General features: G+C 47.4%; 6 protein-coding genes and 3 pseudogenes across 14 annotated transcripts; 6 read left to right on the forward strand and 3 right to left on the reverse strand.

Annotated features, from left to right (window-relative positions):
* Positions 1–458: 458 nt before the first annotated feature.
* LOC136336790 (U2 spliceosomal RNA) lies at positions 459–574 on the reverse strand (annotated as a pseudogene).
* A 5,369-nt stretch (positions 575–5,943) lies between these two features.
* OXA1L (OXA1L mitochondrial inner membrane protein) lies at positions 5,944–11,916 on the forward strand. The gene is made up of 10 exons (XM_066277411.1): positions 5,944–6,561; positions 6,984–7,142; positions 8,157–8,370; positions 9,981–10,124; positions 10,350–10,435; positions 10,610–10,774; positions 10,939–11,043; positions 11,155–11,317; positions 11,402–11,482; positions 11,562–11,916. Exons 1-10 carry the CDS (start codon positions 6,361–6,363, stop codon positions 11,687–11,689), a joined length of 1,446 nt encoding a protein of 481 aa, XP_066133508.1. The 5' UTR covers positions 5,944–6,360; the 3' UTR covers positions 11,690–11,916.
* Positions 11,917–12,760: 844 nt separating this feature from the next.
* SLC7A7 (solute carrier family 7 member 7) lies at positions 12,761–51,605 on the reverse strand. 3 transcript variants are annotated; one of them, XM_066277407.1, is made up of 11 exons: positions 51,428–51,604; positions 47,955–48,058; positions 45,645–46,184; positions 20,851–20,976; positions 19,687–19,831; positions 15,668–15,791; positions 15,342–15,445; positions 14,964–15,060; positions 13,869–14,018; positions 13,480–13,663; positions 12,761–13,259 (listed from the first exon to the last, which is right to left on the reverse strand). In XM_066277407.1, the coding sequence occupies exons 3-11, from the start codon at positions 46,141–46,143 to the stop codon at positions 13,174–13,176; spliced, it is 1,515 nt and encodes a 504-aa protein (XP_066133504.1). In that variant the 5' UTR covers positions 46,144–46,184; positions 47,955–48,058; positions 51,428–51,604; the 3' UTR covers positions 12,761–13,173. The 3 variants fall into 3 exon arrangements, with proteins under 3 accessions (XP_066133504.1, XP_066133506.1, XP_066133507.1); XM_066277409.1 differs by lacking the exon at positions 47,955–48,058 and having other exon boundaries at positions 51,428–51,605; XM_066277410.1 differs by lacking the exons at positions 47,955–48,058; positions 51,428–51,604 and adding an exon at positions 46,318–46,463.
* LOC136333922 (protein BTG3-like) lies at positions 25,915–37,363 on the reverse strand (annotated as a pseudogene).
* Positions 51,606–59,269: 7,664 nt separating the features above from the next.
* MRPL52 (mitochondrial ribosomal protein L52) lies at positions 59,270–63,677 on the forward strand. 4 transcript variants are annotated; one of them, XM_066277418.1, is made up of 5 exons: positions 59,296–59,644; positions 59,751–59,808; positions 59,885–59,952; positions 63,072–63,143; positions 63,503–63,677. In XM_066277418.1, the coding sequence occupies exons 1-5, from the start codon at positions 59,539–59,541 to the stop codon at positions 63,610–63,612; spliced, it is 414 nt and encodes a 137-aa protein (XP_066133515.1). In that variant the 5' UTR covers positions 59,296–59,538; the 3' UTR covers positions 63,613–63,677. The 4 variants fall into 4 exon arrangements, with proteins under 4 accessions (XP_066133516.1, XP_066133515.1, XP_066133512.1 ...); XM_066277415.1 differs by having other exon boundaries at positions 59,433–59,644; positions 59,748–59,808; positions 63,072–63,136; XM_066277416.1 differs by having other exon boundaries at positions 59,433–59,644; positions 63,072–63,136.
* Positions 63,678–66,097: 2,420 nt separating this feature from the next.
* On the forward strand, positions 66,098–76,877 carry MMP14 (matrix metallopeptidase 14). The gene is made up of 10 exons (XM_066277420.1): positions 66,098–66,479; positions 70,333–70,481; positions 71,047–71,169; positions 71,553–71,860; positions 72,355–72,520; positions 73,169–73,322; positions 73,503–73,641; positions 73,766–73,916; positions 74,376–74,491; positions 74,849–76,877. Exons 1-10 carry the CDS (start codon positions 66,375–66,377, stop codon positions 75,178–75,180), a joined length of 1,743 nt encoding a protein of 580 aa, XP_066133517.1. The 5' UTR covers positions 66,098–66,374; the 3' UTR covers positions 75,181–76,877.
* A 12,989-nt stretch (positions 76,878–89,866) lies between these two features.
* Positions 89,867–89,976, forward strand: LOC136337116 (small nucleolar RNA SNORA8; annotated as a pseudogene).
* A 4,925-nt stretch (positions 89,977–94,901) lies between these two features.
* Positions 94,902–100,843, forward strand: LRP10 (LDL receptor related protein 10). Of its 2 annotated transcripts, none has more exons than XM_066277421.1 (7): positions 94,902–95,504; positions 95,896–95,952; positions 96,791–96,926; positions 97,812–98,041; positions 98,121–99,138; positions 99,458–99,587; positions 99,719–100,843. In XM_066277421.1, exons 1-7 carry the CDS (start codon positions 95,471–95,473, stop codon positions 100,307–100,309), a joined length of 2,196 nt encoding a protein of 731 aa, XP_066133518.1. In that variant the 5' UTR covers positions 94,902–95,470; the 3' UTR covers positions 100,310–100,843. The 2 variants fall into 2 exon arrangements, with proteins under 2 accessions (XP_066133518.1, XP_066133519.1); XM_066277422.1 differs by having other exon boundaries at positions 94,903–95,504; positions 97,812–98,002.
* A 6,119-nt stretch (positions 100,844–106,962) lies between these two features.
* REM2 (RRAD and GEM like GTPase 2) lies at positions 106,963–111,178 on the forward strand. Of its 3 annotated transcripts, none has more exons than XM_066274781.1 (5): positions 106,963–107,107; positions 108,331–108,672; positions 108,910–108,983; positions 109,610–109,817; positions 110,094–111,178. In XM_066274781.1, the coding sequence occupies exons 1-5, from the start codon at positions 107,005–107,007 to the stop codon at positions 110,432–110,434; spliced, it is 1,068 nt and encodes a 355-aa protein (XP_066130878.1). In that variant the 5' UTR covers positions 106,963–107,004; the 3' UTR covers positions 110,435–111,178. The 3 variants fall into 3 exon arrangements, with proteins under 3 accessions (XP_066130878.1, XP_066130880.1, XP_066130879.1); XM_066274783.1 differs by having other exon boundaries at positions 110,139–111,178; XM_066274782.1 differs by having other exon boundaries at positions 108,334–108,672.
* Positions 111,179–125,300: the final 14,122 nt, after the last annotated feature.

A 125,300-nucleotide genomic window follows, 5' to 3' on the forward strand; every position in this document is an offset into this window, starting at 1 on the left:
CATAGGGTTAGAGTGAACAGATGACCCAGCAGTTCTGTGCAAATTATTCTCTGCTAACAGACCCATTACAGTACTTTCTTTTTTTCAGCGTACCATTCCCTGAAGTACTATAATACCAGGTCAATGCACAGAGTGGATGGAGCAAGCTCCTATTTCATCTCTTAGTTCCAAAAATCCATATAATATATGGTCCTCACCTGACCTGTGGTGGTGAAGTGGATAAGACTTCGACATGGAATGCTGAGGTCACTGGTTCAAAACCCCAGGCTTGTCTGGTCAAGGCATATACAAGAAGCAACTATCTTGAATGACATGATAACCTGGACATGTTTTCTTTGAATATATGTATCCTGATTTATTGATGTCACCCCATTAAAATAAAAATTTATTTATAAAAAAAAAAGAAGCAACTATGCTTCTTGCTCCTCCATGGGCCCTCCTCTCTCTATAATCAATAAATAAAATCTTTAAAATATATATATATATATATTGTCCTCAGATAGAGGACTATTAGATATTAAACTGGTAAGAACAGATACTACACTTGATCTTAGCCAAAAGGTTGAGAAGCAATACTTTAATTTTTATAGAATTTATCAGGGTGACATTTGTTAATAGAATTATATAGGTTTCAGGTGTACAATTCTATAATGCATCATCTGTATATTGTATTGTGCATTCAGCACCCCAAGTCGAGTCTCCTTCTATCTCCATTTTACCGGTTTACCCTTTTCTACCTCCCCCACCCCCTTTCTTTCTGATAATCGCCATACTGTAGTCTGTGTTTATGAGTTGTTTTGTTTTTTGCTTAATTCCTTCACCTTTTTCACCCAGCCCTCCATTACAGTACGTTTTTATAATATAACTCAGGTACTACATATTGACAAGACAAGGGGACAAAGAATTTGCCGGGTACCATACCTTCTGGTGGTCTTGTGATAGATAATTGTATAATAGATATTATCAGTTTGATACTTATCTCCATTGTCATGCCATTCCAGCCACTACTAACAAAAATGTTTATGCTCTATTTTATGGAACACAGATAATCATCAACTAGAAGCCTTTGATATGCTTGCTAAGGACAGTGGGGTTAGTCAAAGGTCACAGCATGAAAGAAATCCCGGACACAGATATTGAGTTAGTTTTGCTCACATCTATAGCTACACAAATTAACATATAGTACAGCATAAGTTTAAGGTGTACAGCATAAAAGCTTAAATATAATGTGAAATAATTATCACAATAGGTTTAGTTAATATTCATCATCTCATATAATATCAAAAAAAATATTTTTTTTCCCTTATGACGAAAACTCTTAATAACCTTCAAATATATCATACAGCAGTGTTAACTCGAGGCATCATAGTGTACATTACATTCCCCAGTACTTATTTATCTATAACTGGATGTTTGTACCCTTCAACCACTTTCACCCAATTCTCCAACCCCCAACCCCTACCTGTGATAACCACAAATTTGCTCTTTTTCTATGAGTTTGGTAATTCTTTTTCCAGACTCCACATATAAGTGAAATCATATAGTATTTGTATTTCTCCTTTTTTTTTTTTTTTTTTTTTGTGAGAGAGACAGATAGAAAGGGAGAGAGATGAGAAGCATCAATTCTTCGCTGAGGCACTGTAATTGTTTATCGGCTGCTCTCTCATATGTGCCTTGACTGAGGGGGGGCTCCAGTGGAGCCAGTGACCCCTTGCTCAAGCCAGCAACCTTGGGCTCAAGCCAGTGACTCTGGGCTTCAAGCCAACGACCCTTGAGCTCAAGCCATTGACCATGGCGTCATGTCCATGATCCCATGCTCAAGCCAGCGACCCTGTGCTCAAGCTGGTGAGCCCATCATGCTCAGGCCAAATGAGCCTGTGCTCAAACTAGCAACCTTGTGGTTTTATACCTGGGTCCTCTGCATCCCAGGCCAATGTTCTAGCCACTGTGCCGCTGCCTGGTCAGGATGTATTTGTCTTTCTCTGTCTGATTTATTTCATTTAGCATAATACTTTCCAGGTCCATCCATTTTGTCACAAATAGCAAGATTTCCATTTTTTATGGCTGAATTGTGGCCCATTTATATGTATATTACATTTTCTTTATCCATTCATTCATGAATGTATATTTAGATTGTTTCCATGTTTTAGGTATTATAGATGGTGTTGCCATGAACATAGGGTGCAGCTATCTCATCAATAGAGTGCTTACCTTTTCAGAAAGGATATTCTATATTCCCAGAAGTAAAACTGCTGGATCACATGGTAGTTTCATTTTATTTTTTAAATATCCTCCATACTGTTTTCTATAATAGCTATACAAGGCTATACAAGGGTTCAAATGCTGAGAGATATGGTTTATTAGGGGCCGCCAAAAGTATCTCCCCGACAAAGGAGGGGTTTTTTTCCCAAAGTGTCCTGCAGCTGTGTTTTTGTTATCAGCTCTAACTGTATTGATTCTTTAAAGTAACCAAAAAGCTTATTTAAAATAGTATCCAACATATGTGATTAATGTTATATCTGGACACAAGGAAACAAATGTTTTGCCACACAGTTAAATAGTCAAATTAAAGAGTCTTTAATTTAATGCTGGCAACCACGAGTGGATTCACATCTTAAAGAAGTCACGGCCTCGAACGAACTCAGGGGTTTATTTTTAAAGGCATAAAGAAGCAAAGGGAGGGGGTGACCTCCTAACCAAAGCAGTTTTACAGAAGCAAAACAGGCTTTTGGTTATCATTGAACAATCTAGGGCGAGAGTGCTCGGCAAAGCATTTTACAAAAAAGCAAAAGAGTGTGCTCGGTTATCTTGGCCTTTTACAGAGGTTGTTAAGGCAGCATCCTGAGGGCTTTCCGGAATCTAGACATCGGGAAACATTTATGGCCTTTACAAAACTCTTTTCATTTACTCATCTGCAAATCTCGCAAAACTCATTCTATGGTGTTTCTACATTTCTATTAATAGGTCATATTCTCAATTATTACTAAATCTATATTCTATGTTTTTGCCTCCTATTTCTACCATTTCTGTCAGATACACTTATACCCATCCCAAAATAGCACTGATTGAAATCATTTCAAGCGCCTGACCAGGCGGTGGCGCAGTGGATAGAGCGTTGGACTGGGATGCAGAGGACCAGGGTTCGAGACCCCGAGGTCACCAGCTTTATTGCGGGCTCATCTGGTTTGAGGAAAAGCCCACCAGCTTGAACCCAAGGTCGCTGGCTCCAGTAAGGGGTTACTCAGTCTGCTGAAGGCCCGCGGTCAAGGCACATATGAGAAAGCAATCAATGGACAACTAAGGTGTTGCAATGCGCAATGAAAAACTACTGATTGATGCTTCTCATCTCTCTCCGTTCCTATCTGTCTGTCCCTGTCTATCCCTCTCTCTGACTCACTCTCTGTCTCTGTAAAAAATAAAGAAAGAATGAAATCATTTCAAGCTATTTTATCTTTCCCAAACTATACTTCGTCATTCAAAAAGCACTTTGTAGTTGAGAGGCTTCGTAGTAAGGTGACCAACTTTTTTACGATGAAAAGGAGGACAAAAATAAGTTGAAAAAAACAATATTATAAATAAACATTTTATTCATTGCAACAATAATACACTATAATATGATAAATGCATATTAAAACATTTGTAATATTTTATATTGTAATTATGCATATGTCTATTAATTTTTAATAATTATAAGAAAATATTATCTAAATGAGTACTTTTGTACTGAATAAATATTTTTGTCAATGTATCATCTTGTAACAATATATTGGAAATATCTGAACAAGAAATATTCTTCATATTGAATTTTAGTGCTGAAGCTAGAGATACAACATTCAATCTCAATTTTTCACATGTCCAAAAGTCATTAGCAATTGAAAAAATTCTTTCAATTGCTGCATTAGTTCCAGGGCAGCACAATGTAAATTGAACAAGAATAAATAAATTTTCACATGGAATATGTTAATTTTTGAAATGGCTAAATATTTCCACCCATGTTTTATCAATTTCAACATGTTCATTTTCCCATTGTATTTATTTTTCAGAATTTAAATATATATTCAGTCTTCTAATTCCTTCAAAGAGACAACTGTCATCTATTTTGATGTCTGGCATTTCTTTAAATAAAAACTCAAGACAAGATTCAATATCTGTCCAATATACTTGCAATTAAATCAAAAAACACCATTGAAAACTGTTATTTCCTGTGATGGTTGTTTCAGACCATTCTTCAAAATATTGAAAATATGTCTGGTAAAAATTCTGCTCTTCTTTGATAAACTTTTCTGTTATGCCCAGATTTGATTCCTCTCTGACAATTTTCTTTTTATAATTAAAGGAAGAAATTTTTCTTCAAAATGAGATATATATTGAAGGATAAAGTCATTCCAAATAAGACTAACTTCCGTAGCTGAAATATTATATGTTCACCTTCAATCTTTTGAATCATTTTTGTGAAAAAAAGATGCTTGATTATGTACAAAATACATTAATATCTCAGATATTTTATTATTGAAAAATGATTCCAGAATTTGAGGACATTTGTCTAAACTTAAAATATATCAATGGAGAGGCTCAAATAATTGTAGAACACGCTCTATAGCAGGTGTTAGAGCAAGCCATCTAACTTTTGAATATCCTAAAAGTTTTTTGTATTTAACATTTGCACATGCGTCTCATAATCGCATCTCGCCGCAAGGTACTGATCCTTGACGAATTGTCATATCAAATACAAATACATCACATCACACACAATGGACCGACTCTGCATCAATCGAATACAGACATTTAAAGATTATTCCCCAATATCAAAAAGGAGGACAGGTAGGAGTATAAGGTATTTTTCCCCTCCGAGGAAGAAGGAAGGGGCATAGCCATGAAGTGTGGAATAATAAAAGCTTTATTTAGTACAGCGCATCCCGCCCCACGAGGTTCTCTGGTTCCGGGGACAGAGGCCATAAGGTGACCCTTGTCAGGGATATTTAAGGGGTCTCTAGGGTGGTCAAGCTAATATGACGTGGTGAAATCTCACTGGCTGAGGGACAGTCACTTTTTTCCAAAGGGACTCCTGGGAAGTTTCTTTTGACGCGCATGAGTGTGGGCAGTACTAGCCAAAGTTCCCGGGTCTGGGTTCCTCAGGTGACTTTCCCCCATTGCTGACCACCTTACAAGGAGGACACCTTTTTTCTTTTTTTTTTTTTCTGAAGCTGGAAACGGGAGAGACAGTCAGACAGACTCCTGCATGAGCCCGACCGGGATCCACCTGGCACTCCCACCAGGGGGTGAAGCTCTGCCCACCAGGGGGCGATGCTCTGCCCACCAGGGGGCAACACTCTGCCCCTCTGGGGCGTCGCTCTGCCTCGGACCAGAGCCACTCTAGCACCTGGGGCAGAGGCCAAGGAGCCATCCCCAGCGCCCGGGCCATCCCCGCCCCAATGGAGCCCCAGCTGCGGGAGGGGAAGAGAGAGACAGAGGAAGGAGGGGGGTGGAGAAGCAAATGGGCGCCTCTCCTATGTGCCCTGGCCGGGAATCGAACCCGGGTGCCCCGCACGCCAGGCCGACGCTCCACCGCTGAGCCAACCGGCCAGGGCCACAAGGAGGACACCTTTCAAGGGAGGACAGAACTTACAAAAGAAGGACTGTCCTCCCTAAAGGAGGACAGTTGGTCACCTTATTTGTAGGGATTCAAATATAACCAACTTTTGCCTTCCTGACCTGTATCTTTTTTCCTTGGAGGAAAGGAATTTCACCTCATATATCTTTAAGAATGCTATCAATTTCAAGAAACAAAACACCCAAGCCTTAGGATCCAGACAGTAAACTTTGAATTTCCTTACATAACTACAGATAGGTAGTTCCAAGCTTGATGCAGCAATTCAATGACATCAAGTATTTAGGGGATTTCTATCTTTCCATACCACCATCTTCAACATGTTAGCTTTTCATCTTTAGACTTGTCCCCTCATAGTCACAAGATGCTCCTCACACAACCCCACTAAGGAAGGGAAAAGAGAAATATGGAGGTCTCTTCTTAAAGCTTTGTCTTTTATCTTGGAAGTAATTTTTTTCTTGAAGCTGCTTTCCTTCTATTTCTGTCAAACTGCAGACTACCTTCAAATTTTACTACATCTGTGCCCACAATATTATCTAGCAATAAAAATCGAACATCACTGGGCAGAGAGAAAAAATAACGCGGGCACAACCAGGACTGTCCCTCGGCTATTTTTTAGCTCAACATTGCAGGAGAATCCTGGATTTAGAGACGTAGATAAACTCTTCCGTTTACCACCACTCCGCTCCAGAAAACACTCTCCGCGTGACCTTGTAAATGCCACCCTTTGCGTCTTCGTACCCACTTCAAATATGGCCGCCAAGCTCCAGTCTCCTTTACCCAGACAGTGGCGACAGCTCCAGCTTCATGCCCATCTTCAAAAGGGCCTCTTCCCGCAGGGCTGCGGTTCTGTGTGCGCAGGCGCGAACGGACGTCCTCTTCCCGTCAAAATGGCGGTGGTGTTGATGTGCGGGCGTCGTGAGCTTCTCCGCCTCCTACGGTCCCCGCGTCAGGTAAGAATGCGCCAGGGTTGCGCGTCCGGATCTTGCCCTGCCCCTGTGACCCGACCCACGGGCAACTCTTGCTGGGGGCATGAGCAGACGCTGACTTGCTTACGGTGACCTGGGTCCCTTGACCTCGGGTTGCGTGAGGACGCAGCAGGGTTACCTTCCTCGACCCCGCGGGCTCAGTGGCCCCGTCTCGCGCGTGCGTCACCCCTGCCAAGGAATCCTCTGTCTCGACTTCTGGGCCCCTGTTGGGCCTGCGGCAGGTGACTTGCAGGGCTCGGCGCGTCTTCGGGCCCGCCTCTGCACGGAGTTAGGTCCTCCCTTGTCGAAGCGTCTGCGTGCTTCCTGCGGGGGGTGGCAGAGGGGTGAGCATAACGCACCGCTTCTGCTCCGGATCGAAGGGCTTCATTCTCCTTTTCCACGCGCAGTTCCACAGCGTCGCAGGGCCCTCGCAGTGGCCCCTGAAAACGCTGACCGCGGCCTTCCGGTTCCCCGCCGGCCGGTGCTGCGGGCGCCCACACTATGTCCTCACGGCCCCGAGCCCCCGTGCCTTCAGTGTCTCTGCCGTCCCGTTCGCAGAAGCCCAGGTAAGACGCGTTTGGTCCCTGCAATGTTAGGAGTGGTGCTTCTTGGTTGATTCTTTTTGTTTTTATTTTGTTTTGACTAGGGGGAAGTGGAATGTGGAGGAAAGTTTTTGTGCACACTCCACGTAGCTCCCCAGAATAGTAGCATCTTTGCTTGGCATAGATTTTCAAATCAACTGGGGAATGATTGAGAGTAGAGGTTGATGTTATTATATACATGCTGTTATTATATACATGCTGTTACACCCAGACTGGTGCCAAGCCACAGATGATGGTATGAAATGTGATTCCACGGGCGTGTGTGTCTTAGAAAGATTATAACTTGCATTAGTATTTACGTGATTTCATGGATATTGATATTTTTAAGGATGAGACCAATTATATATTTTGGTCTTAAAAAATGAGTTGTTTTTAGCCTGACCAGGCAATAACCCAATGCATAGTGTCCGCCTGGGAGGCAGAGGACCTGAGTTTGAAACCCTGAGGTCACTGGCTTGAGCATAGGCTCACCAGCTTGAGCACGGGGTTGCTGGCTTAAGCAAAGGGTCACTTGCTCTACTGTAGCCAACCGGTCAAGGCACAGTGAACAACTAAGGAGCAAAGGAGCTGCAAGGAAGAATTGATGCTTCTCATCTCTCTCCCTTCCTTTCTGTCCCTATCTGTCCCTCTCTCTGTCACTGTCACAAACACACAAAAAAAGTTGTTTTAAAGGAAAATTATGAGCATAATAATTTGAGTATGTGAAAAATCATGCTGGTGATACATGACTGAAGTTTGGAAGACACTGATACAAAAAATAACTTTCATGAAGTCTTCATGAAAATAAGTAAGTTATTTTCCTACCTTGTGGTAAAATAAAATGTTCTTTTTAGAGCTGAGTTCTGTGGACATGTAGGCTAACCTGGGAGAATGAGAAGTAGGGAGTCAAGAGAACAACCTAATACTGGTTATCATAATGGGACCTTCGATTTCTTTGTCTCCCCTGCTGAGTATTGTACGTGGCTTCCTTTTGCACAGGTTCAGGACCCTCCAGTTATTCCTGCGACTCCCTCACCCACAGCGGTACCTGAGGTGGCTTCTGGAGAGACTGCAGATATAGTCCAAGCTGCAGCAGAACAGAGCTTCACTGAACTGGGACTGGGATCATACACCCCAGTGGGACTGATCCAGAACCTGCTAGAATTTATGCATGTGAACGTAGGCCTACCTTGGTGGGGAGCCATTGCTGCATGTAAGATAAATGCATCCTGAACAAAGGTGGAGGAAATGAGGAGCCAGGGATAAAACTTTAAAGATAGCAGTTCGGGGTGGGGCGGGGGGGGGGGGGGGGATTAAGGAAATATTGTTGCAGAAGTTTAGGGATTAGAAAAAAACAGATGAGCCAAATGAGGAATAAAGGCTCATGATACTTAAATTCAGTCTACCTATATTTCCTTAAGGGTATTATAAGACCACCAGAACATCTTTAGTTCAAGAAGTATATGTGTTTGAATGTGAGCATGGGGTTAGAGTAAGTGGACCTTGTTAACAGTGATGAAGCTTCCCTGGTTTAGGAGACAGAAGGTCAGGTCAGGCACTTAAACCCCAAAATTGGGAAGACACTTACATTGCTCCTCTTGTAGGCTCAAACTGTGCTTCAGTTCTGTATTTTCCTATACCTTCTGGTGATCATCCTTTTTATCTCCCTGTGTCTTCAACTTCTCTCTTCTTAACGCCCTACTCTGAACATATTAACATACTCAAGCATACCATGCATTTCTTGGAGAAAAATCTTCTCCATATTCTTAGTTTACCTTTAACTACAATGCTGTCTTTCTCCTTTCATAGCTATTATTTAAAAGTGTTCTGTATCTGGTGGACTTACTTCCTTCTACTCTTTGACACTCAGCAATCTGCCTTTTACTAATATTTTATTCTAACTGCAAGTTACACCATTGCTAAATCCACTTTATACTTCACCTTTCTGTCCTAGACTTCAGACTTTGAAATATATCCCTTGGCTTTGTGAAAGTCTTTTCTGATTTTCTTGCTGTCTTTCTGAGCGCACCATCCTGTCTCCATTGCCTAACACAGTGCTGGTGCTCTGGGTTCCATCCTTAGCTTCCCGCTTTCCACTGCACATCAGCCATCATATGTTGGTAAAGCCTACACCTATATCCCCCCTCAACCCCAACTCTTTTTAGCACAGACCCCCTTGTTTGTCTATAGGTACCATAAATTAAATAAATATTTGCTGGGGTGATCAGGAAATATGAAGTATTTAAAAAAAGGTATAGGAAGGAGCTTATGCCATACATAGGCCACCATATTACACCCCTATTCCTGAGGTTTCTAGGGGAGAGGCTTTCAAACTTGATGCCTAGGAACCCTAGAATTCTGTAAAGTTAACTCGGAGCAACGTAAAGGCCAGAGCTTCAAAAATCCTATAGCCAGACTGTCCCCTAGGTAAGGACTGTTTTGTTTTATCAGTTATACATATTGGGACTACACTTAAGAGTTGGGGGGAGGGGAGGTATCAGTTCCATTGATAATAGAAAAGTTTGGAAACCATTGATCTAGAAAAGTAGCTTCTGTCACATTCTGTTTAAGGAAGCAAACAAGATTCCTGGTCATTTGCTTAAATAAGTTACTGCTAGACTTCTGTGATGTCAAAGCAGAGGACTGAGCCTGGAAGAAACTAACTCCTATCCCAACCCTTTGTTTTTTGACCCCTTGAATTTGAGTCACAGTGTGGAAAAGACTAAAATAAGAGAGACCCTTTTGGTGAGAACCTAAAACTCTTCAACCTTCTAGCTGTAGAACTGCTTTAATTTTACTCCAATCCTAGTGTGTGTTTCTCAGGTACAGTCTTTGCCCGCTGCCTGGTGTTTCCTTTGATTGTGAAGGGCCAGCGAGAGGCCGCCAAGATCCACAACCACATGCCGGAGATCCAGAAGTATTCCACCCGAATCAGAGACGCCAAGCTGGCGGGAGACCATGCTGAGTGTGAGTCAGTTGGAGAACAGGGAGAGGACCACATTTACACTTTTCCTGACATTCTGCCAAGAGAAAGGAAAACCTAAATCAAGAGTTGCTGTAGCTGGGCAGGTCCTAAAGATGGACCTGCTTCCAGTGACTGGCCAGGGTCAGTTAGAAATGTCATGGGCCAGAGGATGAGATGGTCACCTCTACCAAAGGAACTGCCCAACCACTAACTTCCCCTCACTTCAGTTTACAGGGCCTCCTCGGAGATGACACTGTACCAGAAAAAGCATGATATTAAACTCCTTAGACCTCTCATTCTACCTCTGACTCAGGTAAGCAGAAATATTTCCCTTCTTTTATTCTGAACCAATCAGATTACCTCCTGTTTCTCATGCCCTAGACCTCCAAAAAGTAGGTGGTGGTGATGTGACTATTGGTTTTCAGTATTGGAATAATAAAAATGTCTCCTCTGATAAAGGATCCTGACACTTTATCCTGTGTAATAGGCACCAATCTTCATCTCCTTCTTCATTGCCTTGAGAGAAATGGCCAATCTTCCTGTGCCCAGCCTACAGACAGGTGGCCTCTGGTGGTTCCAGGATCTCACAACCTCTGACCCCACCTACATGTTACCACTGGTAGTCACTGCTTCAATGTGGGGTGTCCTTGAGGTAAGCCCAGGTTGGCCGAGTAGCAGGCCTGCAAAATGAACCAGGACTATAAGGGTAAAGCACTAAAGTACTTGACTCCCTGGAAAAATAGAGTTGATGGGTAAGAAATATGAGCCCATCACTAAAAGTGCTACTGTTAACTTTGCTCCCCGTTTTTTTGGCAGCTAGGTGCTGAGACTGGGGTGCAAAGCTCTGACCTTCAGTGGATGAGAAATGTTATGAGATTGATGCCCCTAGCAGTCTTGCCGATAACTATCCATTTTCCCTCGGTAGGTAATGGCTTAGGGGCTGGTTCCAAGTCCTCCTGCCTCACCCAGCCACCTCCCAGCAAGCTTACCAGGGCTGCAGCTTCTGAGCACCTTGTCTTTCTTCTCATCCAGGCAGTGTTCATGTATTGGCTGTGCTCGAATATGTTTTCCCTGAGCCAGGTGGCTTGCCTTCGGATTCCAGCTGTACGCACCTTACTTAAAATCCCCCAGCGTGTTGTGCATGACCCCGACAAACTTCCTCCACAGGAAGGCTTTCTAAAGAGCTTCAGAAAAGGTAAGGGCCTGTCCTCTGTGAATCAGAATCAGGGGCAAGTGGTCTAAAATGGGTATGAGCCCAACTGTCTTACTCTTTATACAGGCTGGAAGAATGCTGAACTTAACTATCAGCTACAAGAGCGTGAACGGCGCATGCAGAATCACTTGGAGCTAGCTGCCAGGGGTAAATAACCCTTTCACACTAAGTTCTGTTATTTTTTTCTCCATTTCCTTTGTTCATTGAGCTCCTTTTCTTCCCCTAGGTCCCTTACGACAGACATTTACCCACAACCCACTGCAACAACATGGGGAAAAACCCCCTCCCAACACCCCTAACAGCAGCGGCAACAAACCAAAGTCAAAGCAGCCCTGGCGTGACACACTTGGCTGAATTTTGTTCTCTGCTCATACTGACATTAACTCTGTCTCACAAAAGACTTGGCCTAAGAACAAGATTTGATGCTGGGTCCTTGCCCTAGTCCTAGAAACTGGGACATGGAGGTGCTTGTCTTCAAAGTGGATTCCACTATAAACTCTTACATCTAAGTGTAAAAGAGCACTGGGGAACCAAGTGATCTTCCTGTCCACAGAAGTAGTAAATCTCTGTACTATGTGTTCCTTCTTGGTACTTATTAATGGGGAGATAGATTGTGTGCTTCAGAAAACTAAAGAAAAGATTGGTGGTGATTGCTCTTGCTGGCCCATGCTCCTCGGAAGTGTTTCAGTGTAGTGACCTGGCATTAAGTGCTTAGATTCTTACCCCATAGATAGCTTGTTCCAGCCACGTTTGCATTGCAGTCATAAAGGTATGCCTGGTAAGTTGAGATGATATCTAAATAAAGTAACTACATTTATTTACCCCAAGATTACCTATAAAATATCCGTCAATAAGTAGATGTGCGCCTGACCAGGCGGTGGCGCAGTGGATAGAGCATCAGACTGGGATGCGGAAGGACCCAGGTTCGAGACCCTGAGGTCGCCAGCTTGAGCACGGGCTCATCTGGTTTGAGCAAAAAGCTCCCCAGCTTGGACCCAAGCTCGCTGGCTCAAGGAAGGGGTTACTTGGTCTGCGGAAGGCCCGCGGTCAAGGCACATATGAGAAAGCAATCAGTGAACAACTAAGGTGTCGCAATGAAAAACTGATGATTGATGCTTCTCATCTCTCTCCGTTCCTGCCTGTCTATCCCTGTCTATCCCTCTCTCTGACTCTCTCTCTGTCCCTGTAAAATAATAATAATAATAAGTAGATGTGCTTGATGGAAGTTCATAGTTTTTATCTAACAACCTGAACATTTTGCTGCAGCAGCCTAGGGCTTTAGATTGGTCGCATCAGCCTTCAGCAACTGATTTGAGAAGGAGGAAGTAGGTGGATATTTTCAAGCATTAGCTTGTTTTTAGTATTCCTGCCAGGCTTAATAGGAACTGCCCCAGAGACATTACATAAAATGAGGCCACTCAAAGCTTAGGAACATAACCCTTTTATTGTCCAGCACCTATACAGTTTCAAGTCTCTCTAAAGGAGACAGGAAGCTTGGAGCATTATTGGCCCTTTTAAAGGAAAAAGGAGTAGGTTGGACACACCCAGAGATGAGTGACTATCTTAACATGGGAATGTGCTACTAGAACAACCAGACCCACTCCTGACATGCTCCCACGACAAGCTGCTTTATCATCCTTTTTAAAAATCTGGAACAATATGTAGCAAAACAAATAAGTTACTGTTCATCTCTCAGAAAACAAGTTCAAAGGTTGTTGAAGCTGCCTAGAGTAGGCTTCTGGACAGGTGCCTCCGAAGAAGCTTTCCCTTCCAAGTTCCTTGGCTTCAGCTAATAGAGGATAAGAGGCCTGCTTGTCACCTCTCAGGATTCCGAGTACTTAGTTGGACTTCTCTCTACCATCTTCCAAATCCATCTCTGCAGCAACTGACATGCATAGGACCTGGAGGTACCATGTGGTAGATGCTACAAAGAGAAGTTTAAATGAAAGCTTAGAAAATGTCAACTAGTCTGAGTTCCGGTGGCACTGAATGGGGTTGGGCCTGAGGAGACAATTTAGTTGAGCCTTAGGGTTAACAACAAAACAGGGCTATCACAAAGATGACTTGGGACAGGATTTGCAGGAAAGGCAAAAAAAATAATAAGTTGTGTATTGGCCAAGCCAACCTGAGGATCCCAGTCTTACCCACAATCCTTCGCAGGCAGTGAGGTCGTTTGTGTTCCGGCACTCTGATGATGAAGAAGTAGAAGGGCAAGCCTGAGAGGGCGATGCCGATGCCAATGAGGGAGTTGATGGTATCGCTGTAAAGCGGAATCGCCACCAGGAAGATGGTACAGCAGCAGAAGACAATGGGGAAGAAGAGGCTGAGCTAAGGGTACAGAAGAAACAACTGGAAGTTAGCTCAGGAGTGACAGCCAAAATAACCCCCCTCCTGTGAAGATCGGAGCACTGAGTTGCCTTTCCTTCTCCTTATCACACTCCCACCAGGAAGTCCTGGGTAAAGGTTTCTGAATAAACCATTTTGTAGGAATCCCCAAAGCAGATGGAGCAAAGGTAGGATGAAGGTAAGTTACCTTGAGAGAACGAGGCCGATCGGGCTCCTTCCAGCGCAGATAAAGCTGGCCCACAATTGAGAGCCCCACAAAGAACCAGTAGCTGAAGCTGTAGTAGTTAATGAGTTTGAAGATGTCCTCCACACACAAGTAGATCAATGCCATGATACCCTGTAAGCACAAGTCACTTCAAGGCATTTTTCAATCCCCTTTACCAAATCCATCCCCTTGTCAAGTTTTCAGTCTCCCCATCTGTTCTCTGTTCCCACCCTCAACACCTGAGTTTCAATACCACATTCCTTTTCTATTAACTCAGTAGCCCCAATTGGTTTTTCAGCCCATTCCAGCCTTTGCCAAGTAAACTCCCTATAAAGCACGGCTCAAAACAATTCCTCAAAAACCTTTTGCCTACGAGCCCCCCCATAATGGTTGCAACCCACGTTTCCAGCTTATCACCTACCATCCAACCACACTGCTTTACCTCAGAACTTTCTGATGCTGTTTCTCTCAACCTAAAGCCCATACCCACTACCATTTGCAACCCTAAGTTTAAAAATCTACTTTGAATGCACTTAGTCAAAGAAGTCTGTCTTTTCTTCATTCACCCTCTACCCCCATGGAAGTGATCATTTCTTCCCTTAAACACATCACTTATGGCTGTCATTACAATGTATCCCATGTGCCTTATGCCTTATCCTGAAGCAAAGGTTACTGTTCCTTAGAGAAGATAGATTCTCTCAGTAACCACTGAAGCAGTTAGCAGTGTCTTGCCCAGAGTGGATATTCTATCAGCATTTTTTCTATTAGAATCTCCTTCAGCCTGGCCTGTGGTGGCACAGTGGATCAAGTGTCAACTGGGGACGCTGAGGTTGCCAGTTCCAAACCCTAGGCTTGCCTGGTCAAGGCATATACGAGAAGCAACTACTAAGAGTTGATGCTTCTCACTTCTCCCCCCTTTCCTCTCTCTAAAATCAAATAAAAGATCTTTTTAAAAAAAAAAAAATTAAGAATAAAGAATCTCCTTCAGAGCTTCCAGGAAGCAAGGATAGTTGCACCTACTGTTACAAAAGCTTCCCCCACAGCCTGGCTTTCAGACTCGTCCCTGGGATAACTTACATTGAAGAGCAGAGCAGGCACTGGGGTGAGACGCTTAACATGAATCATGCAGATGGCATCAGGGAGATGGCCTTCTCTTGAGCCCACAAAGAAAAGCCTATTTTGGGTAAGATAGGAGAAGCTGAGAAACGTGGGACTCTGGGTATGGCCTGGTTCATGGGCCACGTAGCCTTTCCTCTTCTACCATCCCCTCCAAAGGAGTTTTAATACGGAGTGAGGTTCAATATTCAGCTTAGTAAGAAGTAGAGACTGCTGATGAAAACAGGGCAGAGAGGTGATCATTTGAGGAGCACAGTGCCTAAAACCTGGGTTCTATAAGCCCTACCTCCCCCTGCCATGGTTTTCAAAATACCCTCCAGTAAAAGATACCACTCATACCTAGAAGCAGCCACAATGGAGGCATTGAGGCCACCAAAGCAGGACAATGCAACTGCCAGTGGAATTGTCCAGTTGAATATTCCAAAAATCTGGTCTGCAAAAGTCTAAGGAAAAGATTCATTAGGAATGAAAGGCATGGACAGGCATGTCCCTAGATTCTCACTATTTGGAAACCAACCCTTCCACAACAGTCGTGACAGGACCTCCTTGCAAGTCCAGTACCCAGTATCCTTTTAAGGACTACCCCTTTTCTAGGACTCTAAGAGCTGCACTAGACCGAGAAGCCCACAAACACCCTCAGCCTTCTGGCAGTGAGGATCGTTTACCACAGCAACGGCGTCACTGTCCATGATGTCCTGCATGTCTAGCACTGTGTAGTAGGCCACATTGGTCAAGATGTAGATGATGGTGACAATGGGCATGGAAATACCAATGGAGAGGGGCAGATTCCTACAGCCAAATAGAATAATAGATACATTATTACCACAGTTACATGTCCATCTCTCCTTTAATCCTTAGACTGTCACACTTGTAGCATTTCCCCAGTGCCTTTGCCTTTGTTGCCTAAGATAGTGGCTTAAGCTCTGAAATCTTAGGAACTAAACAGCATCAGGGAAACGAATATAACACTTGGAGAAAGGACTGCAAAAAAAAAGATGAAAGAACTGTCACTTCATAATAGCACAGAAAGATGGAAGGTTTGGGTTTTTTACATTCAAGGATTCTTTCTCTAAAATTGTGGACATTGAAAAAAAATTGAAATGTGCCTGACTGGTGGTGGCACAGGGGATAGAGCATAGACCTGGGATGCTGAGGTCCCAGGTTCGAAACCCCAAGGTTGCTGGCTTGAGCATGGGCTCACCAGCTTGAGCATGGAATCATTGACATGACCCCATGGTCACTGGCTTGAAGCCCAAGGTTGCTGGCTTGAGCAAGGGGTCACTGGAGCCAGCATTTCCGTCAAGGTACACATGAGAAGCAACCGATGAACAACTTAAGTGTCACAACTACGAGTTGATGCTTTTCTCTCTCCTGTTTGTCTCATGCACGCACATGAACACAAAATAAAATGAAATAAAAATGTAAATATTGGAAAGTTTGCCTTAAGATTTCTGAGAAATATGAGAAGAAATTATGGAGACAAGTTGTGAAATCTCCAGAGAATAAGATAGTCCCTCAGTAGGAATAACACGTGTGTTTCTGAACAAGCAATCTGAAAATATGTGTGCTCCACCCCTTAGTCTAAGAACCGTGGATACCATGCTAACCAGTGGCTAAGAGAAAGATGCTAAGAACTCTCAAGGTCGCTGTAGCCCAAATCAAGCTATGATCTCTATCAACATTCTTCACTGTGAGACTGGAAAGGAAGAGGGGGTAAATATGCTCAAGTCATTCAGCTTCTGTGCGGTAGGTGGAAGCAACACCCAGGCCTGGATCCTGCTTTTATTATCTGCGCTCAGGGTTGCAGCACTGGAAGTGTGCCAAGAGTATCCTATGTTTCTCAAAGCCAAAAGGAATATTTTATTCTTTTGGCTAAAAATTTATAAAAACTCCACTCCCTGGCAAACCTTAGTTCCCAGAATCATTGAATTTCAGAGCCAGGAACAGCTCTGGAGGTCATATAATTCAACCCCCTCTGTTAGAGATAAGGAAGCAGAAAGATGTTGGGGACTCTCTTAAAGTCATCCAACAAGTCAGTGGGAAGAGAGGCTCCAGACCCTTTGAATCCCTGTCCAGTGCTCTTCACTCTGGATGACTATACGGTAATTTAGAGTGACAGTGGTGAGATGATAACATTGAATGACTGAAACAATTACCACTATGCCAGTATGAATTTGAGAAACGGGATCATAAGGAAACAGGTTTCAGGGAGTCTGTGACCTTAAGTTCTCTATGTGGGGATAAGGGAGAGTGAAAGTTCTATCAAGGAAAATCTATTTTAAAAGCTTACACAAGGCCCTGGCCGGTTGGCTAAGTGGTAGAGCATTGGCCAGGCGTGTGGAAGCCCCAGGTTCAATTCCCAGTCAGGGTACAGAGGAGAAGCAACCATCTGCCTCTCCACCCCTCTCCCTCTCCCTTCTCTCTCTCTCTCTCTCTCTCTCTCTCTCTCTTCCCTTCCTGCAGCCATGGCTCAATTGATTCAAGCAGAGTTAGCCCGGGGCACTGAGGATGGCTCCATGCCTCACCTCCAGAGCTACAATAGCTTGGATGCCAAGCAATGGAGCAATAGGCCAGACAGGCTGAGCATCGCCACCCTAGAGAGGGCTTGCTGACTGGATCCTGGACAGGGCACATGCGGGAATCTGTCTCACTGCCTTCCTACCTCTCACTAAAAAAAAAAAAAAAAAAAAAAACCACAAAACTATACACAAGCCTGGCCTGTGGTGGTGCAGTAAATAAAGCATCAACCTGGAACTATAAGTGCTGGTTTGAAACCCTGGGCTTGCTGGGTCAAGGCACATACAACATGCAACCAATGAACAACTAAAATGGGGCAACTATGAGTGATGCTTCTCACTCACCACCCCCTTATCTCTGTAAAATCACTAAATAAAATCTAAAACCACCTGACCAGGTGGGTGTGCAGTGGATGGAGCATCAGACTGGGACGCAGAGGACCCAGGTTTAAAACCCCAAGGTCACAGGTTTGAGCACCAGCTCATCCAGCTTGAGCACAGAATCGCTAGCTTGAGCGTGGCATCATGAACCTGTCTCCATGGTTGCTGGCTTGAGCCCAGGGGTCACTGGCTCGAGCAAGGGGTCACTCGCTCTGCTGTGACACCCTAGTCATGGCACATATGGGAAAGCAATCAGTGAACAGCTAAGGGGCCACAATGAAGAATTGATGCTTTCTCATCTTTCTCCCTTCCTGTCTGTCTGTCCCTATCTATCCCTCTCTCTGTCACTCTCTCTGTCTCTGCCACAAAAAAAGAAAAATCTTTAATACCATACATTAGCATGTGATACAACCTGCCTTAATATATACAGATGAATGAACAAGTGTGAAAAGGCTTTTTTTAAAAATATTTGGCCCTGGCCAGTGGCTCAATGATAGAGTATCAGCCCAGTGTGTGGACATCCCAGGTTTGATTTCCAGTAAGGGCACACAGGAGATGTGACCATCTGTTTCTCCCCCACATCCTCTCCCCCTTCTTTCCCTCTTCCCTTCCCATAGCCAGTGGCTCAGTTGATTCAAGATTGGCCCCAGGCACTGAGGATAGCTCAGTTGGTCCGAGCATATCAGCCTAAGGTGCTAAAAATAGCTCGGTATTCAAGCATTGGCCCTAGATGGAATTGCCATATGGATCCCAGTCAGGGTGCATGCGGGAGTCTGCCTCACTATCTCTCCTCCTCTCACCTGAAAAAATATTTTTTTTAATTAAGTGAGAGATGATTAGGCAGAGATGCAGACTCCCACATGCACCCCAACCAGGATCCACCTGGCAAGCTCCCTACCTGACTGTGCTCTGCTGGTCTGGTCCGTTGCTTGGCAACCAAGCTATTTTAGTACCTGAGGTGAGGCTATGGAGCCATCCTTAGTGCCTGGGGTCAACTTTGCTTGAACCATTCGAGCCATGGCTACAGGAGGGGAAAAAAGACAAAAAGAGAGAGCTGGAGCAAGGGGTGGGGGAGAAGTAGATGGTCACTTCTCCTGTGTGCTGTGACCAGAAATCGAACCTGGGACTTGCACACGCCGGGCCAATGCTTTACCGGCCACAGCCTTTTTTTTTTAACATACACAAGAAAATTCATATCTCAGTTCTGTTACTGTGATTACAGGCAAGTTACTTTTTTCTGGGCCTCAGCTCTCACGTCTATTAAAATGAGGCTGATAGCCCTGGCCGGTTGGCTCAGCGGTAGAGCGTCGGCCTAGCGTGCGGAGGACCCGGGTTCGATTCCCGGCCAGGGCACACAGGAGAAGCGCCCATTTGCTTCTCCACCCCTCCGCCGTGCTTTCCTCTCTGTCTCTCTCTTCCCCTCCCACAGCCAAGGCTCCATTGGAGCAAAGATGGCCCGGGCGCTGGGGATGGCTCTGTGGCCTCTGCCTCAGGCGCTAGAGTGGCTCTGGTCGCAACATGGCGACGCCCAGGATGGGCAGAGCATCGCCCCCTGGTGGGCAGAGCGTCGCCCTGGTGGGCGTGCCGGGTGGATCCCGGTCGGGCGCATGCGGGAGTCTGACTGTCTCTCCCTGTTTCCAGCTTCAGAAAAAGGAAAAAAAAAATAAAAAAATGAGGCTGATAAAAATGTATTCTTATAGTTGTGGTATGCTATCTGGCACACAGTAGAAGCTCAGTAGATGATGGCTGTCATTATTGCCATGGAAAGTTGATGGTGAGGTACCTACCTCTCAGGATTCTTGATCTCTTCAGTGACATAGTTGAGGGTGTCCCAGCCCGAGTAGGAGAACAGAGCCGAGTACAGTGCCAGAGCAATGTTGCCCATTGCAAATGATGAACCCTCAAAGGAATTCTCAAAATGATTTGAGGCTCCTGGAACCCAGAGAACATGGAAAGGCAGAAGGATTAGTGACCTACCCCCCATCATCAAGGTGATTCAGTAAAAGAGTGGAAGTTTATGACTAACAACAGGTGAGTGCCTTAGAACACCTTTGGCAGCAAGGGTATCAATGAAGGAACAGGGAACAGAAAAGCAACATCTACACTGATGGGCTGGAGTGCAGGGTACGGCAGGGGGATCTTGACAGGAAGGCCCCAGGGTGTCTTCCTAGAAGGGCTAGAGAACAGGAGTGCTGCAGTTCTGTCCTGCCCTGCTGCCTGACTCTTCCCCCTTTCCAACACCAGAACTGAGCTGATACGGGGTGGAGGAAGGACAGAACTCTGTGTGCCCAGGTCAACAGCGTAGTTGTAAGGTAGGTGTTCAGACCTGGGGACTGGAGAGGAGTGAGTATAAGGAGTTCATTTCTGCCCATGCTCACTCCCAAGGGGAGAACAACTGTAGCCATAGCCTTAGGCTTGACAGTCTGCAAAACCCATTCCCCTGTGCATGGCTGTCAGCCCTTTTGCCAGATCTTCCTCTTCTAGAAATCACAAGTATAGAAGTTAAAGAACAGGCTTTTGGGTCAGTGCTTGGGTATAGATTTCGGCTCCACTACTTAATAGCTAAGGTCTTGGGCAAGATACTTTATTTTGCAGACTCCGTTTTCTTACCTATAAAAAGGAAGTAATAGTACCTACCAAATGAGATAATGCACAAAGAGCACTTAGAGGAGTGTGATTCATAGAAAATGCTTAACAAGCCTGACCTGTGGAGGCGCAGTAGATAAAGCATCAACCTTGAAATGCTGAGGTCGCCAGTTCAAAACCCTGGGCTTGCCTGGTCAAAGCACACATGGGAGTTGATGCTTCCTGCTCCTCCCCCTTCTCTCTCTCTCTCTCTCTCTCTCTCTCTCTCTCTCCCTCCCTCTCTCTTCTCTAAAATGAATATATAAATACATTTTTTTTAAAAAGGAAATGCTTAACAAATATTAGTTGCTATTATTATTTCTTACCCTGGCCAAGTCTAACGATGCCTGCGATGATGACAGCGATCAGAGCCAATACTTTAGCATAGGTGGAAACATCTTGTACCATTGTTCCCCACTTGACATAGGCACAGTTAATGAAGGTTAAGAGACCTGAAAGAAAAATAATACTGATTGGTGACTGAGCCATCCAGAGGGCCTTAGACTCCCAAGAAATTTTTCTAGTACCAGTCATCAAAATAGACCTTTTGCCAAGTGTTGGGCTTAGACCTACATTACACTGGAAACCTCTGCCCAGAATGTCCTCACCATTATCATGCAAAGGAACTTGCTGAGCACCTGTGTACATAGCATGACACACAGACACACACCCTCACTGGGTAACACAATAGGAGACAAAAAAAAAGTGACTTGCTTTGTTTTTTGCTTACATACAAAAGTGCTCCCAGCAGTGGAAGGCAACTGGTAACCGTAGGGAAGTAGAATGTGCTCCTGCTGCTGGCTATAAAAAGTTACGATTCCTCCCCACTCTCCACCCTTCTACTCCTGGTATGGGCTCCAGGACCCAGTACTCTGATGCTGGGTTTGTGCCATTAACCTTGACAAGTCCTGTTATGACTTATCCAGCATCTGGGACAACAGGTCAGGACATGTGGCCAAGGATTAGGATGGAGGCCAGACTTCCTCCTACTGCCTGCCAGCTCAGCTGCTTTTTACTTGGAAAGATTCTTGGAACTGAGATACCTACAGAATGGGGACAGGGCGTTTTTCCTGACTGGACAATGAAAAAAGAAGAGCCACAAATATTCCTCAAGTCCTGCCTGACCAGGCGGTAGCGTAGTGGATAGAGCATCAGCCTGGGTCACTGAGGACACAGGTTCGAAACCCTAAGGTCACCAGCTTGAGCGTAGGATCATAGACATGACCCCATGGTCACTGGCTCAGGCCCAAAGGTCACTGGCTTGAAGCCCAAGGTCGCTAGCTTGAGCAAGGAGTCACTAGCTTGGCTGGAGCTCTGCCACGCCCACCCACCCCCACCCCTCCACCCCCATCAAGGCACACTGAGAAAGAAATCAATAAACAACTAAGGTGCCACAATTGATGCTTCTCATTTCTCCCTTCTTGTCTGACTGTCTCTGTCTGTCTATCTGTCTCGCTCCTTCTCTCTCTCACTCACTTAAAATATATATACATATATATACTCCTCAAGTCCTTCCCCTGAAATAGAGGCAATCCCTTTACCTGGATGAGCTTCAGTCAAGTTTATTCATGACTTCCCCCTAGAGCAAGCATTCTTAACCTAGGGCATCCACGGGCCTGAAATTCTTTGTAGTGATATGTAGATATATCCAAAGTATATGCATTTTTCTAAGAAAAGGTCCATAGCTTTTGTTAGAACCTCAAAGAAATATATTACCCTCACCCACAAAAAAACAAGTTAACAATCCACTTCAGAAGAAAAAATTCAAGAAGAGAAGCCCACACATGCTTTGAGGTTGACCAGTAGCCCCAGGATGTGGCAGGGAAGCGAGTCAAAAGAAACAATTCTGAAACTCAGCAGAATGTTAGTCTTCCACCAACCTTTTAAACAGCAGGCAAGCAGGCACATATACCACACTTCCCCACTGTGGCACAGCGAATCACTTCACTGCTCCCTGCTTCCCAGCTCAGCAACTGGAGCACAAGAAGGGCTAAGCAGTCCTCCCAGGGCTCCAAGGGCAAGGTCAGAGTCAGCCTGCCTTTGTGGTAAGGTGCCAAAGAACTGTAAAACTTAGTATTGGCAACGCCATTTTAAAGAGGAAAAGTCAGGCATTGAAAGAATAAAGGTTATCTGAAGAACTTCCTTTCCCTTCCAATAAGAGACAATGATTGCATATCCTACACTGATTTTAACTCTTCCTCCCCTCCTGGAGTCCTGAGAGTAACATATACCTCTAGAAAAAGGGATGGGAGATAGACACTAAAAGATTTGTGAATGTCTTTTGATAAGTAAAATGACATCACTATTGTGTTACCTTGTAAGCTTTAATAAGTAGGAATGTTTTTTATAGATCCTATAGACAAATGTTATAAGCTTGTTAATGATTGATTATTGTGTCGTGTTCCCCTCCCTTTTCCCCCCAACCTGTATGTGATCAAGTATATATAACTAGCCCCAGAGCTATATTCGGTACTACACGATTTGGGTCAGCTATACCCCATGAAAGTCATATGCAGCCGGCTTATTAATAAATCTCCTCCTAAAAATTCTTCTGTATCCTGCCTTGGTGTCTCTACGTAACCCGCGGAATAGAAGTACGCTACTTTACACCACCTGATCAGCAGAGGAAGTGTGGCCACGTGCTGTGTTTGCCTACTCCAGGCCACCGACACAGTCAGGAATTACTCCCTGTCTCAGTTCCGGCAGAGGTGTGTCTTTCAGTGTTCCTAGTTCTCCCATTCTGATGTGTCCTGCCTCATCACACTCGGGCCAGATGCTACTTCATCCCGAGAAGCAGGAAAGACCAGCCTCTCAGAACAGCAGTCCTTTTTTCTATCTCCCTTCTCTTATACCCTTCCTATTCTATTCACTGCCCAAATTCTTTTCTGCTCTTCCCTGAAAAGAGACATTCCTGACCCATACAAGCACTTGCTTTTCTGCCTAATAAACAAAACTATAAACAATCAAATCTTATCACAGGGCTGGGCAAAACTGCACCCATAACTTAAGGCTACCCTAGTGCTAATAATTAAAGATGCAAGCAGTCTCCAAAGCACCCTACAAAATGGCTAAAGCGCCTGTATCTCACCCTTCACAAATCTTTCAGATCTGTTGTTCCTACTCAGCCAAGTCACCCATCCTTTACTGTCCAATGGACTTCTGCCTCCAGCCATTCAACAGCCCTCATGCCCCTTCTCCGCCTCCTGTGACCCCCTACCCCTAACTCTGGGGGCTCTGCTTCTGTCTTACAAATAATGTGAAGCATCAGGGACAACTGATACTGCCACAAGGGAATGGAGAACCCTAATTAAAACTTATGATTAGCCCTCAGGATATAACCATCAGTCACAATACCAAGCTGGGATAGGATCCGGGACTAGTTCTGATTCCGAGTCAGTCTGCAGCCCAGTCTACAAGGTTCTGTTCCTCAGCTCTGTCCAGGGATGGCAAAACCAACTCATCATCCTTTATTATAACAAATTCTGAAATGAAAATACATGGGTTGTTTACATTTTAATTCCTACTGCTTCTCTACTCCCATATTCATCCATTTGTATACCTCCTTTTACCCACCAGTACTCTCCCTCCCCACTCAACCTTATTTCTCAGCCACTGTCCCACCATCTTGCCGGGATCTGCTCTCTGTATTGAGCACAGGGGGCTTGGTTTTAATGAAGAAGAGAATCCTATGGAAAGAAATCAGGAAGCAGAGGAACTGTCTAAAGAGAGCTAGCCCTCACCTTCTCCCAAACCCAACTTCCTTCAGGGCCTTTTAGCCATGAAACAGGAAATGCATATGGCAAGCAACAGTGCTGACTGGGCTCTCTGTCCCCACCCCCAGCGGATACAGCTGACCAGAGGCCCAGAGGCCGGGCAAGTGCACTGTTCTTGAAGCGAGCCCAACCTCCTGCTTCAGAGGCAGGGAAGGGGGGAGGGGGGACTGTGGAGTTAGAATATAGAGGCAGCTACAAGTTAACCTCAAGAACAGAGACGCCCTACCCTCCTACCTCTGGGTGCAATTCAGTCTCCACCCAACAATGGCCCAAGTCCACAGATAGGTGACTGAAATCACTTTGGACCCTTGACACAAGTGCAGCCCCATTCTCCTTTGACACCTGCCTTGGAAAAAAGAGAAGCTACAAAGAAGTCACTCCCATAAGCATCTAAAGAGATGCTCCTGAGTGGATCATCAAACATAGGCTCCAGGGCCACATGGAGTAGGAGGCCAGTTCCAGTGCTAAGGCCCAGCATCAACTCTGGAACTGAGGGCCAGGCAAACACTGCCTAGATTGATCTGGAACAGAGTGAAGCTTGCAGGCCCATTCAGAGTCAGATGCCCAGATTTCATGTATGTGCCCAAATTAAGAAGTCCGTGCAAAAGAACAGTAAACCTAAAATTCTCCCAGTACCATTAGTTTTAAACACATATAATATAACACACAAACTTAGGCCACTACTGAATCCATTTCCTGTTTCAAATGCCCAGGGACTGTAAGACCTCCATACTATACTGGACAAGTCATTCCATTGTTTTTTCATGACTCAAACTACTTTTTTTTACAAAAATTATTCTCAAAAACTTTATAAAAATAAGTTTGATTGCCTGGTCTGTGGTGGTGCAGTAGATAGGGCAGGGGCCCCCAAACTTTTTACACAGGGGGCCAGTTCACTGTCCCTCAGACCCTTGGAGGGCCGGACTATAAAAAAAACTATGAACAAATCCCTATGCACACTGCACATATCTTATTTTAAAGTAAAAAAAACAAAATGTGAATAAATACAATATTTAAAATAAAAAACAAATAAATTTATATCAACAAACTGACCAGTATTTCAATGGGAACTATGCTCCTCTCACTGACCACCAATGAAAGAGGTGCCCCTTCCGGAAGTGCAGCGGGGGCTGGATAAATGGCCTCAGGGGGCCGCAGTTTGGGACCCCTGAGATAGGGTGTTGACTGGAAACGCTGAGGTCTCCAGTTCAAAACCCTGAGTTTGCCTGGTCAAGGCACAAACGACATACAACAAGCAATCAATGAACAACTAAAGTAAAGCAACTATGAGTTGATACTTCTCGTACCCCCCCACACACACACCTTTCTCTCTCCTCTCTCTGCAAAATAAAATCTTTTAAAAAAAGGTTTGCTTGTTTAACCCATCTAACTTTACTACTATGAATACAAACTTTTAACTTAATATGTATATAGTCAGGCTTATTCTACCTCAATGTTTTTCAATCACTGGCCCACCAGAAATTTCATGCTGGTCCCCGAAAGAGTTAACAACCCTGATGACTGGCATGAAATTTCTGGTGAACCAGGCACCAGTCCACAGATGGGCAGTTGAAAAACACTCCTACCTTCTCTCAACAGCAACAGAATCAAAAGCAGCTAGTGAGGTGCTAACATGTGAGGATTAATCCAGTGATTCCGGTCACGACGCAATCCAGGAGGAGGTATCCCTATTTCTGGAACTGGGCAATACAGTTTATTATTCTTTCTTCCTTGATTTGGATAACCTAATGAAACAGGAAGAGGGTAGTGACCCTGATGGCCATTCCCTTGGTACATTCCTGGCTTTTTTCTGGGCAAAGGGTGCCACATTGGGAGAGGTGGGAATATCAGTTCTGAAATCTGGTACGTGGGGTTGGGGCTGAAGTCACTGAACTGGATTTCACTCTACTTCCTTACTTGTTTCTTCATGTGAAGAAGATTCCAAATGATTTTTTAAAAAGCTAATTATCAAGGGCCCTGGCAACTTCCTTAGAGATCTTATCCTTGTTATCCTCATTTTCAAAGCTGACAACAATGAATGTATTGTTTTTTGTCTCCTTAAGGACAGCACACCTCACATGGGTCCACCCACAGTGAGTTCCTTTGGCAAGGCCAGGTCACTGTACAAGATGCAACTGTTTTCACAGGCTTTCAAGACATCAGGATCAATTTTCTGAAACTTATTGACACAAATGCATCTGTAGGCCTTTCCTTTTGATGATTTTCAGGATTCCAGTGATTTTTTGTTTTTTTTAAGTATCAGAGTCAATTTCTTAGCAAACCTCTCAACTGACTTTTTTTTCAACTTATCATGTTTTCGAACTAGCCTTGTGAAAAAGAAGACAACTGCAATCCTTCCACAGCTACAGCCACTGCCACTGCTCTGGGGCCATAGATTCAAGGGCCCTACCCCGGCGGGGAGCCAAGGGTGCCATACTGGGGGCTGCGATGGGTGGCAAAAAGCACAGGAAGCCTAGTTCAACTCTTGCAGCTCCGGTGTCCGAGTCTTTCCATCTAAAGAGATCAAGAGGCCCAGGCCGGTGACTCAGTGGATAGCACCTCCACCTGGAGCACCGAAGTCACTGGTTTGAGCCTGCAGGTGCTGGCTCAGGGCTCGGCCCCGAGTGTGAGGGCACTGATCGAGCCCTTCTCAGGGCTTGAGGGCACCTGCCCAACCCAAGGTTGCCTATTCGAGCCCCAGTCAGGGAAGCAATCAATGGGTGCACAACTATGTGGAATAATGAATTAATGCTTCTCTCTCCCTTCCTCTTAAGAGAGAGAGATAGAAAGAGAGCTACCTCTTCTTTCCACTAAGCCAAAACCATTTTCCTTACAACTTCTATCCAGTGGGTCCTTCTTATCATGAAAGAATGTCTTGCCCTCCTTGAGTCTTCCCTCTTTCAGGCTAAATATCCAGTTTCTTCAACCACTTGTGTGATAAATATGGCTTCTAGACTCCTCACCATCCAGTTTTCTCCTCTGCTTTACAGCACTTCACTTTGTCAGTGTCTCCCTGAAAACGTGAGACACACACAGACATCCTGCAGGCTGTGGACTTGCAGTTTGAATTCACTGTCAATTACAACTCCTTTTTCCCCACTTCAAACTGATGAGCTTTTCCCTTTTCCCTTTATTGGGCCTCTAAAAGTGATTTTATTTTAAGTGAGGGGAGGGCAGATAGACAGACTCCCGCATGCACCCTGACTGGGATCCACCTGACAACTCCGTCTGGGCTGATGCTCAAATCAACTGAGGCCGACGTTCAAACCAATCGAGCCACTGGCTGCAAGGGTGGAAGAGAGAGAGAAAGGGGAGAGGGAGGGTAAGAGAAGCAGATGGACACTTCTCATGTGTGCCCTGACTGGGAATCGAACCCAGGATGTCTGCATGCCAGGCCGATGCTCAAGCCACTAAGCCAACCAGCCAGGGCTAAAAGTGACTTTTTTAAAAAATCCCAAATATGGCCAGACCAGTGGTGGCACAATGGATAGAGAATCGACCTGGGACACAGAGGCGGATTAAGGTCGGTTGAGGTCCCAGATGCAGAAAAAAATATTGGGCCCCTTAAAAAGAAGAGACAGGGAAAATAAAAATACATGTTAACCATATTTTTTTATTAATTTTAATGTAGTGACATTGATAAATCATGTTAACTATATTTTTAAGTAAATAAAAAATATTATGTACTATTAATGTTAAAATTGCACATATGGGCCCTGGCCGGTTGGCTCAGCGGTAGAGCGTCGGACTGGCGTGCGGGGGGACCCGGGTTCGATTCCCGGCCAGGGCACATAGGAGAAGCGCCCATTTGCTTCTCCACCCCCTCCCTCCTTCCTCTCTGTCTCTCTCTTCCCCTCCCGCGCAAAGATGGCCCCGGGCGCTGGGGATGGCTCCTTGGCCTCTGCCCCAGGCGCTAGAGTGGCTCTGGTCGCAGCAGAGCGACGCCCCAGAGGGGCAGAGCATCGCCCCCTGGTGGGCAGAGCATTGCCCCTGGTGGGCGTGCTGGGTGGATCCTGGTCGGGCGCATGCGGGAGTCTGTCTGACTGTCTCTCCCCGTTTCCAGCTTCAGAAAAATACAAAAAAAAAAAAAAAAAAAAAAAATTGCACATATGAAACCAAACTTGGTGTCATTAGAAAAAAGTGTAAAGTTGGGGTTTTGTGGGGCCCTTCAGAAGCAGAGGCCCAGGGCGTGTGACCAGTGCACCTGCCGTTAAATCTGCCTCTGCTGGGACACCAAGGTCCCAGATTTGAAACCTCAAAGTTGCTGGCTTGAGCACAGGCTCACCAGTTTGAGCGCAGGGTCAAAAGCTTAAATGTAGGATCATCGATATGATTCTGTGGTCATTGGCTTGAGCTCAGGGCCACTGGCTTGAACAGGGGTCACTGGCTTGTCTGCAATCCCCCAGTCAAGGCACATATGAGAAGCAATCAATGAACAACTAAAGTGCTACAACTATGAGCTGATGTTTCTCATCTCTCTCCCTTCCTTTCTTTCTCTCTTTCTCTCTTTCTCTCTCTCTCTCTCTCTCTCTCTCTTGCGCGTGCACACACACTCAAAATAAATAAATAGCTAATAAAACAATTAAAAATCCCAAATATGGCACTTTATATTTCTTTGTGAATTTACAGGCATTATCCCATCTACTAAAAATGGATTTTTCCACCTTAATTTAGCCAGTTCAAATGCTTTCAATTTCAAATACAAAATTGAAGGCATTTGGACTAACTTCACTGGAAGTCACTGATAAAATGTTGATAAGGATAGGCAGAGCCCTGTCATCTAACACTACAGACCTTTTCTATGCTGGAATTATTCCAGAACATCAATCAAGAATCCACCAAACTAGCCTGACCAGGCTGTGGCGCAGTGGATAGAGCGTAGGACCGGGATGCAGAGGCCCAGGTTCAAGACTCCGAGCTCGCCAGCTTGAGCGTGGGCTCATCTGGTTTGAGCAAAAGCTCACCAGCTTGGACCCAAAGTCGCTGGCTCGAGCAAGGGGTTACTTGGTCTGCTGAAGGCCCATGGTCAAGGCACATATGAGAAAGCAATCAATGAACAACTAAGGTGTTGCAACGAAAAACTGATGATTGATGCTTCTCATCTCTTTCTGTTCCTGTCTGTCTATCCCTCCCTCTCTCTGACTCTCTCTCTGTCTCTGTAAAAAAAAAAAAAAAGAATCCACCAAACTATTATTTTATCTAATCCACCTTTTTCGACCTAGTCAACAAGAATATCATGAGACTTTGCTAAGAACATCTCTGAAATCTATACAAACATGTCTCTGTTCTAACAATCTGATAATACTATCAAATGATTCAAAAATTGCCTGACCAGGTGGTGGCGCAGTGGATAGAGCATCGGACTGGGATGCGGAAGGACCCAGGTTCGAGACCCCAAGGTCGCCAGCTTGAGCGCAGGCTCATCTGGCTTGAGCAAAGAGCTCACCAGCTTGGACCCAAGGTCGCTAGCTCCAGCAGGGGGTTACTCGGTCCGCTGAAGGCCCGCGGTCAAGGCACATGTGAGAAAGCAATCAATGAACAATTAAGAAGTCGCAACGCGCAACGAGAAACTGATGATTGATGCTTCTCATCTCTCTCCGTTCCTGTCTGTCTGTCCCTGTCTATCTCTGCCTCTGTAAAAAAAAAAAAAAAAAAAAAAAATTAGTACAGCCCTGGCTGGATGGCTCAGTTGGTTAGAGCATTGTCCCAAAGTACTGAGGTTCCCGGTTTAATCCCCCATCAGGGCCATACAGGAACAGATCAATGTTCCTGTATCTCTCTCCCTCTCTTTCCCTTCCTTTCTTTAAAATCAATCAATTAAAACAATTTAATTAGTTCATATTTATATTAGAATGTTCATAACTGCCTCACCAGGTGGTGGTGCAGTAGATAGAGCATTGGACTGGGACACAGAGGACCCGAGTTTGAAACCCCAAGTTTGCTGGCTTGAGCGCAGGGTCACTGGCTTGAGCATGGAATCATAGATATGACCTCATAGATGCTGGCTTGAGCCCAAAGGTCACTGGCTTGAAGCCCAAGGTGGAAGCCAATAATTGGTGGTATTTGTTACAGCAGCAATAGAAAACTAACAAATATATCACTTGGCAGCTTCCTCTCACAACCTTCCTATTCTACAAGATCCTGGAGATTCCTAGTGGTGATTCTGTCATCTCAGCTAATTATAAATTTGTTCAATTTGTCTGCAGTGGACAGTTAAAAATATTTAAAGCAATGGCATGCTTTATTACTATCTCCTTAACTCCCTTGGTCTTCTTCTTTTGTTGTTGTTGTTGTTGGCCTAGATCTTTTGGCCTGTTGGTTTGTTTTTGTTTTTGTTTTTGTTTTTCATTTGTTTGTTTGTTTTTTGGGGTTTTTTTTATTTTAGTGAGAGAAGGGGAAGCAGAGATAGACTCCCGCATGTGCTTCACTGGGATCCACCCAGCAAGACCACTAGGAGACAATGCTCTGCCCATCTGTCCATCGGGGCCCTTACTTGGTTGCAATGTGAGCCATTTTTTAGCACCTGAGGCAGAGGCCATGGAGCCATCCTTAGCGCCCAGGGCCAACTTGCTCTAATCGAGCCATGGCTGTAGGAGGAGAGAAGAAAGAGAGAAAGAGGTGAGGGGGGTGGAGGGGAAAAGCACACAGGGCACTTCTCCTGTGTGCCCTGACCAGGAATCAAACCCAGGACATCCACACGCCCCAAAGACGCTCTACCACTGACCCAACTGGCCAGGGCCTATTTTTGTTTTTTATTTCAATTAGGAATAATCATGTCTCAATTAAACCTCATTGGCTATGATACTGCCGCTGCACTGCACAAAGCTAGGCCTGTTGGGTTTTTTTACTAAGCCCTTGCTAGGTTAGCACACCTTTACAAGGAAAAATTAGAAGAAAAATAGGATGGTGGCCTTCTTCTTTCTCACCATCATCCACTTTCATAGAACTAACTGCCATGCCCTTACTGTTCTCACTCCGAACACCTTTTACTGTCCTCAGTCTCTCCTTCAGATCTTAGTTTATGCTGGGCATTAACCTTCAGGACACTCTTCTTGCTGTTCTGGGCCACCCTGTATTTAGCCTTGGTTATATCACCTCTTACTGTCTCTCGCATGTATTGTTTCCAAAAATCTAAGCTCATCAAAAAGCAATGTGTTCAGTCACATTGGTTTCTTCAGATGACTCTCCTTTTCTTCCTAAATAATTTTCAACTATTTTATCAGAATTTCATTTTAAAGAAGCTCTGCGTCTATTATTTTTTTAATCCCTGGCTATGAGATTATAATTCTTTGCCCTGAACTTTACTGCAATCTCCTTGACTAAAAGTCAGAATGTATTTCAGAAGAAATCTAGCATTTCTTTTCTGGAAGGTATAAACTCAGCAAACATAGTCACTTCCCCACAGGATTCCACATTTCCCCTGGTTATGTTAAACAATAATGAAAATAAATAAGTCCTTATCCTTTTGAGAGTCATATTGAAACCTTTACAGGTTAAATGATTTGATGTCTTGGATTTGCTTTAAATAATCTACTGGGGTGGTGCCTCTTCAGACCTGGAGGTCCCTCACACCCTTCTGGGTTCCTGCTCTCAGTGGTCCTGAGGGTGACTGGGCCAGGGGAGCCCCAAGAGTAGGAGGAGGAGGCAGGGGGGAGCAGGTCTGCAAGTCCATGTGTCTCTGTGGAAGACCTAACAGCAGCGAGAGTCAGGAGGATGGGTAGGCCCAGGAACAATGCTGTTCAAAGAGGAGCAAACTGTAAAAAAATCTCAACATGGAAAATGAAAAAGAAAGGATGAAAAGGAGCAAGATGCTAATAAAGGAGCTCTTGGCCCTCCCTTCAGAAGCCGATGAATATTGGGAGCCTAGAGGAAACTGTAGGTGGCTCTGTGTTAGGCAGTCGCTCCTGCAGTATAGATGGGACGGGGGTCTGAGGCTTGGAGAGTCACAGGCAAGGATGAAACAAGAGAATATGAGCCTGACCTGTGGTGGTGCAGTGGATAAAGCATCAACCTGTAAAGCTGAGGTCACCAGTTTATAAACCCCAGGCTTGCCTGGTCAAGGCACATAGGAGTGGTGCTTCCTATTTCTTTCCCCCTTTTCTCTCTTTCTCCTCTTCTTTTTCTTCCTCCTCTCTAAAATGAACAAATAAAAAAATTTTTTTAAATCTAGTGCCTGACCAGTGGTGGCACAGTGGATAAATCATAAACCTGGAACGCTGCCTGACCAGGTGGTGAGACAGTGGATAGAGCGTCGGACTGGGATGCGGAGGACCCAGGTTCGAGACCCCGAGGTTGCCAGCTTGAGCGTGCGCTTATCTGGTTTGAGCAAAGATCACCAGCTTGGACCCAAGGTCACTGGCTCGAGCAAGGGGTTACTCGGTCTGCTGAAGGACCATGGTCAAGGCACATATGAGAAAGCAATCAATGAACAACTAAGGTGTTGCAACGAAAAACTGATGATTGATGCTTCTCATCTCTCTCCACGCCTGTCTGCCTGTCCCTATCTATCCCTCTCTCTGACTCTCTCTATCTCTGTAAAATAAATAAATAAATAAATAAACAAACAAACAAACCTGGAATGCTGAAGTCGCCAGTTCAAAACCCTGGGCTTGCCTGTCAAGGCACATATGGGAGTTGATGCTTCCTGCTCTTCTCTCACTCTCTCTCTCTCCCCTCTCTAAAATGAATAAATAAAAACTTTTTAAATCTAAAAAAAAGAGAGAGAGAGAGAGAATATGGAAAGAATTAGGAGGCGATGAAGACAGTTGATGGAAAAGACGAGGGGTCTATGGGCAGTTAGCACTGACCGCCCCCACCATGACCATCAGATCATTTTTGCCTTATGCCGTCAATCCTGATGTTTTCCCTGAGGTTAATATGGAGACACACCTGCTTCCTAAACTTACATGTTCATGATACACCTTTGCTGTAAACCTCTGGTGGTGTTTCCGGTAGGCCTCTTATACCAGCTTTTAACTCAATGTTGCGTTTTGGCACAATTTATAGAGGAGGTTCACTTATTGCATGGAAAAATGCTCAGTACATATTGTGAAGTTAATAAAGCAGTTTTTAAAAAGCAAAATAATAATAATTAGTGGGGTGCAGGTGTGGTAGTCTATGAACCCTGGGAGTTTGTCATATTATTCACTCTACTTTTGAATATGTTTGAAAATTTCCATAATAAACAATTTTTTAAAAATTTATAAAGATACTGCTTTTAAAAAAATTATTTTAAGATTTTATTTGTTCACTTTAGAGAGGAGAGAGAAAAAGAAAGAGGAGAGAGAGAAAAAAGAAGGGAGGAGCAGTCTGCATCAATTCCTACATGTGCCTTGTTCGAGCAAGCCCAGGATTTTGAACCAGCAACCTCAGTGTTCCAGGTCGCTGCTTTATCCACTGCGCCACCACAGGCCAGGCGAGGTACTGCTTTTAATGGAATGCAACTGAATTTAGCAAAAGATGCTCAAGGACTTGAGGCTTCCATCACTACCATATTTTCCCTTTATACAAACTTTATCATCTTTATTAGGAAAGCAAAATAGTCTCCCTCTGGCTGACATATGCCCCAAATTACCTTATTTCCCCATGTATAAAACGCACCCTGTTTTCAAAAAACTGGCGTCTAAAAACTGGGTGTGTCTTATACAGTGGTTGTGGCATTTCAAATGCCATAGATGGAACTGAGAAAGAGGCAATATATGAAGACAGTGATTCGTCATCAGACACCGTTTAAGCCCTGGCCAGATAGCTCGGTTGATTGGAGCGTCATCCGGAAGCAGAGAAGTTGCTTGTTCCATTCCCAGTCAGGGCACATAAGGAGATCAATGTTCCTGTCTCTCTCTCTCTCTCTCTCTCTCTCTCTCCCCCTCCCTCCCTCCCTCACTTCCTCTCTCACTAAAATCAATAAATTTAAAAATGTTTTAAATAATAAGTAAATAAAATTTCAGCTTAAAGGCTTATTAAACACATCTCATCCAGGTCCTATGAAATCTGCTTGTCCCTTGCCAGAATCTGTCTTAGCAATTAGAGTCCGGCACTTTTTTTTCAGGTCTACGTTCTTTTTTTTCTTCACATACACAGCCTTCGGTTGACATTGAGATGAAAATTCCATCTGGTACTCACTTCACTATCTTGAATTTCAAAGTCAACAATGACACATTTCAGGTGTCTCTGACTAGTGACGCTATTCATCCCACAGCAATTGGCAGAAGGATAGCAGTCTGTAGGCTTAACTGGTGTGAATAAGCTTTTCGTAGTATGTTGCTCAGGAAAAACCACGCAGCTTTGCGTTAGGCAGGTCTGCATACACTCGGTCACACTGCTCAGGGAGAGCCCTTCCCCGTAATTGATATGCTCAGGCCTGCTAACACCACGTGTCTCCAGAATATTCTACCACTGCTGTTTCCTCAGGATAATAAGATTTACATTTCTCTGAAAAAGCCTCATATCTGTTGCCTAAAGCCAGATATTTCAAGTTTTTCCTCCTTTTCTCTACAGCTTGTTTTGTTTGTTTGTGTTACCTAAAGTTGTTTTAAAATATTCTCTACATCTTAAAATTCACTTTCTCTTCCTGGCTTCCTTGAGGTGTTATTTCTTCCATCCTTCCTATGTGCTGTTATAACTCTCAGGCTAAAGAACCATTTCGCTTACTCAGGCATCCTGGGTGAGAGCATCTGACAAGAACACACACCCAGCAGATCCCTATGGGTCACGGGGTCAGACTCCTCCTACTCCGCCTCCTGGAACTCAGTCAGCACTTTAGTTGCGTGCTTCAGCACCACTCTGCGGGAGCTAGCAGGCACTGTGTGCCGGCAGGATCTCATGTTAAACCCTTTGTCTGCTCCCTTCTCAAAGTGGGCTAGTCCTGGTTAACTGGATCCTTCCTGGTTTGCTCAGCTAGGTCCAATTCAGTTCCTCAGAAAGAGGACCCCAAGCCTGAGTGAGCATCAGAGTCACCTGAGGAATGTTAACCTACTTCTGTGGAGTTCCACCTCAGAAGTTGGGGGGGGGGGGCCGCAGGGCTTCCCAGGGAGTCCAATGGTCTGCCTGCTTTGGGAGTGCTACCTTAGGCAATCACATACAGAACAACCCTAAACCCTTCACTTAACTCAGCACTTCCCGACCCTGGCTGCACACTGGGCTCGCTTGACAGGCTTTAACAAAGTCCAGTGCTCAGGCCCCACCCGGGCGCTGAAGTCAGAAACTGGGTTGGAACCCAGGCCTCAGCATGTTTTCAAAGCTCCCCGGGTGATCCTAAAGCACTGGGACAACTGCAAAGCTCTCTTCCCACGGGCCCCATCATTCTCCTCAGCAGCAACTTCCTGCTTCTTCAGTTCATATTCTCCAAACCAGTTCCCCTTCTTCTACCCAGTGGTACAGACTTATTTCCTTGGGGGAACATGGAGGGAGAGGAAAGAGCCACGAGTATTTTTTTAAATCCCTTAGGTAATTCCAATGTACAGCCAGGGCTGGGACCACTGTCCCTGGCTCCCTCTTACTGATGCAGAGAAAGAGCATTAAAGGAAGAGACAAGGGTGATCCTTGAAGATCAAACCAGCACAGAACTCTACCCCCCTCGCTGCTGATGAAATTTGTTCCACGTTCACACTGACCCCATGCCAGAAAGAACCCAAGGCTCTGACTCCAGCCTTTGGGTTTGTTGCTGTGAATATGGACATGAAATAAACATTTTCCCACCATGAACTTAAAATGGCTCTTAGGAAAACCCCTCCAGAGGAGATAACCAGCTTTCAAGTATAAGGTTCAAAGGGCAGAAATCAGTTGAGAGCCCAGTATCTGGCTGTTTCACCTCATTAGCCACAAATACGTGAAGTCAGTCATTCTAGTACCAGGAAAAGCTGCAGGGGACATGTAGCTGAAGCTTTCAGACAAATATACAGAGATCCAAAGTCCCTTAGAGTCTATAAGCAGCTTTAGCATACTCAGTATGAAGTCTGCCCTCCCCTCTGCCCAATTCCTACAGCAACCCTCAGCACACACACATACCCCACACCCCACCCCCCACAGCACCACCCTGAGAGCCAAAGCATGCAGTGCCCTTCTCAGCCAAGCCAATTCCGGAACCATATCTTCTAGTCATTCATCCAGTCAACATTTATTGAAGCACCTACTACATACAAGTCACTAAGGTCAAGTGTCAGGGACACAAAAACTGTCTGGCCCTGGCTGGTAGCTCAGTGGATAGAGCGTCAGCCTGGTATATATGGACATCTCAGATTCGATTCCCAGTCAGAGCACACAGGAGAAGCGAACATCTGCTTCTCCCCTCTCCCTCTCCCGGTTCTCTCCCTCTTCTCCTCCCACAGCCAGTGGCTCGATTGGTTTGAGTGTGGCCCAGGTGCTGAGGATAGTTTCACTGGAGCACATCAGCTTCAGACACTAAAAATAGCTTAGTACTCGAGCATCAGCCCCAGATGGGCTTGCTGGGTGGATCCTGGTCAGTGGGCACGTGCAAGTCTGCCTCACTATCTCCACTCCTCTCACCTAAAAAAAAAAAAAAAAAAAAAAAAAGACTATCTCTTCACAGGGGACTCTGAATATGTGATGCTGGCTGACTGGTATAGTAGGCAGACTGAAGACACAGGAGTAAAATGTCCTGTTAGCAAAAGGCAAAAAAACTAGGTCACGTGGTGGGCAAGTGCAGGCAGTAGCAGAATGACCCAACATTGCTAAACATGCAGTGGACCGAAACGTGTCAGTTCCAAAGAAAGGAGCTGACGTCTGGACACCTAGACCTGACTCTGCCAAGAGAAAAGTTCCACCTCTCCTGCAGAGAGGAAGAGTCTCAGCCCTCCTTTCCGATCTCAGAGCTACTGTATAATTAAAAGTAGGTATGTTATTTTATCTCACAATTGAGAAAACTGAAGTCACTCCAAAGCTCGCACACATTCCATCCACCACTCCGTGTGCCTCCCTACTTGGATTCAGGATGTGAGAATGGGGGCAGAATTACCTTCCCGGGGTAATGGAGCTTCTGGCTGCAAAGAATGGCAGCAATCTCGAAGAACTCTGAATAACCGGACTGATCAGCCTCAGGAAGAGCCATTTGCACACCTGTCTGGTTGGGAAAAGTAACCATTTGCTGGACAGGATAGCAAGGTTCCTTCCAAACTCAGAATCGTTAATCATCCATTCATCCAACAAGCATGTATTGAGCACCCATGTGTTCCAAGCCTTGTACAGGCTCTGTGATTAAGACCCAGGCCCCAGCCTTCACAGAAAAGTGGACATGGACTATTACAAGAATGAAAGTATGAAAGTCACTGCAAGGTAACCCACCCAGCCTGGGGCAATGCAGGGGATGCAGATGGGTACCAGGACCACTGTAACCGGGATTGAGTATACGGAGGCTGCTGCTGGGGCTGGGGAGGGGAGGAAGAATTCCCAGCAGAGAGGGAAACATGTAATTACCTTGACAATGAAATGAGCAGTGAAGTCACCCACATATACAAAAAAAATTACCTAAGCCAGTGATTTTCAATCGGTGGGCTGCAGTAGGCATGCTGCAAAAATTTTTCAAATCATGCAATATCTAACTATTTAGTCAGTCAGAGGCACTGACCTCCTTTCCCTTAGCTTGCTAAATAAAAAGTGAAAGCAGCCAACACAATAGCTGTCCCACCTGAATGAATCAAACTTATACCTATTTTTTTGTCAGATCAGCAAAAAACATATTTTTTGGTTGCCGCAGAATCTTAAAAATTAGTTTATTTGTGCCATGAGATGAAAAAGGTTGAAAAACACTGACCTAAGCAATAATTGGTAAATTAATTCAAGGTCTAGGCCTGACCTGTGGTGGTGCAGTGGAAAAAGCATTGACCTGGAACACTGAAGTCGGCGGCTCAAAACCCTAGGCTTGCCTGGTCAAGGTACATATGGGAGTTGATGCTTCTTGCTCTTCCCCCCTTCTCTCTCTCTAAAATAAATAAATACAAATCTAAAAAAAAGAAGAAGAAGAATTTAAGGTCTACTAGCAGTGCTAGCCTATCTAGAGCTACAGCAGTTCTTTTTTTTTTTTTTAATTTTATGTTTTTTTTTATTTTTTACTTTTATTCATTTTAGAGAGGAGAGGGAAAGACAGAGAGAGAGAGAGGAGAGACAGAGAGAGAGAAGGGGGGAGGAGCTGGAAGCATCAACTCCCATATATGCCTTGACCAGGCAAGCCCAGGGTTTCAAACCAGCGACCTCAGCATTTCCAGGTCGACGCTTTATCCACTGCGCCACCACAGGTCAGCTACAGCAGTTCCAAAGGAAGATTATACCTATAGGGACAGTAAGCCACTCTGACAAGAACAGAAACCAAACAAAGCTCTCTTGAAACTGTCACCATCTGAATAGTATAGGATGAAAGTATGGCAGAAAGGTAGATCATGTCTTTATGAGATAGAGACCTCATTCTAGAAATGAGGAAACGGAGGCTAATAAATTTAACCTGCCTGATTCCACACTCTTAACCACCATGCTCGCTGCCTCCCAAAGGGATGAGGGTATCCTCTGCACTGTTCACAGGAGAGAAATGCTGGCTCAGGGCACTCAAACATTCCACCCACAGAGAAGACCTTATTGTAGAGTAAGGATATCTCATCCAACTTTTCCAGAAATATGCCCGCACACCTAGCCAAAGCAGGTTTAAGTCTTTCCCATAAACTCTTCCCTCAATCTTGGTCCCTCCCTCTAACCACCATCCTCCCTGTCTTCAGAGACAGTTTTCTGGAAAGTATATCTAATCTCTACTCCCTGACCTTCCCTTGTCTTACATCCACTCTACCACTCCACTGGAAAGACTGACAGTTTCCCTTTACCTCCTGTTTGTCAATTCCAAGTGACATTCCTTCCCTTCCCTATCTCATTTAACAGTTCCTCCAGATAGGGAACCTTTGGCTCTGTAGACCCCTCCTCTGGGCTCCCACATCCCCCACATTTAACCACACTGCATTAGAATAATTTACGTAACTGTCTTTCCCATTAACTGTGATCTACAGAGGGTAGACTGAGTAATAGAACTCCACGGCCATCTGACCAATGGTGGCGCAGAGGACAGAGCATCGACCTGAGACACTGAGGTCCCAGGTTCAAAACCCTGAAGTAGCCAGCTTGAGCACAGGTTCATCTGGCTTGAGTGTGGGGTCACCAGCTTGAGAGAGGGATCATCAACATGATTCCATGGTCGCTGACTTGAGCCCAAAGGTCACTGGTTTGGTTGGAGCCCTATAGTCAAGGTACATATGAGAAGCAATCAATGAACAACTAAAGTGCCTCAACTATGAGTTTATGCTTCTCATCTCTCTTCCTTCCTTTCTGTCCCCCCCTCTTTCTTTCACTAAATAAATAAAATAAAATAAACATTTAAAAAAATACTGCACACCTGTATGCCAGATCACATCAGTTGAAAATCACTGCCTTAGGAGAAAGCCCACCAAATTCCTTAATGTGGTTCTTGCGATAGATTATATTTTCCAAAGATGTCTCAACAATATCTCCCACCCCACAGGCTTTTCATATAATGTGACTATGACACTCCATCAAGCCTGTGCCTCCTGAAACTGGATAGTAGTCTGTGACTCTTTTAACCTCTAGACTACAAAAGAAGTGACACCTTGTGACTTCAGAGGCTAGGTTATAAAAGGCAACACAGCTTCCACTTGGCTTGCTGGGACACTCATTCTTGAAGCCTTCAGCTGATTGCTCTGAGGTTGACAGTATGTTAGGAAGCTCAACATAGTCCATACAGAGAGACCACATGGAAAGGCCCTGACACACTTGAAGAGAAAAAGATGCCCAGCTAGTCCCCATCTTCAGCAGCCCTGTTCCAGCTCCTGCCACCACACCATGTGACTACAACCACAGGAGACGCTGAGCTAGAAATGCCCCATGTAGGTCTTCCCAAATTCCTGAGTCCCAGAAACCACAAAGATAAGAATAAAATGACTATTGTTCTAAGCCACTAAGTTTCACATGATTTATAAAAGCCCTAAACAACCTCTCCTATGACCTCCATCTATCTGGGCAATCCAACTCTCAACATTTCTTACCTTAAACTTAATACTGTGGACCACCCTGAACTCCTTTCAGTGTCTTAACATGTCCTTTGTTGTCTATAAGTCTTCATACATTTTGTTCTTGCCATCTGAGATGCTCCTCTTCCCTCTCTATTCTTAATTTTTTTTTTACGTATTTTTTGAAGTTTAGAAAGAGAAAGGAGAGAAAGAGAGACAGAAATATCGATCGGTTCTTGCATGTGCCCTGACCCGGGATTGACCTGCAACCTCTGCAAATCAGATGTCGCTCTAACCAATGGAACCATCTGACCAGGGCTACTCTCTTTTTTTCTTTTTTTTTCTTCTTTTTTTCCAGACACAGAGTGAGAGTCAGAGACAGGGATAGATAGGGACAGACAGACAGGAACGCAGAGATGAGAAGCATCAATCATCAGTTTTTCATTGTGGCACTTTAGTTGTTCATTGATTGCTTTCTCATATGTGCCTTGACCGTGGGGCTACAGCAGACCGAGTAACCCCTTGCTCGAGCCAGAGACCTTGGGTTCAAACTGCTGAGCTTTGCACAAACCAGATGAGCCCGTGCTCAAGCTGGCAACCTCGGAGTCTCGAACCTGGGTCCTCTGCATCCCAGTTCGATGCTCTATCCACTGCACCACCACCTGGTCAGGCTGACCAGGGCTACTCTTGATTATGGAGAGTTTCTAAACTCCTAGGCTATTTCGGGTCTTCTCCTATGGTTCCTTGTACCTAACAAATCATAGCACTCAGGGTGTTCTGTGATGGCACAGTGGATAAAGCGTCGACCTGGAACGCTGAGGCCCCTGGTTCAAAACCCTGGGCTTCCCTGGTCAAGGCACATATGGGAGTTGATGCTTCCTGCTCCTCCTCCCATTCTCTCTCTTTCTCCTCTCTCTGAAAATGAATAAATTTTTTTAAAAATCTTAAACAAATCACAATACTCATTATAAGCCATTGTAATCTTGTGTTGGGTTGTTTATCTTAGCCCTCCACCAACGTAACACATGCACACACACGCATGCACACACAACAGCTCCATAAAGACAATGATCAGTGCTGGAAAAATGGAAGTGCTTCATGACTATTTGGTGAATGCCCAGTCTCCAGCCCCATCCGTTTCTTGAGCTCCAAATGGGCACATTGGCCTACTACCCAACACATAAATCTCAGGCTCGGCCCCTGTGGCACAGAACTCACAGGCTGGTGGAGGTCACCTGCCTCTTTCTTACACCCGACTCCCTAGTAAGTGTCATTGGTTGTACTTATTATACATTCTAAATCATTCTTCCATATGTCCTTTCCTGAAGACACCATCTCCTGAACAAGCTGTACCCCCACTGCCGTTGCCCTAGTTCAGGCTTTTGTCATTTCCTGCCTGGATTGCGACGACAGCTTCCTACTCATGTCTCTGCCTCTGGCCTGACTCTTAAGTCCCACCCCACCTACACTGCTCCCCTGCTTAGAACCCTTCAATGGCTCCTTCCATGCTTTAAAATTGAATCTCAACCCTCTAGGAAGGTTGGCCTCATGCCTAGCCCCTGGCCTACCTTTGTTTCCTCGCATCTCACAATCCGCCACACACCCAGCACCCCATACTTTTTCTCACTTTTGTGCCTTTTCATTGCCTTTCACTGTATCTAGACTATCTTTGCCCCTTCTTCATTTAACAGATATTTACTGAGTACTGAGCAGACAACAGGCACTGTTCTAGGTGCCAGAGATTCAGCAGTGAGCAAAGTCCCTACTTTCGTGACATTTACATTCAAGAGGGAAGGTCAGACAATAAACAAGTAATATGTCAGGAGGTGATGAGTGCTATTTAAAAAAAACAGATGGGAGACTGAGGGCCACTGCTTTAAATAGAATAGGTCTCTGGTAAGGTATTATTTGTGTAAAGATATGAATGGAGTGAGGCAATAAGCTCTGAGGACATCTAGGGAAAGAAATTTCCCAGCAGAAGGAACAATAATCATTCCCTGATGTCCAAACATCTAAAGCAGGTACAAGCCAGGCAAACTGAAGTAAAAGCAAAACAAAAAGTAGAGTCGGAGCAGAGAAGGTAAGGACAAGAGATCTGAGATGAGTCAAAGAAGTCAGGTGAAGTGGGCCTGGGAGGTCATGCTAAGTGAGTGCTTCACCCACCCCTGACTCCTTTCATCCTCAGTGTCAAGAGCAGACATCATCTCCTGAATAAGCAACATGCCACCCCACTCCTAGCACTTACCAAATACACGATGTTTAATTGACTATTTTGCTGGTCTCCACCACACCATGAGTTCCCTACAGCAGGACTCTTTCTTTCAAACTCCATGTTTTATAGATCCTACCACAATCAGCAAACTGTTTCCCAATAGTCAAAACATCCTTTCTTCATTCTCACTCCAGGCCCTGCAAGCAATTCCCCAATGACTAGACTGGTTTCCTAGTGACTATGGTATTAGGAAGGGGTTGCCTTGATAGTGGACACAAGCCTCCTGGCATTTGAAAATCACACATGTATGCTCACCATTGTACATTAATAAACACTACCATTTATAGACATCAGCCTCTTTTTTGGATGAGACTCAGTTGGTGAGAAAATGATCAACCCTGGATCAGGATGACCCAAGGAAGGCACTGCTCATGGAAGGACCTCATGAGCAACCCAGCGGAAGTCTCAAATGCTCCCTCTACACTTCAGCACCTCCTTCCCTATTTCAGATGGCAGCCTCATCACCTTCCATCTGTCCAAGCTTGTACCTCAGAGAGCTCAGGTACACCCCCACATCCAGAAGTCCTAGATATTCCTCCTCATAACTATTTCCGTATCTACCCCTTTATCTCAGTTCCAAAGGCCCCGTGCAGTGGGCAGGCCTTCACCACACTTCACATGGACTCAGGTTTCAGCTCCCTGACCAGTCAGTCTCCTTACCTTCTACCTCTCTTTCCGAAAGCACTCTTCATGTGCCCACCAGAGTTCTTCCAAGCAAATCTGATTTCACTTTCCCACTTAAACTCAATACCTGTCCCCTATTTTTCCAATAAAGTCTAACCTGTTCAGGCACTATATAAAACCCTCCTTGTGCTGACTCTGGGCTGCATTTCAGTCTCCACCTCCACCCCCGTCTCTTGCCCCACATTCCAGCTATCTACTGCCTGCAATTCTCTGAACAGACGGTACCTTCTGGCACCTGTACACCTTTTTACGTGCAGTTACCCCTATGAAAAATGTCCTAGAAGACAGCTATGTATCTTTTTAAAATTCAGTTCAGACACTGTGCTCTCTGTGGCATCTTCTTTTATCTCTCCTCCCCGCAAGAAGAAAGTCATCCTGCTTGTTCCAATGAGGCTTTTATCACCACACCTACTATCTTGCATAACAATTATTTGTTACTGTGTCTGTATCCTGGACTACTTCTTGGTTTTCTCCTGAATGGTTATGGTTAAATAAAGATATTTATTTAATCACTGCATAGGTTGTATCTGGACAGAATGTCCTCAGAGATCTTAACATCTGACTTGTCCTGGGTGCTCATTAAACAATAGCTGAAGGAAGAAATTCATGATTCATATGTCCCTAAATTCTTACAATCTTGGTTGGCCTTCTGAACCTTCTCTCAGAAATCTATATGCCTCTGAAGTAATTAGGGATAGAACAAAGTCCTTTAAGCAGCCAAGAGATATAGTACTTTTAAATATAATAATTATTACCTTACATTTGAGTCATGATTTATGGTTTTCACTGAATCTAATTATGTTCTTACAATACCCTGGAAGTAAACAGTCACTGCACCATGCCTAAGGTCACACAGTCATGGAGCCCTGCCTCAAACACAAGGCTGGTGCACTTTTCACTCTACCAGAGTTGTCTCAAATATATGTCATAAATCTGTGCACAAAGCTCTGTCTTCTACTCACTGAGGAGCTCCGCGAACTAATCATAACTGTGGCTACTTTGCATGTATTTGTACAAGCATGTACATGTGTGTGTACATGGGTGTATAAGAGTTTAAGTACACCTCTATTCCAAAATTAGAAGCAGAAAATTAACAAAGGGTGATCTAGGCAGGTAGCCACAATGCCAGAATAAAGGAATGACAGCTGTCAGAGAGGACACAGACCAAAATTAGAAAAGAATAAAAGCTCATGAACTGAAAAGTCAGGCCAGCAGTCTGAGGCCACTGAAGAAGCAAACATCCATCCTGACCCTGCTGTCCTGGGAAGGCCTCAAACCATTCAAGAACTGAGACATGCAATGGTAACCTCAGTCAACATAAGAAATGTCAAGTTATTAAGGCAAGCAGACATGTCATAGTTTTAAAGAGATTTCAATAAAGATGGTTGAAATAAAAACATTCTGGTGTTTAAAAGGATGCAGCTATCTTAGGAATTTTACTTAGATGGAATAATTCTTGCTCTACGCAAGATATGTGACTACACACCAACACATGAGAGGACCCTAAGACCAACAAATCCTAACATTAATTTCACCACTAAGTCAACCTGCCAGACCATCGGTAACAGTTTTAAGAATCTGGCCAACAGCAAAACTCATGCCTCTGCAAAAAAATATTCACAGAAGCATTAGCTAAGATTGGAAAAACTGGAATCAACTTAGATGGCCATTAACAGAGGACTGATTAGTTAAATATACAACATTCCTAAAATTAATATGGAATAACATGAAGCATTTTTTTAAAAGCAGATCTGTAAATAGAAAAGAATGTCACTGACAAAGTCTGAGGAGAAAGCAAACTGTAGAATTATATGTGGACTATGATTCCATTTTTTATAAACCTTAGAACTACATCTCTTAAAGGAGCAAGGAAAAAATCAGGAAGATCACACACAAACTTCCTGTGGTGCTCACCACAGAAAGTCAGGCAAAAGGTAAATTGGTGGTTTTTTACACTTTGGTACTATTTGAATTTTTACACAAAACATACTTTTTTTTTTTTTAATAAAAGCAGCCCTAGCCAGGCAGCTCAAGTTGGTTAGAGCATCATCCTGATATGCCAAGGTTTCGGGTTCAATCCCTGGTCAGGGCACATACAGGGATCAACCAATGGGTGCAAGAATGGGTGGAACAACAAAAAGCAAACAACAACAAAAGAAGTAAACAACAGAATCGGTGGAACAATAAATTGACACTTTCTTTCTCCCTCTCTCTCAAAAATAAATAAATAAAAATTTTAAATAATAATAAAAATTTTAAAAAGCATTTGCAGAAGCATGCATCTCTCCCGATCTCCTTCTTCCTGGCTGACTGCACTCACTTTCAGGCCTCTGCCCTCGCGCTCCACCCAACACCCCTGCCCCAGCCCCACTTACAGATGCAGGCAGCAGCCAGCAGGCGGCCAGCAGCATAGGGGGTATAGCAGGTCGGGAAGATGGGCTGCACCATGTAGTTGGCAAAGGTGATGGCGATAATGGCCTGGCTGGTAGGCTCGATGATGAGGAGGGAGGTCCAGAGTCGGATGAAGGCCAGGAATTCCCCGAAGGCCTCGAGGATGTAGGCGTAGCTGGCCCCAGACTTCTTAATGGTGGTGCCCAGTTCCGCATAACAAAGAGCCCCAAAGACAGAGAAGAGGCCCCCAATAGCCCAGATGACCAGGGAAAAACCAAAGGAGGCACTATACTTGAGCACACCCTTTGGAGACACAAAAATGCCCGAGCCAATCATGTTCCCCACAATCAGGGACACGCCATTCAGCAATGAGATCTCCTTCTTCAGCTTCACCTGTTCGGGCCCTGGGCAGGCCTCCTCCTCCCAAGGGGAAGCATCCCCCACATGCTGGGAGGCCACTTCATACTTAGTGCCGTCAACCATGGCGGAGAAGAAAAATTTCACCAATTTCCTGGCATTGCCCCCTAAGGAAGAACGATGAAGATACGTATCAGGTGGTTGGCAATTCCATACTATACTCCTCAGTAGGGGCCAATAGGGGCAACCCACCCCACCCACCATGGCAGAGACCTCTCTCTTGCCCCATCTCTCATTAACCTCCTCTTCTCGTGCTGGCTCTGGCTCATCGAAACAACTCCAATTTAAATTTTTAAGGAAAGGCACTCATTCTGCAGAGAGAAAACATCTGTCTCTCATTTCTTCACTTTGTTTCCTTGGAAGTAGTTTGAGGCTCAGCCTTGGGGTAATGGGCCAAGTTTAGGGGCAGAAAGCCCTCAGTCTGAGTGGGGAAGTGTGCAGAGTTCTTCTGTTAGGACAGCCTAACAGTGGTGCTGCCTACTTGATTTATAAAATAGAACACTAAATCCTGGTTCTATCTGAGCATGCTGTGATAAGAGATAGGACTTAGGGTAATCATTCAGCAGTTCCCATGTGTAACCATAATGATTTGAGCCAGCGCTTTTCAGCCTTACCTCAAAACTGCCTGTCTTCCGTCCAATGTCAGGCTTACCTGTCACCTGTGCTGAGATGCGATATGAGGAACCAATCTTGCAGCAAATTAATCTGTGGGTTCTCCCCACAACACTGCTCTTTTCCCCCAAAGACTAGCTCTGACAGGCCAAAAGGCTTCAGCGATTTCTTGCTAGAAACCCACAACCATCCTCCTGCCTAGGTGAAACCGTCAACCCTGGCAAAGCCCCAGCAGCCTCACCCCACCCTGAGAGTAGACAGGCTATTCTCCCATTTTCCTTGCTTTTCTTCTTTAAAAAAAAAATATATATATATATATTTATATTATATTATGTTATATTATTATTGATTTTAGAGAGAGGAAGGGAGAAAGCGTGAGAGAGACAGAAACTCCAGTCTGTTCCTGTACCTGACCAGGATCAAACTGGCAACCCCTGGGCTTCAGGACTGTGCTCTAACCCAGGGGTCCCCAACCCCCAGGCCGCGGACCAGTATAGGTCTGTGGGTCATTTGGTACCGGTCTGCAGTGAAAGAATTACTTACATTATTTCCATTTTACTTATATTTAAGTCTGAACGATGTTTTGTTTTTTAAAAATGACCAAATTCCCTCTGTTACATCCATCTAAGACTCACTCTTGACGCTTGTCTCGTAAGTTCGACAATGATATTTAAAAATACCACAGTTTTTAATGATGGTCGCATAATTTTATTTTGTGCATTTATTCGTCCCACCCGAAAGGCCAGTCCATGAAAATATTTTCTGACATTAAATCGGTCCGTGGCCCAAAAAAGGTTGGGGACCACTGCTCTAACCACCCGAGCTGTCCGGCCGGGGCTTCCTTGTTTTTCTTTACCGAGATACCTTTCCTAGTCCCTAGTATTCCAGATCCCCTGCCCTCGAATCCCCTACATCAGCATAGCTGCATCACCCAAATAGTATGAATGAGACAAGGCTGATCCTAATGTACAGCCCAACCCAGAAGTGATTGGAGTCAGCTGATGACCACTCCCCACCCAGGAGTTGTTTCTGGAGATACAGCCCTGAAAGCCAAGGCCAGGAAACAGCTGAAGCGAGGCAGCTGATGCTGTGCACCAGAGAGCAGGAGATTGCTGAGAGAAAGACCGGCGAGGCTGGCCAAGCAAGTGGAGAGACACTACTAGGGCTAGAGGCACTGGACAGAAGTGATTGGACACTGCACAGTAGCAAAGGGGGTTGGGGGAAAGTGAGTGGGGCTGAAGGAGAGAGTGGGAAGCACTTTCTACCTGGCCAGAGGTATAAGCAGTTTCCTGCAGCAGCAGCAGCAAGTGGATGTCAGAAGCTGTGCTTTGACTCCTCCTCCTTCTCCACCAGCAGTGAAAGGAATGGCCTGGCAAGTGCTTATGGAGTTAAGTCGAATCAAGAAGTCAAGAAGGGTGGAGAGGGTGAGGGCGGGAGAGAGGAATATTAAGCAATTGTCTGGGTCCAAGGTTCACTGGCCCCTCACCTCTGCAAAAAAGAGCAGCTAGGAGCTCTGGGCTCAGCACTTTCTGAGATAAGAAGGCACTCCCTCACTGATCTCCTTTGACAGGTGACAGAAGAAAGGACTGTCAGCTGGGCTCCTCTCTGACGCTCTGGGAAAATTGTCTCCTAGCAAGTTAGGCCTGATGAGGACCAGGCAGTGGCTGAGAAAGAATGCACAGCCCTCTGTCCTAGTCCTCCAGGCCCCACCCTAGCCCACTTCTCTCATCCCAAACAAGAAAGGCAGGGGATTGCACAACGTGACACAAAGGCTTGTTCACAAACTGAGATTAGAGGAAGTGTGAGTGCAACCCCTATACCTCGTGACTGGCCGTCCTAACAGAAGAGCTCTGCACACTTCCCCACTCAGACTGAGGGCTGGCTGCCCCTAAACTTGGCCCATTATTCCAAGACTGAGCCTCAAGCTACTTCCAAGGAAACAAAGTAAAGAAATTCAAGTCAAACCTCTGGCTGCCTGCCCACCTCTATCTACCCCCTCACATGCCCTTTCATCCTTAAGAAAATACACCAGGATTTTATCTCTGAGTAAGTAAAATTCTTATAAACACCTTCCCCAAATACAAGTTTACTTCAATTTCCTAAAAATATGGGGAAATAAGATTTCACTGAGCTACCCTGATCATACAGGCCCAGAACAAGAACAAAAAAAAATTGAATATTCTTTGGAAATTATAGATTCAATCTTTTTAGTCTACTTAAATCTAGTATTTTAGGTCGATTTTGCTAAAAGAAATGCACTCTATTTATTCTGAAATCCAACTACCTGTTCCTTTTCACAACTTTTTAAAACAACCCTCTTTGGTTATTCTACAACCAGAGAATAAAGATCTAAACATCTCGGGAGGGCCTTATCTTCACCCTCCACCCTCCCATCCTAGCTCCTCAAACTTTTTTGTAAACCAAGAGAGGGATCCAGATGTTAGCCTTCCCAGAGATCATGCTTCTCCCAAGCCACCCTCACAAATATCTGAAATCTGTGAATGAAAAAAGGGGCTTTATGGGAAGCAATCTCACAGGGTAACAATCATAATTCCTAATGAGGCAAGTCACGCCTCTGGCATATAACTTCTTTACGAAAAGGCTTATCTTTGGCTTAAGCAAGCCCTGTTCGTTGTTTCTGTACATCTAGGTCAGCATGCCTTTGAAATGCCCTCTCCTTCTAGTATATTAGCACACTTTCAAGGCCCTTCTTCTAAGACTTGACCTCCCTCAAGAGAGCACATAAACTTAACCTGTAATCCTATCCCCACCTTGCTTTTTTTTCCACTTTCAATAATCTTCTTTACATTCCCTCCTTAATTTCAAATGCATAAAAGAAAGTATAAAACTATTATTCTAGGGAGCATTTGAAATCTTGCTCCTCCCACATATGTTGTCAGTTTGGCTCAAATAAACACTTATAAAAATTCTCTACAGGTTTGGACACATCTAATGTCCACAAATCAATCCAGAGGAGACTGTCCTTTTATCCCAGGTATTCCCTAAATATTCCTATAATAAAAGCTGTCATTTATTGAACATCTACCAGGGTCAGACACACTGCTAAGCACCTAAAGGCCTTATCTTATTTAATCCAACCTGCAGCCCCTTAAGGCAGGCACTGAGTCCCATGTCAGGGTGCCAAACTAATGAGGGCAGGCTAGCCAATAGAGCCCAAGCTCTTGACTGGCTCAGTACTAACTCCCCAACCTCCCCAACCCCTCCTACCTGCCCAGCCTCTAGGCCTGCCCCAGACAAGAACGCACTTCAGATGGCTCCCTAATGAATTATCTGGGGGAGGGTATGATTGGATTAAAAGAAAGCCTCTGCCCTCCTTCAGCCTGCAGCCTAGACCTTCCAACAAAGCCTATCCATACCCTTCCCGGCTGCTACTCCCCTTTCTCATCTCTTCGCAGGCGACTACAGCCCTCTTGGCAGCACTAGAATTGCTAGGGTACCCACTTCTAAAGCAAGGAAGGCACACAGAAATATATCATCATGCCTGCCCATTTAAGACCAAATTCACTGGCATTAAGGGGTTGGCATGTGTCCTAACAGAACGTTTAAAAAAAAAAAAAAAAGAATGAAGAAGGGACAAAGAAAGGAGAGAGCAGGAGGGAAAGTGGGGAGAGAAGTGTGTCTAGTGTGTGGCTAGTGGCATCTGAAAAGTGAAGTCCTCCTCTTGGAATCTTGAGAAAGAAACCCACACTCCAGCAAACAGCATACCCTAGCGGTCTCACCAGGAACACTAGGAGTAGAACCTCCTTCCTAGACTACCATTCACTCTCCCACACAAATTGGATTGGGGTGGCTGCCCTTCACAAAAAAATATACCCCCTCTTTTCTCAACCACTGCTTAGCACAAGTGCCGTAGCAGAAAGGCACCGCCTTGGGCAGCTCACAATCCTCCTGAGATCTGGTTCATCGGGCAATACTTCCACCAGATAGGCAGCCTGACACCAGCAGGACCTCTCCTGAAGGTCGCTTCCACACCAGGCTTTGCAGAGTCTGGAGCCCCATGAAATAACAGTGTTCCTGATATGCAGCAGCCCTTGTCTTCTTCCCCTGTCTGAAGTGCATTCAGGACAGGGTAGAGATTACAGGACAAGACACTCATCCTACAGCCCGTGGGAGACGTTTCCGATTCAGGGGTCCAGGCAATGCAGGCACAGCAGGCAGTGGAGCCCCTTTGCCCTGACCCCACCCATGAATGGCAACACCAAAACATCCTTCCTCCAGGAACCAGCACACAGTTCAGGGTCTTGGCTCAACAGTCAAGTACAGGGAGCCAAATGTACACAGGGAGCAGATACTTTTCCCCCCAGAGATCCCATGTCCTGCCTTCCTAGCTCCAACTGCTCTGTGCTGCCTCCCCTAACAACAGAAATAGAAAACAGATATACTCTGGTACAGCTAGATTGCCCCATCATCCCAAACTGGAAGCTCAGCTCCTCCCTCCTAGTTCTCCATTTGTTTTTCTATATTCCACTATGGTTACGCCAGTCCCCTAAAAAAAAAATGAAACAAGAAATTATTTACTCCTGTGGCAAGGGCTTCCCTAAATGTATGGCTAAAGTCTCTGGACAGAGGGCTCTCTCTGCCCAGGGAGGGCCTGGGCTGAGACGGGGAAACAAGAGGCTCTTGAGTCTCCTTCATTCAGTCAATCTTTAGGACTCTCACTCTATCCTCCTCCTTCACTTCCCTTCTCACCCATTGTTCCCCGGCTCCCTCCTCTTACCTGTCCCGTGACCTTTGGGCAGGTGCGAGGAGGAGGGGCTACCAGCACGCGGGGGGTGGGGAAGGGAAAGGTGCTAGGAAGAGGCACCAGGGTATGGCTGGAGCTGCAGCCGCTGTTGACTCTGAGGAGCAGAAAAGGCAGAGGGTGACGGACCGAAATGGAAAACAGGAAAACATATGTGTGACTCTGGCCGGCAGCGGCCGCGGGGAGGGGCCAGAGGGACGGACTGGAACCGGGGCCCTGAGGACCTCCACGCCTGCCGCCTCTAGGCTCCTCCTCTTCCCTACCTCAGCGCCCCCAGCTTCCTCGTTGCCCTACATTTACTGAGTACCAAAACTCTCCCAGTAACTTACAGTGCCCTCTTCATGCCCTTTACAACTCCTCCCCCTAATTCCATTTCCTAGACATCTCCCACTCATACCGTCATTGGTCCTGCGCAGGGCATAGGATCCCTGGTTAGGGCAATGGACCTCTGTAGTCCCATCTCTATAATCTCAGTGCCATTTCAGCCCCTATGTAAGGCAGTGCACGCCAAGGAATGTCACTTGTGGGGTAGAGTCAATCACACACCTAAACGCTAAGCAAGCCCACTCAAAATTCAGGTGATGAGTGTGTTGCCAAGTAGGGCCAGCCAAGGGGGCCTGAGTAAGCCCTGGAACGGGGCTAATGAATCGGCACCCCTTCAAACCAGGATTGTTTAAATATCTGTTGAATGTTTATTTAACAAAAATAGAAAAATACAATTTTCTGGGAATGAAAACTCTTAGCCTCTTTCTTTCTCTTCAAAATTATAACTTACACGATTTACATTAATTAATTAATTACAATTTTCTGAAGCAGACAGACAACTTCTTGGTATGCACATTAAACAATTTAAAATGTAGATACAGCATAAATCTCTCTCGGGGAGTGGCACTTCACAGTTTATGGTGCATTCTCAGAATTCCAGTTGTGACTGCTGTCTTTAGGCAAGTAAAAGCTGGTCACAGGGCTACACCGCGCAACTTATACCTGTACCTGCGTGTTGCAAAATTTTTCTGGAGACAGGTGGTCCAGGTAAGCAGTCTTAAGGATCTTTAAGGATCTCTCAGTGGATAGGAGCCCACTTACAGTTCACCAAGAGACATAAACAAAAATCAGAGTTCACTGGCACCAAATGTCTGAATTACTCCAAGAATAATTTAGTGCCCTTTTAGACCCAGGCTGCTGCCCAGCTGGCCTGCTCCTTAATCCTCCTCTGGGGTCAGGTCCAAGTTATGAGGGAAGTCCTAGGAAGTCTAAAGCTGCTGGTCAGCTCTGGCCCTGCTCTCCCACTCCACTCCAGCCACACTGGCCTCCTTGCTGCTGCCGCCGTACAAACAGGCCCCCAACTAAGAGCTTTTGCCGTCGCTGTTCCTTCTGCCTGGAACATTCTTCCCAGAGATATTGTTCATTCTTTCATTCACTCCATTCGGGTCTATGCTTAAACACCACCCTATCAGAGTGCTACCCTGAGGAGTCTCTACAGAAGCAGCTTTTCTCTGTCAATCTCTCCATCCCTTCACCATGCTTGACTTTTCCTCAAGGTACTCGCTACCACCCTGAGTTCGAGTTCATTGCCATCTCCCTCACTAGAATGCAAGCACTTCCTACCCACAGTACAAGGCACATGTAGACCGTCAAAAAATGTTTGCTGGAAGACTAAAGGAATGAATGAATAATGCTGTCCCCACTAGACTGCTTTCCCAGCTGGCTGGCCTCTGGGAATGTCCTTGAACTTGCCCTTCAGGTCCGTCTATGCAGCAGCTGCTGCTGCTCCAGCTCCTAAACAAGGAGTACTTAGAAGTAATTATTCTTTTTGTTAGTAATAGGTTGAAAGGAAGGGAAAGGTATAATTTTCAAGTTTAGTGGGAGGCCTAGAATGGTTTGAAATGGACTTTTTGTTTCTGTAATGGGAAAACAAAAACAAAAAGCCCCTCATCTAACGTGCTTTCCAGGATCCGGAAAACTCTGTGCTGGGTCCCTCACCCAGACTCGGGTGACCCCCTCTGGATGCAACCAGAGGAAAGTGCAACGGCCACCACGCGGTGAGGGGGCAGAGGAGAACGCAGAGGGAGGCGACCGCTCAGGTTCAGGCAAATGAAGGTGGATTCGAGAAGAATGGAACCGCAAACACTTAAGCGTGAACTCTTCCCAGACCTAGAACCCGCTCCGGGATCCCGCTCTCAGCTCTGCCCTTCCCGGAGACCCTCGCCCCTTCTCCACAGCACCCCCAGCCGGCTAGCTGCTTTTCACCTTTGCCCCTTTCTCCCACTTTCCCCAACTCAGCTTCACTTTTCCTGGGCCGGCGCCTCCACGTCTCCCCCGCCCTCTCTTTTTAACTCCCGCTTTCTCTCGGACCTGGTTCCGTGAGAACCGGGCCTAAGATCTCGCCGTCTCAAACCCCGAACCTACCACCGCCCGCCTTCAATGCCCGACACAAGAGCTCGGTGTCCTTCCCTATGTCCAGGTCTGGCTGCGGGCGCCAGATCGGCTTTTGCTTTAGCGGACCAGGACCCCACTCCATCCGAGTCCCTTCAGTTCCCTCTACCTGGCCAAGAGTATGGTGGGTGCAGACGAAGGGTGCAGAGGACCGAAAACCGAGAGACCCCACAACCCGCTCCCTTGCCCTCTCCTCGCTCAGGCACAGCTGCCCTGCTTTTGGGACATCAAAATGACCGCGGATACCCTTCAACCCGTCCTCCACCCCAGGAACGCTCAGCTTCCTCTTCCCTCCCTCCCAGTCCAGCTCGAGGCCCAACGGGGGTCTGGGAGAGAACCCCAAACCCAGGCAACCCTGTTTCCAGCCCTGAGAGGCTCGGCCGAGATTTGGGAGGGACTCTGGGCTGCAAAGCCCTGTGGGGTAGGAAGAGGGAGCAGCGCCCGCTTGGGGCCAGGGGAGGGGTCTCCCGGAAGGGCGTCTCCGCAACCGGGGCTCTCAACTCCCGCCCCCTCGGGGGAGCTGTTGCATCAGCTTCAGTATCCCAAATTAAGGAAAGTGGTCTCCATCCGGCCAGAAAGGTGTCGGGCAATAGACCTGCCGCCAGGAGGCAGCACTTAACAAAAAATGTCCGGGTTGAGGGTTTCCAGGAGGCCGGTGTCACTAAAGCACGTTTCATTTGAAAAGTCTTAGAGGCAGCAGGGACCCAACAATAGAGGGATTTGCTGGGCTATTTCAAGAAAATGGTTGAGGAAATGCTTCACCATGTTACCATGTTTTAAGGCTAAGATATAATTTGTAAATAATACTGTAGTTTCCTTTTATATACCTTTAAGGCAGTCCCGCTTTGGCATTTTTTAAAGCCAACATTGCCATTCTGCAGAGATTACGCAAAGCCATCCATCTTCAAAACCAGTCTGGTGGAAAAGCACACAGCTTAAGAGACTTCAAGGGTGTGTACTGCTATATCACGCTGGATCGCTGGATCTTTGGATCTCCACCAGCCTTGGGAAGCTAAGCAGGGGCAGGCCTGGTTAGTACTTGGATGGGAGACTTCAGAGCTGTCAGTCAGCCTGACCAGGCAGTGGCACAGTAGATAGAGACTTGACCTGGAACACTAAGAACCTAGGTTCAAAGCCCCTCCAACTCTGGCTTGAGCAAGGGGTCACTGGCTCAGCTAGAGACACACACACACAAACACATCAAGGCACATATGAGAAGGCAATCAATGAACAACTAAGGTACTACAACTATGAGTTGATGCTTCTCATCAATCTCCCTTGCTGTGTGTCTGAAAACTGTCAGGCAAAAAATATATAGTGTACAAAAAATATATAGCCAGAAGTAATACTGATTTATCAGAGATTTGACAGTCATGGGTCAATAAAAGGAATAGTTATAATATATTATGTAAATAGTAAGAAGTTACAATATATTATGTAAGTAACAAGAAAATAATATGCAAAGCAATGTATTGCGTGAGTGGGTGGTTTATAGCCATCTCTTCCCACACACACACAGTGATTTGATCTTGAGCTGTCCTAAGGAGAGTAATGAAGTAATGTGAAATAAAACACTTCCCTCAAAATTTGGTCACAAGCATGCAAAAAGGAGAAGAGGATGCAAAATGAGGTGGAATTGGCAACCCAGACTCAGCTTCACTCATGCTTTTTCTTGAACATCATTACTCATCACAGAGGTTTAAAAAGCACCTAATTTCCCAGAACAATGCACTTGTACAAAAGTTACTGTATATAGACCTAACAGAAGAATATTTGAATAAACATACTGGACAAAAATATGAGTGGATACCAAACCGTTAAGGATAAATACAGCTGACGTGTGGCGGTGCAGTGGATAAAGTGTTGACCTGGAACGCTTCGGTCACCAGTTCTAAACCCTGGCCTTGCTTGGTCAAGGCACATATGAGAAGCAACTACTATGAGTTGATGATTCCCGTTCCTCCCCCCACTTTCTCTACCTCTATCCTCTCTAAAATCAATAAATAAAATCTTAAAATTAAGCTTGACCAGGCAGTAATGCAGTGGATAGAGCACTGGCCTGGGACACTGAGGACCCAAGTTCCAAACCCGAGGTTGCCAGCTTAAGTGTGGGCTCGTCTTCCTTGAGCACGGACTCACCAGCTTGAGCACAAGATTGCTGGCTTGAGCCCAAGGTCGCTGGCTTGAGCCCAAGGTAACTGACTTGAGCACAAGGTCGCCGGCTCTGCTGGAGCTCCCCCCTTCAAAGCACATATGAGAAAGCAATCAATGAACAACTGGAGTGCCGCAACTATGAGTTGATGCTTCTCATCTCTCTCCCTTCCTGTCTGTCTGTCTGTCTCTCTCTCTCCTTCTCACTAAAAAAAATAATAATAAATTAATTAATTAAAATTTAAATTTAAAAAAAGCCAAATACAGACCATGCGAGACAAAAGAGTTAAAGGGAGGAAATCATGAATCTCAGATTCCTGATGCTCTCAACAACAGCCTTCGCCAGATGAACTCCAGAGGTTGAAAGGTATCTGTCTAGTGTGGGATGCTGAAGCCACTTTCCTGTGGCTGATGAGTCTGATTAATTCACTGAGTAGAGCTGTCCAAGTGCCAAACCCTTCCCTGCAAGTGTTCTATGAGGTCCTGGGAATACTGATGATATTTCCATCAGCACAAGTGTTCTCTTTCTCTCTTTCTCTCTCTCTCTCAAACTCCTAATCCATATTTCCCGCTACTTACCCATGGATTGCCCCCTTGCCACATCAAAATAGCCATGTCAAAGGTTAAACTTATCTTCCTTCCTAAAACCTTTCCCCTCCCAGATTTCCCACTTTTCCTGGTCAAATTTCCCATCCCGTCCCAAAAGCTCTCCAGCTGTATGTAGCTCCTTGACTCCCACAGCTATTAAATTATTACATGTTCACTTCTGCATGCAGAGTTCATATTGTCCACATTATTTGTGCACCTTAATATGTGCTCTTTTTTTAATGATTTTGCAAATCAAAGGTGGTCCCCCCTACTGTGTGAGGTAGTACAGTAGTGGAATGTTACTATCATTTTTCCTGCCAATCTTTAATGTTGACACTGAAGCCTGACCAGGCGGTGGCGCAGTGGATAGAGCATAGGATAGAGATACAGAGGACACAGGTTTGAAACCCCAAGGTTGCACAGGCTCATCTTGTTTGAGCAAGGCTCACCAGCTGGGACCCAAGGTCACTGGCTTGAGCAAGGGGTCACTCGGTCTGTTGTAGCGCCATGGTCAAGGCACATATGAGAAAGCAATCAATGAACAACTGAGGTGCCGCAATGAGGAATTAAGATGCTTCTCATCTCTCTCCCTGTCTGTCTGTACCTATCTGTCACTCTCTTGTCTCTGTCACACACAAATACACACACACACACACGCACACACACACACACACAAGAATGTTGACACTGAGGTTAACATTCTACTTCTATCTGATACCCCAACTGTAAACTACGTAATGGGATTCCAGTGCTTTCCGTCTCAGCTGTCTATTTCAGAATCAGCTAAAGGCACATGTAGCCAGCTTGGGAAAGGTGTTACTCAGTGATTATTGCAAGTGTAAAACAATAAATACACAGCCACATTTTAGTTCAATTTCCTAATCTCTAAAAACTACAAGCAATCTGTACAATGATTGCTTCCTGGACTGTCTTATATACCTTACAACTTTATTATGAAAATTGTATGAAATCATTTATATAGAAGTATATTTGGTAAGTGAAAATAAAGTGTAAGCTGATAATGGTACTCTTATTGTCTTATTTCCCTTGCTTAGTTTTCTGGATCCATCTGTTGGCTTATAGCCAGTTTCATTTGTTCCTGTCCTTTCTTCTGGTTCAGCCCTAGCCTATACTATTCTTATTGTTATCAAAATAGCTTCTTTTACTTCTTAAACTGGGATACACCCTTCCCCTCTTTCAAAGCACAGCTCACAAGCACCTCCTGTGGAAAAAGTTCCCAGTCTTGCAGAAGGAAATGATAAACTTCAGCTAGGCCATTACACCACTCCCTCAGGTTCCCCCAGGCAGCACGTGTTTAAGTGTCTAGCCTAGCACACAGTAATGGGTACCTTTGTAGGAGCGTCACCACTTGTAAGCACTTTCACTTACACCATCATCCTTAAAATGTTGGCACAAATGTGATATATTTAGCTTTTTTTAATAAAAAAAAATTAAGGATAAATGACTTACCCAAGGCACGTAAGTTATTTAAAAAGAGGAGGAGCCCTGGCCAGGCACTTCAGTTGGTTACAGCGTCATCCTAGTATGCCAAAGCTGCAGGTTCAATCCTTGGTCAGGGCACAAGAATCAACCAATAAATGCATAAGTAAGTGGAACAACAAATCAGTATTTTGCCTGACCAGTGGTGGCGACATGGATAGAGCATCAACCTGAAACTGAGGTTGCTGGTGCAAAACCCCAAGGTCACCAGCTTGAGTGAGGGCTTGTTGGCTTGAGCATGGGGTTGCTGGCTTGGGTGCAGGACCTGAGCCCAAAGATTTCTGGCTTGAGCCCAAAGGTCGCCAGCTTGTGCAAGGTGTTCCTGGCTGGCCTTGAGCCCAATGACCAGTCCCTGGTCAAGGCACGTACAAGAAGCAATCAATGCACAACTAAAGTGAAGTAACTAAGACTTGATGCTTTCCTTTCTCTCTCTCACTCAAAAAAAAATCAGTTTTCTCTCTCTCTCTCTCTAAAATCAATAAATAATTTTTTATTTTAATAAAATTAAAAAGAGGATGAAGTCACAGGTCTGGATTTGACCTACCTTATAAGGTTGTTGCAAAGATTATCTTACTTAGACAATGTGTGATGGTAGCTCTTATAAAAATAGAATCATGCCCTGGCCAGATAGCTCTGTTAGAGCCTTGTCCCAATACATAGAGGTTGCCAGTTCAAACCCCAGTCAGGACACATACAGAAACAGAATGATGTTTCTCTCTCTTTCTTTCCCCCTCCCTTTTCTCTCTCTAAAATCAATAATTTTTCTTTAAAAATGGAATATCTTAGCTCCAGTAATTCTTCCTCAAGAACGCCCTGATAGCCTACTCTAAATCAAGTTTTCATTATATGCTCAAAAACATCATATACTTCCCTTCCCAGCACTTGTCTTAGCTGGACTATTACAGTAATAGGTTATTACTTGATTGTCTTCTCTCTCTAGACTGGAAGTCTATCACAATAATTTTGTCTGTCTTGTTCTCCATCAACTCTCCTACACTCGATACATTGCCTGGCCCGTGGCTCTTCAATTTTGTTGGCTGAATGAGCTAGACCTGAAACCCAAGCTTTCTGATTCATTCTAGGTTTAACTGAGGATGGGAAAATAGGCTACAGTGATAAGGAAGAAGATACAATGAGGCAACGTGTATATTACTCCGCTGAGATAAAAGGTAAATTTCAAGAACTAGAGAGCATTGCAGGGAAATTGTGGCAACAGTTCAGAAAGGTTTAAGGGGGGCACAGAACGGTTCAGTCTGGGGGGACACGTCTTCCACTGAGCGTGTAACCACCAATGAGGATGCATAAGATGAATGACCCCTCTGATCCAAGCATCCGGTCGGTTGCAGTTCGGTTCCTCTCTTCCGTACAGTGATCCAAGATGGCGGGGCCCGTGATTGAAACTCAGGTTCAAGATGGCGGCTTCCGGCTTCCCCCGAATCGTCGCGCCTGGCCACCGAGGCCATACCCACTTCCGGTTTCTATTCCTCGGCATGGCCGCTTTAAGCACTCTGCTCTTTAGTAAGTGGATGTAGGGCCGGTAGGTTCGGGAGCCCACAAGGGCAGGGTTGGGACCCGTGAGCCGGCAGCAGAGCCTCTCTCTCAACTCTGCCCCGTTTCCCAGCAGGTGTCCGGAGGCTGCACTGCAGCGCGGCGGCTCGGGCAGGCGGCCAGTGGAGACTCCAGTGAGTGCAGGTTTGAGGGAAGCTAGGGGGCCGGAAGCTGTGCTGAGTCCTAACCGGACTGTTTTTCTCCACCCAGGCAGGGCCTGGCTGCCAGCCCCTCCGGCTACGGACCTCTTACGGAGCTCCCGGACTGGTCTTACGCGGGTGAGCGCTGATCTGCCTGTTAACTCTACGTTACTTTGAAGAGTTTCATCCAGAGAGCACGCCCCTGGACGCAGCGGGCGTGGGGGGTGGTGTCAGGATGGGGGTGTGTCTGCGTGAACAACGTATTGAATTTTATAGGGCGAAGAAGCACATTTGTTTGTTTGTTTGTTTGTTGTAAATTAAACTACGCCAATGGAAAATAAATCTAGAAAGGATCATTTTGGCTTGTGCAGATGCAGATAAGCAGAAGATAGTTCTGATTTGAGGAGCCCCCCGGGAGAGGGAGTGAAAAGACTTCGGTTTCGCAAAGTGGGACTTGGTTAGGAAAGTTAGAAGAAACCACCCTTCTGTGTGGTGAGTACATTATTGAGAATTTGGTACCAAATGCAAGGAGAACTCCGTGGAAGGCTGCCTAAATGAGCATCTCAGAGAGAGGAGTAGGAAAGTGAGAACTGAGGCTGGTGGCCGCCTTCAGAAAACTCTCTTCCCTTTAGTTTAATAAAACAAACCAGTACTCTTGTTTCTCTTCATAACGTAAAAAAACCAAACCGACAAAGAAAAGAAATTAGCCCTAGAAGGAAGAGACCTTAGAAAAATTGAAGCCACTCCCCATTCCCTCTATGGAACTACAGTTTCCTGGTGGGAGAATCGAGGCCCACAAAAGTAAATTACCTGTGATCACCCACTATGTAAGAGCATAGCCAGGACTAGAACTGAGCAGAGGCCAGGCTCCCTTCAACAGCAGAGAGACCTGAGTATTAATACTCTGTTGGATTTTTTACAGAGACAGAGAGTCAGAGAGAGGGATAGAAAGGGACAGACAGACAGATAGGAACGGAGAGAGATGAGAAGCATCAATCATTAGTTTTTCGTTGTGCGTTGGGACACCTTAGTTGTTCATTGATTGCTTTCTTATATGTGCCTTGACCGTGGGCCTTCAACAGACCGAGTAACCCCTTGCTCGAGCCAGCGACCTTGGGCTCAAGCTGGTGAGCTTTGCTCAAACCAGATGAGCCCGCGCTCAAGCTGGTGACCTCCTGGTCTTGAACCCTGGGTCTTCCATGTCCCAGTCTGACGCTCTATCCGCTGCGCCACCGCCTGGTCAGGCTCTATTGGATTTTATAGGAGTATGATCCTGCTTAATTAGCTGCTTGGTGCCTGAGGAAGATGGTGAAGATTTTTTTCCTACTTGTTATTTACTGTAGAAAGCTAGGATCTCCTTGAAGTAGAATATTGGAAAGACTCTGGAATTGATTCTTAACCCAGGCTTCTCTACTTGCAACTTTGTGGATCTTGTTTTTTGTTTTGTTTTGTTTTGTTTTGTTTTTTTCTCAAGTGAGAAGCGGGGAGGCAGAGAAACAGACTCCTGCATGCCCGAGGACCGGGGTCCACCCGCCAAGCCCCCTATGGGAAAATGCTCTGCCCATCTGCGTCTATTGCTCCCTTGGCAACTCAGCTATTTTAGCACCTGGCCATGGAGCCAACCTCAGCACCCGGGGCCAACTTGTTCCAATCAAGCCATGGCTAAAGGAGGAGAACAGAGAGAAAGGAGATGGGGAGGGGTGGAGAAGCAGATGGTAGCTTCTCCTTTGTGCCCTGATAGCAAATCAAACCTGGGAGATCCACATGCCTGACGATGCTCTACTGCTGAGCCAACCGGCCAGGGCTACTTTGTGAATCTTGGATGAGTTACTTACCCATTTATGCTTGTGTTCCATTATTAGAACCATAGTGACTTGGGAGTTATTTATATCCTACTGCTCAAGGTCATCGCCTAGGTCGGATTTTTCACACATCTGCCTCCTGAGGTTACATATTATCACATGGTGCACAGAGTTAGTCACTGCTGCAGATACTGGTGTGCTAGGAGCTTATGATGTGAATTTTTGGAACATTTTTAAAGAACTGAATTTCAAAAATTTCAACCTCCAGCATAAATGGGTTAATTGTATCTCTCAGTTCCCACCTTTGTAAAAGAATACCTATTTCACATGGTACTTGTAAAGATAAAATGACATGCCACTGTAAATGCCTGGCGTACACAGGATTGGTTCCCTTTATTGACAAATAATGTCTCTTACCTGTCTTACCTCCAAACTTTTGTGCAGTTTTCACTCTGATTCTTTCTTGAAAGTGCCCTTTCTCATCAACTCCATTATAAGCTATTTGAGACACTGCATCTGTTTAGCAAGTCTGCAGATATCTATGAAATTTTTAATATATGCATATGTGCCTACACTACAGTGAAAGCTTAGCAATACATTTCCTAATCCCAAGGAACTTAAAGTCTAGAGGGGAGCCTGAGCTGTGGTGGCGCAGTGGATAAAGTGTTGACCTGGAACGCTGAGGTCACTGGTTTGAAACCCTGGGCTTGCCTGGTCAAGGCACATACAACAAACAACCAAGGAACAGCTACAGTGAAGCAACTACTTCTCATTTCCCCCTACCCCACTGGAAAAATCAATAAATAAAATCTTAAAAAAAAATTAAAGTCTAGATTGGAAAACAAAGCATGGACATTTAAAAAACTTAAGTGATAATACTTCAATATTCTGCTCCTTTCCAAAAGGATTGAGATGGCTAAATAAGGTTAAAAACAATAGTACAAGTTTCCCAAGGCAAATAAATGAATATTAAATGGTTGATATGCATTCCTTTCAGAAGAAACAGTTGGAGATGTTAGAGAAGGGTTTCTGGGACAGGTAGGGCTTGAGGAGAGCCTAAGGATGGGAATTTGACTGGAAGGAAAGGCAAGAGGTGTTTGTCTTGGTATGGAGTGAGATGGAGTTTAGCAAAGACTGATGGTGAGTAGAATAGTGATCAGTTTGCTTGAGTGGAGGGTTTCTGAAGATAAAACAAGCATTTCAGTATTACAAAGAACCTTGAATTCCAGCTAATGAGGGGTGAGTGAAATAGAGTAGGAACATGCCTAGCAGCTTATTCTTGGTGGTTCTGGCATACTTCACCCTTGAAGACGAGGGACATGTTTTAAGGAGAATTTTACAGCGGGTGTGAAATGGAAAAGAGGAGCTAGAAATTGGTTTTCTACTTGTTCCTGTCAGTGCTTTCACAGGGTGCTACAGGCCATATCTAATTTTCCTTTTCTCTTCTATTTACAGATGGCCGCCCTGCTCCTCCAATGAAAGGCCAGCTTCGAAGAAAAGCCCAAAGGGAGAAGTTTGCAGTGAGTGGCTAGAGCCCCAGCCAGGGCAACCTGCATGTAATAAGAAGGAGAAAGTTTAAATCGTAATTTGTCTTGATCTGTGTTGACACCTAAGCTAACATGTACCCCTCACAGTAAGGTTTTAACAGTGCTGTGAAAAAGGAGGAATAGAGGGAAGTACTCTTAGGGCAGGAACCAGAAGTAGACATTTTGCCACACATTTTACTGTCTTCCTGCTACTTCCCAACCCAGGACCTAGTCCCACCCTTCCCCAGTCAACAGTGTCATTTTCCAGCTGAAAACTCTGACTTTGATATCTGAGTAAAAGGATGCGCAGTGCAGAGCTCAAGCCCCAGATGTGATCCACGCTTTTCCTGTCTGTTTCAGAGACGAGTTGTACTGCTGTCACAGGAAATGGAAGCTGGATTACAGGCATGGGAGCTCAGGCAGCAGGAGAAATTGCAGGAAGAAGAAAGGAAGCAGAAAAATGCTCTTAAACCTAAAGGGGCTGCTCTGCAGAGCTCATGATCAAGTCAATAAAAAGCAACTCCTATTTCCCTTTCGCAGCCTCTCTGGCCTTTTTCATCACCTAGATGCCTCATCCCAGCCATTTTTTTTGTTCTCCAGCTATCTTCAAAGCAAAAAAAACTTGGACGCCACAGAAACAGGCTATCAGAGCACTGGCTGGAAGGGTTGGCTCAGTGCCCTCCTGTCTCCCTCCCAGTTTAGGGGTCTCTTGCTCTGGGATATTTACCCCCTCCTTTGCAGGTCATAGGTTTGGCCCAACTATGAGCAGTTACTACTCCGCAAACATGAAAAAGGGGCAGCAGCCTGACCAGGCGGTGGCGCAGTGGATGGAGCGTCGGACTGGGATGCGGAAGGACCCAGGGTCGAGACCCCGAGGTCACCAGTTTGAGCGCAGACTCATCTGGTTTGAGAAAAAAAAAAAAAAAAAAGCTCACCAGCTTGGACCCAAGGTCTCTGGCTCGAGCAAGGGGTTGCTTGGTCTGCTGAAGGCCCACAGTCAAGGCACATATGAGAGAGCAATCAATGAACAACTAAGGTGTCACAACGCGCAACGAAAAACTGATGATTGATGCTTCTCATCTCTCTCCGTTCCTGTCTGTCTGTCCCTCTCTCTGACTCTCTCTCTGTCTCTGTAAAAAAAAAAAAAAAGGGGGGGGGCAGCAGTTTTCTTTGTCTTAGCCACCATTCAAACCTGAAAAGCCTATGCACAGCTCAGTCAATGTGCACCTACACATTTAATAAATGTTTTGATGAAAAAAACTTTCCAGCTAAGATACATTTCTTGGCAAGCGACTGGTGTCAGTTTTTCTAAGCCCACGATACATGGCCCAAGTGGATACCCCCACTGGGAAGGCTGACATGGAAAGAACCAAACTTGAGTGTTGCGTGTTCTAAGGATTTGGATCTTGAGGTTTCTGTGGTACTGACGAATTCCAGAAGTTGTTTGGAGAGACGGCTGCCCTCCTGACCCCAGTTTGTGTAGGGAGCCCTGGAGGCATTCAGCCCCTAGACAGTCACTGCATATTTGATGGTATAGGTATTCCCCATATACCTCCCACTATCCTGTTAGCTGTCCCCCAGACCCAGAGAAACCTATTATTTTATTGATCATGGATTCTGTGTGGAAAGAACATTTGCTCCTATTACAATAGAACACAACTTTTTTTCCCATTCTCATTGCCACAACTTGTGTTAGTTTCTGGATCTCTAGGATTTCTGGAGCTTCCTCCTACCTGACCTAATTTCTGTCAAACCTCCAGTTATTCCTTTCCCTGGCTTTCTTTCCCTCCTTCCCCAATACCTCCTTCCCCTCTCGCTGACCAGTGCAATTCTTGGGTCTTAGATTTCGCTGATGGTTGAGTTTTCTGTCTCCCACACTTTTCCTGCTCCTGTTATTCTTCTTTTCCAGATCTACTTCTTAACCTTTCTTATCTGTCTCCCTTTCTCAGTCTGAATGTTAGCCTGCCCTCCCCTTTTCCTGCATACCTCCACCTTTTGTTCTCAGACTGGTCAGTCCTTGAAGGAGATATTACTGAAGGAACTGCCTCCTTTTCCAGTGAAGAGAACTAAACCCTAAAGTCTCAACTTCCAATCTCTCTTCTAACAATTGCACCAAACTTCATTTACCTTTTCCCAGATTCCATGGCTTTGCAACACTTTCCTCCCCAGCCAGTTCTAATTTAAGGAGCAAGCCAGATTGCAAGTGGCATAATAAAGGAAGCACATGAGGCCTGACCTGTGGTGGCGCAGTGGATAAAGCGTCAACCTGGAAACACTGAGGTTGCCGGTTCAAAACCCTGGGCTTGCCTGGTCAAGGCACATATGGGAGTTGATGCTTCCTGCTCCTCCCCCCTTCTCTCTCTCTCTCCTCTCTATAATGAATAAATAAAATCTTTAAAAAAAAAAAAAAAAGGGAAGCACATGAGTTCTTCTACAAGGATGGGACCCCTAGATCCAGTTTGGTTGTTTGTTGATGGGTTTTGTTATTGCCTTTTTAATTTTTTTTTTTAACAGGGTGAGGTCAATAAGAGACAAAGGTTCAATTTGGTTTAGTCACAGGGCCCAACAGACAATCCCCCAGCCCAGGTCTCAGGACATGGAAGACCCACCACCATCCCAGACTCTGAATTTGTTTGCCCCAACCACTGAGCCTCCCAGTACTTCCCACTCTGAGGTAAGGCAAATGCTGAATACCAGAGGAATCAAGGCACCCAAAATATGCTTAGGGGGAGAACGTCTCCCACATCCCTTCTCCTGGGTCTCCCCACAGTCTCCTGCTCTCAGCTGTGGCCTCAAACTCCTGGAGATGGCAGCCTTCACCACAGAAAGTCAACTTAGGTTGGGTTTGGGTTTTTTGTTTTTTTTTTTACCAGGCTCTTGGCTGTAATTGGATTCAGGCTGAAACAACCACGTCCGCACCGGGAAAGGAGGGCATTGGGGCGGGGGCGGAGGAGAGGCTGTGGGAGAAGGGAGGGACCAGAGGAGAGAGCGAGAGAGGACTCGCGATCCAGTTCGCCGACTAAGCAGAAGAAAGATCAAAAAACAGAGAAGAGGGGACGAGCAACAGGCGCTTCCAAGAACAACTGCCTCATCTTCCAGCGGACAGCGCTCTAGGAACCCAAATTCAGTGCCTCCCGAAGACAAAGGCGTCCGAGGGAGTGGCGGCGCGACCCCAGGGCTTGGGCCCCGCCGCGGAGCCCGCACGACCGGTCTGCCCGGACGGTCGCGGACCATGTCTCCCGCCCCTCCGCCCGCCCGCAGTCTGCTGCTCCCCCTGCTCGCGCTCGCCACCGCGCTCGCCTCCCTCAGCTCGGCCCAAAGCAACTTCAGCCCCGAAGTAAGTGAGCTCCTCCGGTCCACCCGGAGTCGTGCAGCCGAGGAGGCGAGCCCGGGGGTCTCCGAGGGGACAGCCCCACTCGGAGAGGAGGGGTCTCGGTTGCTCCGTCCTGCAGGATCCCCTCCTTTTCCATTACCTCCTCATCTCCAAACTTCCCAGGTCGATCCAACTTTTGCCTCCTCCACTCCCCCACCCCCGCCGCCGCCTTCTCTCCCGCTCCTTTCCCTAGAAGAACTTTACAGCCGGGCCCACCACTCCCCACCCTCCCCAGCTCCCCCGGGCTCTGAGCTCAGCTCTGGAACCAGCTGGGAGCCTGATAAATATTTGGACTCCGCTCAGACCCCGCGCTGTCTTGGTTTCTTGTCATGTGCGAGAGTTTGTTGTTCCTTCAACTTCCCAGCTCTCCCGCCCGCGCTCGCCGGCGCCCGCGCGGCCAGCGGGGCTCGGAGGACCGCGGCCCCAGCCCCCCACGCTGTGGCCGCTGCCCGCCACCCCGCGCATTCTCGCCGAGCGGGGCTCGCGGGCGGACAGCGGAACGACCCCGGCCCGCACCCACCCCCGTCTCCCGGAGAGGATCCCCATAGGTCCCGGCCCAGGAACCCTGGCGTCGGGGGTCGCGGCGCTGACGCCCTGGCCGCCTCTCCCTACACACAAAGCTCTGCTTGTGAGCGGGGGCTCCGCGGGCCGCCGCCTCCTCCCTTGCCCCCTCCCCCGTCGGCGCCTTTAGGCTTTTTTTAAGTTTGTTTGTTTGTTAATTGTTTTTCTGCGTTAATTGCATGGAGACTGGGGGCGTCGCACAGGGGAGTGGGGAGAGGGCCCGGGCCCCGGCGCCTGCAGCCCGCACAGGTCCCGACTGACTCCCGCGACCCCTAACCCATTCCCCGACATTGGCCCACCCGGACGGGAGGAAGTCGCGTGGGAGTTGTCTGAGGAGCTTTTTCCTCTCTCTCCTTTATTTTGGGGTGAAGGTGGGAGACGGATTTGATCAGCTTCTTATTTTGGGACATCCCAACCCACTCAGCCCTGAGAAGGCCTAGGTGCCTGGGTGCGGTCAGGAGGGGCTGGTAAGGGCCCGAGAAGGGGGAGGGGATCTGGACTTGGCTTCCTCCAACCCCGACCTCTCCTTCGTCCCACCCCTAGAGGAAACATCTCCAGGAAGAACACACTCTCTCTGTCCTGAAGGGATCTGAGGCTAAAAGGAGAAGGGTGGCACTAGGAATGGGGGTGACCAGAAGTGTGAAAATCTGCCCTGTGGTTAATCCTGGCACTGGCCAGGAAGAGGAGGCATCCTCTTTCCAGGCGAGTCTACATCGCCTGAGAGTTCCCAACAAAAGGAGCCTAGGCATTTGAGGGGCAGCCCACTGCCAACATCTGCCCTGCCTTACTCCTATCCTTGCCCCACTAGGCCCCCTAAAGGAGGGGCAGCAGCCCCCATTCTGCTTTAAGTGGGTCATGGACAGTCCCAATGCAGAACCACCATTTGCCTCTGGTCCCTGTAGGGATTGGAGGCAGGGAGGGGAGGAGCAGGCCCAGAGGCTCCCATCCAGAGCCTGCTGGAAAGCCAGAGATCCCCACCACCACCACCACCACCACCAGCCATCAGGCCAGAGATGGAACCAGTTCCATTGACTTTCCCCTAGGGCAACAATTTTCAACCCGTGTGCCACAAGAATTTACATGCAATACCTGACATGTCAAGGGCACTGACCTCTTTTCCCTTAGGTTATCAAATGAAAAAATAGCTATCCAGTGTGAATGAATCAAAATTATACCTATTTTTTTGTTAGTTCGGCAAAAATATATTTTTTGTTGTGCCAAAGAATTTTAGGAATTAGTTTATGTGTGCCATTAGATGAAAAACTTTGAAATTTGCTGCCCTAGGGGAATATGTTGCACCACAAAATTTTCAAGACGAAGCCGGTCGACTGAGTTCGTTGACCCAACATAGTTGCTCTACTCTCCAGGCCAGTCAGAAGAAAGAGCTGGGGTGGCCCAGGCCTCAGGCAGCTGGGTTCCTCCCACCAGGCCTCCGTAGTCCTGCACCAGCTTCAAGACAGCCCTCTCCTCCCCTTGGCCTGTCTGGCACTCATCCCTTCCCCCACCCAGCCGCAGACACAAGAGTCCTCTCTTCTGTGGTTCCGACCTCATAGTCTCTGTGGTTCTTGCTTTGCTCAGAGTCTGCCCCTGTGAGGGAAGAAAGCCTAGGCCTGGGAGGAGAGGGATAGGGGCACCTCCTTTCCAGGCCTTTCAGTTCTCTTGACTCCAGGGAAGTCCCTTCTTTGAGTAATCTGCACTTTTAACTATTGGGTATAGGGTGGAGATTGTGGGAGTGAATATTTTACACCTTGCCTACCTTCCTGAAAGACTCATCAAGGAAAGGGATTTATCCCAGAGTTTGAAGCTGTGGATTCTCCCCACCTCTTTGCCACCTCCCTTTTGTCATCTTGCCCTAGAATTCCCCTCAGTTTTATTCCCAGAGGTTTGAGGGGCCTGACCTCAATGCTCCTGACTCCAGCTCTGTATAAGCCACTTGAATCTTTCCCCAAATTGAACCCCTACCAGGGGCCCTAAGTCTGGGGTGTGTCTACTTTACAGGTAAGGCTGAGGGCAAAGGGAGTTTTCCTACACATTTAGGCATAGGCCACAGCGGGCTTCCCGCAGGCACTAGCTGAGGCATCAGCAAGCGCAGGTCAGGGCAAGCATACAGCTGTTGGGGAGAGCAGCCCAGGCCTGAGTACCTTGCTCTGCTCCCTTTGGTGTACCAGAGGTTAAACTTCCCTCCCTCCTCTATTCTGAGGAGGGGCTCTCAGAGCAGGGTGGTGCTAAGGTTACTGCAGCCAGGCCTGTTGGCTGGGGAAAGGCTGGGCTGTTTATATCTCTGGCCCTACCTCTATCATCCTTGGGGGATCACTTCCCAAAACCGTGTTGCAATTCTTGCCCCTGCAGGCTCAGATCCCCAGTCAGCTGCTCCTGAATCACCTCTAGCCACTGTGCAGGAGCACTGTTCCACCTCCAGGGTGTGGGCCTAGAGGTGGAGGGCCACATGGAAATTTATCCTAATAACCTGGGGTGGAGGGTGCAGCACCTAACAACAACAGCATCGACCCCTCTGCACCCCATTCTCCCGTCCCAGGCAACCAGCTGCTCCTCTCAACAAGGTTTTGCAGCACATATACCTTTTAGTCAAATGCCAAAAACCTAACTACTTTAAGGCAATATGCCAGACTTTATATTATGAAGAATTCACAACATACCAGAAATAAAATATAGTCACCAAGTCTCCACCTCACCCCCATCTCCCATTCCCTCTACTGAGATCCTTAAATGGATGGTTTAGGTCCCAAGCCCTAGGTCAGATGCTGCTTGGAAGGAAACAGCGGCAGGATCCTAGCTCTGGCTGCATCACACATCTCACCACCTGCAGAGGCCCCCAGCTTGCCCTATCGGCAGCCAGCCTCAGCCCTAGCTCCTTTTCTGCCCTCTTTTCTGAAATAAAAAAAACAATCTCAGCTGTGATGGTCCTGGAGGCTTGGCATTCCTCTCCCATGAGGCCCTCAGCCTCTTCCCTCTCCTGAGTAGACATCTGAAAACTCAGTTAAACAACCAGGGCTCCCATCCTCAAGACAGCTATAGCCAAAGTCCAGAGCTGGGGCCCACAGCTCCAAGATGACAAGCCATACTGGGGCCTGGGCCATAGTTCAGGTCCAGCCTTGTAATTCTGCCCGAGCCAGGCTGAAAGCTCATTGTCCTTTCCTCATCAAGTGGAGGGTGCATGCCAGGTGGTACCATGAGAAGGCAGTGGCTTCCCTTGGGTCAGGTGGGGATGCTCTAAGCCACATCCCTTTCCCTACAGGCCTGGCTGCAGCAATATGGCTACCTGCCTCCTGGGGACCTGCGTACCCACACACAGCGCTTGCCTCAGTCGCTCTCAGCTGCCATCGCTGCCATGCAGAGGTTCTATGGTCTGCGAGTGACAGGCAAGGCTGATGCAGACACCATGAAGTAAGTGCTAGACCTCGGCAGGAATTCTGCCCAGCGTCCACTGACACAACACTGAGCACCATAGAAGTTGCTACATGAATGCCTGCTCCTGCCCCTATACCTCATCCCCATATGCTGATCCTGGTGCTTTTTTTTTTTTTAATTAAGTAGGATACAGAGAGGCAAAGACAGACTCCTGCATGCACCCTGACCAGGATCCACCTGGCAAGCCCCCTAAGGGTGATGCTCTGCCCAACTGGGGTCACTGCTCCATTGCTCAACAAGCTATTTTAGTGCCTGAAGCAAGGCCTCAGAGCCATCCTTAGTGCCTGGAGCCAACTTGTTTAAACCAAGCCATGGCTGCGGGAGGAGAAGAGAGCGGGAGAGGGGTAGAGAAGCAGATGGTCACTTCTCCTGTGTGTCCTGACCGGAATTGACCCCGGGACTTCCACACACCCACCGATGCTCTACCACTGAGCTAACTAGCCAGGGCCTGACCCTGGGGCCAGTGTCCCCCTGTTCTCTGAAGACCTTTCTCTTTCATACACTATCCTGACCCCAATCTTCACACTCAAACCTATCTCAGGGCCATGAGGCGCCCCCGCTGTGGTGTTCCAGACAAGTTTGGGGCTGAGATCAAGGCCAATGTTCGAAGAAAGCGCTATGCCATCCAAGGCCCCAAATGGCAGCATAATGAGGTTACTTTTTGGTGAGTCCAATAGGCAAGTGCCCTTTCTCATATTGGGTGACCCTTCCCTATCAGTTGTGCTTACAGAGACTCAGAGGCACCTTGCCATACTCAACTCTTCCCGGGATGCCTCCTTGGGAGTGGGGAGTAAAATGCTATAAACCAGGAGAGGAGAGAGGTGCAGCTTGTAAGGGGAGAGGGGTAGAACCCAAGGCTAGAAAGCCAAAGCCTGAGGGTCCTCTGAGTTCTCGTACTTGGGGCAGAAGCACTGTGAGGCAGCCGGAAGAGTTGGGTCAGGCAGAAGTGGCTGAGCAGTTTAGCCAGCCTGGGAGAGTACAGGGAAAATTTTTACCCCTTATAATTCTAACATACTCTAATCTTCTCCCCACACGGCTGGATCTTAGCATCCAGAATTACACTCCCAAAGTAGGCGAGTATGCCACATATGAGGCCATCCGCAAGGCATTCCGCGTGTGGGAAAGTGCCACACCACTGCGTTTCCGAGAGGTACCCTATGCCTATATCCGCGAGGGCCATGAGAAGCAGGCCGACATCATGATTTTCTTCGCTGATGGTTTCCATGGTGACAGCACGCCTTTTGATGGCGAAGGTGGCTTCCTTGCGCATGCCTACTTCCCAGGCCCTAACATCGGAGGGGACACCCACTTTGATTCTGCAGAGCCCTGGACTGTCCAAAATGAGGATCTGAATGGTGAGCCCTGGGACTCTTATTCTGGGAAGAGTCAGTGATCATTTGTACGGGGTTCTCCTGCCTCCTCCCAAAACTTCATACCTCAAAATCTCAGGCCTATGAGGGACCAAAAAGATCTTCAGGTCTGACTTCCTACAAAAGCAGGAATCCAGTTTTGAACTACTTACGTGTGGTTCCTTCTTTTACCCAATAATTGACCTCTCTGTCAAAGACTTCAGAGTATCCACATCGCCCACCACCACCCAGGCAAATGTCATTGTAGGAGAAACAGGCCCAGATAGGGCCTTAGCTTCCTTAATGCAAGTCTCCTGGAATTGTGATCCAGGCCCAGAGCACTCTCTCACCTCCTCCCAAAAGAGCTGGGTGGCTTTGTGACTTTTTGAGTGGAAAACATGGCAGGCAGGTTTGGATGTGAAGCTAAAGCCTCTGATGGGGAAGCTGGGAGTCTGAGGAAAGGGGCCCAGGCTGCCATCATAACCCCCCCATCTTTCCAGGGAATGACATCTTTCTGGTGGCTGTGCATGAGCTGGGCCACGCCCTAGGCCTCGAGCATTCCAATGATCCCTCGGCCATCATGGCACCCTTCTACCAGTGGATGGACACAGAGAACTTCGTGCTGCCTGATGATGACCGCCGGGGCATCCAGCAACTTTATGGCAAGTAATCTTAGTCCACACCTGCCCCTTCCTCTCTGCTCCTTGTCTTCAGCTCTCTGGCCTGCATATTTCTTCCCCTCTCCCATACTCCTCCTGTCTCTATCTGCTTCCTTTTTTTTTTTTTTTTTTTTTTTTTTTGTATTTTTCTGAAGCTGGAAACAGAGAGAGACAGTCAGACAGACTCCCGCATGCGCCCAACCGGGATCCACCCGGCACACCCACCAGGGGGCGATGCTCTGCCCCTCCGGGGGGTCGCTCTGCTGCGACCAGAGCCACTCTAGCGCCTGGGGCAGAGGCCAAGGAGCCATCCCCAGCGCCCGGGCCATCTTTGCTCCAATGGAGCCTTGGCTGCGAGAGGGGAAGAGAGAGACAGAGAGGAAGGGGGGCGTGGAGAAGCAAATGGGCGCTTCTCCTATGTGCCCTGGCCGGGAATCGAACCTGGGTCCCCCGCACGCCAGGCCGACGCTCTACCACTGAGCCAACTGGCCAGGGCCTGCTTCCATTTTTGAGTCTACCTTTTCTGTCCTTTCTTAGCTGCTTGCTTCAGCCTCCCTCCTCCCTTTCCAAGGGTGTGGTCTGCCCCATATATCTATCCTTTCCTCTCCCTCTGCCACCAAGTCTGACGTGCTCCTGTGTTCTCTGCCCCAGGGAGTACGTCAGTCCCCACCAAGATGCCTCCTCAACCCAGGACCACCTCCAAGCCCTCTTTCCCTGATAAGCCCAAAAATCCTACCTATGGACCCAACATCTGTGACGGGAACTTTGACACCGTGGCTGTGCTTCGAGGGGAGATGTTTGTCTTCAAGGTAAGAGAAAGAAATAGGCTGGTTTGGGGGACAAAGGGGCTCTATGGGAAGGAGGCAGCGTAGAAACAGCAACAGGAGGACTAAAAACTAAAATGGAGGCAGTGGAGAAGCTTTGGGGACTGAGCCGGAGGACTAAGCAATGGGACATAATGTACTCTTACCACCTCGACTGCCTCCCAGGAGCGCTGGTTCTGGCGGGTGAGGAATAACCAAGTGATGGATGGATACCCAATGCCCATTGGCCAATTCTGGAGGGGCCTGCCTGCATCCATCAACACTGCCTACGAGAGGAAGGATGGCAAATTTGTCTTCTTCAAAGGTAAACAGACCTTAGTCTTTGGGTGTGGTGAGGGTCTCCATAGATGAGCGGATTCCACTTAACTCCTCCATGGACCCTAGAACCCAAGTGGGACCTGGAGTCTGCCCTTCTGTCTCCTCCCCAGGCGACAAGCACTGGGTGTTTGACGAAGCTTCCCTGGAGCCTGGCTACCCAAAGCACATTAAGGAGCTGGGCCGAGGACTGCCTACTGACAAGATTGATGCTGCTCTCTTCTGGATGCCCAATGGGAAGACCTACTTCTTCCGAGGAAACAAGTAAGAACTCAACCCCTGGACCCCAGGCCTGCCTCCTCAGATACCACTACCAGATTCCCTCAATTCTGAAGGAAGATCCACTTTACCCCTGGGATGTTTCCCTGGAGAAGGAGTTGGCTGAGCCTCTATTGTTGCCTAGCAACGGGCAGCCTCCTTTGGGGGCTGAGTGGGATGTGACCGGGTCACCACTTCAGACCTGGTCATTTGACGCCTCCTTCCCCCAGCACCATGCCTCCGCTCCAGCAGCCTGGCACTGTCATTAAGAGCTGCTGGTGGCTCCTTCCAGCCTGGGCCCTCCCTCCCACCCCCACCTTCCGCTGCTTTCAGCTGCAGGCCCTCATTACTCAAAACCCTGTCCACAGCCACTCCTAGCTCACTGCTGAATTCAGCCCCAGGTCCTGCTACCCTCTGAGGATGTGCTCTGTGTCCAACCACATCCCTTCCTCTCCTCTCCACCAGGTACTACCGTTTCAACGAGGAGCTCAGGGTAGTGGACAGCGAGTACCCCCAAAACATCAAGGTCTGGGAAGGAATCCCTGAGTCTCCCAGAGGGTCATTCATGGGCAGTGACGAAGGTGAGAGGGCTATGGGAGGTGTCTTTGAGGGGAGGAGCTGAGCAAGGAGTTAAGAGAAAGAAGGAGGAAAAATGGAGAGTATCACAGCAAAACAATGATGATAATAACAGTGGAGCCCTCGCCATGGGCCCGGCACTGGGCTAAGTGCCTTCCACGTGTATGTCAGTCCCCACCACGCCTGCAGCCTGGTACTAGTATCACCCCACTCCCAGCAGAGGAAACTGCTGCTCAGCAGGGTGAAGAGATGAACTCCATCAGCCCTCATACTGACAGATTTTCCTTCTGCTCTTCTCTTTGGGTCCCCTGGATGCTGCCCCACCTCTGTCTTCTTTGCCACCTTCTTGCTGACCCCTGCAGTCTTCACGTACTTCTACAAGGGGAACAGATACTGGAAATTCAACAACCAGAAGCTGAAGGTAGAGCCAGGCTACCCAAAGTCCGCCCTGCGGGACTGGATGGGCTGCCCTTCGGGGGGCCGGCCGGACGAGGGGACTGAGGAGGAGACAGAAGTGATCATCATCGAGGTGGACGAGGAGGGCAGTGGGGCAGTGAGCGCAGCCGCGGTGGTGCTGCCTGTGCTGCTCCTGCTGCTCGTGCTGGCAGTGGGCCTCGCAGTCTTCTTCTTCAGGCGCCATGGGACCCCCAAGCGACTGCTCTACTGCCAGCGGTCCCTGCTGGACAAGGTCTGACCCCCACCGCTGCCCGCCCACTCCTACCATGTGGACTTTGCCTCTGAAGGCCAGCGGCAGCAGATGGTGGTGGGTGGGCTGCTCCCACCCCTTCCAAGCTCCCTCCTCACCCCTGCCTCCTTTCTGTCCCATGACTGGCCCCTCCCACCCTCAACCTTGGCATTGCTTCTTCCCTAGATGGGTCCTCTGGGGGCTGAACAAGGGCCACCCCTTCTAGCCCCTGCCCTCAGGGGCCTCTATAGTTTGTGTATGTCCAGCCCCACCTGAATGTCTTGGCTCTGCACTTGAAGGCAGGACCCTCAGACCTCACTGGTAAAGGTCACATGGGGTCATCTGCTCCTTTTCCATTCCCTGACATAACTTTGACCTCTGAACTCTGACCTCAGGAGGCTCTGGGCACTCCAGCCCAGCAAGCCCCCAGGTATACCCAGTTGGTAGCCTCCCACCATTCTTTCTGGCTAAAAGGAATCTAACCTTTTGTGAGGGGAGACCCTGAAAGAGTGTGAGTGGGTGGGGGCTCCATAGCCACCTTAAGACCTTAGGAGGAAAGCTCAGAGAGGGTCAGTCCTCTCCACAAAGATCTGCCTCTCCCCCACCTACTGCCCCTGAGAACTTCGTAGAAGGAGCCTGAGCCATTAAGGAGAAAACTGAGGCTGCAGAAACCCTTGGTAGGCCTACCCTCCCAAATGTTAGCCTCGGCTGAGGGTGAGCTGAGACCAGGGCTGCAGCTACCCAGGTGCAGTTGGGGGGGAGAGATGAGGTCCAGAGCCCAGGGGGGAACCTCCAGGCCACAGAAAAGGAACCTTGCTCAAAGGCAGGCAGCCGCGGGAGCAAGTGCCAGGGCAGAGCAGTCGGGGACAGGATGGGACCAAAAAGTAGTGTAGCAGGAGTGGACGGCTGGGGCTAGGCAGGCCAGGCCAGCAAGGGAAGCCCCAGGGGGGGCTGGGTACCTGGGGGAAGGCACCTCTCATCGGAGCTCTCAGGAAGGGCCTGGGAAAGGCACACCGGCTCCTGGTGTCTTCCCTCTGACCGGGCAGCCCAGAGGGGAAGAGTGAGAAGCCCAGAGACAGGAACAGAGATGGCACATCTGGGGACTGGCAGCTGGCCCTTAAGTGAGAGTCGCCACCTAGTTGGGGAGCAGGAGGCTCCCAGCAGAGGCAGCAGAGGCAGTCTGCCTCAGCCAGCCTCAGGGAGGGGGCAGGTGACTGCGCATTTCTTGTTTCTTGGTCAGGTTACCCCTCACTTCCTGATGCTCCCCCCCCTCAGCCCATCCTATCTGTGTCCTGTCCCCTCACCCCCACCCAGCCCACCCATTCGAAGTCTCCTTTGGCCACCCTCAAAGGTGGTCCTGGTACTGGGGACTTGGGAGAGTGAGACCCTTCGGGGAGTGAAAGGAAAGGACGTCAGGGGTGGGGGCATGGGGGGTGGGGGGAACGGGGTGAACGGTGCTGGCAGTTCGGCTAAATTTGTCTTGTTTGGGTTTTTTGTTTTTGTTTAATGTATATTTTATTATAATTATTATATATGAATTCCCTTCAAATTGTTCCTTTTTGTTAACAAGGGGCATGGGGAGGGGTGGGGGTGGGGGGCAGAGGTGTCTGACCCCAGGAACCTGCAGGGCGGGGCTGGGTCAGTGCCCTCTAAGGACATTTTTGACCTTGTTCAACCTTTCCACAAAGAATAAATGGTGTTTCACATTCCTTGTGTGGCTGCAGTTTTCTCATAAGGTGAATGGGATGTGGGAATGAAAAGGAGAGAGCATGCTCATGAGCAATGCTTTCTAGGAGGTGGAATTTTGGTGTTTTTCATAAAAGAATGTTTTTTTCTTTGTGGACAAAAGGATTTGGGGGCTGGAGTCCTGGAGGAGAGCACACTCCGTGGGGGCAGGGGAGTAGGCCACAGAGCCCAGCTGCCCTTTCCCAACCTGGCCTAACAGGCTACCTTTGAGGCCCAGGGCAACAGAGGCAAGAGGAAGTGGTCAAGCTGAGGCCACTCGGAAAATCTTCCTAAATTGCATTACCCTGTCCTGTGATCTGGCCACAGACCCTGTTTCCTCAAGCCTCTGCTGCTGCTGGGGGATTCCCGGGATTCAGCCCCAGGCTGTGTGGCAGGCCTTCAGTCCTAGCCCTCAGGACCTCAGCCTCTTCCAGGTCCGGGGTTCAGCTCCTGGGGCAGAGGGAACAGAGGGAACAAAAGGCTGCCCCGTGGCCAATTAGGAGCAGCCTATCTCTGGAAAAACAGGGATCACACCCCCATTGCCCAGGAGAGACAGGAGGATCAGGTTGGAAGGGCAGAACAGAATAGCAAGGCTTTGTTTCCTTCTTCCTTAGAAACTACTGCCCAGACAGGGTTCCCAGGCTTAGGACCCACCCTTCCTCTGAAACCAGCCTGAAGGGAGGAATGGCTCAGTTGCTGAGTCAGCTCAGCTGGAGGGGAGCAGTCCTTCCACCACCACCCCCAACTTCTTTCCTTTCCTGCCTCAGCCCAGCCCACCCTGGGCTTTAGCCCAGGCCCCCTCCACAGTCCCTGGCCCCACCTAGGCCATCCCTTCTATCCAGCTGCTATTCAGGGCTGCTTGGTGTGATTGCTTTGGCAGAAGGGGTACCCCACCTTCCTGCCAGCCAGGAACCCTGACCCTAAGCCCGGCCTCCTGTGCCTCTCCTGCCAACAGCTGTTTGGCACAACCTGTATGTCTCAGTGGAATTGGGCACCACCTCCCGCCACCCTCACCCTAGAGGATAGGGACCCCTGCGAAGTTAGCACTGGGAAGTCAGGGGTGTCTGGGTGGTGGGGCCCGTGCGTGTGGCAGGGAGCTTAAAGATGAGCTCATGGCCCCTTTGTGTTTTTGTGGCCCACATCTGGAGACAATTACAGATATTATCCAGTGGGAGCTCTGCAAAACACAGCTGGAACCAGCGCAGGAGCCTGGGGAGGGGGAATGCCAGAGGGAAGAGGAGGGGAGCCTAGGGCTCCGAGGCTGAGTGCGGCTGAGTGCGGTTTCCCCATCACGAGGAAATTGTTTGGCCCTGATTCTGGAATCACAAGATGCTCTCTGAAGCCAAGGGGGAGAGATGGGAATGAAGGACCAGAGACAAAGGGGGAAGAGGTTGAAGAGGCTTTGCAACCAAGGAGAATTGGGGGTGGAGGCTGCTGGTTCCGTGCTGCCCTGGGTTTGAGGGATGCAGCCCAGGGAGGCTGTCTGGCTACCCTAGGAAGTGCTTTGGTGCTTGCCAGGCCCCAGCTGATAGAAGCACCCAGTCAGGCTGAGGGGAGAGGAGAGCAGAGGGCCCTGTGGCTCCTGAGAACCCTGCAGATGTGCTTTCACTGGCCCTACCCCCCTTTGTCCATTGGGCCTGACCCAGTGTCTATGGTTCCAAGTTCCTTTATTCGAAAGCAGCACATGTGAGTTAGAGCAGCCAGGAGGGAGCCAAGGGGAATCTGCGAGGAGGTTTGGGCAGGACCCAGGGAAGCCGGCTCTGAGGAGACTGGACTGGGGGCAAGAGCAGAGCAGAGGCAGTGTTCTGCCCACCACATCACCCCACACGTTTGGAGGGTAGAACCATGGGCTCCCGGTCATCACCCCCTTCTCTAGGGCTCTTGCCACCCGTGGGCCCATGCCTCCAAGGCTGCCAGCCAGGCAGTGGGTCAAGCTGGATGGGAAGGAAAGATCTAAGTGGAGCTGGGCGCTTAGAGAAGAGGGGACTAAACAGGGTGCCCACCACACACACACAGTCTGGCCAGCTCTGCTGGCCTTCACGGTGCCTCCCCAAGTGCCCCTTCCCCCACGATGTGAAGGACTTCCCAGTCCTCTCCCCTCCGAATCCCTATTTCCATTTCCTACTAAGGGGAGGTGGCAAGAAACCAACAATTGCTGAGATCCTCAAAACACCCGATGACACAGGCACTAACACTACCTCCATTTTACAGATGCCCTATGGAGGCCCAGATAAGGCTTGCTCAAAGTCACAGATCATCAGCCTAAATTAAAACCCAGGTCTGTCTGATTTCTTTTTTCTGTATAGGCAGATTCTGACCATGTTTCTTAAGTGTCCCTGCCCCTGTGGAACCCATGTAGCTGGGAGTCCGTGTAGTAAGGTCTGTCAGCATACATGTCTACTGTGCCCTGTGGTACATCCAGCACCAGCATGGGGACTGGGGGTGCAGGGGAAGAAGGGCAGGAGTCCACTTTGCCAGAGTCACCTCCCTTCTCGGGGGAAGGAACAAGCGTGCGGGAAGAAAGAAGTCAGCAGGACTCAGAAGCCAGAGTAGGACAATGGCAGCAGGTAGGGGGAGCATGGGGTGGTGAATGGCTGTGGCATTGGCTTAGGGGAAGGGGAGGGCCTTCAGGGTCAGTTCCCATTCCCTAAAGCCCTCAGGAAACCCCAGTCACGGATGCTGTATTGTCCTGCGCTCCCTGCTCCCCCTTCTCAGCCAGCCCCCAAATCTGAATTCACCTCCTTTAGAAGATCAATTCCTGCACACCTAGCCTGTGGCTTTCTGCCTTTCTCACTCAGACAGTCTTGGGAAACCAGACAGGAGAGACCCAGAGGCAGCCTGCAAGGAGGCTGGGCAGTGGGGGCCTGAGAGGGAGGCAGGCCTGACTGGCCAGAAGCCACCTTCCAAATGAGCTCACACACATACTTTCCACCCTGGCCCAGGGCCCATGGCTGAGAGCTTTCCAGGCCAGCCTTCCCCAGTTAGGCCCAGCCCCCTCTGTCCTCCTCTGTCCCTAGCCAATCCTGGACCCAGGGGTTCCACAACAGGATCGGGCACCCCAGACCAGAGCTGTCATATGTTCCAAGGCAGAAGCTTCCTATGACTCCATGCTGAGGCCAGGTTCTCCAGGGTCCCTTATTCCTCCAAAGGGACCCTTTGTGACTTAGAGGAGGAGGAAATTAGCTTACTGGCCCCAGAAAACTACACCTGGATAGGGAGGGGCAATAGAAGGGACAGAAGAGGTGTTCTCACTATAGTGAATTGGCGGAAGGACTTCCTTTGAGTGCCTGAAGGAGCTCATTGACTCAGGGACCAGGCCAGGTCTGGGAGCTGCCTCACCATGGATCACATCCTGCTCACTCACTTCATTTCCCACTAGGGGCATTTCCCTGATTTGGGGCAAGATGGGGTCATGAGGTCTGTGTGAGGCAAAGCCAGACTGACCACAAAGGTCGGGGGGCGGGAGATGGGACACGGATGCCTCTGAAGGCCTCGCGGATTCACACATGCAACAGGCCTCCAGCTCATTTTGATCTGCCTGTGGTCAAAGACGTCACCCTTTGCCCAGCTTCCAGAGACATGTAGCACCAGTCCAAAGAGCAGAACCGATTCCAAAAATGCTCTCCTTAGCCACTCTATGCCTAACTGTGCTAGAGTGTGGCTGCCCTGACCATATATCCCAGATCCAATAATATCTTCCCCAGGTTCTATGACTTAGTATATTCAGACATGACAATTTGTCTCACTTTGGATTCCAAAAATATGGCCACTGCTAGTGATAACACAGCCTGGTGTTGCCATCCAAGGCACTAATGGTAGCATTCTGTCAAGGAATGACCATGACTTATAATAATACTGACTCTATCACAGCCACTGGACTAACATGTACTGTCCTTACTTTTCTTACAGAACAGTAGAATAATGTCAGGCTACAGAAGCCCTTTAACTTAATAAAAGTTGTTGACTTGAATTGCCATTGAAAGCTGTGATATAAACATAAATAAACAATAGTGCTTGTGAATATGTAAGTATTGTATACATATGTACAAAAGTATTATGTATAAGTAGTGAATGCGTAAACTAAAAAATCATTGAGCTACACACTAAACCTTATTTTATTTCTGTAAACCTTATTTCTGTAGCATTACTATATATTTGACCTCGATCATTAAAAGGTTAAAAAATAAAGAAAAATATATTGAAATAAAGAGGTTCATGCCTGACCTGTGGTGGCACAGTGGATAAAGCATCGACCTGGAATGCTGAGGTCACCATTTTGAAACCCTGGGCACATATGGGAGTTGATGCTGCCTGTTCCTCCCCCTTCTCTCTCTCTCTCTCGCTTTCTCTCTCTCTCTCTTGTCTCTCTAAAAATGAGTAAATAAAATATTTTTAAAATTTTTTTAAAGGTTCATAACTTCAGAACTACTACTTTGTCCCTTATAGGCCTCCTTAGGTGTCGATCCTCCCCACCAGTCTGCCCTTAAACCGGGAGTGGTTAGTACTGGCTTGTGTTGGTCTAGCTCTTCTAAAAAGATCAACTGGTCTGATTGCACACACACTCCAACCTGCACCTGGACTCTGACCTGAAGAACCCAGCAGCAGGGTCTGTCTTCCCTATACCTCTTTCATCTCCTTCCAGTTGTCCCCAGGCTCTCCTCCACCATATTGGCCTGTGTTCCAGAGGTACCCGCATCCCATGGCCACGCAAAATAAATTATGGTTGGAGGAAAGCTGGAAAAGGGGGCCAGAGAGGCACCCCTTCCTGGCTGGGGGTGCACCCCCTCTGCCGCAGACTAGCTGAGTGAGTTTTGCAAGGTGGTAGCTCCCCCTTGTGCTGCGTATTGGCACTGCAAACCAAGCCCAAAGAAAGAGAAGCCGAGGCAAAGCCAACCGTCTCACCCCCCACCCCAGGACCACAGATACAATTAACCTGCCTGTTTCCACTTTCCATGTTTCCACCCAGGACAACTGTACTTAAAGGGATGGGGCGGTAGGCGCAACAGGATGACAAGCCTTAGTCTTCTTCCAGTTGCAGAAAGGGAATACAGAGTTTCCGTCTCCCGTCCCTATGCGGGGTTTGGTGGGCAGCCCTTGAATAACTCCAAGAAGGAAGAGAGAGTTGAGGAAATATAGGACAGAAGGTGTGCCAGAGGAAGTAAGGGAGACACTTTGGAGCCCTCTTTTTAGAGCTCCTCTGAGTTGTCACACTGCCCCCCTGTGGATGCCTCAGACACTGATCACTTCAGGATGCCTGTCCCCTAGGCCCTGGGTAGGGGGCCAGGTGGGTCTGCACTCCTGGACCTGAGAATGCTATGACAGAACTCCCTCTAGCCAAGGCAAGCAGGCCTCTGTAACTCCTTCATCTAAGGGTGGGACATAACTGTGACACTTCTCTGAGGCTTTTGAAGATCATGCCTAGGCCTCTCTTGGAGGGGCTGAGGGGAAGCCTCTAACCTACACACATCTTCCTAAACTCATCCTAACCCTGGGGCCTGGAGAACCATTAATCACAGCCTCACACTTATAAGGTTCTTAGATTTTGTAGTTTTAAAAAAAATAAACTCAAAATGGATAAAAGACTTAAATGTAAGTTGTGAAACCATAAGCATTTTAGAAAAAAACATAGGCAGTAAGCTCTCCGACCTCTCTCACAGTGATATATTTGCCAATTTATCTCCACGGGGAAGTGAAATAAAAGACAGGATAAACAAATGGGACTTTATCAAACTAAAAAGCTTTTGCACAGCTAAAGACAATAAGAACAGAATAAAAAGACAAACTACACAATGGGAGAACATATTTGACAATACATCTGATAAGGGGTTAATAACCAAAATTTATAAAGAACTTGTAAATCTCAACACCAGGAAGACAAACAATCCAATCAAAAGATGGGAAAAAGAAATGAATAGACACTTCTCCAAAGAGGATATACAGATGGCCAATAGGCATATGAAAAAATGCTCAACATCATTAATCATTAGAGAAATGCAAATTAAAACCACAATGAGATATTACCTCACACCAATCAGAATGGCGCTCATCAACAAAACAACACAGAATAAGTGCTGGCGAGGATGTGGAGAAAAGGGAACCCTCCTGCACTGCTGGTGGGAATGCAGACTGGTGCAGCCACTGTGGAAAACAGTATGGAGATTCCTCAAAAACTTGAAAATCGAACTGCCTTTTGACCCAGCTATCCCACTTTTAGGAATATACCCCAAGAACACTATAGAACTGCTCCAAAAGGAGAAATGCACCCCCATGTTTGTGGCAGCATTATTCACAATAGCGAAGATCTGGAAACAACTCAAGTGTCCGTCAGAGGACAAGTGGATTAAAAAGCTTTGGCACATATATACTATGGAATACTACTCAGCCATACGAAATGATGACATCGGATCATTTACAATAACATGGATGGACCTTGATAACATTATACGGAGTGAAATAAGTAAATCAGAAAAAACTAAGAACTGTATGAATCCATACATAGATGGGACATAAAAATGAGACTCAGAGACATGGACAAGAATGTGATGGTAATGGGGGGGGGGCGAGGAAGAAGAGGGGGGGAGGGGAGGGGCACAAAGAAAACCAGATAGAAGGTGAAGGAAGACAATTTGACTTTGGGTGAGGGGTATGCAGTATAATCAAATGTCAAAATAATCTAGAGAAGTTTTCTCTCAACATATGTACCCTGATTTATCAATGTCACTGCATTAAATTTAATAATAATTTTAAAAATGTTAAAAAATGCCTATAGGCATTTTGTAAATAGCACTATATTATTGCCTGACTGGTGTTGGCGCAGTGGTTAGAGTGTCCGCCTGGGATGCTGAGGTTGCAGGCTTGAGTGGGGGATCATCAACATGATCCCATGGTCACTGGCTTGAGCCCAAAGGTTGCTAGCTTGAAGCCCAAGATCACTGGCTTGAGCAAGGGGTCACTGGCTGGGCTGGAGCACCGCCTCCCCCCACTACCCTATCAAGGCACATATGAGAAGAAATCAATGAAAAACTAAAGTGTTGCTACCATGAAATGATATTTCTCATCTCTCTCCCTTCCTATCTTTCTCTCTCTCTCTCTCTCTCACTAAAAAAAAAAGACTATATTATTGCCGTGCTAAACATTTCATTTGTTAAATATAAAATTTAAATTATACCAAATATTTTCTTTTCTTTTTGACAGAGTCAGAGAGAGAGTCAGAGAGAGGGGACAGACAGATAGGAAGGGAGAGAGATGAGAAGCATTAATTCTTTGTTGTGGCACCTTAGTTGTTCACTGATTGCTTTCTCATATGTGCCTTGACGGGGGTTGGGGGAGGAGGTACAGCAGAACTAGCGACCCCTTGCTCAAGCCAGGGACCTCGGGTTTTCAAACCTGGGTCCTCTGCATCCCAGTCCGACACTCTATCCACAGCACCACTGCCTGGTCAGGCTTGAAATTGCTTCTTAAAAGGCATTCCTGACCCTGACTCCTTTCTTCCTACCCCAGGACTTTTCCTCCTTTTACTTTCTTCTTTTTCTTAACATAAAATGTAAATTTTTCATGGAAAACAGATAGTAAATCTGAAAACACAAACAATAAATTGTGAAAAAATGTCTCAATTGAAGCGCTAACATCAAAAAGAAAAAAAGAAGAGAGGTTACAAATTGATAAGGAAAACATAACTCAATAAAAGAATGACTAGCCTGACCAAGCGGTGGTGCAGTGTATAGAGTATCGGACTGGGAGGCGGAGGACCCAGGTTCGAGACCCCAAGGTCACCAGCTTGAACGCAGAGTCGCTAGCTTAAGCGTGGAATCATAGACATGACCCCAGGGTCACTGGCGTGAGCCCAAAGTTGCTGGCTTGAGCATGGGGTCACTCACTCTGTTGTAGCCCCCCAGTCAAGGCACATGTGAGAAAGCAATTAATGAACAACTAAGGTGCCACAATAAAAAATTGATGCTTCTCATCTCTCTTCCTGTCTGTCTGTCCTTATCTGTCCCTCTCTATCTCTGTCACACACACACAAAAAAAAAACAAAAACAAACAAACAAAAAAAAAAACTAAAGCATCCACCTGGAATGCTGAGGCTGCCGGTTGGAAACCCTGGGCTTGCCTGGTCAAGGCATATATGGGAGTTGATGCTTCCTGCTCCTCTCCCTTCTTTCTTTCTCTCTCTCCTCACTCTTTAAAAAGAAATAAATAAAATCTAAAAAAATAATAATAATGACTAAAGGATAGTAGTGACTAGGCAAGTCACATGGCTAACAAATATAAGATGATCAACCCCACTGTAGTCTGGCAAATGCAAATTAGAGAAACTAAGTATAATTGTTTTAATTTATAGTATCAAAGAATATAGGGGCAGTATATCCAATGCTGGTGAGGATAATAGGAGAGTAGTACTTTCAAACTTATAGGAATGTGACCTGCTCTAATATTTTTTGTAACAGTTACCTGTACCATCTATTATAATTAAAACTACATATACCACTTCTGACCCAGTAACCCCATTTTAGGAGCTCTACTCTTTAGAAATAGAAGCACAATTATGTACCTCCTTTCACTTGCTTTGGCCTCATGTTACCATCTAACACAACTTGCTTCCAGAATTCCCCTTTGCCCTTCTCATCTGCGAAGTTATGCCACCCTGAAATCCATGAATCCATCGTTGTCAATAGCCCTGAAGGCCCGGACAGGTGTCCCTCTGCACTAACCCTACCTGCACCCTCAGTTTTCTGTACCTCAAGCAGGGAATAAGCTGACTTTATTTGTTCCATTAATTCCAGTTTCTGCCCTTTAGACTATACAGAATAAACAAATTCTTATTTTGTTTTGTTTTGAGAAAGAGAGACAGGAAGGGAGAGATAAGCATCAGTTCTTCATTGCAACTACTCTAAGTTGGTGCTTCCTACTCTTCCCCCTTCCTTTCTCTCTCTCTCTCCTGTCTCTAAAAATCAATAAATCAATAAATTTTAAGTGAGGGGAGGGACAATAGTGAGACAGACTCCCACATGTGCCCAGATGGGGATCCACCCAGCAACTCCCCTGTGGGGCGAATAACCAACCAAATCAAATATCAAACAAGCTATCCTCAGCACCTGAAGCTGATGCGGCTCTGGGGGACTGAAGCTTGAACAACGGAGCCACTGGCTGTGAGTAAAGAAGAAAGAGAGAAGGGTGAGAGGGAGGGAGAGAAGCTGATGGTGGCTTCTCATGTGTGCCCTGACCGGGATTGAATGCGGGACATCTGTATGCAGGGCCAAGTCTCTATCCAGGAAGGGAGAGAAACGAGAAGCATTAACTTATGATTGCAGTACCTTAGTTGTTCATTGATTGCGTTCTCATATGTGCCTTGACCGGGCTCCAGCCAAGCCAGTGACCCCTTTGTCAAACCAGCAACCTTGGGCTTCAAGCCAGTGACCTTTTGGCTCAAGCTAGCAACCATGGGGTCATGTTTATGCTCTCACACTCAAGCTGGCAAGCCCGTTCTCAAGCTTGTGAGCCTGCGTTCAAGCCTTCGACCTCAAGGTTTTGAACCTGAGTTGTCAGAGTCCCAGGCCAATGCTCTATTCGCTGCGCCACCGTCTGGTCAGGCCAGGGCCAAAATCTTTAAAAAAGAGATTTTGGCCCTGGCCAGTCGGCCCAGCGTACTGACATCCTGGGTTCAATCCTAATCAGGGCACACATGAGAAGAAACCATCTGCTTCTCTCTCCCTCCCTCACCCTTTCTCTCTCTCTTCCCCTCTTGCAGCAGTTGGTTCAAGCCTCAGCCCCTTCAGAGGGGCATCAGCCCCAGGTGCTGAGGATAGCTCTGTTGATTCAAGCATCGGCCTCAGATGGGGGTTGCTGGGTGAATCCTCATCAGGACATATGTGGAAGTCTGTCTCACTCTCTCCCCTCCTCTCATTTAAAAAAAAAAAAAGGCATTTCTGGTTCCATAAACAGCTTATCATGTGACATGTTTAGATACACCTCCCCACACACATTCCTATCACCATCCTCTGGATTAATTCATTTTATCAATCTTCTGAAACATAGTTTCCAGTACACAAAGAGACAGTATTACACAGTGTTAGAAACAGGGCTCTGGAATGACACGATCTGGGTTTGAATCCAGTTTTATGATTACTAGTGGGGTGACCTTCAGCAAGTTATACATCCTCCCTGAGCTTCAATTTCCTCATCTTTATAATGGGGCTAATAATATAAAGAATAGTTGAGTGGATCAAAAGACATAATCTATGTAATGCCTATGACTGAGTGTCATTGACTGACTGATTCATTCAACAAACATTTATTGAGTACCTACTTTGTGCCAGACATTGTTTTGGGCACTAGGAAAACACCAGTAAACATATAGATTCTCGCCCCCATTAAACTTATGTTCTTGTGAGAGGAGCAGGCAGGAAACATGGTAAATGAATAAAATATATACTATGTTACATAGAAATAAGAATTTTTCAAATCTTTAAATTCTGAACCTGCCTCACCAGGCAGTGGCACAGTGGATAGAGCGTCGAACTGGGATGCGGAGGACCCAGGTTCGAGACCCCAAGGTCACCAGCTTGAGCGCAGGTTCATCCGGTTTGAGCAAAGCTTACCAGCTTGGACCCAAGGTCGCTGGCTTGAGCAAGGGGTTACTTGGTCTGCTGAAGGTCCGTGGTCAAGGCACATATGAGAAAGCAATCAATGAACAACTAAGGTGTTGTAACGAAAAACTGATGATTGATGCTTCTCATCTCTCTTTGTTCCTGTCTGTCTGTCCCTATCCATCCCTCTCTGACTCTCTCTCTGTCTCTGTAAAAAACAACAACAACAAACAAACAAACAAAAAACAAAAACTGCATATTTCCTGATTAAAAATTTCACCTGTAAACCATCATTGTCTTCTCACATCTTACTATAAGCATTCAGGAGAAACCAGGCTGCTTCTTCAACATTTTCCTTAGAAGTTTCTTCAGCCAAAATTCAATTTCATTGCTCACAAGCTCTACGTTCTACAAAACACTAGGACTTGAACACAGTTCAGGCAAGGTCTTTCCCACTTTATAATAAGGCTTGCCTTTCCTCCAGTTTCCAATACTCCTCATCTCCATCTGAGACCTCACAGAATAAACTTTACTGTCCATATTTCTTTTTTTTTTAACTATTTTTTTAATTTTATTTATTCATTTTTAGAGAGGAGAGAGAGAGACAGAGAGGGAGAGAGACAGAGAGAGAGAAGGGGGAAGGAGCTGGAAGCATCAACTCCCATATGTGCCTTGACCAGGCAAGCCCAGGGTTTCGAACCGGCGACCTCAGCATTTCCAGGTCAATGCTTTATCCACTGCGCCACCACAGGTCAGGTTACTGTCCATATTTCTACCAATCTTCTATTCTGTTCACTACCACATACATAGTCTCTAAGAAAACCGAAGCTCTTTCTACAGCTCTCCTCTACTTCTAAGCCCTCACAAGAAGTGCCCATAACAGTCCATTCATGACCATGTAGGCTTTCTCTAGGATGCACCTCCAAGCTCTTCCAGCCTCTCTCTGCCCATAACCCACTTCCAAAGCCACTTCTACACTTTTAGGTATTTATTAGAGCAGCAACTCCTCTTCTCAGAATCAAGTTTCCATCTTAGTTCATTCAGACTGCTATACAAAATATCACCAACTGGATAGCTTATAAACAACAGAAATTTGTTGTTCATAATGCTGGAGGCTGAGAAGTATAAGATTAAGAAACTATGGTCATCTTCTGGTGAGGTTTCTCTTCCCAGTTCATAGCCAGTGCCTTCTCACTATGTCCTCACATGGCAGAAAAAGCTCCCACTGTAGTCTCTTTTATAAGACATTGGTCCCGTTCTGAGGGCCCTACCCTCATGACCAAAGCATCTCACAAAGGTCCACCTTCTAATACTACCATCTTTATTTTTTTTTTCCATTGACTTGAGAGAAAAAGAGGAAGAGAAGGGGGAAAAGCATCAAGTCCTCGTTCCATTTAGTTGTTTCTTTTTTTTATTTATTTAATTTATTCATTTTAGAAAGGAGAGAGAGAGAGGGAGAGAGAGAGAGAGGAGAGAGAGACAGAGAGAAGGGGGGAGGAGCAGGAAGCATCAACTCCCATATGTGCCTTGACCAGGCAAGCCCAGGGTTTCGAACTGGCAACCTCCGCATTTCCAGGTCAACGCTTTATCCACTGCGCCACCACAGGTCAGGCAGTTGTTTCTCATAGATACGCTGACCGGAGATTAAACTTGCAACCTCAATGCACCAGGACAGAGCTCTATCCACTTAGTTACCCAGCCAGAAACCTAATGCTATCATCTTTGAGGGTTAGAAAATCAACATAAGAATTTGGGGGCCCTGGCCAGTTGGCTCAGTGGTAGAGTGTCGGCCTGGCATGCAGGAGTCCCGGGTTCAATTCCTGGCCAGGGCACACAGGAGAAGCGCCCATCTGCTTCTCCATCCCTCCCCCTCTCCTTCCTCTCTGTCTCTCTCTTCCCCTCCCGCAGCCGAGGCTCCATTGGAGTAAAGTTGGCCCAGGCGCTGAGGATTGCTCTATGGCCTCTGCCTCAGGTGCTAGAATGGCTCTGGTGCAACAGAGCAACGCCCCAGATGGGCAGAGCATCGCCCCCTGGTGAGCATGCCGGGTGGATCCTGGTCGGGTACATGCGGGAGTCTGTCTGACTACCTCCCCATTTCCAACTTCAGAAAAATACAAAAAATAATAATAATAAAATAAAATAAAATAAATAAATAAAATCTTTTTTTTTTTTTTAAAGATAAATGAGTCTTTTTTTTTTTTAATTTTTTTTTTTTTTAGATTTTATTTATTCATTATAGAGAGGAGAGAGAGAGAGAGAGAGAAGGGGGAGGAGCAGGAAGCATCAACTCCCATATGTGCCTTGACCAGGCAAGCCCAGGGTTTCGAACCGGCAACCTCAGTGTTTCCAGGTTGACGCTTTATCCACTGCGCCACCACAGGTCAGGCATAAAATCTTTTTTAAAAAAAGACAATGTGATATAAATTCAGATTCTAGCATCCTTGGTTTTCTTGGCTTTGTGCACGATAAACCTGGTATTTTTATTGATACAGCTCCCAAAAGAGAATTTGGGAAAACACAAACATTCAGACCGTAGCACCTTAGTTCTTGCTAGTTGTTTTATCTTGACAAAATTATCTAACCCATCTATGACTTGATTTCCTCAATTAAAAAATGAGGACAGCCCTGGCCGGTTGGCTCAGCGGTAGAGCGTCGGCCTAGCGTGCGGAGGACCCGGGTTCGATTTTCAGCCAGGGCACACAGGAGAAGCGCCCATTTGCTTCTCCACCCCTCCACCGTGACTTCCTCTCTGTCTCTCTCTTCCCCTCCCGCAGCCAAGGCTCCATTGGAGCAAAGATGGCCCGGGCGCTGGGGATGGCTCTGTGGCCTCTGCCTCAGGCGCTAGAGTGGCTCTGTTCGCAACATAGCGACGCCCAGGATGGACAGAGCATCGCCCCCTGGTGGGCAGAGCGTTGCCCCCTGGTGGGCAGAGCGTTGCCCCCTGGTGGGCGTGCCGGGTGGATCCTGGTCAGGTGCATGCGGGAGTCTGTCTGACTGTCTCTCCCTGTTTCCAGCTTCAGAAAAAGAATGAAAAAAAAAAACAAACAAAAAAAAAAACACCTACTTCCTAGAGGTGTGGTGTGGATTGAGATAAATATATGAAATGCATAGGACAATGACAAGCATATGATGAGTACTCTATAAAAGTTATACGTTATCATTTTGAAAACCAAACATCTGCCCATTTTCCACTGCTTCCACTATTTTTTCATAATTCCTCAAAGAATTCCAAGAATATCTCCATTGTCCCATTCCTAAATGTACTTGATGGTCTAGGATGTGATTTATGTGAGTCTGGACATGTAAACTCACTAAACAAATTAAAGCTTAAATTTGACCCTGCTGGGTAGCTCAATAGGTCAGAGCATTGTACCAACATGCCCAAAGCACATATAAGAATCAACCAATAATGGCACAAATAAGTGAAACAACAAGCCCTGGACGGTTGGTTCAGCGGTAGAGCATCAGCCCAGCATGTGAAAGTCCCAGGTTCAATTCCCAGTCAGCACACACAGGAGAAATGACCATCTGCTTCTCCACCCCTCCTCCTCTCCTTCTCTCTCTTGTTTTCTCTTTCTTCCCCTCCCACAACCAAGGCTAGAATGGTTCGAGCAAAGTTGGCCCTGGGTGCTGAGGATGGCTCCATGGCCTCACCTCAGGTGCTAAAAACAGCTCGGTTGCCAGTCAATGGAGCAGCAGCCCCAGATGGGCAGAGCATACCCCAGTAGTGGGCTTACCAGGTGAATCCTGGTTGTAGCGCATGTAGGAGTCTGTCTCTCTGCCTCCCTTCTTCCCACTTAATAAAAAAATATATTAAAAGTGGAACAAATTGACATTTCTCTCTCTCTCTCTCCCTTTCTCTCTAAAAATCAATCAATTAAAAAAATTAAAAATCCATTATAAGCACCTCTTTAACTTCTTCATCATCTTTTTTTGGCCTGAATTCCCTCTTAAATATGTCTAGCACAGTGCCTTGAACTTGGAAGGCATTCTAATAAATATTTATACAATGAAAGTTTGTTCTACCCTGGTGCAGTTTCTTCCTGATGATGATAATGATGATGACTCTCCCAGCAGCATAAATCTTGATTTTATTTTCTGCAAATTTCTGTTTATTCAGCACCCCCCAGACCATGAGCTCTCTTCCTCCTGCCCCTGCTTCCTGCAACTCTTCCCATCTCACCACCATCTGTCCTGCTTCCTTTCCACATTTCTCAGCCACCCACATGCTGGCTCCCATGTGTACTTCCCATGGCTCTCTGGATTTTTAGTTTATGTATCTGACCTCTCTTTCCAACTACACTGAAAGCTCCCTGAAGCTAAACTGAAGTCTCAAGTGTTCCAGGTATCAGCCAAGTAACCAGCATAGAGAACACAGCCAAACACTCTACTAAAAGCTCCATGATTGTGCTCGCTTCGGCAGCACATATACTAAAAGCTCCATGATTGCTTTTATGACTTAAATATTTTTAATACACCCAACTTCTTTGCCCCTCTTCCTGTTGCTCAACATCTTCTTCTCACAATTAGGGTTCTATTTCTGCCCTCATTATTCCCAAGGGCTGCAGTAGAGCAGAGAGAGACAGGGCCTAGGACCAAGGGCATGGGTCCAAGTGGAAGAAGGCATTTTTATGATCAACTCTGTGGCTTCAGGCCCTGCTGAGATCCCAGTTTTGAACACATCTAAACCAATGTCATTGACATAAAATTGTTCTGTACCATTTGTAAACGAGTGAGAGTAGTAAGGATCCAAGTATATGTTCTATCCAAAGCAAGATTACCCAGGTTCAAACCTTTGCTTCAGCATTTACTAGATCCATGATCTTGGGCAAAACACTTAACCTCTCTGTACTGGGAGTTTCCTTATCTATAAATTGAGAGTAACAATAGTATCTACCTCTCAAGATTGTTGATGGGAATAAAAGAGCAAACACTTGAAAAGTACTTAGTTTTGTGCCTGAAATGTGAAAAAAGAAAAGCTCAAAAAGTATTTGCTATTGGTATTGCTTATTAATACTACCTATGAGTGCCATAGGAAATAGGTAGCTCAAACCCACATAAATTAGAAATTTCTCACCCTGGCTGGTTGGCTCAGTATTAGAGCGTCAGTCCCACGTGTGGATGTCCCGGGTTTGATTCCCTGTCAGGGCACACAGGAGAAGTGACCATCTGCTTCTCTACCCCTTCTCTCTCGCTCTCTCTCTCTCTCCCTCCCTCCAGAAGCCATAGCTAGATTGGTTCGTGCTGAGGAGGCTCCACCTCAGGTGCTAAAAATAGCTGGGTTGTGAGCATGGCCCCAAATGGGAAGAGTATCCACCCCAGATGGGAATTGTCAGGTGGATCCCAGTCAGGGTACATGCGGAGTCTTCTGTCTCCCCTCCTCTCACTTGGAAAATAATAAGAAAAAAAATCTCCTGTGACTAATAATTATTATTACCAGGTATGGAGCACTTCCTATATCAGGGGTGGGGAACCTTTTTGGCTGAGAGGGCCATGAAGACCACATATTTTATTTTTATTTATTTATTTATTTATTTATTTTATTTATTCTTTTTTTTTTTTTAGAGAAGAGAGGGAGAGACAGAGAGAGAGAGGGGAGAGACAGAGAGAGAACTGGGGGGGGGGGGGGCGAGCTGGAAGCATCAACTCCCATATGTGCCTTGACCAGGTTTGAAGCCCAGGGTTCCAAACCGGCGACCTCAGCATTTCCAGGTCGATGCTTTATCCACTGCACCACCACAGGTCAGGCACCACATATTTTAAAATGTAATCCCGGGCCCTGGCCGGTTGGCTCAGCGGTAGAGCGTCGGCCTAGCGTGCGGAGGACCCAGGTTCGATTCCCGGCCAGGGCACACAGGAGAAGCGCCCATTTGCTTCTCCACCCCTCCGCCGCGCTTTCCTCTCTGTCTCTCTCTTCCCCTCCCGCAGCCAAGGCTCCATTGGAGCAAAGACGGCCCGGGCGCTGGGGATGGCTCTGTGGCCTCTTCCTCAGGCGCTAGAGTGGCTCTGGTCACAACATGGCGACGCCCAGGATGGGCAGAGCATCGCCCCCTGGTGGGCAGAGCATCGCCCCCTGGTGGGCGTGCCGGGTGGATCCCGGTCGGGCGCATGCGGGAGTCTGTCTGACTGTCTCTCCCTGTTTCCAGCTTCAGAAAAGTAAAAAAAAAAAAAAAAAAAAAAAAAAAAAAAAAAATGTAATTCCGTGAGAGCCATACAAAGACCCTGTACCTTACGTATTATCCAATAAAAATTTGGTGTTGTTTCGGAGGACAGCTGTGATTGGCTCCAGCTACCCGCAACCATGAACATGAGCTGTAGGAAATGAATGGATTGTAATACATGAGAATGTTTTATATTTTTAATGTTATTTTTTTTTAATTAAAGATTTGTCTGCAAGCCAGATGAAGCCATCAAAAGAGCCACATCTGGCTCATAGCCATAAGTTCCCGACCCCTGTCCTATATGCTCAACTTGCATTATCTCCCTAAGGGCTTGACAACAACCTTACCAAGGAGATGCACTATTATTATCTCTATTTTACAACTGAGAAGCACAGAGAGGTTAAGAAATTTTCCCAACACCTGCCCAGGTGGTGGCACAGTGGATAGAGCATTGACCTGGGACGCTGAGGACCCCGGTTAGAAACCGGAGGTCACTGGCTTGAGCGCCGGCTCTTCCGCTTGAGTGCGAGTGCGGGCTCATGAGCTCGGGATCATAGACACGACCCCAAAGTCGCTGGTTTGAGCATGGGATCACTGGCTCAGCTGGAGCCCTAACCCCCCTACCACCCCCCCTTCAAGGCAGCAATGCGAAAGCAATCAGTGAACAGCTAAAGTGCTCCAACTACTAGACTACGAGTTAATACTCATCTCTCTCTCTAAAAAAAAAAAAAGAGAAAGAAAGAAATTTTCTCAAGGTCACAAAGCCAGCAAGTGTGGAAGTCATATTTATCCCTTTATTTAGCATTTATTGAGTTTTTACTGTGTCGAAACAGGAGAGAAACCCAGCAGGTACAAAGGTAAACAGGAAGTTTCAGTTTTCAGAGAAGAGGCGGAGCGGGGGCTGGAACAATGAGTAAACAAATAGTTTTTAACATCGTGTGGTAATTTCTATAATAGAAGCTCACTTTAAAAAGTGATACCTTACCTCAGACACTGGGACAAAAAAGACCTGAGACCTTAAGAGTCCAAAGGAAAAACATGACAGTTACGGACTAAGCAGTTGTCCTCTGACAAATATGTCCTGTAATAAACGTGTTACACGGAAAGGAATAAACAAAGCCGAGTTAAAACTGGAGACTGAAGCTCGGTCAGGAGGCCGGTCTGACAAGTCCCGCAGGGCGGGAAAGGGGTTAAGGCGAGCTGGTGGGCGGGGCGCCGCGTGTTGTAGAGCAGAGGTGGGGCTAGCTCGTTCCCGCCCCCTTCTTCTGCCCCGGTTGCTCCAACCCCTGGGCTGTCCGGAGAGCCGCCCGGGCGAGGGCCGGGGAACTGGGCCGTGCTGCCTGTCCCCCGTCCCCGCGCTCTCCTTCCTGGACGCACTGGAGAAGTTGAGCCACCCCCGGGCCGGCCGTGCAAGTTACGGTCGGCAAAGTTTGGCTCGAAGAGGAAGTGGCCTCCAGCCTCGGCAGGTGGCGGCCAGGCCTGAACCTGGGCGCTCGCGGCCTGCGGGCGGGCTCCAGGCGAGGGTGCGCCCCGGAGCCGGGTTTCGAGCGGATTCCCGGGACATCGGGAGCCGGCTTCGAGGGAGAGCGCGGCGGCAGCCCGGAAGACAACTCCGAAGTTGGCGAGAGGCACCGCCCCTGCTCTCGGGCCTCCGCCGCCTCCCCGCCCCCAGCCCTGGCATCCCGAGCACCGGTGGAGGAGCCCCGGCCATGGAGCCCCCTCGGGGAGGTGGCACTGGTGGGCCCGGACGCTCGGAGCGGCGCCACCTCCCCACTGGGTAGACGACAGAAGCCCCGGGACTCTTTCTGCTCCTCCGGACGGCTCAGGATGCCGCCGGCCAGCCTCGTCTTCCTCCTCCTAGGTAAGAAACCGAAACGAAACTCCTCACCGGCACCGCGATTCCAGGGCTGCCACCGGCCAGGACGCTCTACCTCCCTTCCTTCTCTGCGGCCCCTCGTCCTGCCCTGCCAGCCCGTGGCCCCAGCTCTGCCGCCGCACCCAGCGCCGCCTGCCCCAACCTCCGGGAAGTCTTCAGTCACCCCCCTCAGCCCTCATCCTCCCTCCGGCTTCCCTAGATCTCCGTGCCCAACCCGCAGCCATGCTGCCAGACCTTCCTTGGAGGCCGCGCACTCAGTCGCCCCTTGCTCCACCACCCCTTCCCATAAACTACCCGGAAGTCCCCGGTGGCTCCTGTTTCTCCTTGAGTTGTTCAGGTGAAGAAAACTTCTGATTCCCTCTCCTGCCCTTTCTAGCTCTCCCTCTAGGAGGCGCGCTGGCCCATCCAGACCGGATCATTTTCCCAAATCCTGGTGAGTAGATGATGCCTCTGGGGCCTTAGGGCTTGGCAAAATGAGGGAAGACCCAAGAAAAGGAGTATCTCTTTCCTGAATTCTTCTGGTACCTATCATAGTTTTTGAGTGGAGATTATCTGCCCTTTAATTTTCAGATGGGGAAACTGACACCCAGTATGAGCACTCACCTGGTAGTTAGGTACTATTTTGTCTTTTTCCCAAGATCTATTTTTGATCTCCCTAGCCAGAATGTAGTCTCCCTGAGGATAGAGACAGTATTTCCTGCTCCTCCTGGCCCAGTGGCTGGCACAAAGCAGACCTCAAATTGTTTATGTTGTTGATACTTAAGGCGAAGCTATGATGCATCTGGGGAGGGGACCCACTGAAGACTAGGACTATATAGAGCAGGGGTCCCCAAACATTTTACACAGTTCACTGTCCCTCAGACCGTTGGAGGGCTGGACTATAAAAAAAACTATGAACAAATCCCTATGAACACGGCACATATCTTATTTTAAAGTAAAAAAACAAAATGGGAACAAATACAATATTTAAAATAAAGAACAAGTAAATTTAAATCAACAGACTGACCAGTATTTAAATGGGAACTATGCTCCTCTCACTGACCACCAATGAAAGTGATGCCCCTTCCAGAAGTGCGGCAGGGAGGATAAATGGCCTCAGGGGGCCGTATGCAGGCCGCTGGCCGTAGTTTGGGGACCCCTGATATAGAGTATAGGTGAGAAGAAGTTTATCTGCTCCTTCATGAAGATCCCAGGCCCTTGGATGCCTCAAGCCTGGGGAGAGGTGGGATGGTAACAGTCTCAGCCAGTGTCTCTGACTGCCTCTGTTACAGCCTGTGAGGACCCCCCAGCAGTGCTTTTGGAAGTGCAGGGCACCTTACAGAGGCCCCTGGACCGGGACAGCCGCTTTGCCCCTGCTAACTGCACCTGGCTCATCCTTGGCAGCAAGGAACAGACTGTAACGGTCAGGTGAGAAGCCCGGCAAGACCCTGTTCCTCTACCCTGCCCTTCTCTGCTTCATCATGGAAAAGCCTTTAGGGATCACTTCTTTGTAGAATTTTCATCCCTGTCAACAGAGGGGAGAGTGGAATTTGATTTGCCCTTTTCTGTCCTAAAAGCCTGGCTTGTTCTGGACCAGACACAGTGAATTACAGCAGAATGGGGATCTAGCTTGGGTCCTGGCCTCTCTGAAGGTCAACAATCACTCTAGTAACAGTCCTTGGGCTGCCTATATAGGTGTTCTGAGGAGTCCCTCAGTCTTTGCGCATCCTTGCCTAGTATTCAGATCTATTCCCTTAATTAGCTTAGAACCTTCCTCAGCCTCCGCAGATCTCTTAAACAGTATAGGTATGGTGTTGTGGCCCATGTTTAGTACCTGGCTATTAGCTTCACAGAGTTAACTTCTCATGAATTTACCCAGAAAGGGGTAGGTGAAGGAAGAAGGCAATCTGGAGAGAAGCTGTCGGGCAGAGAGATCACAGACATTTGGAGGGGATGGCAGTTTTTGGTTAATTGAACTGTATGGTAATTGCCAGTTACTGCTAACACTGTCCTTGAGTGACAATGCTGCCACAACTTGTAAAGCAATACACCTGTTCTTACCACAGTCCCAAAAGACAAGTCAGTTTTTCCACAGTGCTCTAGGATATATCTCATAGTCTCAGGGTGCCACTGGCCTCTGTTAGTACTATTGCCATCGACTGCTAAGGAACTTGGCTAACTGCATTTTCACTTGGGTATTTGAATTGTGGATAAGTAGGTAATTGTGCTTTTGAGGGTACAAAAGGCCTGGGAGAGGAAGAAGCCAGTGGTGGTCAAAAATATCTTACATCCTGCTCTCTTCCACTCCTGTAGGTTCCAAAAACTGCACCTGGCCTGTGGCTCAGAGCGCTTAATCCTGCGCTCCCCTCTCCAGCCACAAATCTCCCTGTGTGAGGCACCTGCCAGCCCTCTGCAGCTCCCTGGGGGCAATGTCACCATCACGTACATCTATGCTGGGGCCAGAGCACCCATGGGCCAGGGCTTCCTACTCTCCTACAGCCAAGGTGGGCTGGACAGGGATGTCCATGGGGCTATCAGCACAGGTACTGGAAATCCCAGGGTGGAGGGGAAGATCCCACCAGTTTTGGTGCTTCATGGCCCTTCTCCATGGTGCCTCTGCAGACTGGCTGATGTGCCTGCAGGAAGAGTTCCAGTGCCTGAACCACCGCTGTGTGCCACTGGCCCAGCACTGCGACGGGGTCGATACCTGCGGAGATGGCTCGGATGAGGCAGGTTGCAGTTCAGATCCCTTCCCTGACCTGACCCCAGCCTCTGTCCCCATCCCACCCTGCAATCACACCTTGGAAGACTTCTATGGGGTCTTCTCCTCCCCTGGATACTCACATCTGGCCTCAGTCTCCCACCCCCAGTCCTGCCTCTGGCTGCTGGACCCCCATGATGGCCGGCGCCTGGCAGTGCGCTTCACCGCCCTGGATCTGGGCTATGAAGATACAGTGTGTGTGTATGATGGCCCTGGGCCCCCTGAGACCTCCCGGCGGCTGCGCAGGCTTACCCACTTCAACAATGGCAAGGCTGTCACCGTGGAGACGCTGTCTGGCCAGGCTATCGTGGCCTACCACACAGTTCCTTGGAGCATTGGTAGGGGCTTCAACGCCACCTACCATGTGCAGGGCTACTGCTTGCCTTGGGACCAACCCTGCGGCTTAAGTTCTGGCCTGGGGGCCAGTGAGGGCCTAGGTGAGCGGTGCTACAGTGAGGCACAGCGCTGTGATGGCTCATGGGACTGTGCCGATGGCACAGATGAAGAGAACTGCCCCAGCTGCCCACCTGGACACTATCCCTGTGGGGCTACTGGCACCCCCGGTGCCACAGCCTGCTACCTGCCTGCTGATCGCTGTAACTACCAGACCTTCTGTGCCGACGGAGCAGATGAGAGACATTGCTGGCACTGCCAGCCTGGCAACTTCCGGTGTCGGGATGAGAAGTGTGTGTATGAGACGTGGGTGTGCGACGGACAGCCAGACTGTGCCGATGGCAGTGATGAGTGGGACTGCTCCTATGCCCTGCCCCGCAAAGTCATTACAGCTGCGGTCATTGGCAGCCTTGTGTGCGGCTTGCTACTGGTCATTGCTCTGGGCTGTACCTGCAAGCTCTATGCCATTCGCACGCAGGAGTACAGGTCAGCTGGCTGTAGAGGAGTGGGGACTGAGGGTGAAGCAGGACTCATGCTGCCACAGGGGACCATGAGGGTGTCCACAGCAGGGATAGGTTCCAGTGACCAGCTCATGGCTTGTCTTGTGGGGTTGTCCAGTTTGGGGAAAAGGGTGCTCCTCTGAGAAGCAATCTCAAGGAAGAAGGGGACCTCAGATGACTTTTGGGAAACCTATAGCATAGCCTCCGTTGTCTTGTCCCGGGTGTGGAGGGAAGTGGCCAGTCCAGGCTGGAACAGGCTGCTCTAGCCAGAACACCTGTGACTGAGCAGCCCTCATTTCTTCCAGCATCTTTGCCCCCCTCTCCCGAATGGAGGCTGAGATTGTACAGCAGCAGGCTCCTCCCTCCTATGGGCAGCTCATTGCCCAGGGCGCCATCCCACCTGTGGAGGACTTCCCTACAGAGAACCCTAATGATGTAAGTCTCTACCCCCAACCCTAGCTCATCCTGCTCCCAACTCCACGTGGCCCTGCCACTGTCCCCTCCCCTTTCAGGCTTCTGGCCCTCCTCACCCCTCTGACTCTGATACCTGTCTCCTCTCCTTGCAGAACTCGGTGCTGGGCAACCTGCGTTCTCTGCTACAGATCTTACGCCAGGATATGACTCCAGGGGGTGCCTCCAGTGCCCGCCGCCGCCAGCGGGGCCGGTCTGTGCGCCGCCTAGTGCGCCGCCTCCGGCGCTGGGGCCTGCTTCCTCGAACCAACTCAGCTCGGACCCCTGAGACCAGATCCCAGGTCACATCTACTGACGCTCCCCCTGAAGCCCCAGATGGCAGTACAGGTCCAGCCCGTGAGGTTGGGGCAGAAGGTGGGCAGGATAGGGAACAGGCACCCCCACTGCCTGTCAAGGCTTCCCTCCCATCTCCAGCCCTCCCTACTGTCCCAGAGGCTCCAGGGCCACTGCCCTCAGTGCCCCTAGAACCATCACTGCTGTCTGGAGTGGTGCAGGCCCTGCGAGGCCGCCTCCTGCCCAGTCTTCGGCCCCCAGGACCAAGCCGGTCCCCAGGACCAACCCGAACTCCACCTGAACACCACACAATAGTCCTGTCCCCAGAGGATGAGGATGACGTACTGCTGGTGCCACTGGCTGAGCCAGGAGTCTGGGTGGTTGAAGCAGAGGATGAGCCACTGCTTGCCTAAGGTGACCCAGCTCCCTGAGGGTTTAGCCACAGTGACAACCCTTTAGAAAGCAGCTCAGCTTCCTTCCCTTCTACTACTTCCCTCCCAGGCCCTCAGTCTGAGGGGACTTGATGAGCCTCCCTTTGGCCTTGTATAGCTGCTGTCAAGTTAGGTGTCTCTCAGGCAGAGGGAGAGAGCTCACACAGTGCTCTCTCTCTGCACCTGGCCAGAGAGCAGTCTCTCCACCACCGCCTTCTCCTCACACCACCACCATTTGGGTGGCTCTTTTTAAAAAGTAAAGTTCTTAAGAGGTCATAGGCCTGCACACTCCATCCTTGTCAATTCCTCACCCAAAAAGTGGCCTTAAGCACCAGAATGCCATTGGCTGGAAACTCCCAGCCCCCAAGAGGAGGATTTGGGCAGGGCCTGAGGTTTTGCCAACTGTGATCCTTCCTATATGGCCTGGCTCAAAAAAGAGCACAACAAATGCTTTTGTCCCATAGCTAGGTCATTGTCCAGAAGTGAAAGTTGAAAATAAAGGAATCAGAAATTTAAGATTTTCGTAAATGAACTGTGAGCCTGAGCCCTGCCTCCGAACCCTTCTCAGCTTGTGCTCACCTTACTTTGCTTTTTCCTACGGAGGACTTCACTCTGCCCTCCACCTCCTGCCCTCTTCCTATTAATCTTCCAACCACACACTCTTGATTTTTATACCACTCAGCAGGTAAATTCTAGGGGCCCTAAGAACCAACCCTTTCCACCTCCACTCACCACTGGGGGCCCAGCTCTAGTGATTGACAGCAGGGTGAGCACCAAGCCTCTTTATTCACTGCCAGGTCAGAAGTCTGGTGAGCTTGCTGGGCTCTGTAGCCGGGAAGGTTCCCACTTACGGAGTACTCCTAGAGTACAGATCCCAGGAGCAGACTCCCCTAGTGAACATGGAAATCAGTGCTCCTGCCCTCCATCCTCTACCCCCAACAGTCACTTATAATCTGTCCGAGGCAAGGCAGATGAACTTTTAGCTAGGCTGCCTCAAAGCAGCCTAAGGTAAATTGAGAGAAAAAGAAGAAACAGTCTGTCTGGGAAGATGCTGGCATCAACTTGTCCAACTCTGAGAGGTCTTCCTGGAAGAGGCCCAAGCTTGATTCTATAGAATGCTGTCAGTAATTGGAATAGGGTTGTGAATTCTGGGCAGGGTGAGTGTCCACAGGGTAAGCAAACTAAGCAGACTTGAGTGAGAAGGCTGTAGGCTAGACCCGGAACCTCCTCAGAGAAGAGACAGGAGTGCAAGCAGTGGCCAGGGCTGAAGAGCTGGAGAGGGTGATGGAGGAGGGACTATCTGAAAAATGTTGAAATTCAGCCTCTGGTAAGTGAGGTAATGGCTATCCCAGAGTTTGACATGAAAATTGGGACAAAGGAATACAAAAGAAGCCTATGGAGGTGGGTATGAGGCCCCAAGTGCAGAGCCAAGATATCCTGGACAGAAATATGCCCCCCCCAGGAAAACCTCAGTCTCCTCTTTACCTGCCTGGCCTGGCCTATTCTCACCCCTCTGGTAGAGGGCCCTGTTGATTATACCCTGTCAACATCCTTACCTATAGCACTAATTGCAAAATGTTTCCTCTCTCCCAGTAAGCAAGAGCTAGAGGAATGGCAGAAAGGGGGCATGGTGCACTACTGGGACCCTGGCATCTAGGCTCAGGAACGGCTCAAGTTCCTTTCACTCCAGACCCTCTCCAGAGGGTCTTTGGGTCTTCCCAAATGCAAACAATCCCTGGGCCCCACCAGTGTCAGACCCATTAGAAACTGAAATGGAATGTTGGTTTTTTCCCATGCTTCCACCACCTGGTCTCTGCCCTCTCCCTACTCCTGCCTCTTCTCCCATAGACACCTTCAACTGGTATCTTCATCCCTTGTCCTATTCCAAACCTTTTTTGTAACTTGAAAGCAGACAGATTTAAGGTAAAAGAATGATCCTCCTGGTGCAAGAATGCCTCAGAATGCTGAAAAGGAGGGCTTGAAGGTAGAGTTCACTAGGAAGGCCTGAGTATACAGATTCACAAGCCTGAAAGTAGCTTCTCTAGGTGCTGGGTGTGCACTCTAGAAAATGCAAGCAGTAACACTACTTTTAGCCATGGTGAAGCCCAAGGTTGGCAGGGAGGAAATTGGCCTTGTACGGGCAGTAAGGAAAAACTAAAACAGGATCCTACCCAGGAGAGATTGGGGCATTGGGGAGTATTCACCCAAGTTTATTTTAACCATGGCCCAAGGAAAAATATGGCAACTTCAGATACTATCAGGATGGACACCACTATCCATGGTGCCCAGTGTCGGGTGTAAGAGGCAGAGGGGGGTGTTCTCAGCTTGAGAGGGAGATCAGCTGGGAATCTGAGGTAACAACAGAATTTAATCCTTAAGGGGCAGAATCTGGGCATGAGCTAAGCAACAGTCCCACTAGGAAGGAAGAGGGTCCCCAGCCACACAGCAGAGGCTGTGGGAGTACCAGATAGTTGGGCACCTTGCTAAATGCCAGATCCTTTATCCTATGTGGCCAGCCCTATGACAAGGCTGTGCCATGGGCATCGTAACCCCACAAGTTCAATTCACAGGTTTGGAAGCAGCATCCAACAAATTATGAGTCTAGCCCAGTCTACAGAGATGCAGGTTTAAACCTGGTTTATTTTGCTTTCACATCTCACCCTTGTCCCACTATTCCATGACTTTCCATTTCTGAGGGAGCTTGGAGATGGATGGGCAAGTAAGTATACAATCTCTCACTAGAGGGAGAGAGATGATGGTTCAAGGTGAAAGCCAACCTATTCCTGTGGCCTAAAGCTGGTTTGAAGGCAGGCGGATGTCATAGTCAAGAATTCTTGCTAAGTTTTGCAGCCCCTGATTCTTATATCATAGAAATGAATCCAATCACCTGAGTTTTCCAGCTACATCAAGCTCACCCCTTTATAATTTAAAACCTAAAAACTCGTTTTGGGCATGACTAGGTGATGGCACAGTGGGTAGAGCATCAACCTGAGATGCTGAGGACCCAGGTTCGAAGCCCCAAGGTCACCGGTTTGAGCGTTGGCTCCTCTGGCTTGAGCACGGGCTCACCAGCTTGAGTGCAGGATTGCCAGCTTGAGCATGGGATCATAGAGATGACCTCATGGTCGCTGGCTTGAGCCCAAAGGTCACTGGCTTGAAGCCCAAGGTCGCTGGCTTGTGCAAGGGGTCACTGGCTTGGCTGTAGGCCCCAGTCAAGGAACATACGAGAAAGTAATCAATGAACAACTAAGGTGGTGCAACAAAGAACTGATGCTTCTCATCTCTCTCCCTTCCTGTTTGTCTTTCACTAAAAAAAAAAAAAATTGGAAGGAAATCATTCTAAAATATTACACTCATCTTTAGCACATCTGCACTATAATATAAACTTTTCTGGTAGGATAAGGGTCATCCATAAAAACCAATGGCTCCTCTTTAGCAATGTTTTCAGAAGTTATAATAGTGTAACGGTTCTGTTTGCCTTTATGCCAAATGACATTAGAGCACTTTATTTATTTATGATATTTTTAAGCAAGAGAGATAAAGGAACAGACAGGAAGGAAGAGAGATGAGAAGCATCAACTCATAGTTGCCTCACTTTAGTTGTTCATTGATTGCTTTCTCATTTGTGCCTTGATCAGAAGGTTCCAGCCAAGCCAGTGACCTTGGGCTTCAAGCCAGCGATCATGGGTCATGTCTGTGATCCCACGCTCAAGCCATCAACCCCGTACTGAAGCTGGTGAGGCCGCACTCAAGTCAGTGATCTCGGGGTTTTGAACCTGGGTCCTCAGGGTCCTGGGTCGATGCTCCATTCACTCCTCCACTGCCTGGTCAATCTTGCTTATATATTAGTTTTAAATGCCCTGGCCAGGCCTGACCTATGGTGGCACAGTGGATCAAGTGTTGACCTGTAACGCTGAGGTCACCGGTTCGAAATTCTGGGCTTCCCTGGTCAAGGAACTTTTGGGAGTTGATGCTTCCTGCTCCTCCCCATCTCTCTCTCTCTCTCTCTCTCTCTCTCTCTCTCTCTCTCTCAAATGAATGGCCCTGGCCAGATAGCTTGGTTGCTTAGAGCATTGTCCTAAAGCACAGAGGTTGTCTGTTTGATCCCTGATCAGGGCATATACAGGAACAAATCTACATTTCTGTCTCTCTCTCTACCTCTCTCTATAAAATTAAAAAATATAAAAAATAAAATAGGTTGACCAGGTGGTGGCGCAGTGGATAGAGCGTCGGACTGGGATGCGGAGGACCCAGGTTCGAGACTTCAAGGTCACCAGCTTGAGCATGGGCTCATCTGGTTTGAGCAAGGCTCACCAGCTTGGACCCAAGGTCACTGGCTTGAGCAAGGGGTTACTCAGTCTGCTGAAGGGCCTCATTCAAGGCACATATGAGAAAGCAGTCAATGAACAACTAAGGTGTCACAACACACAACGAAAAACTTATGATTGATGCTTCTCATCTCTTCGTTCCTGTCTGTCCCTATCTATCCCTCTCTCTGACTCTCTCTCTCTCTGTAAAAAAAAAAAAAGAACATCTATCCTATGCAAACCTATTCATGATCTCCACATGTATTCACATTTTAAATTTTATCAAGAAAAAAACTTGTTTAAATAAATAAATAAAATAATATTTTATTGATTTTAGAGGCTAGAGAAAGAAAAATGGCTGAGAGTGGATTAGGAAGCATCAACTCATAGTATATAGTTGCTTTTCTCATGTGCCTTTACTGGGCTAGCCTAGGATTTCAAACCAGTGACCTCAGCATTCCAGGTCAATGCTTTATCCACCACAGGTCAGGCTAAAGCATTTTTAAATGCTTATGACTGACTGCTTTAAAAGTTTTTTGTGATGTTGCTTCCCTTATTACCAGGCTATCAGGGGTCACTTGCAACTTTAATTGTGCTTCTGGCCTGACCTGAGGTGTCACAGTGGATGGAGTGTCGACCTGGAGCACTGAGATTGCCAGTTCAAATCCTTGAGCTTGCCCGGTCAAGGCACATATGGGAGGCAACTACTGCAAGTGGATGATTCTTGCTTCTCCCCCTCTTTCTCACTCTCATTCTCTTTCTCTCCTCCTCTCTCTCCAAAAATCAATAAATAAAATCTAAAAACAAAATGTGCTTCTGATTTACAAGTATATGAATGAATATACACAGACACATTAAAATTGTGAATAAAGTAAGGATAAGTAGTCCATGACTGAGGCCTGGAGAATCTATCCAATGAGTAAAGTGCGTAAGTATTGTACCTTCTCAGGAGTCCTTTCTGTTCCCACTAGACCCCACAATGTTGCCCTGTAGTTGACCTCCAGATAAATGACTGTCACTGCATGTTAGTCCAAAGATTACCATTTGCCTCTTAGACTGGAAAAGTCCACTGGAGATTGCAATATGGATTGTCCCCAATAATAAGAGACAGTTGGAATATTTAAGACAAGGAAGGCAGCATAGGGTAGAGATGAAGAACAACCTTTGGCATTGCAAAGATCTGGGTGGGAGTCCTGGTGTCCCTATTTTTTCTCTAGGTGCTGCAAAATTCATTTTGGGACAGGCCACCCACCTACTACTCTGAGCCTTATGCTCATAGGATGAAAGGAAGGAAGGATAATGTAGGAAGGTGCTTAGCGCAGCACCAGGCAAAAACTGGGTCAGGAGGGGCCAGAAAATTAGACTGGGTGCTTGCAGGTGTCAGGAAGGAAGATAAGAGTGAAAGCCTGAAGGGAAAGGGAACCAGGCAGGAAAGGAACAGTAAAGGAAAGATGCCATCCTGGCTTTGCACAAAGGGGTAGACATTTGTGTGTCTGCCTTGTGTGAACAGTAAAGGAAAGATGCCATCCTGGCTTTGCACAAAGGGGTAGACATTTGTGTGTCTGCCTTGTGTAGCCAGAAGGCCTGGTGGCTGACCCACAGAGGAATTCAAAGAGAGGGGCTGGCACTCTACACCCCCACCTTGGGGTTAGAAACTTCTGGAGGGTTAGTCTCTCCCTTTTGTCCTGCTCTGATTAACACGACTGTTAGTGGGCCTGGCAGGGATGGAGAGAAAGAGAGGAGGTCCCCACCCTCAAAGCCCCCATCTGCCTAGGGGCCAAGATGGGAAATGGGTCCTTTTGTGGGTCTTAGCCCAGAAGGAGAGGTGTGGGGAAGGAGAGAATGGCAGGGAAGCTTGGTGGTAGGGTAGCTGTCCTGCTGTCTGTGCAATTTTTTTTCTGCCTGTAGCCCCTCCATTTAACCATGGAGCACCCACTCTGGGCTGGACACTAGGCTAGGGGGCTGGGAACACAGAGACAAATGACGCATGTGGCTCCTAGAGAAAGACTTCTCAGTTCTTGTGTCCCTGCCTCCTGCCATCCTTAGCGACCTTACCCATTAACCCCTTGTCCTATTTCTCTGAGCCCCTGTCTCTTCTGCCCTCTGACTTGGTTCCGATTGTCTTTACCAGACTCCGCAGCGTGTGTGCTCCTCGAGGGAAGCGACACAAAGAGGGGAGGGGGAAGAAAAGAGGGAATCCCGCTGACATCACTGTTCATTAGCATGTGTGACCTCATCAGGGGGCGGGACAATTTCCCCAGGTGTCTGGGGGGAGGACAAGTAAGGGGGTGGTATTTAAAGGGAAAAGCTGACAGTGCTGCTGAGTGAGGTAGCGGGTGCTGCGAGTTGCCAGGCTGTACATGCACACCGATGCATTCGGACCTGGACACCGACATGGACATGGACACAGAAACCACAGCACTCTGCCCTTCTGGCAGTCACCAGACCTCCCCCCCAAGGACACCCACGCCAGGTGAGGCTGAGTTGGGCAGGTTTCGGCTAGAACCATGGGGGCGGGAACTGAAGCTTTGGCAGGGAGGTCAGAACTAGGGGTTAAAGGAGCTTGAACCCAAACAGCCTGAGGGGAAGAGCAAGTCCGGGAAGTGGGGAACTCTCCCACTCACACAAGGAATGGCTCTGGACTGGGGATGGGAGAAAAACTGATTAAATGCCCCCTCCTCCTCACTCCCAGGGCTTGCTGGGGAAATTAGTATTTGGCCCCCTAGGTCAGCCGTCTCATTCCCAAGATGTTGGGACAGGCAGGAGGGAAGGGGGAAAGGGAAGGGACAGCCCACAAGCCTGGGAATCACGGGCAAGGGGCTGCCCTGGGGACCTGTTGTAAGGGTTTCTTCTGGCTCGTGGAGGCCCTGGCTGCTGGCCAAGTATTGATCCTAGGTTATTTTCAGCCTCTCTCCAACCTCCTTTGTTGTGGCTGTGCGTCCTCCTCCCATTACTCTGACCCATGCATTGTCACTCTCTCAAGCTCCTGCTTTCTTGCTCTCTCCCTCTCTCACCCTCCCTCTACCTCACCATGAACACAATATTCTCTTCAACTCACTGGGACAGCCAGGGATGCAGAATTTTCACACACCGCCCATGCACTGGGGGATGCTCACCTCCAGAGCCACAGGAAGAGGCAGCCCCTCTCATTCACATACCCACGGACACCCAAAACACATATCCTAAAGAGCAAAGGCCATTCCCTGGGAACAGGCCCCCCACAAAGTTTTTGACTACTACTACCCACCCCCCAGAGCATGGGCAGCAGCTTCAGTTTCTCATCCCTGAGCCAGCAAGTGAGGGGGTTGCCAGTGCAGGAAGCAGTAGGGGCAGGGACCCTTGGCCAAAGGAGGAACAACAGCCCCTGGGCCCGGGGCCTAGTCTGGGGGTGTGCCTATGTGTCAGTGTGAAGTGTGAGTGGGTGTGCAAGGCTTCACACTGGTGCGTCCCCTGCACGGAGCATGTTCTGAATGGGTTGTGACTGGAACCACTTTGGACAGGCCATCAGGTTAGCTCCTTGCTGCTCTACCAGTTCAGGCTTCTGGGGCAGTTTCAGTGTAAGAGGTCAGACCAAAGATTCTCAGCTCCTTCTGGGTCATAGTCATCAACTAGGCCTCTGAAGCTGGAGCATCCAGGATTGAGCCCCCTGCAGGCTAGGCACATTTCACTCATAGCTTCTCTCTCTTTGTCCCCTAGAAGCAAATGCAACACTGCTGAAGAAGCCAGAGAGACTGTTTGCAGGGCTGGACCGGAGTGGACCACCCTCTGCCCCGGGGGCCCCTAGACGAAGAGGCAGTATGCCTGTCCCCTACAAGCACCAGCTGCGGCGGGCCCAGGCTGTAGATGAACTTGACTGGCCACCTCAAGCTTCATCCTCTGGCTCCTCTGACTCCTTGGGCTCAGGGGAGGCAGCCCCCACCCAAAAGGATGCCATCTTCAAGGTCATGCTGGTGGGGGAGAGCGGTGTGGGCAAGAGTACCCTAGCAGGCACTTTCGGCAGTCTCCAGGGAGACAGTGCTCATGAGCTGGAGAATCCAGGTATGTGGTGAAGCCCTGTAGGGCTTGAGGGTGCCTCTAGAGTCCTAGTCAGGGATGGAAGAACCCAAGCAGCCCCTGGAGACCAGAACCTAAGAGAAGTTTCTCTAATGCTTTCTGTGGCAACTTCCCTGGAGGAGGGTCCCTGGTTCTGGAATCTGAGATGTCCCCGGCTACCAGGTCTTGCAAGTGTTCAGAGCCTAATAATGGGCACTATTCTCTGTCCTTATTTTCCAACAGAGGACACCTATGAGAGACGCATCATGGTGGATAAAGAGGAAGTAACTCTAGTTGTTTATGACATCTGGGAACAGGTGAGAACTAACATGTGGCTGCAAGCAGGTGATGAACCCTGGGAGAAGGGCAAAGTCTGGCTCAAGGTTGGTGGGACTGCAGGTGCTGGTTTAAACACATATTATCATCTCAGAGAGCAAAGGCTCACACCAATGTGCATATCATGGCATTGAGAGCCACTGTCTTCTGACCCAGAGGACTGTTTAGCAGCTGCAAGCCAAGCTAAACATCCTGAAATTGACCCAGGGCTCTGGAATATCAGAGAAATAAAATTTTAAAAAGTGAGGATTTATGAACATTTGGACTTAAATGGTTACTATACTAATTACCAGATTGCATATGCTTGAATAGTAGTCATTTCTAAAGCTCCCTTGAGCTTAAGCATCAGAAAGTAGAATAGGATATCCTAGTCTAGGATCCTTTGTCTCCAATTCTCCTGTGTGAGGCTCACATTACTAATTTGCTCCTCCTCCATATACACACCCTGGGCATGGAGATTCTGCCATTAACTAGTTTTGCTGTTCTAAGCAAGTGGCTTCTCTCTGACATCCTGATTCCTCATCCTTGATATGTAGGTGCTAGATAGGTTCTCTCAGGCCTCCAGCCCTGGCATTCCATGACTCTCTCTCTACCTACCCATCTGCAGGGGGAAGCAGGGGGGTGGCTGCGGGACCACTGCCTTCAGACGGGGGATGCTTTTCTCATCGTCTTCTCAGTCACTGATCGACGAAGCTTCTCCAAAGTTCCAGAGACCCTACTTCGGCTCCGGGCTGAGAGGCCCCACCATGACCTGCCTGTCATTCTTGTAGGAAACAAGAGTGACCTGGCCCGTTCCAGGGAGGTCTCATTGGAGGGTGGGTATCCTGAACCTTATCCATACTGGCAATCTCAGGGTTCTTCTCCCCTTCCATGTCATCTCTTTTCTGTAAGGTCTTTTTACCCTCAGGTGCACAAACTTAACTGCGTTTCGCCCCAGGCTAAAGGCAGTATTTCAACGCCCATGTCTGGGGCCCTGAGAATAGTTTCACTCCCCCTCACCTCTTCTCCAAGGCCCCTTTCTCCTTCCACTCGATCCCTGCCTTGTCCTCTTACTTTGTCCCAATACCTTTCCACTACACACCCTGCCCCAGGCCCAGTACAGCCCGGCATGCTCCTGAACCGGCCCCTTCCCGCAGAGGGCCGCCACCTGGCAGGAACACTGAGCTGCAAGCACATCGAGACATCAGCCGCCCTGCACCACAACACGCGGGAGCTCTTCGAGGGTGCGGTACGCCAGATCCGTCTGCGGAGGGGCCGGAGCCGCGCGGGAGGTCAGCGGCCGGAGTGTGGCAGCCCCGAGGGCCCCGCGCCACCCGCGCGCCGCGAAAGCCTCACCAAGAAGGCCAAGCGCTTCCTTGCCAACCTGGTGCCCCGCAACGCCAAGTTCTTCAAGCAGCGCTCCAGGTCGTGTCACGACCTCTCCGTGCTCTGAGCTGCGGTCGCCATGGTCACCGTGGTTGCCATGGTCACCGCTCTCTCCGCACGCCCCCTCGCCCCGCCCTGCCTCTGTCCGTCCGGCTTCCTTTGTGAAGACTGTGTAGGAAACCAAAAACTCCCAGGACGCCCTGGTGTGACCACAGGGGAGGAGCGGGAAGGGAGGTGTCTAGATACACCTCCCCCACACTCTACCCCCAGGCGCCTGGCCGCCTTGGAGACAGGACTCAAACCCGAGGGTACGTCTCGGCCCGCGGGCAGGAAGGAAAATCGTTCTGCAAGGTATTTTTTTTATTACTTTGCGCTTAACCACCTCTCCAGTTAAGAGAGCCTAAAACTGAGAACTGAAAAAATCCTTTGCAGACTCCTTTACAGGGTTTTCCACCTTTGTACTCTGCAGAAATATGACTCACCTTTAAGAAATTTTAAAGGTAAAGACTCGGAGACCCTTCTTGGAGACTTTTACTAAAACATTCTGGCTCTTATCTGCTGCACTTGTCCACTTTGCCTTTAAGGAGTTCTTAAAGGCAAGGGCCTGGAAGTGTTATTTTTCAGAACTGATTCTGTGGTTTATTGTGACACCACGGCACTTCCCCTTTAAAGCTATTAAAGGTAAGGTGTGGACAGACTTTTGCCTTCAGATGCCAGCATGAGCGGGTGGTAACCCTCCCTTTGGCCAGGGCCCAGGAGGTACCAGCAAGGGGCCACCCTTCTCTTCTTCCCTTTTCAATAAAGAATTTTGCTACTACCCCTGTTCACTTCGACTCTCAGTTCTCTACAGAAGGGATGGATGCAGGAAACTCCTTAACAGACAAGAAAACTCAGGCCTAGAGAAGCAAGGAACCTAAATCTCTAAGAGGGCTTCAAAACAGACTTGATGTAGTCCATGGCAGGTGGCCATAGGCCTTTCGAGATAATTGGGTCTAACAAGCGGTAGGATTTAAATAATTTAACAACCAGTTCTCTACCCTAATAACCGTTTAAGTATTAAAAAACCCGATATACCGAAAGGTAATTTATCGTGCATTTAATACTTAAATAAGAACAATAAAAGTAGATTGTTATAAGAAAGTTTTAAAATATTAATGAAAAAATATTAAATAATACCTAATAAAAAAACCTGTTTATTTAAGATATTTCAGCCTGACCAGGCGGTGGCGCAGTGGATAGAGCGTTGGACTGTGACATAGTGGACCAAGGTTCAAAACCTCGAGGTCGCCAGCTTGAGCACAGGCTCATTCGGCTTGAGTGTGAGGTCACTGGCTCGAGCCCAAAGGTTGCTGGCTTGAAGCTCAAGGTTGCTGGCTCAAGCAAGGGGTCACTCGCTCTGCTATAGCCCCCCCCCATCAAGTACATATAGGAAAGTAATCAATGAACAACTAAGGTGCTGCAGTAAAGAATTGATGGTTCTCATCTCTCTCACTTCCTGTCTGTCTCTATTTGTCCCTCTCTCTGACTCTGTCTCTGTCCAGAAAAAATATTTTTTTTAATTAAAAAAAAAGATATGTCCATATCATTCCTTGATTGGCGTCCTCACTTGCTATTTTTTTAATCTATGGACAGAATAAACATTACCACGGACGCTTAGAATACATTGTTGTGCAGATGAATGTTCTTTTTTTTTTTTTTGTATTTTTCTGAAGTTGGAAACAGGGAGGCAGACAGACTCCCGCATGCGCCTAACCGGGATCCACCCGGCATGACCACCAGGGGGCAATGCTCTGCCCATCTGGGGGCGTTGCTCTGTTGCAACCAGAGCCATTCTAGCGCCTGAGGAAGAGGCCACAGAGCCATCCATCCTCAGCACCCGGGCCAACCCTGCTCCAATGGAGCCTTGGCAGCGGGAGGGGAAGAGAGAGACAGAGAGGAAGGAGAGGGGGAGGGGTAGAGAAGCAGATAGGCGCTTCTCCTGTGTGCCCTGGCTGGGAATGGAACCCGGGACTCCTGCACACCAGGAGTGGCTCTACCACTGAGCCAACTGGCCAGGGCCTGCAGATGAATGTTAAGAGTAAGGAATGTAGCCTGACCAGGCGGTGGCGCAGTGGATAGACCGTTGGATTGGGATGTGGAGGACCCAGGTTCGAGACCCCAAGGTCGCCAGCTTGAGCGCGGGCTCATCTGGTTTGAGCAAAGGTCACCAACTTGGACCCAAGGTCGCTGACTTGAGCAAGGGGTTACTCGGTCTGCTGAAGGCCCACACGCAAGACACATATGAGAAAGCAATCAATGAACAACTAAGGTGTCGCAATGAAAAACTGATGATTGACGCTTCTCATCTCTCTCCATTCCTGTCTGTCTATCCCTCTCTCTGACTCTGTCTCTGTAAAAAAAAAAAAAAAAAAAAAGCCTGACCTGTGGTGGCGCAGTGGATAAAGCGTCGACCTGGAAATGCTGAGGTCGCCGGTTCAAAACACTGGGCTTGCCTGGTCAAGGCACATATGGGAGTTGATGCTTCCTGCTCCTCCCCCTTCTCTCTCTCTGTCTCTCTCTTCTCTCCCTCTCTCTCTCCTTTCTAAAATGAATAAAAAAAAAAAAAAAAAAAAAGAGTAAGGAATGTAAATTTGTGATTTCCACATTGGGCAGCTGCTCAGACACCCACCTTAGAGCCCTGATTACAAGTGCCATTTTAACAACTGGTTTGCCAAACTTAATAAAAAATTAGGTATCAGTTCTGCTGAACCGGTGTGAACCAGCAGAACCCCACCATTGGGTCTAATTAGTGCCTTTGCTAATGAGAAAACAAGCCAGGAGAAGAGCTAGCACTAATTTACCTGCTAGAAAGAATTTAATCAGTGACACAGTGGTACCAAGTCCCCATTTCCTTACCATACCTTATACCGTAAGCAGGCTAGAGGCTATGTTGATCTCCCAGAACTATGTTCAGCTATGACCTGAACTGGTTCAAGGTGAGGCCCACATCCACCAGAGAGGCTCACCAGCTAGGGCAGGATGGGGTCAGCCTGCACCTCTATTGACAGGGCCCCACCACCTTAGCTGTCACCTGCCTGGGTGAGAACTGAAGCTGTCAGTGCCTTCCCTGGTGACACCCACGCCTGCTACTGCCTGAGCCACCAGTCTGAACAGAGAGAACAGAGGCAGCAGCTCCTCTCACACAGAAATATGCAATATAGTTAACTGAGCACCCAAGGGCCGGCTTTCTACTTCACCCCACTCAGGTTCCCAGAACTTGATAAAAAGAAGGATGAGATGTCTTCTATGTCCTTATAGCTGAAGAGGAGCCAAGTGAGACCAGCCCAGTGTGAGATATATAATAGTGATAATATCCTTCGGACTTTATTTATCTCTTAATTCTTTAATGACTCTATAAGGTATTACAACTTTTTTTTTTTTTTTTTACTGTGGAAGAAACAGTTTAACCTGTCTGAGAGGTCAGTAAGCAAACAGAGCTGGAATTCCACTCATGTCTGCTCATTTTTTATTTTATTTATTTATTTATTTTTTGAGAGAGGGAGAGGGACAGACAGGCTGGAAGGGAAAGAGATGAAAAGCATCAATTTTCGTTGCGGCATCTTAGTTGTTCATTGATTGCTTTCTCATATGTGCCTTTACCAGGGGGCTCCAGCAGAGCAAGGGACCCCTTGCTCCAGTCAGCGACCTTTGACTCAAGCCAGCAACCTTTGGGCTCAAGCCAGCGACCACAGGGCCACACTCAAGTCAGTGACCCGTGCTCAAACCAAATGAGCCTGCACTCAAGCCGGTGACCTTGGAGTTTAGAACCTGGGTCCTCAATATCCCAGGCCAACACTCTATTCACTGCACCACTGCCTGATCAGGCTGCTCAATACTTAATGGTGATTTTATCCACCTTTGCATCTGAAGCTCTCCTTCTTGTAAGGATGGGAGGGAAGAGAAAAAGGGACGGTAGAAGAAACGTATGCAACACAATGAGTAGAGCCATGGGCAGTGTCTGTGATGAAAGGGTCAGCCAGAGAAATTACATGGCTGTAGAGTAAGCCAGCTATAATCTCTGGGGACCATGAACAGAGACAGTTCAAATTTTAAAATGCAGGAAAAACACTGGGCCCATAGAGACCAGATGGTTCTCCAGTTAAGTTAAAACCTCAGGGACATGAAGAAGAGGATGAGAAGAGCATGGAAGATTTGAAGCCTTACTACAAAGGACTTTTAAGTGCTGGCAAAGGAGTTAGTGACCAACTCTGTAGGCAGTGAGAGACACTGAAGGCTTTATGTGTGGAAATAACATGATCAGGATGGTTCGTTTTGAAGAGGAGGCTGGGAGAGGTGTGCATGGATTGGAGCAGCAGAGGCAAGGCCTGAGGACCTGAGTGTAGGGGCCAATCACAGTAATACATATGGAGGGCAATGAAGGACCATCCTGAGACAGATGGCAGTGGGAAAGTAGAGGCAGCATGGATTTGAGAGTCAGAATAGATGGGACTTGGCAACTGAGTGGCTGGGTATAAAAAAGGAATAGCAGGTTGTGATAGGATGTTGAGAAATTAGGAGTTAGGGGGCAGAGGGTAGAAGGTAAACGGCTCCATGTTGGAGACTGAATTTGAAATGTTAGAACATCCATATGGAATTTTAGCAATTTTCTGGACAGTTGGGTCTGAAATTCAGAACAAGGTGGGGCAAGAGTCATAAGGAGGATACTCACTAAGAAGATGGAAATAGAAGATCTGGAGGAAAGGATGAGATGCAGTCACACAGGGCCCTATACTTAGTTTAATGCCCTGCTGTTTCTGTTTTGAAATTCTTTAAACAAGGAGCTCTGTATCTTCATTTTGTACAGGGACCCACATATTGTACTAAGATACTAAAGGAGAGGGTGCCATACAGGCTGGGATTCTTTAGGGGTCTGTGATTCTTGTGAAATGGTACAATCTGATATGTTTGTGCAGTCATGCATGTGCCTGAAAATAAGGTTCAAGAATTTGATCAAATTTTCAAAGGGGTCTGTGACGCAACAAATTACAAACCAGGTTGGTACTGTGGCTGCTTGGAGGGGAACTGGCTGGGTGAAAGACAGGTGTAGGAGATTTACTTATTGTACATTCTTTTTCTACCTATTTAACTGTGGCATATCTTACCTGTTCAAAAACTAAATAAAATAGCCTGACCAGGTGGTGTCGCAGTGGACAGTGTTGGACTAGGATGTGGAGGACCCAGGTTCGAAACCCTAAGGTGGCCGGCTTGAATGTGGGTTCGTCTGGCTTGAGCGCAGGATCACTAGCTTGAGGGCAGGGTCGTTGGCTTGAGCCCAGGATCACTAGCTTGAGCAAGGGGTCACTTGCTCTGCTGTAGTCCCCCTTCCCCTGGGTCAAGGCACATATGAGAAAGCAATCAGTGAACAACTAAGGTGCCACAACAAAGAACTGATGCTTCTCATCTCTCTCCCTTCCTGTCTGTCCCTCTGTCTGACTCTTGTTTCTGTCAAAAAACAAACAAACAAACAACTAAATAAAAGACTTGGTGTTCCTGAGAAAGAGGGACCAGAGAGAATCTTGGGTAGAGGCAGGTGAAGAAGGTGGAAATGTAGCCACCACAGAGGCAGTGGAAGAACTAAGACTGAACGTGTAGAGGTTACTGCCAAGGGAGGAGAGCTTTTCTAGAGGAGGAGTACCACCAATGGTCAAAGGTGGCAAGAGGGGGAGTCCTGGCTGGATAGCTCAGTTGGTTAGAGCCCTGGTCGGCAAACCATGGCCCGTGAGCCACATGCGGCTCTTTGGCCTCTTGAGTGCGGGCGCAAAGGCCAACTTAGGAGTACCCTAATTAAGTTAATAACAATGTACCTACCTATATAGTTTAAGTTTAAAAAATTTGGCTCTCAAATGAAATTTCAAACGTTGTCCTGTTGATATTTGGCTCTGTTGACTAATGAATTTGCTGACCACTGGTTAGAGCATCAACATCCTGATATGCCACAAATGCACGCTTGATCCCTGGTAAGGGCACATACAAGAAACAAAAATAGCTTGGCCTGTGGTGGCGCAGGAGATTGAGTGTCTAGCTGGAATGCTGAGGTCACTGGTTTGAAACTTTGGGCTTGCCCCATCAAGGCACACAGACAAGCAACCAATGAACAGCTAGAGTGAAGCAACTACATCTTGTTCTCCCACCCTCCTCTGTAAAAAGGAAGGAGAGGAAGGAAGGAAGAAAAGAAACAAACATACACATACCTGACCAGGCAGTGGCGCAGTGGATAAAGTGTCAACCTGGGACGCAGAGGACCCAGGTTCAAAACCCCGAGGTCATGCCTGACCTGTGGTGGTGCAGTGGATAGTGTTGACCTGGAATACTGAGGTCGTTGGTTCAAAACCCTACACTTGTCTGGTCAAGACACATATGGGAGTTGATGCTTCCTGCTCCTCCCCCCTTTCTCTCTCTCTCTCCTCTCTAAAATGAATAAATAAATAAATAAATAATTTTAAACCCCAAAGTCACCAGCTTGAGTGTGAGATTGTAGACATGACCCCATGGTTGCTGGCTTGAGCAAGGGGTCACTGGCTTGGCTGGAGCCCCCCCCCCCCCCCCGTCAAGTCACATATGAGAAAGCAATCAATGAACTAAGGTGCCACAACAAAGAATTGATGCTTCTTATCTCTCTGCCTTCCTCTTTCTCTCTAAAACAAACAAACAATGAATGCATAAATAAGTGGAACAACAAATCGACATTTCTCTCTCTCAAATCAATCAAAAAGAAATTTAAAAAAAAGAAAAGAGAGGAGGACGAGGAACAAGCCAATGCCTTTCATGTGGCAGAAGTCTGAAGATGATGGCAGGACCTCTGCATGAGAGGAGCCACACACACCACAGGCCTCCCTTCCCCCAACTCAGCCAGTCCCATCAGTGGACCCATCTGTGTGTTCCCTCCAGACGCCTACAGGGAAGAGCTCAGAACAGAAGGAAGCTGAAGTCACGCTCCTGCCAGACTTGGGAGAGGTGGGGTCTTCTCTTGAGAGCCAGGCCATTTTTCTTCCTTTGATCAAGGCCAAGTACAGCCTGGCTGCTGATCTAGACTAGTAGAGAGATAGCTAAGGGGCTTGCAACCTGTGCCCTTGTGTTCCTCTTAACCACTCCAATTTTTTCTTGAGTTCTGTGCTCTTACCGGCCCAACGCCTGCACACCTCTGTTCCCCCATTACCCCAGCTCATAAGGCCTTCTCTCTGGTGGAGAGCATAGATTGTGCCCTCCCCTGGGGGCCTCTGCTTACAGTTGGGTCATTAGGCTCTACTGCATCTAATAGTCTCTATAGAGACAGGAGCAGGCACTCTGGTTTTCTGAAAGGCTTCCAGAGTCATGCAAGGACAATTTCACAAGTCTTCTGGGTTAAACACTCACTTGTCCATACTTATTTAATTAATTTAACAGGTTCAATCCACATCAGTCCAAGTAAACTTTTCCTGGATATTGTTAATCTTTCATGTACAAATGCTTATTGTTCCCCTCAAGTATTGCAATATGGCAATCTCTGTGCTGGGCCCTATGAAGAAAACAAATACAGGTAAGACTCTATCCCTATTCTCAAGTAACTTACCACTGACCTAGAGAGATGGAACAAGGTAGTGACACTACTATAGTCAGAACAGCAGGAAGCTATACCACATTCTGTCTAACCAGGGATGACATTATATACTTTAAAATCTAAGAAACAAAATTTAGAAGACATATAGGATGGGGGAAAAGTAGATTTACAGTTGTTCATATGGAATATAACTAATAAATACTAATGCCCTGGCTGGATGGCTCGGTTGGTTGGAGCATTGTCCTGCAATGCAGAGGTGGCTGGTTTGGTCCTTGGTTGGGGCATATATAGAAATAGATCACTGTTTCTGTCTCACCCTCTCCCTTTTCTCTCTCTGGATTCAATTTTTTTTAAATTGCAAAAGAAGACCAAAAAAAATAAGGCAACAAAGAACATTTTAAAAATAATAATAAAAAATAATACAAGCCTGATCAGGCAGTGGTGCAGTGGATAGAGTGTCGGACTGGGGCGCAGAGGACCCAGGTTCAAAATCTTGAGGTTACCGGCTTGATCGCAGGCTCATCTGGTTTGAGCAAGGCTCACCAGCTTGAGCCCAAGTTCGCTGGCTCGAGCAGGGGGTCACTCGGTCTGCTGTAGCCCCACGGTCAAGGCATATATGAGAAAGCAATCAATGAACAACTAAGGTGCTGCAATGAAGTATTGATACTTCTTGTCTCTCTCCATTCCTGTCTATCTAACCCTATCTGTCCCTCTCTCTGTCTCTGTCACACACACACACACACACACACACACACTAATATAAGAATAAACTGTCTCGTGCACTCACAGCTATAAAACTACTCTTGCCCCACTCTGTATTTTAGGAACTGGGGCTTGAAGGATATACGTACATTGTAGATAGAGGAAAAGAAAAACAACCCCTTGTAGTGAAACCATATGAGTAAATGCACAGGGGTAATGGTGGGCAGCCTGCCTCATGATAAGTTAAAGAACTTCCCTATACAGAAGGCAGCAACATTTGGGTGGATGGTGCAGCCAAATTGTCAAGGAGCCCAAAAACCAGACAAGAGCATCCTGCTTCTTAGTTCTTTCTCATCTGGGTGGCTCTCTGATGCATATATACTCAAGGTCTCTTTCCATCTATTTGAATCTTGATGCCATGCCTCTACGGCTTGGTAGCCTTGTGAATTCAACATGTGAATACAAATTCAATGGGGCCTTGCAGGCATTTTAGTAGCACTCAAGCCCAACTACTTCCTGGATGGAGGTCTAGGGAGAAAAGTCCCTTTTTTTTTTTTTTTGTATTTTTCTGAAGCTGGAAACGGGGAGACAGTCAGACAGACTCCCGCATGCGCCTGACCAGGATCCACCCGGCACACCCCAAGGAGCCATCCCTAGCGCCGGGCCATCTTTGCTCCAATGGAGCCTTGGCTGCGGGAGGCGAAGAGAGAGACAGAGAGGAAGGAGGGGGGGGGTGGAGAAGCAAGTGGGCGTTTCTCCTATGTGCCCTGGCCGGGAATCGAACCCGGGTCCCCCGCACGCCAGGCCGACGCTCTACCGCTGAGCCAACCGGCCAGGGCCAGAAAAGTCCCTTTTAACCTTTACCTTTCTAACCTTATCTCTCCCAACTATACAATGAAGCAATACCTATATTGTAGGATAGTCATGAGGACTAAATTAAAATGCCAGTATCTTTGTGATTTGTCAAGCATTATACAAATGAACAGTGGAAGTCATGTTTTTTGCCACTTGTGTCCTGTTCCCTTATTTAGGCACTCGGACAGCTTGCTAACCTCTCAAAGCACAGCACCACTCTGGAAATACAAAGTTGCAGTCTGCAAGGTTCTACGTGCCTCCCACAGGACTCAGAGGTGACCCATTATTGGATTTGTCGCTTTGGGGAGGACTGGGGAGAAGATTGGCAACTAAAGCCTACGTAATGGTATTATTATACTGCACATTTTTGCATTTTTTGTTAAAATGATAACTGGTCTCTAAGCAGAGAACCTGTGATGATTTAAAATACTTATCCTGAAAAGAAATGGCCAGAGTAGAGTTAGGTTCCAAAGACCAAAAGCAGGAGCTACAGAAATGCTTGGGGGAGGTAAGGACCCACACTAAGCAAAGGGCTCTAAACAGTGAGAGCCAGAAGTAAAAGGCACTAGGTACCCTGAAGGTAACTGGGGGACTCTTATTTTTCAAAGCCATCTTGCTGTAACCTGATTATACAGTTTAGGAATAAAAAAAGATCAGATAGTGGAATTTGTTTTCCTGAAAGCTAGGCTGGTTGTATGTGACCCAGGACCTCGTGAGCCTGGGATTTTTAGTGCAGGAACAATTAAGGTTTGTTTTTCATCATGGTCCTACCCTCATTTCTCCCCCTACAAATCCTGAGCATTCTCTGAGGTTGCTCAAGGGAAGGAGAATGAGGTCAGGGAGAAAGTCAAGTGTGCAGCATCCAGACAAATGGGAATAATGATGGCAATAGTAATGACAAGCTAAGTTCTAAGCCCTCTACAGGGATCATTTCATTTAATCCTCACATCCTTGAGATAGGTACTTCTTTTTTTTTTTTTTTTTAACTGTGATGAGGAGTCTGAATTAGAGAAGTAGAGTCATACCAAGCTCACTCAGCTGTTTTAAGACAGAAGAGAGATCTGAACCATGCAGTGTTGCTCTAGAGCAGGGGTCTCAAACTCGTGGCCCGTGGGCCGCATGCGGCCCGCCGAACAATTTTGTGCGGCCCGCAGATTAATCCACGAAGTTCAAAATATTTTGGATAAAATTAAGTAAGCCTAGGGGCCTACTTGTATTTTTCATTTCTCTAGCATCCTAGCTAGATATTAGCTTAGTTAACAGCAGTTGTGATGCGAACTAGTTTCTGGTCGTTTTGTGACAGAGTAAACTGCATGTACGATTGTGCTTGTTGTACTGATTTTTTTTTTTTGTTTTCAACTGCAGTGAGAAAAGTGTTGCGTAATAGTTGCCTTTTGTAGACCTAGTGCGGCCCGCCGAACAGCTGTGATCTTGCTCTGCGGCCCACATGCTGAGTTGAGTTTGAGACCCCTGCTCTAGAGTGTGACCTATCTGCTATAGGATGAAGGTCTCCTGGCTTGGTTGGGAGACCTCCAGGAATTGGGAGAAAGAGGTTAATTTGGAGAACCACTCATTCTAAAAAAGTGGACATCATGATGCTTGAAAGCTGATAGAAGCTCCCATCCTTTCTGGAACGTTGGCAAGAGTTTCACAGGTCTGATTTCCATGGTCATTGTTTTCCCCTCTGCAATCCAGTGACTGGCTCTTTTCTAGTTTTCATGCACCTCATCCATATCTACCCACTGCCCTCAAAAATAACTGCTTAATGGCTCTCCACAAATCTAGCCCATTCCATAAGGGCTCTTGAGAGATCATCTGGGACAGTTAACAGAACTCATCCCACTTTTTATTTATTTATTATTTATTTATTTATTTATATTTTTTTGTATTTTTCTGAAGTTGGAAATGTGGGGGGTCAGTCAGACAGACTCTGCATGTGCCCGACCGGGATCCACCCGGCATGCCCACTAGGGGGCGATGCTCTGCCCATATGGGGCGTTGCTCTGTTGCAACCAGAGCCATTCTAGCACCTGAGGCAGAGGCCATAGAGCCATCCTCAGCGCCCGGGCAAACTTTTGCTCCAATGGAGCCTTGGCTGCGGGAGGGGAAGAGACAGAGAGGAAGGAGAGGGGGAAGGGTGAAGAAGCAGATGGGTGCCTCTCCTGTGTGCCCTGGCCGGGAATTGAACCCAGGACTCCTGCACGCCAGGCCAACGCTCTACCACTGAGCCAACCGGCCAGGGCCTCATCCCACTTTTTTCACTATCTTTTTTGTTTTTCTTTTATTAATTTTTAGAGAGGAGAGAGAGAGAGAGAGAGAAGGAGAGAGAGAAGGGAGAGGGAGGAGCAGGAAGCATCAACTCCCATATATGCCTTGACCGGGCAAGCCCAGGGTTTTGAACCGGCGACTTTAGCGTTCCAGGTCGACACTTTATCCACTGTGCCACCACAGGTCAGGCTCATCCCACTTTTTAAAGTGATCTTTGATCAGCTCTTTCCTTGTCTCCACCTTTCCACATGATCTAAGTAAGCTGGTATTGCTTCACCTTACACAGAGCTCTCTCAACCAAGAGCAGAACAAATCAGTCCTGGATACAGTGCAAAAGTTGGGAGGGAGGAGAAGGGTGTTTGAAGCCAGAAGACTCAGACTCAGAGCTTCTCAAACCAAAATTCCTTTCCTGCATCCAGCTCATGACTATTGACTTCACCTGGTTGCCATGGAAACATCAGTCTCTGGTAGATGGCAAGCAGCATTTTAGACAGAAAGCATCATAGGCTACCATGGTAACACCAAAGAGTAAAGCTGCCTCCTCTCTTGAAGTAGAGAGGAAGAAATAGATGAAGCTCCCAGGGAAAGCAGGCTGGAAGGAACAGGCTTTGGAAAGCCTGGCTCCAACCTGAACTAAGAGAGAATTCAACAGATATGTAATATGTACAAAGCAAAGCAATAATGAAAAGACACATTTATGCTTGGGCTCATAAGGCCATAACCATCTATCAATAGAGTTTACAAAGAACTGGAAATAAAGGCAGAGTAAGACCTGTAATAGGACAGAGTACTGAAAAGGGAAGTCAACTCTTAACTAGAAAAGTTTCTGTCTTAAAGGGCTTGATTTTGACCAGCAGAAGAGGGACAGGAAGAGGAACAAAACAAGCAGATATGTAAGTGGAAAAATGTAAGGATATACTGAGAACTATGGGTATAGAGATAGGGAAAGCCACGCTTCTCCATGACTTCAAGGCCTTGGCTTCCACAGTGGTGCCGAGAGGCAGGTTAAGATTAAGGTCAAGGAATATGAAGCTAGTCTGCCTGGACTGGAATCCTAAACTGGCCACCTTTGTAAATGTGGGGCAAGTTATTTCACTTCTTTGGGCATCAGTTTTCTCATTTACAAAGTAAATAAAGAATCTACTTTAGCACTGGCCAGATAGATAGCTCGGGTGGTTGGAGCATCGTCCCGGAGTGTGGAGGCTGCTGGGTTAGATTCCCCAGTTAAGGCACATACATGAGCAGTTCAATGTTCTTGTCTCTCTCTCCCCCTGCCTCGCTCAAACAAACAAACAAATAAATAAATAAATCTACCTCAGAAAGTCACTGTAGGATTGATTCAATACATATAAAGTGATTAGAACAGTGCCTAACCCAGTGATGGGCAATCTTTTGAGCTTGTTGGGTCAAAATTCGCCAAAAAAACCAAGCATAACTCAGGTGGTATACACTTCGAGAAAACTATAATTTCATGATATTTATAGTTTAAATAACAAAAATGTATAATTGTAATATATAACTGTATTTAATAAACCAAAAACTAATTATTTAACTTACCTGCTTAGTGACTTCTTTGCTCATCTGTCAGTCGGTTTCTTTTGTTGGTCTTGATATTATTTAACTTGTGTGAGGTGCCATGAACTAAGATAAGTGAGGGAAAGGGGAATTCTTTAACTAACCTATTAGTGACTTTTTTGCTGCTGAATTTCATTGGCTAAATCTCCAATTGAAGGTTATTTTGTACACCTCAAGCCCCAGCAAGCGCTACTAACTTCATCTGTCAATCTGTTTCTTTTGTTGGTTTTGATATTATTTAACGCTGAGAATAAGGTCTCACAAAAGTACATAGAGGGAAAAATTGTGAGTCAAGCCACTGCTATATTTTTCAGAGTGTTAAAAGTGTCTGGTAATCAGTTCCAGGCACTCCAAATTTCTTGTTCGTAGTGGCACTCCTCTTGATTCTCCAAGTGGCATCTTTCCAGATTCTCAAGCTTTGACCTCAAGTCGACAAACACCTGAGCCCAGATGCTGTCTTGAAATTCTGCAAGTTGCATCTTATGTAAATTAAGATGGCTGCCACTATTTCTAATTGCAGGAAATGGCACCCATAGCACAGGCCCTCTCCTCTCCCAGCCTCCCCCTCACTTATCTCAGTAATGATGGTCAATTAGAAATCCACAACACCCTAGAACAGTAGATTGGATGATGGTTGCTGTGGTTATGTGGTTGATGGTAAAGGCATCTCAGGGCCCCGAGATGTGTCCCCCACGGCATTCTACTGCTCCCTGCTCCGCCAGCCGGAAGTGAGGTCAAAGATCCCCTAATAGACCCAGAAGTCCCAGAACTATTGATAGATGCTTTGTGCTGGAGTTCTGTTGTTTTGGTCTACAGACCTCCGGCACACAGTGTCTACACTACAGCAAATGTTTTATCCTCGGCTACTGCACCTGGCCGTGCAGGAGCCGAGGATGAAACGTCCTTCTCGGCATGCGGCCCCATACTTCTCTGGTATGCAGCCTCATGTCATCAAAAATGGCTACGCGTGTCAGTGCTGATCATAGGTTCACCATCACAGGCCTAACCCATAACAAATCCTACATAAATTTTAAGTTATCATTACACCACCTCTCACCACCTCATTTTTTGGAGCCAGGGTAGACTCTTCTAACTGTCCAAGCATTATTTCCTGTATCCCAATGTCAAGAACACAGCAGTTTTTTTAAAAAAGGGAGGAAATACCACTGCCTTAGGGAAGACAGAATCATAGGCTATAAGCCAAAAGTCAGGTGAAAATCCTATTGTGAACTGAGAACTGGTGGGGAAATTCTAACTATGCTGGGACATATCTGGGTCAGTCTCACCACCACCCCTACTCTTGTCAGGCAGGAGAGAGGTTGAGGGAGGTTTCTTTCGCCTTAGGCTAGGCTCAGGAGCTGTTTACTGCCCCCATCTCTCCATTCCAACCACTCCCAATAGAGGGTGACTAGGCACTGAGTCATACAGTGACACCGGCTGTCACACACCAGACACAGTCACCTTACATAGGTTAAGGCTAGAGAAGCTGTCTTTCTTCCTTTTCTCTCCCCCACCAAGAGGATGTATGAAGCAAGACCAGGAGGCAAGGAAGAACTGAGGTGAAAAGAGCCTAAGGGCAGGAAGCCCAAAGTAGGTAGGAATGGGAACATGAAGAATCCAAGCACAGATGTGGGCCCATCTGAGGAGGGCAGGAAGGCAGGCCTATGGGTATTTATAGTTTAGAGTTCAAGACTGCCATGAGGAGGCCTGGTCCATAGCTTCAGCATGACTAACAAAAATGGTCCGCACTGTGCTTCTCAGGATGCATCAGCAGATAAATCAATAAATATGGGGGGGGGGGGACTGGGCCATAGCCAGTTGCTCCTACCTAAAAATAATGCATTCTCCTACCCTTCCCCCAGGTTGAGAGCAAACTAGGATAGGGAAGAGGTGGCGGTGGCAGCAAAAGAAACAGCAGCAGCAAGACTGCAGCAGCCTAAAAGAATCAAAAACCAGT

Source organism: Saccopteryx bilineata, chromosome 4, assembly GCF_036850765.1.
Source record: "Saccopteryx bilineata isolate mSacBil1 chromosome 4, mSacBil1_pri_phased_curated, whole genome shotgun sequence".
Classification (NCBI taxonomy): domain Eukaryota; kingdom Metazoa; phylum Chordata; class Mammalia; order Chiroptera; family Emballonuridae; genus Saccopteryx; species Saccopteryx bilineata.

Coding starts and splice junctions, on each gene's coding strand:
- OXA1L (XM_066277411.1), top strand. CDS start 6,361: ATGGCCGCCAAGCTCCAGTCTCCTTTACCCAGACAGTGGCGACAGCTC. Junction 11,318..11,401: donor TCTAAAGAGCTTCAGAAAAG/GTAAGGGCCTGT, acceptor CTCTTTATACAG/GCTGGAAGAATGCTGAACTT. Junction 11,483..11,561: donor CTTGGAGCTAGCTGCCAGGG/GTAAATAACCCT, acceptor TTCTTCCCCTAG/GTCCCTTACGACAGACATTT.
- SLC7A7 (XM_066277409.1), bottom strand. CDS start 46,143: ATGGTTGACGGCACTAAGTATGAAGTGGCCTCCCAGCATGTGGGGGAT. Junction 19,832..20,850: donor CATCGTTAGACTTGGCCAGG/GTAAGAAATAAT, acceptor TCTGGGTTCCAG/GAGCCTCAAATCATTTTGAG. Junction 14,019..14,963: donor TGCCTGCTCTGCTCTTCAAT/GTAAGTTATCCC, acceptor TTGTGCTTACAG/GGTATCATGGCATTGATCTA.
- MRPL52 (XM_066277415.1), top strand. CDS start 59,539: ATGGCGGCTTCCGGCTTCCCCCGAATCGTCGCGCCTGGCCACCGAGGC. Junction 59,809..59,884: donor GGCGGCCAGTGGAGACTCCA/GTGAGTGCAGGT, acceptor TTCTCCACCCAG/GCAGGGCCTGGCTGCCAGCC. Junction 59,953..63,071: donor CCCGGACTGGTCTTACGCGG/GTGAGCGCTGAT, acceptor TTCTATTTACAG/ATGGCCGCCCTGCTCCTCCA.
- MMP14 (XM_066277420.1), top strand. CDS start 66,375: ATGTCTCCCGCCCCTCCGCCCGCCCGCAGTCTGCTGCTCCCCCTGCTC. Junction 73,917..74,375: donor TACTTCTTCCGAGGAAACAA/GTAAGAACTCAA, acceptor CCTCTCCACCAG/GTACTACCGTTTCAACGAGG. Junction 74,492..74,848: donor ATTCATGGGCAGTGACGAAG/GTGAGAGGGCTA, acceptor TGACCCCTGCAG/TCTTCACGTACTTCTACAAG.
- LRP10 (XM_066277421.1), top strand. CDS start 95,471: ATGCCGCCGGCCAGCCTCGTCTTCCTCCTCCTAG. Junction 98,042..98,120: donor CCATGGGGCTATCAGCACAG/GTACTGGAAATC, acceptor GTGCCTCTGCAG/ACTGGCTGATGTGCCTGCAG. Junction 99,139..99,457: donor ATTCGCACGCAGGAGTACAG/GTCAGCTGGCTG, acceptor CATTTCTTCCAG/CATCTTTGCCCCCCTCTCCC.
- REM2 (XM_066274781.1), top strand. CDS start 107,005: ATGCATTCGGACCTGGACACCGACATGGACATGGACACAGAAACCACA. Junction 107,108..108,330: donor CCCAAGGACACCCACGCCAG/GTGAGGCTGAGT, acceptor TTTGTCCCCTAG/AAGCAAATGCAACACTGCTG. Junction 108,673..108,909: donor TCATGAGCTGGAGAATCCAG/GTATGTGGTGAA, acceptor ATTTTCCAACAG/AGGACACCTATGAGAGACGC.